The 144,179-nt window shown below is 43.6% G+C and overlaps 2 protein-coding genes and 1 long non-coding RNA gene across 4 annotated transcripts; 1 reads left to right on the forward strand and 2 right to left on the reverse strand.

Annotated features, from left to right (window-relative positions):
* Nucleotides 1–16,321: 16,321 nt before the first annotated feature.
* On the reverse strand, nucleotides 16,322–87,651 carry kat7b (K(lysine) acetyltransferase 7b). 2 transcript variants are annotated; one of them, XM_070864443.1, is made up of 16 exons: nucleotides 87,514–87,650; nucleotides 71,681–71,744; nucleotides 54,342–54,489; nucleotides 51,107–51,283; nucleotides 47,395–47,634; nucleotides 43,738–43,820; nucleotides 42,316–42,405; nucleotides 38,187–38,285; nucleotides 34,383–34,493; nucleotides 32,657–32,848; nucleotides 31,587–31,676; nucleotides 30,684–30,824; nucleotides 27,622–27,715; nucleotides 25,037–25,183; nucleotides 22,885–22,991; nucleotides 16,322–18,102 (listed from the first exon to the last, which is right to left on the reverse strand). In XM_070864443.1, the coding sequence occupies exons 2-16, from the start codon at nucleotides 71,702–71,704 to the stop codon at nucleotides 18,001–18,003; spliced, it is 1,845 nt and encodes a 614-aa protein (XP_070720544.1). In that variant the 5' UTR covers nucleotides 71,705–71,744; nucleotides 87,514–87,650; the 3' UTR covers nucleotides 16,322–18,000. The 2 variants fall into 2 exon arrangements, with proteins under 2 accessions (XP_070720544.1, XP_070720545.1); XM_070864444.1 differs by lacking the exons at nucleotides 16,322–18,102; nucleotides 22,885–22,991; nucleotides 25,037–25,183; nucleotides 27,622–27,715 and adding an exon at nucleotides 28,519–28,640 and having other exon boundaries at nucleotides 87,514–87,651.
* A 21,265-nt stretch (nucleotides 87,652–108,916) lies between these two features.
* On the forward strand, nucleotides 108,917–130,960 carry LOC139233618 (glycoprotein-N-acetylgalactosamine 3-beta-galactosyltransferase 1-like). Its single transcript, XM_070864026.1, has 3 exons — nucleotides 108,917–109,106; nucleotides 110,905–111,572; nucleotides 130,104–130,960. Exons 1-3 carry the CDS (start codon nucleotides 108,917–108,919, stop codon nucleotides 130,290–130,292), a joined length of 1,047 nt encoding a protein of 348 aa, XP_070720127.1. The 3' UTR covers nucleotides 130,293–130,960.
* LOC139233619 (uncharacterized) lies at nucleotides 109,443–119,654 on the reverse strand. The gene is made up of 3 exons (XR_011588187.1): nucleotides 119,567–119,654; nucleotides 114,988–115,064; nucleotides 109,443–110,078 (listed from the first exon to the last, which is right to left on the reverse strand). It is a non-coding gene; the product is annotated as an uncharacterized lncRNA (long non-coding RNA).
* Nucleotides 130,961–144,179: the final 13,219 nt, after the last annotated feature.

Raw genomic sequence — 144,179 nt, forward strand, 5'->3', positions numbered from 1 at the left:
TTTTTCGTCAGTTTCAGTGATTTGGTTGATTACACAGATTGCGGGCTCTGTGGTGGACGGGGAAGGGGGCACAGTGCAGCCTCTGACGGAGCTGTGAATGACAGACCACAACTTCAGGATTTCTGCATGCACATGCGACACATCCCGAAGTTGCGGTCAGTGTCAAAGGCGGAATGATAGCGAACGCTGCCAGTTTGCCATCATCCCGACCGCAAATTCCGGGCCATCGGTACCGCCTCGCGTTCGCAACAAGGCCAGTCACTAGCAGGACCTGCATTACACATCGGCCTTGGAGACCTTTAGCCCCAAGGCTGTGGCTCTAGAGTACTGGGAAGTCTGCACGTACAGAACAGATGTTGACTTGTGCTGCAACTGGTCAAACACACAGGACAAAAATGTAGGAAAGAACTGTGTTTTAAATGGAAAATTAAGCAGTAAATATTGGGCACAGATGGTAAAACATTAAATGATCACTTTACACAGACAATTTCTTCCCTCAGTCTTTGTTTTCTTCCTGATGTCAATATTTATTTCCCATTGTTGCTTTTGTGTGCAGTTGTTAATGCAATAACATTAATTCTGGCAGTCTTTGCTATATCAGAGTACAAAAGCACAACTTCAGTTCAATTTAACAGTGTTTATTATGATGGCAACTGTTGCAGTTGCTCATGTCCAATCAGCATAGTTCAGATCTGTGAATGTAAATGATATCAAATAGCCACTTTTGTTTCATAATGAATATTAATTGTTGGTTTTATGTAGCAAGCCCTCATATTTCTTTGAATGAGGTGAAGGTCAGCATCACTGTTAAAATAACTAAATGAACTAGTTGGTTACTGTTCTGGTAACTGATTTAGTACTGTTTGCGAGTCAGAGAGCATCAGAAACCAGAGTTCTCGCGTTTGGAATTTTTTCAGGAAGTTACTTGTTTTGTTTGCAGTTTTGTTTGTGAATTTACTTGGATAATTTCCAATGTCAGGATTAGTAAACCAAATTCTACATTGTACTGGAACTTGGCATTAATTGGTGTTCTGTGTATAGGTCGATTGTACTGAATGAGCAGTCTGATTGAGTAGCTTAAAATGACAACATGATCTACATGAAACGATTAAGTACATCTGTACAATGCCTGCTCCATTCTATGCAAGAATATATTTAAAACAGAAACTGTTGTTGAATATTGTGCAAGGATGCAAGGAGTATTCGGAATAAGGTGGAAGAATTAACTGCGCAGATAGCAGTTAACGGATATTGGCATCACAGAGACATGGCTCCAGGGTGACCAAGGCTGGGAACTCAACATCTAGGGGTATTCAACATTTAGGAAGGATAGACAGAAAGGAAAAGGAGGTGGGGTGGCGTTGCTGGTTAAAGAAGAAATGAATGCAATAGTAAGGAAGGACATTAGCTTGGATGATGTGGAATCTGTATGGGTGGAGCTACGAAATACCAAAGGGCAGAAAACGCTAGTGGGAGTTGTGTATAGACCACCAAACAGTAGTAGTGAGGTTGGGGACAGCATCAAAGAAGAAATTAGGGATGCGTGCAATAAAGGTACAGCAGTTATCATGGGCGACTTTAATCTACATATTGATTGGGCTAACCAAACTGGTAGCAATGCAGTGGAGGAAGATTTTCTGGAGTGTATTAGGGATGGTTTTCTTGACCAATATGTCGAGGAACCAACTAGAGGGCTGGCTATCCTCGACTGGGTGATGTGTAATGAGAAAGGACTAATTAACAATCTTGTTGTGCGAGGCCCCTTGGGGAAGAGTGACCATAATATGGTAGAATTCTTTATTAAGATGGAGAGTGACACAGTTAATTCAGAGACTAGGGTCCTGAACTTAAGGAAAGGTAACTTCGATGGTATGAGACGTGAATTGGCTAGAATAGACTGGCGAGTGAAACTTAAAGGGTTGACGGTGGATAGGCAATGGCAAACATTTAAAGATCACATGCATGAAGTTCAACAATTGTACATCCCTGTCTGGAGTAAAAATAAAATGGGGAAGGTGGCTCAACCGTGGCTAACAAGGGAAATTAAGGATAGCGTTAAATCCAAGGAAGAGGCATATAAATTGGCCAGAAAAAGCAGCAAACTGGGAGAATTTTGTACAACAGCAGAGGAGGACAAAGGGTTTAATTAGGAGGGGGAAAATAGAGTATGAGAGGAAGCTTGCTGGGAACATAAAAACTGACTGCAAAAGCTTCTATAGATATGTGAAGAGAAAAAGATTAGTGAAAACAAACATAGGTCCCTTGCAGTCAGATTCAGGTGAATTTATAATGGGGAACAAAGAAATAGTGGACCAGTTAAACAAATACTTTGTTTCTGTCTTCACGAAGGAAGACACAAATAACCTTTCGGAAATACTAGGGGACAGTAGGTCTAGTGAGAAGGAGGAACTGAAGGAAATCCTTATTAGGCGGGAAATTGTGTTAGGGAAATTGATGAGATTGAAGGCCAATAAATCCCCGGGGCCTGATAGTCTGTATCCCAGAGTACTTAAGGAAGTAGGCCTAGAAATAATGGATGCATTGGTGATCATTTTCCAACAGTCTATCGACTCTGGATCAGTTCCTATGAACTGGAGGGTAGCTAATGTAACACCACTTTTTAAGAAAGGAGGGAGAGAGAAAACAGGTAATTATAGACTGGTTAGCCTGACATCAGGAGTGGGGAAAATGTTGGAATCAATTATTAAAGATGAAATAGCAGCACATTTGGAAAGCAGTGACGGGATCGGTCCAAGTCAGCATGGATTTATGAAAGGGAAATGCTGCTTGACAAATCTTCCAGAATTTTTCGAGGATGTAACTAGTAGAGTGAACAAGGGAGAACCAGTGGATGTGGTGTATTTGGACTTTCAAAAGGCTTTTGACAAGGTCCCACACAAGAGATTGGTGTGCAAAATTAAAGCAGATGGTATTGGGGGTAATGTACTGACGTGGATAGAGAATTGGTTGGCAGACAGGAAGCAGAGAGTCGGGATAAACGGGTCCTTTTCAGAATGGCAGGCAGTGACTAGTGGGGTGCCACATGGCTCAGTGCTGGGACCCCAGCTATTTACAATATACATTAATGATTGGATGAGGGAATTGAGTGTAATATCTGCAAGTTTGCAGATGACACTAAACTGAGTGGCGGTGTGAGCTGTGAGGAGAATGCTAAAAGGCTGCAGGGTGACTTGGACAGGTTAGGTGAGTGGGCAAACGCATGGCAGATGCAGTATAATGTGGATAAATGTGAGGTTATGCACTTTGGTGGCAAAAACACGAAGGCAGAATATTATCTGAATGGTGGCAGATTAGAAAAAGGGAGGTGCAGCGAGATCTGGGTGTCATGGTACATTAGTCATTGAAAGTTGGCTTACAGGTACAGCAGGCGGTGAAGAAGGCAAATAGTATGTTGGCCTTCATAGCTAGGGGATTTGAGTATAGGAGCAGGGAGGTCTTACTGCAGTTGTACAGGGCCTTAGTGAGGCCTCACCTGGAATATTGTGTTCAGTTTTGTTCTCCTAATCTGAGGAAGGACACTCTTGCTATTGAGGGAGTGCAGCGAAGATTCACCAGACTGATTCCCAGGATGGCAGGACTGACATATGAGAAGAGACTGGATCGACTGGGCCTGTATTCACTGGAGTTTAGAAGAATGAGAGGGGATCTCATAGAAATATATAACATTCTGACGGGACTGGACAGGTTAGATGCAGGAAGAATGTTCCCGATGTTGGGGAAGTCCAGAACCAGGAGACATAGTCTAAGGATAAGATGTAAGCCATTTAGGACTGAGATGAGGAGAAACTTCTTCACTCAGAGAGTTGTTAACCTGTGGAATTCCCTACCGCAGAGAGTTGTTGATGCCAGTTCATTGGATAGATTCAAGAGGGAGTTAGATATGGCCCTTATGGCTAAAGAGATCAAGGAGTATGGAGAGAAAGCAGGAAAGGGGTACTGAGGTGAATGATCAGCCATGATCTTATTGAATGGTGGTGCAGGCTCGAAGGGCTGAATGGCCTACTCCTGCACCTATTTTTTATGTTTCCATGTTGAAGGATATTCTGCATAGCTGTAAGGACATCATCTGTGAGAATGGTAATTAAAAATCTCTACCTACCCATAGTGCAAATTAAAAAGTACAAAGAACATCTTAAACCTATGTATAGCAGTTCGAATATCATTATTTTAGTCCAGTTTCTAATCCATAAATCCACATCAATGATGTTGCATTCTATAAATCCATTCACTGATACTGGCATGCTGCTTAAACTAAATGTTCAGTGCTTTGGATTTAGATGAGGAAAGCTGGGAGGAGACCCGAGTTGAGCATAAACACTGGCATGGTCTGGTGGGGCCAAAGGGCTTGTTTCTGTGCTGTATATCCTATGTAAACTACCTTTACTATAATGGGAATCTTTTGAGCACTGAAATCAATCTTTGCTCTACTATCATTTTGCAGCTATAAATGGATTTTCTGCAATCCAAATGAACTCAAAGCCCTTTTCACTATCACCTGTTCATTTCAGCTCTCAAGAGCAGGCAATAGTGTTTGAGTTCCAAAGAAACCCTCTTTACATTGATTAAAGGACATGGATTCACATTGCCTCTCGATCCTTCAAAGCCTCAATTTTAAAATTTTCATCTCCATGTTTAAATCCCTTTATGGCCTTGCCCATCCCGATTTCAGTAACCTCCTGCAGCCCAACAATCACCCCACCCTTGTGTATCTCACACTCCCTTTATCCCACCATTGGTGGCTATGCCTTCACCTGCCTTGGCCTTGTGCTCTGGAATTCCCTCCATAAAGTCCTGCTACATCTCCCTTTCCTCCTTTAAGACTCTCCTTCACACACCTCTTTAACTGAGCTTTTAGTCACCCCTCCTAAGATCTCTTTCTATTGCTCAGCATCCATTTTTTGACTCTGCCTCTGGATGTTTATAGGCGCTATATAAATACAAGTTATTTCTGAAGCTTCCATCCAAGCCTTTTGTTACCTCTAGACTTGTCTATTCCAATACACTGCTGGCTGGCCTCCCATGCTCAACAAAGTGGATTCAGAGAGGATATTTCCACTCATAAGAGAAACTAAAACTATGGGACATAGTCTTAGAATAAGGGGCCACCCATTTAAAACTGAGATGAGGAGAAATTTCTTCTCTCAGAGGGTTGTAAATCTATGGAATTCTCAGCCCCAGCGAGCTGTGGAGGCTGGGTCGTTGAATATATTTAAGGTGGAGATAGACAGATTTTTGAGCGATAAGGGATTAAAGGATTATGGGAAGTGGGCAGGGAAGTGGAGCTGAATCCATGATCAGATCAGCCATGATCTTATTGAATGGCGGAGCAGGCTCCGAGGGGCCAAATGGCTTACTCCTGCTCCTATTTCTTATGTTCTTATGTTCTACCCTCCGTAAACTTGAGGTCATCAAAAACTTGCTGCCCACGCCCCAACTCGAGCAAAGACCTGCTCACCCATCACCCCTGGTTTCCAGTTAAACAACGCCTTGATTTCAAAATTTTCATTCTTATTTTCAAATCACTCCATGGCCTCGCCCCTCCCTATCTCTGTAATCTCCTCCAGCCCCACAACCCCGCCCCCTTCACCAAGATGTCTGTGCTCCTCTAATTCTGCCCTCTTGAGTATCCCTCATTATAATCGCTCAACCATTGGTGGCCGTGCCTTCTGTTGCCTAGGCCCCAAGCTCTGGAATTCCTTCCCTAGACCTCTCTGCCTCTCTACCTCTCTTTCACCCTTTAAGATGTTCCTTAAAACCTACCTCTTTGACCAAACTTTTGGTCGCCTGCCCTAATTTCTCTTTATGTGACTCCGTGTCAAATGTTTTTTCTTATAACACTCCTGTGAAGTGCCTTGGGACTTTTTACTACATTAAAGGTGCTATATAAATAAGTTGTTGTTGTTGTTGGAAAGACCACAAGAGTACTACCTCATTATATATTTAAAACTAAGTGCTGTCACAAAATATGTTAACTTTTCAAATGGAGATTGGCTCCACTGAAAGCAAAAGACTGTGTACTTTTAAATCATAATGTGAGCCAGAATAGAACTGCTGTCCCACACAACCCTAGGAAGTCACAGATACTCCCCTCAATCTGTATGTTTTATTGAAAAACTATACTTACTAGACCACCTATGAAAATGTGGTGCTAAAGTGTATCACACTTATGAAAGATTTTCACAACTTGGTCATTATAAAGCCTACTCTTCATCTGAAAATTCAGTTCCTTCAGAAAGTTAACCAATTCAGCCTGTGTTAAATCTATTAACATATTCAGGTATAATGTACCAATGAACTAGTTAACATCAGGCAAGAAAATGATTCGAATCACTGGTAACAATTTTTCAGATGTAAAGGGTAAGATTGGCCCAGAAATTCCTCTGGGGGTCTTCCCGCGAGCAATTGCCTCCTCGCTGGAGATTTTTTCCGAAAGTACCTGGTGGTCTAGGAGGCACCCTGATTTCCGGTGGGGAGGCCTTCTCTTCCCACGCTGCGAAGCGCACTCCCATCTCACGCAGAAGATGCAGTCACGTGTGACTGCTCAGCCAATTAGGTAAGTATTTCACAGGTTCCCATTAATAGCACTGAGATGCGCGTATCTATGAGTTCTCAGTGGTATTAATGGGAACAAAACCAAACACACAAAATAATAAAAAAACAAAAAGCAGACCATGCATATTTAAAATTAATTGAAATTAAAGTTATTATGTCTTATAAAAATAAAATATTTTCCTGATTTTTTAAGAAGTTTTGATAATTAAAAATAAACTTACCGTAGTGGGGATGGTTTTTAACAATAAACTATGTGTTTATAATTTAATTTTATCGTGTTTTTGTATGTTCTAAAACACTTGTGCCTGTAACAGTAGGCTATACGCCAGCTTTTTCAGGCGCAAGATTTTTGAGGACAGTTGCTGGGCAAGATATGCGTAAATCCCGCAATCTTGCCCAAGCAATGTCCTTGCTCCCGATATGTCATCCTTGTTCTCGATATGTCTACGATCTGTCAAGCTCCAGCTTGACAGATCGGAAAAGCTGGTTTTCAGCGCATGCGCATTGCGCACTGAAATCCAGCTTTTCCGATGCCTTCCTGGGTCCGTAGAAATTTTGCACGGGCCCGGGACATCGGAATTTCTATATTGTCGCTGCTGCTCAGCATTGCTGGCAGTGTGCATCTGCGCAATAAAAGATCTGGCCTTCATGCACGGACAGCTCATTTACATAATTTCCTGGTACTCCAGCGCGGCACTCATGATGCACCATCAAACAACCTACTGCCAGTTGTGAACCAGCTGACTTTCCAGTAAGGTGAGGGAGATGGACGGTGCAAAGGAAATTTTGGGTATTTTCTATTGCAGCCTCTCCTTCGGTGCCTGTTAAAAATAAGCAATGTGCTTATGTGTTCCAGTTCCCCTATTGCGGAACAGCAAAATTTAAGTGAAATTTGGGTGTCTACAGAGCAAAGTACCCCTTTGCACTCACTGTCTGCGCACAATCAGCATGAAAAAAAACATGTCTTTTTAGCAACAGGTCCATTTATATGGCACCTTTAACGTAGTAAAATGTCCCGAGGCACTTCACAGGAGTACAAGTTGACAAAAATTGTAAGTCTTTTTAATGCTGTTTTAGTGATCAGATTTCTCCTTATAAGATTTAGGATATTGCATTATGCCTTATATTGCATTATACTATGGAGTAATCTATTTTATTTTTTAAATGACATGAGTTTGCTTAACCAAAGAATACTTCAGTTGATACTCCAGAAATAATGTATTTCAATTATTTTTCTCAGTGTTACTCAAAGTTTCCATTTCTGTTAACTCACTGGCACTGCGATGCTTTTAAAATTGATGATTTGGAAATCTTTGTTACTGGAAAGGCAGCAGGCTGACATTCATAACTTTCGATTACATGACAGAGCAAAACAATACAGTTGGTATTTGAATAGAAATTAGCCAAAGCACCCCTATTTTTGTTGGGGGGGGGGTGTCCCCCCATTTATTTAATCTCCCTGTGCCTGAAAGAATATCTGAGGCAAGACCCTAAGCTTCCAACAACTTCTTTGGTGCCTGGTGTTGAGTGTGATCTGCGCTAACTCGTCTTCTTGGCCCTCACAAGCAGCCCAGTTGAGATCAATAACTCACCACAACAGCTATCGATTTGATCTTCACAAGCTTACGATAATTTACTATAATTTACCGGTTCATTTTTAATGTGTAAAACCCAGTGAAACAGCCACTTATAAACTACTTGCTTATGATGCCACTCTGCTGGTTCCTAATCATTTACTCAAAAGCTATTGAAGAATCCTAGACAATTCTACACCTCAGCCAGTTTTAATCTAGCAATATGAACCTTCAAACATAACCGAAGCAACCCCTTCATATTGCTTTCCTTTCTCTGCAACAGAAGCTTGGGGAGGAGGAGAGAGAGAGAGATTTTGGAAAAGTCACGGCATTATAAAGAGAAGCACTTGATAAAACGATAAGGGGTAAGAGGTTATGGGGAGTGGGCAGGGAAGTGGAGCTGAGTCCATGATCAGATTAGCCATGATGTTATTAAATAGCAGAGCAGGCTCGAGGGGCCGTATGGCTTACTCCTGTTCCTATTTCTTATGTTCTTATGTAAAACAACACAAGACGCTGGAGTCCGGCAACAGTATGAATGCATCAGGAAAGAATCAGAAATATTCGACGAGGAAAATATTGAAGAATTCTGAACACCAATTCACCCTGTCTCAAGTGCATCCGCAGAAGAGCATCCACTGAGTCATTTCCATCTTCTGCCCTACCATTTTGGTCTCTCAACATCAAATAACTAATGTTTCAGTCATGTTAAGATTTCTGAATCATGACAGTAAGTGCTCAATTTAAGGTTAGTTTTGGCTGTTTCAGGTCAACTGAAAAACTGGTCTGACACTTCAATCTCAATTCACAGACCCTAACAAATGTCAGTGCAGTTTATGAGATGCTTTGTTTGGTAGATTACACAAATGAAAGGACAATATAATGATTTAACATCTGAAATGATGTATTTTTTTTAATGTAGCTGTGGCTTGTTTCATGTCTCTCATTCCGCACCTTTTAAGATCTGCAACCTTTTAAGATGCCAATTTTAATGGGAGGACTGGAGCTTTTTGCACAACTTTGGTAACCACTAAAGATCTCAGATCAGCTTGGCAGAGAGAGCATTCTATTAGATAGTAATCAAGATCACAGGATAATCAGATGAAGGCGGCTATTTGGCACATCCGGGCTCATCCATCCAGAATGACATTAAAGTTCATTAGAATATCCAATTGCTTCTTAAATGATCCCAGTGTTTTCATCTCAGTGAAATCCAGGAGTCCATTTCATGTGTTAATCACTCTTTGTGTGGAGAAACTTCCAGATATTCGTCCTGAATTTACTTTTTACTAGCTTGAACCTGCGGCGATATCCTACTTTAAATTTAATTTAGCTGACATTGTTAATGGTTTGCTCTCCTCAGGTACTGTCCCCTCTCCTTCAAATCTGCTGTCATCCCCCCTCTCAAAAAAACAAACTTTGACTCCTCCATCCTTGCAAACCACTGCCTCATCCCCCAACCTCCCTTTCTCCCTAAGACCACCTCCACAACATCGCCCATCTCCGCCCTGCCTCAACTCATCTGTTGCTTTTGTTACCTCTGGACTTGACCATTCCAACGCACTCCTGGCTGGCCTCCCACATTCTACCCTACATAAAATTGAGGTAATCCAAAACTCAGCTGCCCGTGTCCTAACTTACACCAAGTCCCATTCAACCATCACTCCTGTACTCACTGACCTACATTGGTTCCCACTTAAGCAACACCTAGATTTTAAAATTCTCATCCTTGTTTTCAAATTCGTTCATGGCCTCAACCGTCCCCATCTCTGTAATCTCCACCACCACCACCCCCGGGATATCTGTGCTTCTCTAATTCTGTCCTCTTGGGTATCGCTGATTATAATTGCTCAACCAGCGGTGGCTGTGCCTTCAGCTGCCGAGGCCCTAAGTTCCGGAATTCCCTCCCTAAACCTCTCCGTCTCTCTTTCCTCCTTTAAGGTTCTCCTTAAAACCTACCTCCTTGACCTTGGTCACCTGCCCTAATTTCTCCTCATGCAGCTCGGTGTCAAATTTTTGTCTTATACCACTCCTGGGAAGAGCTTTGGGATGTTTTACTACGTTAAAGGTGCTACATAAATACAAGTTGTTATAATTTTTTCATTTATCTTTTCCATGCCATTTACAATCTAGTAAGCCTCCATAAATCCACCTCTCAGAGGTCTCTTTTCAAGTGTCCATGGGGGAGAAATTAATTTGCCAGTAAAGTTCCGGTGTCATCGGCAACTGGAGTTAACGGCCCCTGAAAATAGCCGCAATGCTAATGCTGCAAAATTCATTTAACATTAAAAAGTTCCAACGGTGAATATTCAGCTCTTAAAGCTGAATTCCATTCCTAAACTCAAAAAATGGGAAAAATGCCTCAGCACTAACACAAATGGCTCAGTAAGCCATGGAAGGGGCACCCAGGGTCTTGCACACAGCGGCAACACTGCAAGACAGGCCCTCTACCCACAGGAGCCAGGAGGTCCTCTAGAAAGAACGATGTTATCGAGGTCATCACTGCCAGCAATGTCACCCCCACTACCGGGCTCCAGTGTCCAAAGAAGCTTGATGACCTCAGACCACTGGTCAAGGTCAGTGAATGCATCTTCAAAAGCCGTCTCTATTCAACTGCACCACCAACCTCACACGTTGCTCAATGCACGACCTCCAATCACTCATCTACCAACAATCTGCACTAATCATGAGGCACATTTCCCATTCCTACAACAACAACTTGTATTTATATAGCGCCTTTAATGTAGTAAAACATCCCAAGGCGCTTCACTGGAGTATTACAAGACAAAAATTTGACACTGAGTCACATAAGGAGAAATTAGGGCAGACTTGGTCAAAGAGGTAGGTTTTAAGGAGTGTCTCAAAGGAAGAAAGAGAGGTAGAGAGGTGGAAGGAGGGAATTCCAGAGTTATGGGGCTAGGCAACAGAACGCACGGCCACCAATGGTTGAGTGATTATAATCAGGGATGCTCAAGAGGGCAGAATTAGACAGACATCTCGGGGGTTGTGGGGTTGGAGGAGATTACAGAGATAGGAAGGGGAGAGGCCAGAGGGATTTGAAAAGGGTAAGAATTTTGTTGCTTAACCGGAAACCAATGTAAGTCAGCGAGCACAGGGGTGATGGGTGGACGGAAATTGGAGAGAAGTTAGGACATGGGAAGCTGAGTTTTGAATCACCTCTAGTTTACGTAGGGTAGAATGTGGGAGGTCAGCCAGGAATGCATTGGAATAGTCAAGTCTAGAGGTAACAAAGGTATGGATGAATGTTTCAGTCGTGGATAAGCTGAGGCAAGGGCAGACGGGTGATGCAATGGAGGTGGAAATAGGCAGTCTTAGTTATGCCCCAGATATGTGGTCGGAAGCTCATTTCAGGGTCAAATATGACACCAAGGGCGCGGACAGTGTGGTTCAGCCGCAGACAGATGTTAAGGAGAGGGAGTCAGCGGCTGGGTAACGGAGTTCGTCGTGGGGACCGAAAGCATTGGCTTCAGTCTTCCCAATATTCAATTGGAGAAAATTCCTGCTCATCCAGTACTGGATGTCGGACAAGCAGTCTGACAGGGACAGTGGAGGGTCGAGAGAAGTGGTGGCGGGGAGGTAGAGCCGGGTGTCGTTGGCGTACATGTTGAAACTGACACTGCGTTTTCAGATGATGTCACCAAGGGGCAACAAGTAGATGAGAAATAGGAGGGGGCCCAGAATAGATCCCTGGGGGACAGAGGTAACGATGAGGGAACGGGAAGAGAAGCTGTTGCAGGTGATTCTCTGGCTACGATTAGATAGCTAAGAATGGAACCAGGCGAGTGCAGTCCCATCCAGCTGGATGACGGTGTATGGGTGTTGGAGGAGGATGGAGTGATAAACTGTCAAAGGCTGCAGATAGGTTGAGAAGGAGGAGGAGGGATAGTTTACCTTTGTCACAATCACAAAGGATGTACTTTGTGACTTTGATGAAGCTGTTTTGGTACTGGCGGGGCAGAAACCGGATTGGAGAGATTTAAACATGGAGTTGCGAGAAGGATGAACACGGATTTGGGAGACATGTTCAAGGACTTGAGGGGAAAGGGAAGTTGGAGATGGAACAGTAGTTTGCAAGGACAGATGGGTGATGGGTTGGTTTTTAGAGAGGGGTGATGGCAGATTTGAGGGAGAGGTGTACAGTAATCTGAGGAGAAAGAACCTTTAACAATGTCAGCTAACATGGAAGCCAGAAAAGGAAGTTGGGTGGTGAGCAGTTTGGTGGTAACAGGGTAGACAGAGCAGGTAGTGAGCCTCATGAACAAGATGAGCAGAGAGGTCATGATGGGAGATCAAAGAGAAACTGGAGAAAGATGCAAATTCAGGGCTAGGGCAGGGGGAACCTTAGAGTAAGTTTGGCCGCTGGGCTAAGGGAAAGAAGGGAAGTAGCAGAGGTAGCTGAACGAATGGTCTCATACTTAGAGACAAAGAAGTCCATGAGCTCCTCACACTTGCTCTCGGAGGTGAGAGTGGAGGAGACAGGGGAGAGGGGTTTAAGAAGACTGCTGGCTGTAGAGAATAGAAGCTGGGGTTATCTTTGCAGCCATTCATAGCCTCACCTCACTGCCTTAGAGGAAACAGTGCAGGCCATTCTTGTCCAGCAGTGGGGCTGGATGGATAAAAGATGCTGATATCCTTACATATTATCCTCCTTCTGGCATGCACCTCATACTTTCCCACCGTCCCATCACAACTCCACCCTTGCACCTTCCTCATTTCACACACCCAAGTAATGCAGCCTACCCAGCCAGTGGGTGGACCAGAAAGAGGGAGTGGAGAGTGAAGAACAAGATTGATTTGACAGTCTCAGGCACCAGCTCAAGGTCAACGAGCAAGGCCATTTGCAGTGTCCCCCACTGAAAGTCAGAGCTTTCCACCAGCCATGCGGCAGCCACTGGGACAGCAGAGTTACACCAATAGGATAGGCAAAGGCACCCACTAGACACTCACTAAGAGAATGCATATGTGTGATGAGTTGAATTCTTGATATAGTTGGATTAGGAGATTTTCTTTGTGGTGGCTTTTATTTCAGCATTGTGGCCAAGAGGACATTGTGATAGTCAGTAATAGATGGAAGGGAAGTTGTGGGACTAATGTTGAAAGGGTTGTGATCACTGGCACCGCAGGCAGATAATTCCATTCCGGATATCCTGGCCACAAAAGGTCTGTCTGGGATGCATCCTTCCGTCTGCTTCCTCATCTGCCGCTTCTTATGTGTCTACCTCTTCTCTCTGCAAGCAGATGCTGTAAATGTGAAATGACAGCATAAAATGCTGTAAATACTCAGCTGGTCAGGCAGCATTTCGACCTTAAATGTGAACTCTGTTTTTCTCTCCACAGATGTTGCGTGACCCGCTGAGCATTTGCAGCATGCTCTGTCTTCTCAAAGGCCTTCATTTACCATCCGAGCCCTTGCAACTGTCCAACAGTACTTCCCACATACTTAAAAAAACTTTTCACATATATTGCAGCAAGCCACCACTTCAATAAAATCACAAAAAAAGTCCAAAACCTTAAATCCAAACTTACCTGAATGATGTGAATACATCACTATTATCAGCCTGATTGCATGAATTGCATGCTTAGCACCCAGTGCTGAATTCAGCGCTAGGTTCAAAGTTTGCGCTTGATATAAAGTCAGCGTTGCACGCCGATTTACGTCACAATGCACCATTTTGTTCGGGATAGCGCTGCCGGCAAAGCACAAAAACAGCAGAACCACCTGCCGTTTTGGTGACATTTAATGGTGTTACAGAGTGGCGCCAAGGCTGTAAATTTCTTGCCCCTCAGATCTCCAAGACTGGGGATCAGACATGTGACTTCATTCTGACACCAGGGCTCGAGTGTTTGTGATCAGAACTGTACTTAAGGTATGGCCTAAACACTGTACAATTTGATCATGACTTCCTCTGGATTGTAGTCTACTGTTTTGTCAACAAAGTTCAACATTCTATGTAATAATTACACCACTGGATTAGTTGGATATTTTGATGTTAAGTGTACTGAGACTCCTAGGTATTTTTTCAATGTCATCCTTAGCTAGTTCAACAGCATTCATGGAGTACATGTGTTGCCCACTTTTGCTATGTACAGTATTTTACATTTATATTTAAATATTTTGCCCAGCTAATCTACAATTTCTGAGCTGCCTCCTACAATTCCAGTGCCTCACCTAGTTTAGTATCATCTATAGATTTTACCTATTTTCATTGGGTTTTTGAGTTCAAATCATAAATCTAAATGAGAAACAGCAGTCGTTCTAATACCCAGTCCTGGGCCACCCCAATCAGTACTTGCCTCCATCTCAACTTAACTCCTCTAACGGGTAGCCATTAGACAATTAATTATCCAAGATTTACCCTGAATCACCACAGCTTTGAGCTCAACTAATAGCCTTTCATGTGTAATTTTGTCAAATGCCTTCTGGAAGTCTAATGTACATATTGTAGGGCTTGCCACAGTCCACCTCGGATATCACTTATTCAAAGAAGTCAAGGTGGTGAGGCAGGATCTTCCCCTTCTGAATCCACATTGACTGCTGTTAATAAGCTATTATAATGATAATCAAATTTACAGGTGATAATCAATTCCTTTACTTTATACAAGATTTATACAAGACTAATGGGCCTGTATTGCTAGTATTGGCACCACTTTGGCCAGTTTCTAATTTACTGGTACTTCCCATTATCCAGTGTCACTATTAATGATAATCAATACCTTATAATTCTCCTCACTAGTCTCTTTGAGCAATCTGGGATAACTAGCATCTAACCCTTAAGATTTATTGTTTTTGAACTCTTTTAGCAAGTCTAGAACTTCCATTTCAGTTATATCCATTAATTTTGATAACTCTGAAGATGCCATGTTGTTCAGGCTTTGTCCTTGCGAATACTTGGTGGAGATAGTTCTTCAGTATTTCTACCAGCTTGTGTTTGTCTGATTCAAGCCCATTGACATCTTTTATGGTTCTCACCTCTGACTGCCCTCTTACTGTTAAAATACTGATTTTATTTTACTGTTACATTTTGTGTCTACAGCTATGTTTTGTTCTGGTTTTCTCTGTCCCCAGTCACCTTTTGACTTTTTACATGTTCTTCTATTAATCCAAATGAATCTCAATCCCCTTTCTCCCTGCAGGATTCGTAGAGGCATTTGTTTTGGCTTTGAATCTGTCGTTCCATTGAGGGACATGCCACTTCACCCATTGGCCCAGCCGACAGAAAATCATAGACTGGCAAACTGTCCGGATTCTAAATCACTGTCCACAAGTGGAAAGTCTCAACAAACGTGTTCAAGCTTGATCTAATATCATAGCTTAACTTCAGAAAAATGCAAACATAGATGTGGCTTCTTGGCTCCACGTCATAGAAAATGATCTCCAAGAACACCACCTCTTACAGATACACCACAACCAGCAATTCAGACTACAGGTATAAATTAACAGTTACCTGATCCATAATTGAACATCTTATCAACTTATCTAAAAACACAATAGTTTCAATAACCGAAGAAGTTTACTACAGCGCTCAGCCCAATTTGTATTTTAAACTCTCCACAACACACAGTAAAAAAGGGTAAGAGCTTACTGAAAGAAAAACCAGTGAACAATTCAACCACTGTTTGCATCTCTATGGATAACTATTTAAAGAAACTGACAAGTTGTTGCACTCTGCCCAAGTGATCTTTTGCCGAATATCCCCATGCACACCATTGGGCATCGGACTGCCACTTGTGCTCTGCTCAATCATCAAAGGTTGTTCCCTCAATTTCTTTAGGTCTCTGTCCTCTGGCATTCGTTTCCTGAACCGCTGTGCCATGTCACTTTACTGCCTTCCAAAACCTCAGAAAAATTCACATCTTGGATTGTGCCTTCTGTCCCTCTAATTTTTCCCCTTTTTTTGTCCTAGTTGGTGTCCACTTCCTTCTGCCTTGTAAGACATTTCCTCTACGTGAGGAGCAGTATAGCTGTTTTAGTTCCAAGAATAGTCCATGGAAGAAATACACTACTTATGCAGGTATTGGATATGTGACTCAATCTGGTGAAAACCAACAAAATCAGAAATCTCATCTAAAATATTAAGCCCTTGGAATTTAGAGGATCTTCAGATTACATTAACTAGGATTTTTAAAAAATCATTAATGATGACTATTGAATACACGCTGTACAACATGCTTTATTCATAAGCAGGTACAGAAGGCATTACATTACATTTGGTACGACAAGTAATTAAGCAATGTTCCTCATTTCTAACTTTGGCACAGCAACGTCAGGCTGACAAATTGCGTACCCCGGTTCAATTCTAAAGGGTAAAACAGGTACCCTTCTACTCAGACCAAACAAGGCTCCATTTACAAAGATGCCAAGCTTTTGTTTAGTGCCAAGTTTAGCTGCCAGTGACATAACTTTAAAAGAGTGTTAAGACACCACGTGACAACTGTGCGTACTACAATACCAATTACAGCTCAACTCACAAGTTTATATCTTTAGAAGAGTAAAATGGGCCAGTTTTATAGAAATCTCATGAACCATTCAACACCTTCACCAGCAAAAACCTGTTTTGTCTGTATCATAAATTTTCCAATATAAAGCTCCCCTGTATATAATGTGCATCTCCTCCATTTGGGCCGAGATTTGTTTTTACTACCTAGAAACATTTTAGATTTGTGTATAATACATCCCCAATTAAGGAATTGGGGGGTGGGGGGGGAGGATGGAGTGCGTATTAAACACAATAGGTTTGATCTAATAAATGAGGACAATAGTATACTGTATATCCCACAGATTTTTTTTTTATTTACAATGGTCAAGTTTTCATATTTCATTACCTCCCATAAAGTATCTTGTGTTAAGGTGATTACTCTAATATCACAGCAGTTTCCTAATGGCTTCACAAAACAGTTGAATTACCTTCAGTGTTTTAGCATTTCAAACACAAAATTATTAAGTTGTGTTTTTAAGTTGGTGATACAAGAAGATAACTATTGGGGGAAGTCAGGAAATACTCCTTACATTTCCCGTCATGAATAAAACCTTCTATTTCACCATCCACTTCATGAAAAATAAATGGTATTTAACAACTCTTCAACAAGTAGCCTCTATATAAATTTGAATGGCATTTACAATATATTAGCTGAAGGTGTCTGTCATACTGGTGTAACCAGTAGTAGCTCATCAGGCTGATGAAAGGGTTGAACACTGTGCCTTTAGTTTTCCCTCCTGTTTTCTAACCATTCATAAAAGGATACCCATTCATAAAAGCCATTATGTTCGAAGACTGCTTAAGGACTGTAACAGTAGCAAAGCGTACAATGTTTAGGACAGAAGTTAGGGGCATTCCTACCTAAAATTGTCTTTGAAAAACTTAACATGACATAACAAGTAAATTCTCTCAAAAATCCAAACTGGGCTTCGGCCTCTATACTTGTTCATCGTTGAAATAGAAAAATCTTTTGCCCTTCAGCATTTTCTAAGACTAAGTTGAACATTAAAGAAAAAAAAAGTCCAACCTTTAAACAAACAAAAAACAGACAACGTAGTTGGCAATTTGTAAATGTTTAGCTACATTTCAGATCATACAACTATAAATTTCAAGCCCAATTGTCTCTCCTAACAACATGTGTCAAGCTGCTTTGTTGGAACTGCTACCATAAACAACAAATGAGATAAAAGCACAATGCTATATTTGCTGGGGTAGCACGCTTTACTATGCCCTCTGCAGGACAAACAGAGGTAAGGAATACAATGTAAGGCTAAAGATTCACGATTGGATCTTCTGCTCTGTGTTCACTAGCTGTTACAAGGTGGTGCCTTTGCGGAAACAGAAACAATGGTCAACTAAGTTCCTTTCGGTGGTGTCCATTTCAAACAGCTGGAGTCTATGGTTTTGTTCCCATTCGTTCGTTTTGCTTCTTTGGCCAGCCACTCATCTATTAGATCCTAAAGTGAAATAGGAAAAGGAGTTGTGTGAAAGCTGACAATAAATGTCGCAATAAATATATCCAGCATGTTTTATTGCTATCAAATTATAACTAACAATTTGTCAAACGAACATTACAATTTAAGAATGTGCCAAATTATAAATTACTAATGCACTGAATCAATATTTATGTAAAGGAGTACTGTACAGTTATCTCAATCCAAAATTCATCTTAGAAAGTGTCATGTATTCAACCAGCATTGTAACCCATGTATAATCTGACCTAAGTTGTACACCTTGAGAACACTGACCACTAGGTGGTGAACTTGTGGGAGACACTCCTAACCGAGACCTTCAGATATAAAAGGGGAAGCTCCACCCACTTCCATCACTTGAGTGCGAAGGAATAAAGGACAGGTCACAGACTGACCTTCTCTCAAGCATGGGCCTCGTGTGCATTTATACTGTACAGTAAGGATGTATCAATGGCGACAAAAAACTGGGATTTAAACCACGCGAGCATGGCCACTAGCAGAACAGACGAGAGGTACTGTGTTAAGGAATGGTTGGGGCAGAGATTCAACATTGTTAAAGCAGTACACAGTTCTCCAGGCAGACAAGGGCAGTCAGGCATGCCCCAACATGTAGTCGAACCCAGAGGGGGAGTTCGACAGAGACAATGGCTAGCTGAACTGCGATTCACGCCATTGCAAGGGACAATGCGGCCAGTAATGGGGCCATCAACACCTGTTAATGGCGCATTCAAGGACAGGGGCAGTCAGGGACGATCGACTGGCAAGGGACCTTTTGTTTCAAACAGCAGCTCATGCTGGAGGCGTGGAGGCACACACTCAGCCGGAGTTTGCAGAGGTGAGCAAAATACCTGCAGAAATGAACGCTGGGGGAAATCGCTGGAAGCTGAAGTTCAGCGAGTTCATGTGGAGCACGTACACAGTTCATACACCAGGACGCCACCGATAATGATGAAAGTGTTCCTCAATGGTATCCCAGTATCAATGGAGCTAGACACAGGGGCCAGCCAGTCCCTGATGGGTATCAAACAGTTCGAAAAGTTGTGGGCATCCAAGGCCAGGAGGCCAAAATTATCGCCGATTGACGCACAGCTACAGACATACACAAAGGAGATCATTCCGGTGCTAGGCAGCGCCACGGTAGTCATGACCCACAAAGATTCGGAGAACAGGTTGCCACTCTGGGTTGTCCCGGGGGACGGTCCCGCACTACTGGGGAGGAGTTGGCTTGCTGTCATGAACTGGAAATGGGCCGATGTCAATGCAATTTCCTCTGTGGAGCGAGTATCATGCTCACAGATCCTGGACAAATTTGACTCATTATTTCAACCCGGCATCGGCACTTTCATGGGGGCCAAGGTAGTGATTCACATAAACTCGGACGCCAGGCCAGTACACCACAAGGCCAGAGCGGTGCCGTACATGATGCGGGAAAAGATAGAAGGCGAATTGGACCACCTGCTGAGGGAAGGCATCATCTCGCCAGTCGAATTCAGCGACTTGGCGAGCCCGATTGTGCCGGTGCTCAAGGCAGATGGGTCGGTCAGGATATGTGGCGATTACAAGGCCACCATCAATCGGGTGTCACTCCAAGACCAGTACTACAGAGAGCGGAGGACCTCTTTGCGACGCTATCCGGTGGCAAACTTTTTTCAAAATTGGACCTGATCTCAGCTTACATGACCCAGGAGCTGGCAAGTGAGTCGAAGAAGTTGACCACCATCACGACACACAAGGGGTTGTTTGAGTACAACAGATGTCCGTTCGGGATTTGCTCAGCCGCCGCGATCTTCCAACGAAATATGGAAAGCCTCTTCAAGTCGATTCCAGTGACGATAGTTTTTCAGGACGACATCCTCATTACGGGTTACGATACTGAAGAATACCTCCACAACCTGGAGGAGGTGCTACGCAGACTTGACCGGGTAGGGCTGCGACTGAAAAAGGCAAAGTGTGTCTTCCTAGCTCCAGAGGTAGAATTCCTGGGGATGAGGGTAGCAGCAGATGGGATCAGCCCTACTGCGTCCAAGACGGAAGCGATCCAGAGAGCACCCAGACCCCGTAACATGACAGAGCTGCGTTCATTCCTGGGGCTCCTGAACTATTTTGGTAACTTTCTTCCCAAATTGAGCACGCTGCTAGAGCCGCTACACGTGCTCCTACGCAAAGGTCGCGAATGGGTCTGGGGGGACAGCCAGGAAAGGGCTTTTAATAGAGCACGCAATTTGTTATGTTCCAACAATCTGTTAACGCTATATGACCCATGTAAGAAACTTGCGTTAACGTGCGATGCGTCGTCCAATGGTGTCGGGTGTGTGTTGCAGCATGCCAATGCCAAGGGTCAGTTACAGCCGGTAGCTTATGCCTCCAGAAGTCTGTCCCAGGCAGAAAGGGGCTACGGGATGGTAGAAAAGGAGGCGCTCGCATGTGTATATGCGGCAAAGAAAATGCACCAGTACCTGTTTGGCAGGGAATTTGAGCTGGAGACAGATCACAAACCCCTAACGTCCCTTTTGGCTGACAAGGTCATAAATGCAAATGCATCGGCCTGCATACAGAGGTGGGCACTCACGTTAGCTGCCGATGACTACACAATGCAGCACAGACCGGGCACCGAAAACTGCGCCGATGCACTCAGCAGGCTCCCACTAGCCACCACTGAGGGGGCTACCGAGCATACTGCTGAGATGGTCATGGCTGTTGAAGCTTTCGGAAGCGAAGGCTCACCCGTGACAGCCAGTCAGATTAAAGTCTGGACAAATAGAGACCCGCTATTGTCTCTAGTCAAGAAATGTGTCCTGAATGGGGACTGGGCAGCCACGTACAGGGCATGCCCTGAGAAATTTAAACCATTTCACAGGCGCAAGGATGAACTCTCGATTCAGGCCGATTGCCTACTGTGGGGAAACCGCGTTGTCATGCCCCAGAGGTGTGTTCATCAGAGAACTCCACAATAAGCATTGTCATGATGAAGGCAATTGCCAGGTCACACGTTTGGTGGCCAGGAATAGACGCAGATCTGGAACTTGTGCTGGGTGCAACACGTGTGCCCAGCTGGGCAATGCGCCCAGGGAAGCCCCCATTAGCCTCTGGCCATGGCCCGCCAAGTCTTGGTCACGCATCCATGCGGACTACGCAGGTCCTTTCATGGGAAAAGTGTTTTTGGTTGTAGTAGACGCCTACTCCAAATGGATCGAGTGTGACATTTTAAATTCAAGCATATCCTCTGCCATGGTAGAAAGTCTACGGGCAATGTTCGCCGCCCACGGTCTACCGGACATCTTGGTAGCGACAATGGTCCGTGCTTCACAAGCACTGAATTCCGGGACTTCATGGCAGGCAATGGAATTAACCATGTTAGAACGGCACCGTTCAAGCCGGCCTCAAACAGCCAGGCAGAACGAGCAGTGCAGATAATCAAACAGGAGATGCTCAGAATCCAAGGGGGTTCCCTACAATGCCGCTTATCACGCTTCCTGTTGGCCTACAGATTCCGACCACACTCGCTCACAGCGGTTCCACCCGCAGAGCTGCTAATGAAAAGGACGCTCAAAACTCGGTTATCCCTTATACACCCCACCATGAAAGAAATTGTCGAGAGCAGGCGCCAGTCACAATATGACTATCATGACAGGAATGCGAGGGCGCGATATATTGATGTAAATGACCCTGTTTTTGTCCTCAACTACGCTGCAGGGCCCAAATGGCTCGCAGGCACTGTGGTTGCCAAAGAGGGAAATAGGATTCTGGTAGTTAAACTTACCAATGGACAAATCTGCCGCAAACATGTGGATCAAACAAAAAGGAGGTTCAGCAACCCCATAGAAGAAGCAGAGGAAGAATACGATGTAGAGTTCACTCCACCACAGGTGACCGAACACAGGAACCAAAGGGAGGAGAGCCCAATCACTGTGGGCAGTCCGGACAGGCCTGAGGCACCGCAAACAGCAGACACTCAGGCCAGCGTCCAACAACCGGAGCTCCAACTCAGGCACTCTACAAGGGAGCGTAAACCACCAGAGAGACTCAACCTGTGATCCCAATAAGACTTTGGGGGGGGGGGGGGGGGGGGGAAGGTGATGTCATATATTCAACCAGCATTGTAACCCATGTATAATCTGACCTAAGTTGTACACCTTGAGAACACTGACCACTAGGTGGTGAACTTGTGGGAGACACTCCTAACCTAGACCTTCAGATATAAAAGGGGACGCTCCACCCACTTCCATCACTTGAGTGCTAAGGAATAAAGGACAGGTCACAGACTGACCTTTTCTCAAGCATGGGCCTCGTGTACATTTACACTGTCCAGTAAGGACGTATCAGAAAGGAATCTGAAAACTGCCCCAGGTGCAAGCAAGAAACATTCCATATTTAATAGCATCTCACCGAGTATTTTACGGAGGATTTCAAATTTACTCAAAATCCTTTTCTATGTAGTGCATATTTTTTTGCAAAATTTGTGTCAGGCTAGCTTGAGTCAGAAGGTTGTGAATTCAAGCGTCACTCGAGTCTTGATCATATAATTATAGGTTGATACTTTAATGCAGTACTGAGGAAGTGGTGCAATGTCAGAGGTGCCATTTTGAGGATGATTAAACTTGGGTTCCATCTGTCTAATCAAGTAGACCTAAAAGATCTCAGGGCGCTATTTGAAGAGCAGCAGGGGAGTTCTCTTGGTGCCCTGGCCAACATTTATCACTCAAGCAATAGCATTTAAACAGACAACTAGTTAATTTATCTTGTATACCATTAATCAAATTTAAATACCTGTCGTTTTAAAACCAAGTGTTTTCCCTTCCAGTATTTCAGCATCTGTAATGCCTGAAGAGTGCTGACAATGTCCACAGGATTAACTGCAGTCTCTTGACTTATTTCTACAAAAACAAAAATGTTTGTTTGGTACTTTGCAAACTCTCAGTGTGTTATAAAAATGGTTACTGAGAGTAACAAATGCCCATGTATAAAGCTGCTGGATCACAAAGAAACAGTGTAGATTGGAAACATTTCAGTGTTGTCTCCTGAAAAAAAAATACTACTCTAACGACATCTGACACCATCCCTTCCAGAAAGTTTCACTCTGCTTTGCATCGGAATCAGATTGGGCTCAAACTCAGTATTTACGCTGCCAGTTTAGCTGCACTTGGTGTGAATGTACCCTGAATATATGATATTAAGAATAGATTAAATCTTCAAAAAAATACTCATATTCTCAATTTATTTTATCTATGTTGCAGGGAATGCAGTCCTAATTTACAAGTTCTCTTATCTGACATTTTATTTGAATAATTTGCAGTGAAAAGTCTAACCTCATCATATGCAAAAGAAACTGCATGAAAAATGGTACATTCACATTTTAGACTTTCCCATCTGAACAGGAAATATATAACTTAAATTTCCTCCAGCATATCAGAGATTTAGCAGATCTTGTATACAAATTTGTTCAGATGTTGAAAAATGCAGGTGAAAAAAATTTATTATTTACCATCCATAATTTCATAAATCAATCTTAAGTCAAAATTGAGAGAAATTGCTGTAACTGAACATTGGCTTTGTTTTTCAGGATTTGAAGATAAATTGGAATAAATGATTCTCAGATGTCCATTACACAGTTTCCTGTACAAAAGCTCTGAAAAATGGCTGCATTACAATATAACTGATATATAGAAGCGTTCTCCAATATGTCTGGGGAATACTTGAATTGCAAGCTATTATCCTTAAGAGGCAAATAAACGGTGCTTAGTTTCCAAAGTCAGCAGCATTGTATATAAAGATGCGTAACTACCTTGTACTACAATCACACATTGATCATTTCGTCGGGGTATCTGTTGTAAATGGCCCACATGACTACTGGCTTTATATGCTACGAAGGTGACAAGATATGCTACACACTGCCTGTGGGTAATGTGATAGAGGTTTACTACAAGAAATGTTCTATAACATTCTTATCAAGTATTGAGAAAGTTTCCTCTTCCTCCTTTAAGGAAGATTTACAGCTTCTGCCCTCTGATAGTTGGCTGCTCTATTGGAACTGCTACTGATGGCACTATGATGGGACAGATTTTCCAGCTCTCAGCTTTGAAGCACCACTCTAACTGCTCCAAGAAAAGTAACAAAATATTCAGCAGCCAAAAGAAATTTACAGAAATGCAACTTTTGAAGCTGGATAATTGCATCCACACATTTTATGTGCTTTCTCCCCTCGATTTCACCATTCCTTTTTTAATGGGTTTTTATGTTCAGCCACTCTTTAGGTCTTTCTATACCACATTTCAATCTCTGGCCAAGAGGCATAGTAGAAGATCTGCTCTGAAGGCCTCTCAAAACCACACTTCAGCTGCCTGCAAGGAAGTTTGAAACATTACAGGGGGACGAGTTTCCAGCTATTCGTCCTCGTCCTGTTCGCCACTCATTATGAACGACAAAACGAACATCAAGAAGTCAGCAGATGAAGAAAACAGGAAAAAATGTGAATGTTATCACTTTTTGGCATAGTGCATTGCAGTTTGAGCATCCTGTGCCACCATTGTACTGTCTGTACACAGAACACTAGGATTCCATGATTGCCTTGTTGATAAAGGCACCAGTTAGTGAACCACATTTAATCCCTCGTGTGCGCTGAGTTAGCTGATTGCAGCTGGAGAACTACATTAGGTAGCTAGCAAACCATTTTATTTTATTAGCCCCGGCAAAAACACAGACCACGACGCAGCCGGCAGATATCCTGCACAGTACATTTTGCATAATTAATGGAAAATTTTAAAGTGCTCGGAGTGAAATTGGTCGGTTGCTGTTAGCAATAAACAATCAAAGGAAACAAGAGAAATTTAAATGGCTGCAAAACACCTCAAACCAAAAACAGAGGATCCAGACTGAAAACATTACACAAATGATTAAAATCCGAATGTCAATCCATTTTCACCTTTAATAGAAATTTCCTTGCCCTGGAAGTTGTGCAAATAACGTAGTAGCACTTCCTTCCAATAGCTGCGGTAGCTGATGAGGCCCAGGTCTGACAGGGGACGTTCTGGGGAACCGACTTTTTCTTCTACTTTGGACAGCAAATAGCCTTTTCAAAGAAAAAAATACATGTTACAAAAGTGAACTCGTTTTGTGAAACGTGCAGTGGATTTCAAATTCATTGTTATGGTACAGTAATGATCATCTGCCAACTTGCATTTGAAAGATCAATGGCCCACTATTGGCAGCAAGAAGGCTATGGCAAAACACAAATGACTTCCACAACAAACATGTGGATAAAGCATTTGTGGGTTTTCTGCCAATCCTAAGTGTTGATGCACAGCCTGCCAAGAAGAGATGAAACATCAGGCAATCTGGATCGGTTTCCGAGAGATGTAACTGACATATCATCCCCCAAAATCCTCAACGTCCACCGCCAAGAAAGGGCCAGGCAGCTCAGCCAGAAAATCAAATGTAACCCCAAAATCCTGCAACAGTTGGGAGGAAAAGTAATATAGTTCAGAATACATGGCGCTTTCCCCTTCTCCAAAGCTTCAAGTAATAATCCTCTGCAATACGCTCATGTACCACACCACAAAACATTTACCACCTAACCAGCAGTCAGTACACTTCTACAAACAGAAATGTATGAAGTATCCCATAAGACAATGTAAACTGACTGAACCTAATGTGTAAACATGTTAGTGTCTTATGACGTTTGCTTATGATAAATAAAGTTTGAATTAACGATTGGGAGACACTTGAGTTTACCATATATGGCCATGTTTCTCATTCTCAACACAAAAAAGCACATTAACCACTTTGTTGTTAATGGTAACCGAGTATTCATGATTACTGTCCATCCATATCAACCTTGAGCCAAGGCACTTTTTGGGGAAAGTTGCAGGGAACTGGAGAAAAATGTACAATATATTTCAAGTTACAATACGATTGTTGGACATGGGGATATTTGCACAAACTAGTAAAAGGAATACTCAAAAGAATACTTTGTTTTACACAAATTTCTGAAATAAAAATTTTCAGGGGTGGCACAGGGGTCTTGAGAATTACAGCAATAATGCTCAGTGCCATGAAATACGGATAAAGTAGCATTCAAAGATCAGTACAGATGAAGGAGACCATTTGGTTTGTGTAGCTCATCCTTCCATGGTTTTCCATTGAACCCATCACAGTACTTGGCTGTTCTTGAATGAGTCTGGAGCTTTTGTTTCAGTAACTAGAACTGAATGCAGTATTCAAGGTGCAGCCCGACCAAAGCGCAACCCAGCTTCAGCACGACAGCCTCAGACTTTACTCATTTGGTTATATAGCTTGGCATTGTTTGCTTTGTTAATTAATGCTCCCCAATGACTGGACCCAAGGACTGAGTCCATCGTCACGCTCCGATTTCTTTCACCCTCTTTTCCTAGCCAGTTTGAGTGTTCATGAAGTTTCACATTTTTCTTCATCCAAAGTGTAACACTTTGCACTTAACTGCCGTAACTCCACTCACTTGTAAATTCTGTCTAGGTCCTTCTGTAGTTCCTTGGCCACCATCAGAATCAACCTTCTCCTTCATTTATTAGCTATGCATTTGACCAACATGCAATAAATTTCTAAATCCAAGTTGCTTATGAACATTAAAAAATTGTGACTTTCACTCAGTGCAAAACTTTAAATTTACTCTTTTGAATAAAATGACACAAACTATGATCAAACAGTGGTTATTACATGGTGAAGAAGAATTAACTTACCTAACTTAAATTCTCCAGAACTACAAAACTAGTAATACGTTTCAAACACAATAGGTTGGCCTGCTAATACTCTAAATATACTCAGAAGGCAATTAAGCATTTGATACGCTGAATTCAGTGCAAAAATATGGGATCCACAACGAAGTTGGGAATTGCTCAGTTTCTACTGTTGGCAAAATTTGTACATAAAGACTTGAATTTATAGCCTTTCACAACTTCAGGAGATCCCAAAGCATTTTACAGTCAATCAACTACTTTTGAAGTGCAGTCACTGTAGGAAACGTGGCAGCAAATTTGCGTTCAGCAAAGTCTAACAAACTGCAATGTGATGATGACCAGAAAATCTGTTTTCGTGATGTTGGTTGAGGGATAAATACTGGCCTGAACACTGGGAAGAACTCTCTTGTTCTTATTTGAAATAGTGTCACGGGACTTTTTATGACCACCTGAGAGGGCAGATGGGGGTCTCGGTTTAACGTCGCATCTGAAAGATGGCACCGCCAACAGTGCAGCACTCCCTCTGCACTGCACGAGAGTGTCAGCCTAGATTATGTGCTCAAGTCTCTGGAGTGTGGCTTATGTATATGTTATATACACATATATACATTATATGTACATGTATATGTTATATACGTATGTACATAAACAGAGAAAAAACCAACATAACACCCTACTCCAGAGGTGGATGTGCTCAATGCTGTCACAAAATCAAAATAAATTGCCAATTTATAGTCAGCTTCTGCATCAAAACCAAAAGCCCAAATAGTCACTGCCATTACCCTTCAATACTTACTGAAGTCAATGAGCATTTTTCCAAATCCTTGTCTCATATACTGTGGCATTGTCAAAATGCATGACACATTATAGTTAAGGAATGAATTCTTCTCCTGAAATAAAGATAAGACCAAACACTTGTTATATATATGGCACTGTTTACTTAAATATGTGCAAAGCAGTATTCCTCCATCCTCAACCCTCCAACAAAAACAATGATTATGAAAACCTCGTCCGATTCAATGATGAAACCGTACGTTGACATTGCTTCCTTGCATCAACGTCTCATTCAGATTCATGATCATTGCCGGCCTTTCTTTTAGCAGTCCAGCAGTGATTATGGCCCTTGCCTTTTCTGGGAGTGTATTATTTCTATAACCATCTTCAGTCATGCTAGTTAATTACATTAAAAAGGCTCTACTCTATCAATTAACTAATATTGTTTCTAGTTGTCACATCCAGCTCAAGAACAATTGGCGACCCATCAGCCAGCAACGTGATACTAATTAACAGAACAAGATTCCCATGCAACAGACCTGGCACCTGTACTGAGGCATCAGCTGCAGCTTAATGCTGCAACAGTGTGGTCTGGAGGAACATAAGCGTTCTTGGAGGGTTAGAGGAAGTTTGTAGAAATAAGGAGGGATTTGAACAGGAGAATGAGAATAATTCATTTATCTAACTGGGAGTCGTGGAACCAGGGCAACTAAGATTTACACTTGGTATTGTGCTATGGAATGAGTCATGGTGGTCCATAGGGTTTCTACACTACAAATAGATATGCTAGAGTATTGTTTCTGTACTAATATTCCAGAGAGCTCAAGTTCAAATCCCACCATGGCAGCTTAAAAACTGAATTCAGTTTTTTTTTAAATCTGGAAATGAAAAGTTGGCATCAGTAAATAAGTGATCGATTGCTCGTATCCAACTGGCTCACTAATGTTCTTTAGGAAAGGAAACTGCCATCCTTACCCGGTCTGGCCTACATGTGACTCCAATCCCACAACGTGGATGACTCTCAAATGCCCTCTGAAGTGCCTGTAGCAAGACACTCAGTTGTATCAAACTGCTACAAAAAGTAACAAGACTGCAGTGGTTCAAAAAGGGGCAACCAGGGATGGGCAATAATGCCGCCCACATCCCGTCAATGAATTTTTAAAATCTTCAGTTCTGAGGAAATGCCAGTTACTGGCTAACCTTCGAGGACCCAGATTTGTTTGGAATAATCCGCCAGGCAGATTAGACAAAAACATTAGGGCCATTCAAATTGCATGTTTGTCATAATGGCAGAATTAGGATGCTGGAAGGATAAACTCTGATGATACCCAGTGGATTTCCCCCCATTCTTTAATGGTTGCAAGCTTTCTTCTAAGATTTCAAAGGTGCAATGAATCAATATTTATGTTGCTAGTGATGACAGCACAAAGCTAATGCTGCTGGAATCCTTTAGCAAACAAAGCCTAGTGGCTTGAAGCATAATAACTTCCCTGCTATTATTTCCCAGATGGCTTGAGTAACTGCAGAATCTGCTCATGTGTAATGTGTACTCAATTTACACAAGTCTCCTTGGGTTAGATATACTCTGCATGAATCTGAGATGCTGTGTATACAGCCAAACAGACTGTTAAACACAAAAAACCAACAGCAGTTCATCGCTGAATGAGGTTAGCAAGGCTCATGCATTATAAACAAATTAAATTCACTGCAAGACCTTCAGCTCAATCTTTAATGTGAGGGTTTAACAGTTGCTTCAAGTGCATATAAATTCTATGCTAAAGTTGCAAAACCTAAAAAAGTAATTGAGTATTGCAAAATGTTTCTTTAGACATTCCCTTGGTAAATAATCCTATTGCATTTTGAAGTCTGATCTTCCAAATTACACAGAACAGATTTTATAATAATGAAAAAATAGATTAAGTCACAGTGGAGAAACAAAGTGAGTTATTAGGCATAACAGTCTTAGCAGTTTAATTTTCTCATGTAAATCACTACCCAGCACATATCTTCGATGTATTTACATAAGCTGGATACTTGCTGATGCCTTAGTGTCTGATATAAAATGAGCTCATTCAGGGTATTCACCAGTGCAAAATTCAATCACTTGAGAGCATAAGCAAAAATAGATAGGTCCATAACAAAATTGTAAATAAAAGACTGGCAATTATTGACGACGCCAATAAAGAAGTTTAATGCCTCCATTAAAAGAACGCACAGAGGGAAGTCATACAAACATATTGGCCCAATATTTGCTGGAGCAGGGCATCTCGTGACACGCCCAGTTAGACATTTTTCCCACCCTGCGCCGCAAGTTGCTGGAAGTCCAGTCATAATAAGGAATCTGGGATCTTGGTGAATCTCCTTAACCAATCAGATGTAAGGATTGCGAAAGAAACAGAGGAACAACGGAAAAGGAAAGAGTGTGAATTAGAGTCAAATCGGGTTTAGAAATAGAAATAAAGAGAGGAAAAGAAAGATTGCATTAAGAGAGAGAGAAAAGAGACAGAAAGGAAAAGTAAGAAAAAAATGTTACATTTTAAATTTTAAAAATCCTCAAAGAACAATTTATTACATTCAGGAATGAAACTGCAGTTTCAATAGTTCCCTCTCTGGGCCGGAGAGGATAAGTGGCATTGCAGGAACATAAAGTTCGTCATTAAGAGAATCCTTACGCTGTTAAGTACCAGCCCTAACTTTCTGCAGCAAGTTTAATTTATTTCAACTGCGCAAATGCAGCAATTTCTTGGCACTCACGGGGAGGTGGAGGGTGAGCTGCCATTTCCACGAGGCTACTGCCGGAGCGGCACAAATCATCCAACAATTTGTGGCAATTCGCATCTCATGGGTATCTCTTCCTCGCCACAAATTGTTGGACAATTTATACATTAATAAAGGCGTGCACATTAAACCCGCTGTTACTGTGCCAGCAAATTCAAGCCTATTATAAATCCAGTATTTTGTCAACAGTAATTTGTAGCCCAAGTCTTCAACTACACCATACGCATTGTAAATTTTTCTATAAATACATTCAAATTGAGAGGAGGGTAAAAATTAAGACATCAAAAAAACTTCAACATTCTTTACCTTGGAGAAATATCCAACAAGATGACACCCTGTGTTATCAGCTTCTGTCATCACATAAAACAAGAAAGGTTCTACATCATAATATAATGTCTTGTGGTCCAAAAATAGCTTAGCCAGAAGACATAGGTTCTGGCAGTAGATCTAGAACATAAAATAGAAAAAAAATTAAGGTATTCCATTTAAAAGAACACCAGCCAGATAAGAAACTAGAACTTTCTTCAGACAGGATTAAACATTTTTAACAACAACTTTATACAACGTCTTTAACATAGTGAAACGTCCCAACAGGAGTATTATGCGATAAAAATTTGACACCGAGCCACACAAGTAGAAATTAGTGCAGGTGACCAAAAGCTTGGTCAAAGAGGTAGGTTTTAAGGAGAGTCTTGAAGGAGGAAAGAGAGGTAGAGGCGCGGAGAGATTTAGGCAGGGAGTTCCAGAGCTTGGGGCCGAGGCAACAGAAGGCACGGCCACCAATGGTTCAGCGATTAAAATCAGGGATGCCCAGGAGGGTAGAATTAGAGGAGCACAGACATCTCGGGGAGTTGTGGGGTTGAAGGAGATTACAGGGATCAGGAGGGGCGAAGCCATGGAGGGATATGAAAATAAGGAGGAGAATTTTGAAATCAAGGCGAGCACAGGGTTGCAAGAACAAAAATATAATCTGGAATCTCAGTGAAATGTGCACAAGTAGTGAAATTGCAGTATTCCAAGCATAGAAGAAATATATTTTCAATTTTTTATAGTTTTTGAAACGATTACTTGTATGCGGTAAAATAATTAAGCAGTTGAAAAGTAAGACCGATAAAATATGTTATAAATACAATTCAGACGATAAAGTGCAAAATTTAACAATCAGGAGAAGTCTGCCCATATGATACTTTAAATAAAATTAAGTACCACCTTATTTTTCTTCCCATCCACCTCAAATACAGATATATTTCCTTTCCTGTAGATTTCATCTCCTGGAGGATGCTTCCATACACATTTTGCCTAGAAGGAAAAATTAAAGAACAATTGGGGTTACACAGAATAAATCTAAAATTTCTATTCTTCATATTGAGAATTGTATTAATTTTATATTTTAACACCTTCTGTCTAACAGAAAACTAATTTGAAATTCTGTATATTGACCAGTTAGCTCTAAAGTGTCATTTCAAATTTGGTACAGTGAAATTTTGATACAGGTGCAACGTCCCAAATCCGGAATTCCGAAAATCGGACATTTCGGCGAGCAGCGCGGAGCAGAGGATGGCGAGGTCCGAAATCCAGCATGGATTCAGTCCCGAGGATTCCGGATTTAAGACTATTGATTTTGTTGTCTGAAATCCGGAAAAACACAAAAACCGACAAGGACTTAGACCCAAGGATTGCAAATTTCACGTTGTGCATAAGGTACATAACTTTCCCAAACATAAATGAAATAAAGATTTGCATAATACAATACAAATCAGCCAAATCTCCACTAATAAATAACTACCTCTAAAATCACCATCAGTTTGCATAAAATTGCAAGTACTTATGTATATATTGCATAGAACATAAGATGAATACATTTGAATGGTGCTAATTTAATCTTTGTTCTTCCTTTAAATCATGAAGTCAATTTACAAGATGTGGTTTGTCACTTTAATTTTTCCAACTGCAGGTTTAGATTATATGGCTGAAATAGCACCCACATTCCTCATGTGGCTGGGAATGCCATCGGAGGTGACTGCAAAAAATTAACAATTGAGGCACTGGAAACAAAGCAACAGATTTGCATCAGACAGAAATCAATACTGGTAGCTGACCAAAACACTGCTGGATTATTTCATTCCAGATTTTATTCCCATGTATTTCGTGTAACTGCTGTAGAATTTTAAATCAGCAATGTATCTCCTACAAAGCAGACTACACTGCTTCATTATCAATTCCTTCAAGGATCTAGAATTAAATCTGAGCTAATTAATTTATCTTGACAAACGACTTACCATATGCCTGCGAAGAATGGTCTGACTTTTCATGTATTTGAGACAGAACTCACACATGTACAGCCTCCCTAGTCGAGCATACTCTTCAGGGTATGGAGAATGGTACCAGGTATCCAGCTCGTATCGACCGAACACTATGGTCTTAATCATGTTACTGCCTTCTGTAATTTGGCCCTGTAACCGTAACTTTTCCTGCAGTAAAGAAAGAAAATTAAAACTGTATATCACTCTTCAAGTCCTGCCCAAACTGCAGCTGCAGTGACCTAGCAATACTCATCTCACATTTAATCTGAATAGGAACAAAAACTGCCAATTATATTTGCAGGTTATATAGCAGTGTACGTTATCAATATGCTGCATCGGGGAATAGAAGGAAACGGGTTTGCACCCATAATGCCCCACAAGAGAAAATTTTGAATTCTGCCTTATTTTCAGGGAAAGAAAAAAGAGCAGTACTCAACCAACCAGTTACAGAGTAACAAATATTATTACTGGAACAAATGCTATTATTCAGCTCTGGAAACAAAGAAAAATTACTGTTTAAATTTGCATTTTTTTCATGAATTTTTCATCATTGCTGCCACCCAGTGTCAGTATCAAGCACTTAGTTACAGGGTAAAGGCCTGGCCCGAAAACTCTATTGCAGCATTGCGTGTTTGTGCTTTCCACACCACTTATCCTTTTGGATTCTGAGCGTTACTAATTTAATGCCAATCTGTGACAAATTATGGTTACCCGTGGTTACCAGGAACTGGGTTGAAACTGTAAACTCATTTTACAGGATATCTTTGCAGGCAACAGAGGAAAATTTCAGTCAGTCATGGCTGGATTTAAAATCAAAGTTGTTGAGTATATTCAAGGCTGAGATCAATAGATTTTTTTTGGACTCTAAGGAAATAAAGGGATATAGGGATCAGGCGGGAAAGTGGAGTTGTGGTCGAAGATCAGCCGTGATCTTATTGAATGGCGGAGCAGGCTTGAAGGGCCGTATGAACTACTCCTGCTCCTATCTCTTATGTTCTAAGGTCCCAAAGGTGAAAGAACACCCATTGTGGCACCCACGTTCTAAATCTTAAAGAAGTCAAATTAAAGTTAACAACTGTTTTTCTGTGATGTTTCTGCTTAAGCAGTAAGTGCTGATGACATCACCAGATGTCCAAGTTAGTTACCAAGCCCAACAGTGAGAAAACTAAATGAACACCACAAGGCACTCAATCTTCAACCAAGAACATTTCAGCAATTGCACACAATGCAATTATTGAAATTACTCCCTTTCTCAGTTTAGACTCAGTAGTCCTTACACGTTGCTTTCCTCAGTAATACTGGAATTTAGCATTTAAACTAAAATACGTTTTTTCAAATCATCAGAAAAAAAATCCAGAAGAATATTGTTACTCTTAATTTTACCACCCCCCCCCCTCACACAAATCATCTTCGATTGTTTTTTTCAGCAACTTCAAATCTTCAAAAAGCCATTAAAGTTCAAATCCAAAGAATCTGAAATGGCTTAAATCAAATTTTAGACTTTAAAATTTCAAAATAATTTTAAGCATGACAAGTAGATTGCAAAATCCAACCAGTAGAAAGCTAATGTACAAAGATATTCCCTCTATTACAAAATTGCTACGATCTGAATGCGTATTATTGAACATTTTTACATCTACTGAAATCTTTCTATTTCAACAGAGCCGTGGATAAGGCACATTATAAACGTATCACATCATACCAGATCCTCCGAGGCTCGCGCTTGAGCTTTGCGAAATAATTCCAAGTCAAAATCAGATGTAAGATTGTCCAAGAGTGGCTCTCTCGTATTTCCGTGTATCTGTCGGTGTTCCTGAAGGTTTAAGACCCACACAAATATTACACGGGGGTATACTTAACAGTCATTAAAACAAAACAGGTACACTATTAGATTTAAGCAGAATAATAGTCTAATACTGAAACTCAACAACATTTTAACAGAGCATCCTTGGCACACCCATATAGTCTAGAAAATACATTCCACTACCAAGGTTGCTGAGCTACTAGTCCAATTAACGATAGCAACATGTTACATAAATTTTTTCACTCAAATGAGAACCAAAAATCTGGATAATAGATTTTTGTTAGGCAAAGGTATGAAGAGATATGGAACTAAGGTGGATAAATGGAGTTAAGACCCAGATCAGACATGATCTAATTGAATGATAGAATAGGCTCAAGGGGCTGAATGGCCCACTCCTGTTCCTATGGGCCCAAATTTGGCCAGTACAGATTTCTGACACACTCACCAGACGTGCGCCGCTTTTGTAGAACTCCAAGGGCGGCAAAAATCTTCCGGCCGAGATTGGCCGCTCCCCAGCCTCTCCTCGATGGTGGCGTAGCGAGGCAACTGGATTCGGGGGCGGAGCCAGGTCCCGGCGCTGAAAACAGTGCTAGGACCTGTGCACATGCACGTTAGAGTGTGCGCGCATGCGCAGTAGCTCCTTGCCCCCAGAATCTGAGTGTGCGCGCTGCAGGCTGTGTGGGAGGGGCCGAAGTGCGCCGCCCCTATCCCTGGCCGAATGGACTCCCTCATCGGCAGCCCGCTGCCTTCCCTGGCCGTGTTTTGGTAGGACTTCTATTTTTTATTTGTTATTGATTGATTGATTGCTTATTACTTTGGTTTAGATGCAGGGTTCCTTCTAATTTTTATTTGTTAATTCATTGTTTATTATTTTTTGTGCTTTGTAAGTCTTGGTGCTAGATGCAGGTCCTCTCAGCTTCCTTGTTTTTTTTGTTATTGAATGCTTATTTTTGTGCTTTGTTTAGTGCTTGGTGCTTTAGAATGTACTTGCCTGCGCTGATTTCTTAACTCTCCGCAAGGGTTTTCTGTGCGGCCACAAACGCTGGCCTAAGTTAATTTGGAGCAACTATTAGCTGTCCAAACTGGCTTAAATAGCCAAAACAGGCGTAGATGGCTGGTAACACCTCCTTTTGAAAAAAAACAAAACTAAAAAAAATCCTAACTAACTCACTTACACTGGCGCAAATTAAATGTGCAGAATGGGGACTTTTAAAGATACTCCAGAAAAATCAAGTTGCTCCAACAAAAAACGGAGCAATTCCTGGGCAAATTTGGGCCCTATGTTCCTACTCACAAATGTTCTCCTGTGATAAGTTTCAACAGATATATTCACATAAAATTAAAAGACTAGTCATGTGAGAAAAGTCCATACATACAAAAATTTTGCAGTAACAAATTTACCACCATGTTTAGGATGACTACTGTTCTTGAACAAACAGAATACAGCATATTTGTTAAACAAATGAGTGGCAAATCTAAGGGAATCATTTTAACATTAGTTGAAGTCCAATTAAATCTTCAACTTACCGCATGCTGCAAATCAGAGTTTATTGCTGCATACCAGATTTATCTGATATTGAAAGCAACTATGGCCGCAAGGAGCCTTCTGATAAATCATTAAGTCATTGAAATGAAAGGTATAGGATTCTGGTTTATTTACAAAGGTAAGGTTGATACACTATTTCTGGTATATGTTTATCTTTTTTTTGAAAGAAAGAGAATCCAGAGGATGGAGGAGAAAAGAAGCAACGTTTGTGTAAGTATTTCCATATGCTGAAACGTTACTTCTCAATGGGACAAAGTACACTGTAAGCAGACCTATCTACTTTTAAAAGGCATTGAATGTATAATGGAAGAGAGTTAAAATTATGAACTTTGATCAAAATCAAGGGAAGAATTTTTAAATTATTGCAATGAGAAGCTATTGTTTATAAACAGAGGCCCATGCCATAATGTAACCTCATCCTGACTTCTTAGGAACGGAGTTAAATTTAAAAGTTTATATCATGAGTGCAGACTGTATAAAATCTATAGACACAATACAGGTACCGCTATTATGAGAAAGGAACAAAAAAGCCAGCAAGCAAGCAAGACTCCAAACTGTAACCTGGGTCACAAAGAATTTGTTTTCAGGCATTACATTAAGAGGTTATGTGGAAACCAGTTAATCACTGTTAAAACTATTTAGAATTAAACTTGGATTATTTTCTTATTCCTATTATAATAGGTCACTGACAGTACATCTCTTTCATTTCAGTACCTGTAAAGAACAAAATATAGCAACCCCTCATCTAACTTCAGCTCAGTGGCAGGACATTAAATAGTTCTGCATTTATCTAAAATGCAAATAAGGGGAGTGAAGTTACCCTGCTCTCCGATTGGGAGCGGTAACCTGCTGGGGCCAGGACTTCCTGCGCCCGATGCAGAAGTCCCGCCCCTGCCGCTGAATTGGGCTTACCGCCCCTCAAAGGAAGTGGAGTGCAATCTTCTGTGCTCTACTTCCTTTAGGGGGGCTGGGTCCCTGGGTGCTACTGTGGCGAGGACTGTAGCACTACATGAATGCTCTGCGTAGTGCAGATGCGCTTCAACGCCCCTTTCCTTTGCTTAAAGAAGAGGGCCACTGCGCACTCTGCAAGGCCTCTGATGGACTCCACTGGGCCATCAGGGCAGTGTTCGACAGGGCCTGCAGCCTGGCACCCAAAACAGAGTGCCGGGCTGCACGATGGCGGCCCGGACCACACTAGGGATCACATACTGGAGCTGACCAGAGTCGGCAAACCAGTTAAGATGGCAGCGCGGGGCACTAGCGCACTTCCCTTCGAGTTCTGCCCCACGAAGCTGGCGTTTACATCCTCGCGGGCCAGAGAGGTCGTTAAGCAGTAATTATGGCTTAGTACTCCATTAAAAGCTCAGTTACTCCTGACTGAATAATGCTTAAATTTATCGTTGTTCCGTGCAGCGAGAATAGCGTGTAAATAGTTGAAGTTAACAACAAATCAGTGATATCTTAATGATTCTATCTGCGAAGACTGCAACAGTGCACCATGTGGAGGAGTAGGGAGTCACTGACAGCAACTTCCGGATTTCTGCATTTAGCTGCGCATTTGCTGTCAGTTTTACAACAGTAATAACAACGAGTGCCGCCAGCCTCAGCGTTATTACTACCCCAAATTCCGGGCCAAAGAGTGTTCAACGTTCTGGTCTAAAATCAACAGAGAGCATTGAGTAAATATTGGAAACTGGTAAGATTGTAGGAATAGTGCAATAATTATAACCAATTAAAGAGGAATAGACTTCAGAAAAACCTCTCCCATCCCATTTCTCTATATGCAATAACGAAAAGGATTACACATCACAAACTTACGAACAATGACAGACAGGAAAAGACCCACTGGTCCATTCAGCCTGTCCCACACAACTGCGATGCCTTGTGCATCACAACATATGCACTCCCCACCCCACCTGCAATCCATGTCATCTCCTGGGCGAAGCGAGAAACCAGATTATAAAATAATAGGATAATTAGAGGGAAAGAAAGCTGAAAAATTCCTCTCCGACCCCCTTAGGAGATCAAAACTAGTCCAGGTGATCACTCTGGCCATGATTAATGTTATACAAAATATCTTTTTTTATAAGATGATCTCAGGACCAGCACTTGCTTGAAGAATTAAAACTGTGAGACAACTTTCACAATAACCTTACCATATATTTTTCTTTTTGCTCTTTGGTCAGTCCCGAATTCCTTTTCTTCCGAATTTCTGTCACCTTTTCCTTATATCTCAACTGTTTTTCTGTTGGAGCCTAATGACAAGGGGCAAGTTTAAGTGTAACACTTAGCCACATTAGTCTAAAATTGTGAAAAATAAAATCTGTGGTACTCACATTATTCTTTACCGCAATTACCGATTTCAATTTTATATTATAGAATTAATTAAAGATAGCACATTTGTATGGCAAGGGTTAATTATACTGACTTGAAGTATGCTAATGTAATATGGCCAATAATTGTAGTAATCTTAGCTTGTTTATTAAATGTATCTTTTTAATTAGAGTTTAGAATCAGACCAGTGTTGCCTGATATGGAATTGAAGACAGAATTATAACTGGTAGTTTCACTTGGTGAAGCTTCAATTAAATGCAACAGGAAAAGAATCGTACATAAGGTAACAAATGGGGAGTTATACTGATCTTATTTGTTCTAAGAAAAAAGCTCGATAGTGAGGAAATCAGTTTATTAACAGAGTATTGATAAGGTACAGATTCTGATTAGTTTCTCCTTATCAAGTTGTTTTCACCTTTTGATATAACTATATAATGGATAAATGTGTTCATGGTCAGGTAGTAGGGGGAAGAGACAGATACAGAAACTGGTGAATTGCAAGAAGAATTGTATTCGTAGGTTCAATTAACTCGAACAGAGCTCAGAACGGAAACGTGCTGAATGCCACAATCATCAGGCGTGATTTTAGGTACTGTATGATTAAGTATATACCCAAGTATGATTGAATGCGCTATGTAACAAATCGATGAACTTTATTAATGATGAGGAATAAATAGAAAATCGAATTATAAATAAAAATACATCCTCCAACACATTGGCAATTGCAATGCTCAGTCATGTAACACAATGTCCACATCAATATCTTTTGTTTTATGAGCCTGCTGTGCCTTGCCACACAAATAACTCAAAGAAAACGGTCAGCGAAAGGACAAGGTGCAGCCATTCAACAGTTTCATGTCCTTCTATGTCATACAGAGTGACGGCAATTAATTTTAACAAGGCTTTAAATCCATAAGCTGACAACTGGCTGTTTTTAGTTCCTTAATGATACTGCATGCTAATATCTGCTCAAATATATCTTTTAATCTAAATTCAATTTTTCCCCTTTCTTGACAGTATGGTCCACTTCATTACAACTTACTCTTTTGCTAATTTTCTTTATCTATGCCATGAAAATAAACTGTTTTTCCCCAAAACAGCTGTGTTTAACTATCTAGATTTGTGATGTGTAAACCTGCACACACTTATAACCTAGACAATTTGAGAACAAATCCTATGGATTAGTAAACAAAAACTGTTGAATGTTATGAATTACTGTTTAGTTTCATTCAAACTAAAGTGAATCCGAAAATTAATCCTTACTAATGACAACTAGAAGTATACAGAAAATTATATTAAAAAAGTTTTTTTTATATAGGAACAGAATTTCCCTGCTCTTCTTCGAATAGTGCCTTGTGATTATGTTCACCTGAGAGGACAGAGGGGGCCTCAGTTTAACGTCTCACTCAAAAGACCACACCTCCAACAGTACAGCAGTCCCTCAGTACTCCACTGAAGTGTCAGCCTGTAATATGCGCTCAGTTCTCTGGAGTGGGACTTGAACCCACAACCTTCTGATTCAGAGGTGAGAGTGCCATCAACTGAGCCAAGGCTGACATTTTGTCACATACTGCAGCCAGAAAATGTATTTAAAACAATTATCCCCAAGATCAAATGCCTGTACTCCTGATACTGTCTAAGCAGTTAGCGAGCACATATACCAACTGTTCAAGTTTTCAGTTTATTGCTGCACCCTCTACTGGCAGGCTGCAAGAATTACAGCAACTAATACAAATACAAGGATATATGGCCACTAAGAGAACTTTTTTTTCCGTTCCCAACCTAAACCAATGGAATTTTTAACCCAAAGTGAATGCAAATTTTTCTACACTTTCTTTCTGAACTTCAAACTATACACATTCCTTCTATTCCCATATAGCCATTCAATTTTAATTTTATTTTGTTAGTCATTTCCTCATTTTCCCCAGATAGTAGCTTTAGGGATTAATAAAAGCTATGTTTGGATGAAGAGTAATATCTGAAAACATTAACCTTCCTTTCTTAAATGATGGTTGATCTCCCTTGTATCGGCAGCATTTGCTATTTTTTTTACTCCCTATATATTACCCCGACCGTGGAGATCTGAGCACCTTCCAACTCACCTTTAGATTTAAAGCTTTGAGTCAAATAATTCGATTTGTGGTTCTATTTGATTAAATCTATTATATATTAAAAACATGAAGTGATTGCAACATTCTAAAAGTATTGCTCATGTGGGTGGTGCTGTGAGGCTAACATTACATTACTGTGACAGCTCCACTCTAACTGCCTTTAACTCTCCCACTCATTCAATCTGGAAGCAGCTTTTAGTCCTATTTATCAAAAATGACTACCGATATTGCCTGTGTTCCTGCGAACTTTTCAAATTTACGACCATTTAAAATGTTATTTCCTTTATTGCCCTGCTCTCCAGTTCACTGAAAAGATTCCCAACATCCCAATTGTGTCCTGGTTTAAATAGTCTACAAATTGATAACAGGTTGGTACCCATGAGTAAACCATATTCACAAACCCAGATAACATTAATGTAAATCCCAAGCTGTACTGAAACATAGTTGTGCAGCCAGTTTTTAATTTTTGCATGATGCGGATCTCTCACATACAGGAGTGACACAGCATCCATCTTCCTGCTTTGCTTTTGAAATCAGTCACCTTAATTCTACTCAGAATTTGCCCAGAAAAGAATTACTGTGTAACCACAGCATTATCTTTATTTTCCAATCTTTCCTCCCACATTTGCTGCAATCCATGATCATCTGCTAACAGAACACCAACTCTTTAATGGGCCACCTTTTCATTCCAATCTCTAATCCCACCTACTCAATACACTTCCCATTCAACGCTCCCCTTCCCCCAGCTGCAAGTCTCATTCGCAATTACCACCCACTCCCACGCATATCTCCTCTCCCGCGCAATCCTCTCCACAAGCTGACTGCGTTTCTAACTCTCAGTTCAATCTCAACCCAGCTTAATTTTCCCCATAGGTTTAGTTGCCCGTGCATATCATCTTAGCAGAACCCACCACCCCACTTAATGATCCCGATCAACACCAATCGCCCCCATTAGCTGTATTCCCCCCCACCCAATGGCTGGATTGGCCATACTTCAATCTATCTCCCAGTGTTAATCGGACTTCCCGTTCTTCAGCACCTGCCCCCCACCCCTCGTTTTACTTATCTCAACACCCACTCCCTGTTGACTGGAGTTTTCCATCACTGACACCCTCCCATTCTCCCTTACTTCATCGCTTCCTTTTTTTAACCTTCCTTTTCCAGGACATCCCCCACCCATCCACCTATTCAACCCTTTCTTTCGTGCCCTTGATCATCTCTCTTTCCCCCCCCCCCCCACGTCCCCAATCTTCTACACACTCCTCCTCACCCATGGTTTTCCTATCCTCCTAACTCTCCTTCCTTCTCTATCCTCCCCGTTCCATTCACCGCTCGCTCGCTCACTCACCTCCACCTCCTCCTCCTCCTCCTCCTCCTCTTCTCTTTCCTCCCTCACCTCCTCCTGGAGTTGTATATAGGGTAGACCAACTAAGGACGGCAGGTTTTGTTCCTTGAAGAACATTAGTAAACCAGTTGGGTTTTTATGACAATCCAACAGCTTCATAGTCATTTTTACTGATAAGCAGCTTTTTATTTACAGAATTTTTGCTGAATTTAAAGGCTCAATTTGGGATTTGAATTCACGTTCTCTGGATTATTAGTTCAGGACTTTGAATTACTCGTTCAGCAACGCTAAGATTAACTAGGTTATTTATCTCATAGCTGTTTGTGAAATCATGCTGCGAGCAAATTGTCTGCCATGTTTACCTACATAACAGCAGTGACCTTCAAAAATAATTAATTGCCTATGAAACACAATGTCTTGAGGATGTGAAGGACACAATGCAAATTAAATTCTGTCTTAATATTTCTGACTGCAGTGATGATGATGAAAACTTGCCTGATGCCTGGTTGCATGTCTGTTGTTTTCATCTTGTCTCTGCGATAATGCTCGGTCATCAATCTGCCTTTCACGTTGCTGAGCTCTAACCTGCAAAGGACCAACACCAGAATTATAGTAGTTAAAACTCTACAAACTAAATGAGATAAATATTGCATGGACAAGCTGGGCAAAAGGCTAGGTAACCAGTTTCTCAAAATTTTGTTAATCAGCCTGATTAAGACAACATTAGCAAACTTAAATAAGATTTAGATCCCATCTCTCCACTATTTACTGAAGCTCAACTAAACTTAAAAAAATATATAGCCTATTCAGACTCTGCTGGACACAAACATACATATCACAGAAGCAGTGATATGCAGCTTCTCGTGAACACAAAGCTACATCTTGATCCGCGACAAACATCTTCAATCTTCTCCACCGCCACCATACTTTGGAATGAGCTGGAAAGGTTGAACTACCAGGAAGAGTTTTCAGCAACCAAAACAAAATCACAAACTATATTAATTTGATCGGTTTCCCTGATAAAGGCTCCAAGCCACTGAAAATTTTGCTAGTTTTCTCCAACTGTACTCCGAGCAAATTCCTGGCTCTCCTACTTCAGAATCCAGATTTTGTATGGTGTTGGTGGTAGTTCTCCCAGCTCTGGGGAGATGCATTCCAAAAGTGCCAGTGTGCTTTCCATTAAGTTTCTACCACTAATTCAAAAGCAACGCTATACATAGGCTGGACAGTTTATGTTCTTCATGAGAAATCCACAGCAACAGCAAGAACATTCTAGCACACACCTTTAGATCAGCAACTGCTGAGGATACAGACATCACCGTTTTTTGAACACTGATGAGTTGCTATAAGATAGTTTGGCAGAATTGCAAGCATGAACTCTCAAACCATTCTGCGGCACAATGCATGGGCGCTACAATAAATATAGGCTTGTTAAGATTTTAAATATTTTTGCAGACCAAGTGCAATAAATGTATGACTGAAATGAGGGTCACTGACTGAACTGCGATCTGAAGAGTTTTCAGACATGCAGAAAAATAAGTCAATTTTGAAAGAAATGCAACTGCCACAGTCTCACTGCGGGTCACAAGACTCACATGAGCATAGCCATTTATAAGTATTGTTTTCGTCTTGAAACTAGACTTTGCTGGAATGCGTTTAAAACAGTTTTTTAAAATTTGTGTTAGCCACCAAATCAGATTAAGTGTAATCATAAGGTAATCCTAGAGCCAACAAGAGGGATAAAAAAGCGTTGTGCTTTTTTTTTTTTAAACGTGAAATGATGAGCAAGGAGTTACAGTATGAATTGAATCAAGACACCCTTCCACCGTCTACCAAAAAAGTAGGAGGTTAATTGTAATCTTTAAGCAAAATTATTGTCTGAATAGGTTTCACAATATGATGTAAAGTTTACATTACCTTACATTCATCTGCAGACAGATTATGGTACAATGGGCAGCCAGATATGGAGAAGTGCCTTTCATGTTTTCCAGTCAAATGGCCTATGTTGAACCAGATGAGTAATGAGATAATCACATATAAACAAGAACATTTCAACATGTTTTACCCAAATAGTCAGATCTTAGGCTCAGCTTCAAATGAAAGCATGTACAAGTATTCAGATTTCAAAAATGATTGAGAAATTATTTTGTTTCTTTTCCTCCGTTGAGGACACACTGCACAAACATTGTTACTATGCAGCATGACCATTCATGAAAGAAAATGTAGTCAAAAGTTATCTGAAATAAGAAGTTCCAACTCCTTGAATAAGATTCACATCAAACATTCAGCTGACCCTAAATCACACAGCCACCCTTTAAAGCTAGAATGGCTTGGGTACTGTGCATAAAGAACTATTTTGCAAGCTCAGACCCAGAGGAATTGCAGCATAATTAAGAGATTCTTTCAAGACCAAAACCAGTGCATTAACTTTGAACTTTGAAATGCAGCACTAGATATTGATTATAATCATGAACAATCTTTCTCACTTTTAAATAATTGCATCAAATGTGACTTTTCCCCTTCAACACACAAAGGAAAATGGACAGAATGTCGGCTTCTCCCTTTATTTCTGGCATTCTAAATTGGTTTCAGCAGTAGAGCTCTCACCCAAGTCCGAAGGTAATAGGTTAGAGCCCTGCCACAAGATTGAGCACATAATCTAGACTGATACTTCCATGTGGAAGTTAAAGGTGCCATCTTTTGGAAAAGATGTTAAACCGATGTCCTATCTGCCTGTTCAGGTGAGTGCAAAAGATCCTATGACCATACTTGAAAAGCAGGGGAGTTCTCCTAGTGTCTTAGCCAACATTTATCTCTCAACCAATATCAGCAAAACAAAATAACTGGCCTTTTATTTCATTGTTGTTTGTGGGATATTACTGCATGCAAATTGGCTGCGACATTTGCCTACATTACAACAGTGACGACACTTCAAAAATATTTGGTTGTGAAACGCTTTGGGATGTCCTAAGGATGCGAAAAGTGCTACATCAATGCAAGTTCTTTGTTACATACTGTGGAACTATTTCAAAATCCAGAATGCAAATTTTGGGGGAAATTAAAATCATACAATTCAGTTCTCCCCTATGGACTGTCTATCAGAGGGCATTATTTGTGCGTTGACTTGTTCCAAAAACTTTTGTTGCAAATATACAGTTCTACAGAAACCAACATCTAATGGAAGCCACAAAAAATATACTCTCAATTTAACTAAAAATCCACTAGGTGTCAGTACAGACAGCTGCATAGATTCTCTGGCTAGAACACTCAAGTAGAAAGGTAACCAGAAAATGTTCGTTAAAGAGTTGTATTCATCCCAAATATGTTGTTCATTTCTATCATAATCTCTCTAAATGTCTAAAAAATATCACAATATGTAACTTCATGCTTTCTACATTGTTCCTTATTTTTCAAACTACAGGCCAGTGTATTATTACTGCATAAAGCTGAACTCTTGTGCAGAGTCCCTTATTGTGGCCCAGTCATATGAGGAGCTTCTCCTTGGAGGACAGAGAAGAAAAAATAAGTTGAAAGACAAATCAACCATGGCCACTCACTCACTCCTTGCCAGTTAGAGCGGTATTTCCAGAGATCTTCAAGCAGCTCCTCAGAGTTCCCTCAAGATTAGGGAATGAGATTTGATTAGGAAAAGGTGGGGGAGCAGGGAAAAGAAAAGTGGGCTATAAACAACATTTTATAATTAAATGTAGCAATTCATTTTATTTTTCTCTCCAAGCTGATTGTGACAAAAATGAACTCTGCAATAACATCTGAAATTATGCTATGCAAATATTTCTGCACAAACATTTAACATGTTTGGATGAAAATCCTTTGTCCACTTTGACAGTGATATTATCTTGTGCATTTAATGACTGAGGCTATAGAACAGGAAGGTTCCAGTTATGAGACGGGTCTGTGCTGAGTTAGCGATTTCTGCCAGGACGGCAGTAGGGGTGAAACAATTGGTCTCAGTGCCCATGTGTTGAGCAAGGAAGGGGAAACAATTGGGTAGGGGCTTCCACTCCTGATTACTATTAGTTATCCATGCTGGAAGTGTGCATATGAGGGTATCAGATGAGGCAGAATCAAGTTAAACACACACACTCACAATCAAGAAACACATAAAAAGAAACTTAGCTAAAGTAACAAAACATCCATGGTAATGTACCCACAAAGCACTCAATGCCTTCATCCGTGAAGAAAATTAGTGAGGGGGTAAAACGCACACACTAATGGAAAACAAGGTTTACTGGCAACATCTTCCTTAGATTTACATATTAACAACCTCTGTATGTACACAGACTTATCTTGGCTCCAGGTAAAAGGTATGCTTATCCCATCCAGCACAAACATACACTGCTGCAACCAAACAGGATATTAACATGCAATAATCTAACAACTGGGGAAGGAGGAGACAGTGAATGAAACACATTTTCCGATCACCTCTGAATTCCTCGGTCTTCGGGCTAGAAAGGTCTGCTATGAAATGATTGAACATTTTCAACCGATTTCCTTTGATGCACAACAGAAAATGAATTATAAGCGTACTCTAAATTGCCACCCTTACAATGAGGCCATAAAAATAGCTGGATTAAAAATGGAAACATTTATACTTAAGCAGTTACGCATGCTTTTCTGAAGCTAGAGTTTACAGGTAGTTGGCAGCTTTATCCTGGATCAAGCAGTGATATGCTTTAACTGTTCACACATGGAGTATGAGCATACATCATACTATTACCATCTGGGAGAGTTGGGGGAAAGGAGCACCATTCTGTGGAGGGGGGGACGGGGGACGACGACACAGATCAGAGTGAGTGCGGAGATTTCACAACCTTCCTCCCTAAGGGCAGGAGAGTCACTTTGGACCACTGTTGTTCACCAACACCAAGAACAACAGCGTCAAAGCTCCATAAGCAGGTAACATGCCTGCTGTCTTAGAATCATAGAATGGTTACGGCATGGAAGAAGACCATTTGGCCCGTGCCAGTTCTCTGCAAGAGTGCTTCAGCTAGTCCCACTCACCCGTCCTTTCCCTGTAGCCCTGCAAGTTCTTTTCTTTCAGGTGCTTATCCGACTCCCTTTTGAAAGCATTGATCGAGTCTGCCTCCACCACCCTTTTAGGCTGTGCATTCCACTCACTGTGTAAAAGAGTTTTTTATGTGTCCTTTGGTTCTTTTGTCAATCACCTTAATTCTGTGTCATCTGGTTCTCGACCCTTCTGCCAATGGCAACAGTTTCTCTCTATCTACTCTGTCTAAACCCCTCATGATTTTGAACACCTCGATCAAATCTCCTCTCAATCTTCTCTGCTCGAAGGAGAATAACCCTAGCTTCTCCAGTCTATCCACTGTCTTAGCCAGCGAACAGTGCTTTGCTCGGGGAAATCCAAATGAAAGTTGAAAATAATTTAAATGGGAGCAGTGAAACAGAAACATAACAAAATTATACCACCTAATGTCTTGTCCATTGACTAAACATCTGCAACCCAGTTGTTTGTTTTCTAAGGTTTTCCTGAAAGTAGGCAGTCCAAAGAATATTCTTCAAATACTCAGCAAACATAGCAGCACGTCTTACCTAAAGAATTGCAGCCCGGAGTAGGGCACTTCATATTGAAATTATAACTCTCATGAAAACGTCGGCGCTTGGGCCTGTGTGAAAGATCACTTCCAGAGTCTTTCATTGAAGCATCTTTCGCTATGCTCTCATCGTGCGATGCATTTGGACTGGAAATGTCAATGTCAGACTCAGAGGATGGAGCATTGCCTGTAGGGGTACGTGGGGGAGATTCATCGTGGTCAACGGCAGTTTTGGTATCTGAAAGTGGACAGTGTAAAAAGCACAAATTATTAATAATAATCTTAAATGTTTAGCACATATGCTCAATACAACCTCTTTCTGTTTGTAGCCAGGATCCAAAAAACATGCACTTTTGAAGCATTCATGTAGTGGGCAGCTTGTGTTTTATTTTTAAAGTGACAGGGCTAATAATCATTATACAACTTTATTTTTGAAAAAAATATGTAGTTTAGGATGTCACCAAGATTCAAAAGAATAAAAGGAAAAACAAAATAAAAGCAGTGAATACTTATTAAAATTGGGTTTTAAAATCCTAAACAAGGGAAATACTGAGGGAAGTCAGCAGTTCCATGGTTTGATATCCTTGGAAAAAGTGATAGCAGGAGACTGAGATAAGTATTGATTTCATGACAGAAAGGTTGCAAGGAGGAGAAAAAATGTCAGGACAGCAGCTTTGTAGTTTAGAAGGAACACGAAGGGAAAATTCAGAGGACCACGAACCATAACAGTAATGATAAAAGAGAGAGAAAGATAAGAAAAGTTGCAATGAAGAAAGCTTGAAGGCCAAATAGATATAAATCTCACGCAGTAGAGTTTTGCTTGTAGTTTATGCAGGAATGTGAAAAGTTCTGGAACAGCATCATTAGTTAAGTGAACACTGTTCAATTTTTGGGGAAGACTACAGTTTAGTACAATCCAGAATTGAGGAGAATACGAGTTTGGTGAGAAGAAACCATGTAATAGTTGGCAGGTATTGGCCAAACTTGTGAGAGACATTAAAAAAAGCTGCTTTTGAAGAAGAAGTAGAATACGATTTTTGTTGTCCTATATCTTTTTTTAAAAAGAGATCAAGAAGTACTCATTCAGCCACAAGACTGCAAGAAGATTGGATGGAGGTTCAGAGTGATGGCATACAATTTGAAGAAAGTTGAGATCAACAATGGTCAACAAAATGGAGAAGATTTATTATTTTAAAAAGAAAGGCTTACATTTATATAGCGCCTTTCACGACCACTAAGAATATTAAGATCAGGATTTTTTGAGAGCAGTGAGCCAAAAAGGTCAGTTTTTCCTCAGAGGCAGAAAGAAGGAATCACAGAAGTTACAAGAGACAGCACTGGCAAGGATCAGAAGGAGTGGGAAGTGGAGGATGGCAACAGTAGATTAGGCCTGATGCAAATCGATAAGCTACTGTATCTAACAGTAAGGTATACATACAAGGGCAGCTATTATGACTCGCTTAATTCAAATGGTCCAATTTGCCTTCATTTAAAACAAAATAAAGAACATGCTACACTTCCCCACATCAGGTCATCTTACTTGTTAAAGAAGATCATTTCTGACCATTCTATCCTGCACTTCAAATGTTTTTACAGTTTGTGTGTTGACTGGCTGCTTTGTTCCATACCTTTGCAAAAACCCTCTGCTTCCCTGCCTACGTCTGTGTATTTTATCTTTGCCGTTCACAGCAGAAAGGGAAGACCTGCCAGACCTCTTGCCGAGCACCCAGGGTCAGTGACTGCTCAACACAATGGTGTGAGGTGTTTATCGATCACCTAGACAATCTAATGAATTGTTTATTATCGACAGTCTATAAGGAAACAACACCAAAGCTAGCTCACTAGCATCTATCATCTCAGATTCCTATATTAACTTGCACAAATGCACTATATTTGAAAACATTTAACATAACCCTTTTTCCAAATTGTTTCTGCAGAAAATAGTCCACAGTTCCTAAATCAGAAAGCATTCTCTCCTGGCATTTACGTGACCTTTGCATTTCAAGTAACCTTGCTGCATCTCTAAATGACATTATCAATTTACTGCTGAATTGTGGCCGTTTTCTGCTGGATTCAAATTCTGTCACAAAGGTATTTCACTCCTATCCATGTGAATCATGAACATTAAAATTGTGTAAAAAATACATAATTTACAAAACTACAAGTATTGGCACTTTTCAATATAGTAGACTTTTGCTTTTTTTTTTAATCTCTTGATATTTTGTTCACCTTGGTTCTCCTAATTTTAATTCCCATGATCATTCATTCAATCCTTTTTCTTTTAGCCTTAATGTCAGCAGCTCATATCCATGCTTTTGATCATAAGCAAAACTGTTCTACAAGATCTATTGAACTGTTTTATCTAGCCTTAGGAGATAGATAACTAACTGACCACTGTTGATTTTTCAAGCATGCCTGAAGCAGGCACAGTTTACTTTCGCACCTCTGCCAGACTGCATTGCCAAAGCAAGTAAACAAAGTAGAGGAATTTCAAAAGCCTGGTTGCACCAGTTGCTAAAATGATGCTTGGCAATCAGGGCAACTACAGTACTAACATAACATTTTCAAGTATGCAAGATATGGAGCAAATGAGATGATTCAGACAAATATGGTTACCATGGCACTGTAAGCCGCCTTTTGTGTGCAACAAAGGCACAAGGTAAATGCATGCTGTCAGCAGAACAATAGGCTGTACAAACAAGCTTCACTGAAAGCACAGAAGAATTTTAAACATTTCCTTTACGAGCATAGCGAATCTTAGGATAAATTCTCAGTTGGCAGATACACCAAGTATTTTTTTTAAACGTAGCGTCTGAATTTGGTGGTAGAATTGTTGGAATATTTTCCCATTGAAATTACAACACAGAAATTGGCTTGATTAAAAGTAGCAAGACAACCTTTTATAATTAGTCTGGCCTGAGAACATCTGAGTCTTTCGATCCACTTAGAGTATAAACAGATTATCTCGGAACGAAGTGGTACAGATACAAGGGGCTAATGGACTAACTATTTTGACCAAATATATCATTTACACCCAAAAATTACTTGTATAATAAGCAATCTAAACAAAAAAAAACATTTTCCTTCACGTCCTGACAAATCCCATCATTATTTACTGGGCTTGAATAAAACACATCCCTCTTCCCCATCAAATAAAAAGAAATAACGGTCACAATGGATCATAATTTGCATTTTTATTAACAAATAACCAAGAGAAGTCCATCAATGTTGCTTTAGCAACAAGATCCCTTTTATGGCTGTTGTGTAGGATTAGTCAGCTGCTCGGCCTGGTGAAGTTAATGGGGCTGTGATGCTTTGTAGTACATGACGACCTCCCAAGAGTAAAAGGTGCACAAATATAGGAGAAAGAAGAATCAAGAGAATGAGGTAGGCTGAAAAATTAGAACAGGAGAAAAGAATATTTGGAGGATTACATTACGTTAAAAATAAGTCATAAGTACCAGCACCTAACTCAACAGAAATGATGAAACAGAATCTGAAAAATTAGAAAAGATAGACGGTTTGCTATTTGATGCAATTTTGTGTTACAAAAACAGAGGAATTCTGTATAAAGTTAAATGTAAAAATCTTATACTAAACAGTTAATGGTTTATACTGACAGGTTAATAAAAGATTTTTTATCAACTCACGAATACTGAATATAAATCAACACATTACATGGTCAGTTGAACATGCCTCCCTGATCTTACCTTTGTCTGAAAATTCAACTGCATGCTCCGTTTCTGATCCAGAGGAGCGAGTCTGTCGCAGTGGGTATTTCTTAGGTGTGACTGGGGTTGTCTGCTGCTGGCTACGTGTCACCCTTCTTGTAGCGTAGGCAGGTTCATCTGAGGCATACGATGGTATCTGGCGTACTGGACTAGAATCTGGATAAGGTTTGTTGCGACAAAATCAGATCTACAACATTTTAGACTGAGACACAAAATAAAGCTAGCTCTTACAAATTCAATGAATAATGAAGTAGGTTATTTTGGTGCCAAGCTTGCATTTTCATGGTTTAAAATACTAACTGGTATTTATAATTACTAAGCAAATTTACACTGAAACAGGCTACAGGTAGAGCTTAAAAGATTGCTGAAACAACTGGGAATTAAAATTAGTTCTGCTAATTTGAAATATAGGATCAAAGTACAAGCCGTTACATAGGTCAGCATTTGTAGATCGGGATACTCAAGAAGTGTTTAGTAGGTCTTTCTATTTAATTCAGCAAGCAACTGCGAAGCCATGCACTACCGGGGACTTCAGGTTACCCGCACAGCATATGTGAACCACCTCTTGATATCATTCAGACAATCTTATGCTGTAAAGGTGAAGTTTTTGCTTTTTGTTTTTATACACAAGTTATTTAAAGTGACATTATATGCGGTTTCAACAACTGTGCAACATGCTACCCTGCCTTTATTACAACTGATGGGCATTCAACACCAAGGCATTTGTTTTTAGCTTGACCTTTTCCCAACCATGAAAGGTGCAGCACCAGTTGGTACCCAGACTAGTCAGGCAAAATGGACCATGTTTTTACCATTCAGCTTTGAAAACTGTTTACTCCCTGCTAGTCCCAAAGATAACTAAAGGCCACTCTCTTCAAAAGGTAAAGTCAGCAGTCAGAGATTATTTTTCCTGCCCTGCTCAAAAAAATCCATCACTATTATCCTGGGCTTATGCCCAAGGATATTGGAATGAAGATCTTCAACATCCACTTAAACTCAGTGGCGTTGAAGTCGCACGTCGGTAAGCCAGTTGTGGAATTGCACAGAAACAGCATATTGTAAGATTTGTATGAGAAAGGCAGCAAATACCAGTTTCACCACTATTCCCCCTTGTATTTCCTAACAACCCCAACAAGTCATTCTGTTGAACTTAGTAAAGAATGATTTGCTTCATTCTGATTATCGTAATATTTTCGTCTCAGAAACACTTCACACAATGAAATATCTCAAGGCACTTCACATTATGAATTACTTGCATGCAGCAAGATCTGGACAGCTTTCAGGCTTGGGCTGATAAGTGCCAAGTAACATTTGCACCACACAAGTGGCAGGCAATTACTATCTCCAACAAGAGAGAGTCTAACCACAGCCTCTTGATATTCAACGGCATTACCATCGCTGAGATCCCATTAACATCCTGAGGTCACCTTTGACCAGAAACTTAACTGGACCAGCCACAAATACTGTAGATACAAGAACAGGTCAGAGGCTGGGTGTTCTGCGGCAAGTGTTTCACCTCTTGACCAATGTTCCCGGTAATTTATTTTGGGGTGCGCGGCCCATTCAAATCTCCACGCATGCATGCTTCTTCCACTTGAAAGCCAGCAAGCAGTTTGCGCAGGACCTCCAGATACTGCGCAACCGCGCAACTTAATGGGATCATTGCTCCCGACTCCCCAAAGCCTTTCCATCTTCTACAAAGCACAAGTCAGGAGTGTGATAGAATACTGTCTACTTGCCTGGATGAGTGCAGCTCAAACAACACAAGAAGCTTGACACCATTCATGAAAAAGCAGCCCAATTGATTGGCACTCCATCCATCACCTTAAAACATTCACTCCCTCTACCACCAGCCCACCGTGGCTGCAGTGTGTACTATCTACACTGCAGCAACTCACCAAGGCTTCTTCGACAGCACAACCTCTACCACCTAGAAGGACATAGGCAGTAGGCGCATGAGAACACCATCACCTCCAAGTTCCCCTCCAAGTCACACATCATCCTGGTCTGGAAATATATCACCATTCTTTCATTGTCGCTGGGTCAAAATCCTGGAACTCCCTCCCTAATAGCACTATGAGAGTACCTTCACCACACGGACTACAGCGGTTCAAGGCAGCAGCTCACCACCACTTTCTCAAGGACAATTCAGGATGGGCAATAAATGCTGGCCTTGCCAGCCACGCACAGATCCCATGAACAAAAATAACTAAATTATTCTGATGTAGAAAAAAGTAGCAACCATTCTGCACTAGCACTATCCCACAAACAAAGTGTGAAAGGAATGGCCAGTTAAATCTCCCTTTACTTTTGCATGTGACTATGTGGGAAGCCTGTACTAAATGCTTGGCCAATGTACTATTTAAAAAAATTCAAGAGCAGAATCCAGTTTATTTTGGAAACAGTACTCATCATACTCCAAATAAATTACACCATGCCACTGTTTCCTGAGTGATCAGTGCAAATCTGCTAAGGAGGCATGCAAATTTAAAATTAACTGTTTCCCTGCATGTAGAATTTGCACTTCTACATATAAAAATTGTAAACTAGTTTTATTACAGCATCAATTTACATAAAGTGCCTGTTACAATTTATGCCGACAACGAAGTGCAGCTAAGTTAAGGACATTTTAAAAAGTTATTTTCTTTATTTCAGTAAATTTTTCCTCTCCCATCTTCTGCCTGAATAGGGTACTGTTCCACGGGTAACAGGTACTCTCTGGTACCTCAACCAGCAAATGGCCATTATTCATAACGCAATCTGCTCAGGGACTGTCAACAGACTTGTGAACTGCAGTAGGCATCACAATCCTATCCTGATCGGTCATCAACACAAGCACTTCCAGCAGAGGTCATCAGATAATGATCTGCTGCAGAAATAATGACCTTGTTGGAGGTGCTACGATCAATTGTATCACCCCCTGCTGCTAACCCAACTGAAGTCAGCTAACTCAGCGCAGGCAAAAAAATCAAATCTGGGACCTTTTTGGTATCTATGACTTAGCTACTCATTGATTGAACTCAGAGTCATTGGGAAAACTTAAACGGTCTTTAAGCTTCACCTTACAAAGGACATTTTATTGTATTAACTGTTGCATCACTTTTTTTTGACTCAGAACAAGAAACTGCCAGTATGATGCTTATTTTTCGGCTGCAATTAAATCTTACTTAATTTTCCTCCTTATATCTGGTAACTCTTCACAATTCGCCTTTACCTTGAGAGCTCTGGCTGTTGCGTAATGAAGACCTAGTTAATCTGGTAGATCTCCGTGGTTGCCCATCACTCTCAGAGCTATCTGTATGGTCCAGATCGGCAGAAAAGTCAGAATCTTCTGTGCCCTCAGAGCTGCTGCCTGCCTGACGCTGAAACAGAACACACAAAAGATCAACTGCTAAAAAAAAAAGTTACACTCCGAAAGCACATCTATCCTCAACTGTTAACTGTTGGAAGGAGAGAGGGTTGACAGGATTCACTTCATATTCTACTTAACTAAAGACTTGGTGCAAATAAGTTTGTGTGCAATTCTTTCAGCTATGTTGGCCCAAGGTGCAATCCAGCTGAAAGCAACAGGATAAAGCTCCCTTCTCTGCTCATTTTAAGAGTCTTACATGAATTTAATTTGGCGAGTTTCAACTTAGTTCCTCATGGGAACTCATACACAGCACAGAACTGCCTATAATTTGACACAAATTGGCAACTCCACTCAAAGGGCACAAGTTTCGGCCTCATTTGCTCCTGATTTTTTGGAGCAACTGGTGTAGAACGGAGTATCTTAGAAATTCAAATTCTCGGCATTTAGTTTGCTCCAGTTCTAGTCAGTTAGAACAGTTTCACTTTGGAACAGAATTTTTTTTTCAAAAGGGTGTGTGCCCGGCCACTTACGCCTGTTTTCAAAGTTTCGGCAGTGAAAACTTACTCCAAACTAACTTAGAATGGAGTAAGTGAAGATTTTTGTACGCTCGAAAAAAACTTGTCTACACTTTAGAAAATCAGGCGTAGGTTACAAATCAGGCGTAGGGAATGGCGGGGCCGGGGGGGGCGGGGTGGGGTTTAAAGGGAAGTTTATAAACATTAAACACTTCAGTTTTACAAATAGAGCCATCATCAATAATAAATGATAAAAACATCAATAAATCAACCTATAAACCAATCAAAAAAAATTAATAAGAAATAAAAAAAAATTTAAATTCAATAAATAAAACATTTTCTACTTACCGACTGCAGCGCCGGGAGGCCTCCAGCAGAGTGCTGGGATGCCCCCCACACCCGTGTGTCTCTATCTCTCTGTCTGTCTGTGATTGTGTCTCTCACTTTCTGTCTGTCAGTGTCTGTGTTTCTGACAGCGAGAGGAGGGGGAGGAGGGGGGGGAAAGAGGGAGAGAGGGGGGGCAGGGGGAGGGGAGGGAGGCAGAGGGGAGGGAGGGATGGGGGAGGAGAAGGGGAAGGGGGGTGGGGGAAACGAGAAGGGGGGTGGGGGAAACGAGAAGGGGGGTGGGGGAAACGAGAAGGGGGGTGGGGGAAACGAGAAGGGGGGTGGGGGAAACGAGAAGGGGGGTGGGGGAAACGAGAAGGGGGGTGGGGGAAACGAGAAGGGGGGTGGGGGAAACGAGAAGGGGGGTGGGGGAAACGAGAAGGGGGGTGGGGGAAACGAGAAGGGGGGTGGGGGAAACGAGAAGGGGGGTGGGGGAAACGAGAAGGGGGGTGGGGGAAACGAGAAGGGGGGTGGGGGAAACGAGAAGGGGGGTGGGGGAAACGAGAAGGGGGGTGGGGGAAACGAGAAGGGGGGTGGGGGAAACGAGAAGGGGGGTGGGGGAAACGAGAAGGGGGGTGGGGGAAACGAGAAGGGGGGTGGGGGAAACGAGAAGGGGGGTGGGGGAAACGAGAAGGGGGGTGGGGGAAACGAGAAGGGGGGTGGGGGAAACGAGAAGGGGGGTGGGGGAAACGAGAAGGGGGGTGGGGGAAACGAGAAGGGGGGTGGGGGAAACGAGAAGGGGGGTGGGGGAAACGAGAAGGGGGGTGGGGGAAACGAGAAGGGGGGTGGGGGAAACGAGAAGGGGGGTGGGGGAAACGAGAAGGGGGGTGGGGGAAACGAGAAGGGGGGTGGGGGAAACGAGAAGGGGGGTGGGGGAAACGAGAAGGGGGGTGGGGGAAACGAGAAGGGGGGTGGGGGAAACGAGAAGGGGGGTGGGGGAAACGAGAAGGGGGGTGGGGGAAACGAGAAGGGGGGTGGGGGAAACGAGAAGGGGGGTGGGGGAAACGAGAAGGGGGGTGGGGGAAACGAGAAGGGGGGTGGGGGAAACGAGAAGGGGGGTGGGGGAAACGAGAAGGGGGGTGGGGGAAACGAGAAGGGGGGTGGGGGAAACGAGAAGGGGGGTGGGGGAAACGAGAAGGGGGGTGGGGGAAACGAGAAGGGGGGTGGGGGAAACGAGAAGGGGGGTGGGGGAAACGAGAAGGGGGTGGGGGAAACGAGAAGGGGGGTGGGGGAAACGAGAAGGGGGGTGGGGGAAACGAGAAGGGGGGTGGGGGAAACGAGAAGGGGGGTGGGGGAAACGAGAAGGGGGGTGGGGGAAACGAGAAGGGGGGTGGGGGAAACGAGAAGGGGGGTGGGGGAAACGAGAAGGGGGGTGGGGGAAACGAGAAGGGGGGTGGGGGAAACGAGAAGGGGGGTGGGGGAAACGAGAAGGGGGGTGGGGGAAACGAGAAGGGGGGTGGGGGAAACGAGAAGGGGGGTGGGGGAAACGAGAAGGGGGGTGGGGGAAACGAGAAGGGGGGTGGGGGAAACGAGAAGGGGGGTGGGGGAAACGAGAAGGGGGGTGGGGGAAACGAGAAGGGGGGTGGGGGAAACGAGAAGGGGGGTGGGGGAAACGAGAAGGGGGGTGGGGGAAACGAGAAGGGGGGTGGGGGAAACGAGAAGGGGGGTGGGGGAAACGAGAAGGGGGGTGGGGGAAACGAGAAGGGGGGTGGGGGAAACGAGAAGGGGGGTGGGGGAAACGAGAAGGGGGGTGGGGGAAACGAGAAGGGGGGTGGGGGAAACGAGAAGGGGGGTGGGGGAAACGAGAAGGGGGGTGGGGGAAACGAGAAGGGGGGTGGGGGAAACGAGAAGGGGGGTGGGGGAAACGAGAAGGGGGGTGGGGGAAACGAGAAGGGGGGTGGGGGAAACGAGAAGGGGGGTGGGGGAAACGAGAAGGGGGGTGGGGGAAACGAGAAGGGGGGTGGGGGAAAACGAGAAGGGGGGTGGGGGAAAACGAGAAGGGGGGTGGGGGAAAACGAGAAGGGGGGTGGGGGAAAACGAGAAGGGGGGTGGGGGAAAACGAGAAGGGGGGTGGGGGAAAACGAGAAGGGGGGTGGGGGAAAACGAGAAGGGGGGTGGGGGAAAACGAGAAGGGGGGTGGGGGAAAACGAGAAGGGGGGTGGGGGAAAACGAGAAGGGGGGTGGGGGAAAACGAGAAGGGGGGTGGGGGAAAACGAGAAGGGGGGTGGGGGAAAACGAGAAGGGGGGTGGGGGAAAACGAGAAGGGGGGTGGGGGAAAACGAGAAGGGGGGTGGGGGAAAACGAGAAGGGGGGTGGGGGAAAACGAGAAGGGGGGTGGGGGAAATGAGAAGGGGGGTGGGGGAAATGAGAAGGGGGAGGGAGGCTGAACGGGCCGAGCCCAAGACTTCGGATAGGGCCCGTCCCCAGCACCAGATTTACAGGTAGGTGGCGTTGGGTCTGGTCGGGTCCGGGGTCGGGTCGGGAGGTTGGGTTGGTTCGGGTAGGGGGGGGGGAAAGGAGGGAGGGTGCGCGGGTCGGGTCGGTTTGGTTCGGAGGGGGAAGCGCGGGTCGGGTCCAGTCCGGTCCGGGGGTGGGGGAGCGGGAGTCGGATCGGTGTCGGGGGCGGGAGTCGAGTCGGATCGGGAGGAAGCAGGAGCTGGGCGTGGGAGGCAGCCTTATGCACGCAGCCCCAGTGAGGCCATTCGGCCAAGGCTAGGGGCTGCGTGCTTCGGCCCCTCCCACACAGTTTTGGGCGCCTGGAGCTACTGCACATGCGCGCCCACTGTAGCGCGCATGTGCAGAGGTCCCGGCACTGTTTTCAGCTCAGGGACCTAGCGCCACGCCCGACTCCAGAGGACCAGCAGGGAGCCAGAGAATCTTTAAGTTTTTTTTAGGCGCACTTTGTGGCACGAAAAACGGGCGTCCAGGTCAGGGCTGCGCCGTTCTAGTCCCAAAGAGCCCAAACAACAGTGTGAAAGAGAAAAGTTCTCAGTGGTAAAGTAGGGAATGCCCTACTGGTGCAAAGACAAATTGTTGAAGAGCAGAATTCACTTTATTATACATTTAGCCAATGCTACACCTGACTCAAGAGTCCCTGAAGTTTTTACTGCGTACCAAAACTAGAACATTATTCTGTTTCTCAATACCTGTAGTGACATCCTTCACCTAACAAAGACAGAAACACTCCAATCAGTAATTAACCCTCCTCATCTTTCTCAACCTCTCTACAGCCTTTGACATGGTCGACCACACCACCTTTCTCCCAATGCCTCTCCTCGCTTGACTTGCTCAGTGGGCCTGCCCACGTTTGGTTCTGCTCTTATCTATCCAATTGTAGCATGTCCAGGAATGGCTTCTCTTTCCAAGCCTCGACCATTACCTCTGGAGTCCCTCAAAGATCTATCCTTGGCCACCTCCCTTCCTCATCCAAATGCTAACCCTTCGCAACATCATCCACAGACATGGAGTCAGCTTCCACATATACATTAATGGCACCCAGCTGTAATACCTCTCACCTCTCCACTGCCTCTGGTGTTAGATGGCTTGTCCGACATCCAGTCTTGGATTAGCCACACATTCCTTTAGTTAAACATCAGAAAAACCAAAATCAGCATCTTCGGTCCAAGCCATAAACTCTACCCTAGCCACTGATTCTATCTCCTCTATGGCCAGTTTCAGGTTAAACCAGTTTGCAAATTTGCTGTCCTATTTGGACCCAAGATTCTGACCCTATATCCTCTCCATCACAATGACCACCTATTTTTAACATTTCTCACGTCCATCCCTATATCAGCCCATCTACTGCTGACGCGACTATCCCAATGCTCTCCTGGTTAGCCGCCTATCCCGCATAAATTTTAGTACATCCACTACTGCACATATCTGATTCCCCACCAGATGCCGCTCACCCATTACCTCAGTGCTCACCATCATGCACTGCCTCCTGGTCCCAAAATGCCTCAAATTTAAAGTTCTCATCCCTTCATGGCATTGTTGCTCCTACCTCTGCAACTTTTTAAGTATCCTGTGTTTTAAGTATCTTATGTTCTCCAACTCCGGCCTCTTGTGGTTCATCCACTCACTTCACCCCACTAGTGGTGACTGTGGCTTGAGCCAATTCGGTCCCACGCTCTGGAATTTCCTCTCTAAACCTCTCTGCCTCCACCTCCCTCTTTTCCTCTGACCCTCTTTAAAACCCACCCCTTTGTCCAAACTTTTAGTCACCATATAGTACTATATCTCCTTCCGTAGCTTGAAATCGAGCTTTGCCTGATTGTGCTTCTATGAAGCGCCTCTGAATGTTTTTCTATGTTAAAGTCGATATATAAACACAATTATGTAGGTAGTATCGACCTACATAAATATAAGAAATGTTGTCAGTGCTGGAAACTGAATGCAGCCTACCCTACACTGATGTAACACTTTTTCCCATGTCTCTTGCTTTTATATAGATTTCAAAAATTATGTCTCCACAACAGCACCACATTATGTGGTTATATTAATACCAAGTCAAAATTGCGCAATAAATGAGAACTGAATCTTGTTGACATTGTTGGACATCTGCTGCCACAAATCAGCCACTAAGTTCTGCAATCATTTTCTCGTGAGTTTTCTAATAGGCTAAATATATGATTAAATAGGAAATCTATTTTCCTGAATTGCTGTTACAGTCTTAAATTATTAGATGAGATGCCTATACCCTTACCATTGTGCATCACATCCCCCTAGCTTCAGAACCAATAGTATGGGCTTACACATGAATGGTACAATTGACTGGGAAAAGCTCATACTGTACCACAAAATGTCCACTTCTACGCTCAAAACAACAATTATAAAATACCAAACCTGGCACTATAGTCCAACTGAGAAATACCAGTAAATTTGAAGATGTCTCCCTTGCTCCCCCAATGGCTCAGCAGGTTTTCCCCAGTGACCAGCTGAGCCACACAGGTCCATGTGTGATCGCTGTGCTCAGTTAGCTACCGTCAAGCAGGCAGCAGAAGGGGCATTTTGGTCCCAAGGGCCAGTGGGTAAGGAAGGGAGTGAAAAATTGGCCAAAACTCCTGCTTCTGATCCCTATTCAGCGACTGCTGCTGAAAGTGGATATTGTGCGAGGACATGATCATCCACCTCCTGCGATTAAATAGCCTGCTTACAACATTAAAGCATGCATGTGAATAATGACAGATTGGGTAAGGTACCAAGAGGCAGCCAGCATCAGCAGAACTAGAGCTCGGGAAGGAGTATAGTTCAAGAAAGAGATAAAAAGGGAGAAAACTGGCATGAAAAAATAAAGGTTTCTTCCTTTATAACATTCCCAGATTACATACGTGCTGAAAGACTCCAAGAAGTCTTGGTAGACTTGACACTGAACATAGCCAATCAATACAGAGCAGCAATCAACAAAGCCAATAGAATGTCAAACTAGTAGCCAAAACGATAGAATATAAATTAAAGGAGGTGATGAAAATTTACAATGCACTGGTCAGATTACACATTTAATGCTGCATCCAGTCCTGTCTGTTAAGAATTCAAGCTTTAGAGACAGAGCAGAGAAGAGCCACAAAGTTGATCAGTGGTGTTAGGGATATGAAACATGAGAAAGACTGAAGAAACTTGGGCTTTTCAGGAGGTGTCGAATGGAGGTGATCATATACAGATATAAGATTGTAAAGGAAATGGAAAAAGTAAACCCAGAATATTACTTTAATTAAAATTATAGTAGTAGAACAGACTGATCTTCCACACAAATTGGACTTTTCCCAACAGATTATCCATTAAGTAGGAGGATCAGCAAGGGACAACGTATGGAGTTGCCAGTTTAGTGAGGGGGGGGGGGGGGGGGGGGGAAAGAAATAAATAGATCACACTGCAAGATGAGCCAGCAATTAAGAGGGAAAACCACAGGATATGGATAATCTCATTGGATAAATTACTTAATACATTTTATAGAATGAAGTCAACAAAAGCAGTTTGATAAAGCTATCCAAACTAAGCAATTTTTTTTGTCATGTCAGAAATACTAATCAGTTTCATTTTGATAAATGTAATGAGTACTTTAATATTTTCTCACGGGTTCCCCAATAGAGAGGCATGGAATTTCGGTACAGACTGTGATACACAACAGAAAGAAAGGGGAGCAAGCAAAGCTATTTTTTTATATAAAAAGGTGAAAATCCAGCAGATACTTGTGCAATGTACAGTGGCTAACATATACATTTTTGCCCCTCCATTCCCTATTTAAGTTTCCCCATTATCATCTGAGGCATAATGGTCGTGGCGCAATTCACTAAAAGACTGACAGAGCATCCAAGGGCAACTGCATCTATGTAATTCTCACACAAACTTATGGCTGGTTCAGACAAGCAGTGGCCCAGAGAGGATTGTATATCAGCTCTGCTGTGTGCAAAATATGGGTCTTTTAGCAGGGAACAGGAAAATGGGGTTTTAAAGAATACAGGACAGATATGAATATGGAAAAAATAAAATATGCTTCTCACTATGTTGGCTAAATTTATGATGCATGCTAATCTTAACCTTTTGTTTCACTGCACCATGCTGGAATGCCACACCAAGATACACAGATAAGCTACAATATTTTAAATCTGTATTAACTGTATTGTCTTGTTTTTCTTCTGTTATAAATCAAGCACACCGTTCAAGGCAGCCAAACAGAAAATATGCCAAGAGGATGAAGTTCTTTTCACCTGGATATAGATTGACAGGTTTACGAAGGTGGACAAAAACTGCTCAGTGAATTGCCTGACTCTTTCTCAATACTAGTGTAAGGGGGGAGGGTGAATAGCTAGTTGTCGTGGTGCATATAGGTAAAAAACGGGATGAGGTCCTACAAGCTGAATTTAGGGAGCGAGGAATTAAATTAAAAAGCAGGACCTCAAAAGGTAGTAATTTCAGGATTGCTACCAGTGCTATGTGCTAGTCAGAATAGGAATTGCAGGATAGCCAAGATGAATAATGTGGTTTGAAGAGTGGTGCAGGAGGGAGGGATTAAAATTCCTGGGATATTGGAACCAGTTCTGGGGAAGGTGGGACCAGTACAAACCGGACGTTCTGCACCTGGGCAGGACCGGAACCAATGTCCTAGGGGGAGTGTTTGCTAGTGCTGTTAGGGAGGGGTTAAACTAATATGGCAGGGGGATGGGAACCTATGCAGGGAGGGAAGTAAAATGGGGGCAGAAGCAAAAGATAGAAAGAAAAGTAAAAGTGGAGGGCAGAGAAACCCAAGGCAAAAATCAAAAAGGGCCACATTACAACAAAAGTCTAAAGGGGCAAAGTGTGCTAAAAAGACAAGCCTGAAGGCTCTATGCCTCAATGCGAGGAGCATTTGTAATAAAGTGGACGAATTAACTGCACAGGCAGCTATTAACGAACATGATATAATTGGGATTACGGAGACATGGCTCCAGGGTGACCAAGGCTGGGAACTCAACATCCAGGGGTATTCAACATTCAGGAAGGATAGACAGAAAAGAAAAGGAGGTGGGGTAGCATTGCTGGTTAAAGAGGAAATTAATGCAATAGTAAGGAAGGACATTAGCTTGGATGATGTGGAATCTGTATGGGTGGAGCTACGAAATACCAAAGGGCAGAAAACGCTACTGGGAGTTGTGTATAGACCACCAAACAGTAGTCGTGAGGTTGGGGACAGCATCAAAGAAGAAATTAGGGATGCGTGCAATAAAGGTACGGCAGTTATCATGAGCGACTTTAATCTACATATAGATTGGGCTAACCAAACTGGTAGCAGTATGGTGGAGGAGGATTTCCTGGAGTGTATTAGGGATGTTTTTTTCGACCAATATGTCGAGGAGCCAACTGGAGGGCTGGCCATCCTAGACTGGGTGATGTGTAATGAGAAAGGACTAATTAGCAATCTTGTTGTGCGAGGCCCCTTGGGGAAGAGTGACCATAATATGGTAGAATTTTTCATTAAGATGGAGAGTGACACAATTAATTCAGAGACTAGGGTCTTGAACTTAAAGAAAGAAAACTTCGACGGTATGAGACATGAATTGGCAAGGATAGACTGAAGAATGATACTTGAAGGGTTGTCGGTGGATAGGCAATGGCGAACATTTAAAGATCACATGGATGAACTTCAACAATTGTACATCGCTGTCTGGAGTAAAAATAAAATGGGGAAGGTGGCTCAACCGTGGCTAACAAGGGGAATTAAGGATAGTGTTAAATCCAAGGAAGAGGCATATAAATTGGCCAGAAAAAGCAGCAAACCTGAGGACTGGGAGAAATTTAGAATTCAGCAGAGCTGAAGACAAAGGGTTTAATTAGGAGGGGGAAATTGAGAATGAGAGGAAGCTTGCTGGGAACATAAAAACTGACTGCAAAAGCTTCTATAGATATGTGAAGAGAAAAAGATTAGTGAAGACAAACGTCTCTTGTAGTCAGAATCAGGTGAATTTATAATGGGGAACAAAGAAATGGCAGACCAATTGAACAGTTGTGGGGTTGTGGGGTTGATAATTTTTGGGGAATGAAGGGATATGGGGATAATGCGGGAAGGTGGAGTAGAGGTAGAAATCAGAAATCTTATTGAATGGCGGCGCAGGCTCGAAGAGCGAAATGGTCCACTCCAGCTCCTATTTCTTATGTTATGATCGTCATCATCATCATCACCATAGGCAGTCCCTCGGAATCGAGGAAGACTTGCTTCCACTCTAAAAATGAGTCCTTAGGTGGCTGAACAATCCAATACAAGAACCACAGTCCCTGTCACAGGTGGGACAGATAGTCGTTGAGGGAAAGGGTGGGTGGGACTGGTTTGCCGCACGCTCTTTCCACTGCTTGTGCTTGATTTCTGCATGCTCTCGGCAATTAGACTCAAGGTACTCAGCGCCCTCCCGGATGCACTTCCTCCACTTAGGGCGGTCTTTGGCCAGGGACTCCCAGGTGTCGGTGGGGATGTTGCACTGTATCAAGGAGGCTATGAGGGTGTCCTTGTAACGTTTCCTCTGCCCACCTTTGGCTCGCTTGCCATGAAGGGGTTCCGAGTAGAGCGCTTGCTTTGGGAGCCTCGTGTCTGGCATGCGACCTGCCCAGCGGAGCTGATCAAGTGTGGACAGTGCTTCAATGCTGGGGATGTTCGCCTGGTCAAGGACTCTAATGTTGGTGCGTCTGTCCTCCCAGGGGATTTGTAGAATCTTGCGGAGACATCACTGGTGGTATTTCTCCAGCGACTTGAGGTGTCTACTGTAAATGGTCCATGTCACTGAGCCATACAGGAGGGCGGGTATTACTACAGCCCTGTAGACCATGAGCTTAGTGGCGGATTTGAGAGCCTGGTCTTCAAACACTCTTTTCCTCAGGTGGCCGAAGGCAGCACTGGCGCACTGGAGGTAGTGTTGAAGCTCGTCGTCAATGTCAAGGGTATAAAAGGATATGGAGCCAAGGCAGGTGAATGGAGTTAAAATACAGATTAGCACGATATCACTGAATGGCAGAACAGGCTCGAGGAGCTGAATGACTTATCCTCTTCCTATATTCCTTAGAAAAGTGATTGCACAAAGAGAAAGTAGGAGAAAATTAAATAAAACTGGAAGAATAATCAAAAGGGTAAAAGAATAGATGGATCATTCTTAAAAATGATCAGTGGTGGGAAAATTATTGGAAAACATCCTGAGGGACAGGATAAATCTTCATTTGGAAGGCATGGATTAATCAAGGACAGTCAGCATGGATTTGTTATGGGAAGGTGGTGTCTGACTAACTTGATTGAATCTTTTGAGGTGGTGACACCGAGGATCGATGAGGGCAGTGCATATGATGTAGTATATATGGATTTTCGCAAAGCTTTTGATAAGGTCCCACATGGCAGACTGGTCACAAAAGTAAAAGCCCATGAGATCCTGGGCAAAGTGGCAAGTTGGATCCAAAATTGGCTGGGAGGCAGAAAGCATAGGGTAATGGTTGATGGGTGTTTTTGTGACTGGAAGGCTGCATCCAGTGGGGGTTCCGCAGGGTCAGTGCTGGGTCCCTTGCTATTTGTGGTATACATCAATGACTTGGACTTGAATGTTGGGGGTATGATTAAGAAGATTGCAGATGACACGAAAATAGGCTGTGTGGCTGATAATGAAAAGGCTGCGGATTGCAGGAAGATATCACTGTGCTGGTCAGGTGGGCAGAACAAAAAACATAAGAAATAGGAGCAGGAGTAAGCCATTAGGCCCCTCGAGCCTGCTCCACCATTTAATAAGATCATGGCTGATCTGACCATGGACTCAGCTCCACTTCCCTGCCTGCTCCCCATAATCCTTTACTCCCTTATCGCTGAAAAATCTGTCTCTCTCCACCTTAAATATATTCAATGACCCAGCCTCCACAGCTCTCTCGGACAGAGAATTCCATAGATTTACAACCCTCAGAAGAAATTCCTCCTCATCTCAGTTTTAAATGGGCGGCTCCTTATTCTGAGACTATGTCCCCTAGTTTTAGTTTCCCCCATGAGTGGAAATATCCTCTCTGCATCCACCTTGTCGAGCCCAGATATTATCTTGTATGTTTCAATAAGATCACCTCTCATTCTTCTGAACTCCAATGTGTACGGGCCCAACATACACAACAGTGGCAAATGGAATTCAATCTGGGTAAGTGTGACATAATGCATTTGGGGAGGTCTAACAAAGTAAGGGAATACACATTAAATGGTACAGCACTGAAAAATGTAGAGGAACAAAGAGACCTTGGAGTGCAGGTCCACAGATCCCTAAAGATAGCAGGCCAGGTAGATAAGGTGGTTAAGAAGGCATATGGAATACTTGCCTTTATTAGTCGAGGCATGGAATACAAGAGCAAGGAGGTTATGTTTGAACTGTATAAAACACTGGTCAGGCTATAGCTGGAGTACTGTATGCAGTTCTGGTCACCACATTACAGGAAAAATGTGACTGCACTGGAAAGGGTGCAGAGGAGATTTAGAAGAATGTTGCCTGGACTGGAGAATTTTAGCTATGAGGAAAGATTGGAGATGCTGGGTCTGTTTTCTTTGGAACAGAAGAGGCTGAGGGGAGACCTGATTGAGGTGTATAAAATTATGAGGGGTCTGGATAGAGTGGATAGGAAGGACCTGTTTCCGTTGGCAGATGAGTCAACAACCCGGGGGCATAGATTTTTCAAGTAATTGGAGGGAGGTTTAGAGGAGATACGAGGGGAAATTTCTTCACCCCAGAGGGTAGTGGGGGTCTGGAACTCACTGCCTGAAAGGGTGGTAGAGGCAGAAACCATCACCACATTAAAAAAACAATTGGATGTGCAGTTAAAATGACGTAACCGACAGGGCTACGGACCAAGAGCTGGAAAGTGGGATTAGCCTGGATAGCTCTTGGCCGGCTGGCGCGTACACGATGAGCCGAAATGGCCTCCTTCCCTGTTATAAATTTCTCTGATTCTATGAAAAAGCAAGTAAATCAAATGAGAAAGACAGTCAAACAGACAAAGCAAAAGAAAACGTGGGAAAAATAAAAGTGAGCAAGGAAATAACTAAAGGGGAAAGATTCTATGGTTTAGTTCTACTTCAGTATACACTGAACAGAAATGTCTACCACTGCACTCGAGCAAAACCCTTCTAAGATAGTGATCCATCATCCCAAAAAATACTATTCTCACACTCAACAGAAGCTATATTTAGCTTTCTAGGCATCAAACTCCCATCGGGACTGGCACACTGCCAAACAGTGGCTGTATTCCTCTACATAAGCAGACTAGAAATTTTTTAGCTCGTCATAACAATCTGTCCACTCTGGATAAAGCAACTTATCCACTATGCTTATATCTCCTCCACTTCCTGGTCTACAGAATATAAGCTGCAACATCTATTTTCATTAACCTATTATGTAGACCTATCAACAGGAGACTCACATTGGGAATTAGAACTGTATATATTATGCCCAATATTCCTAACCTTTCTCTTGCTCTCACTCTAATGGGTGTTAACAGGCCGTACACACCGCCACCGAAAACCTAATTGCTGGCACAGAGTTGCGCTAACTGCCCACCAACTACTTACGGAAATGTTACGACTGGTGGAAACAGGTACGGGAGCTGTTTTCACGACGTAAGGGGATACCCAAAATGAAAAAAATGCTTTTTTAAAATAAATGAAAGCCAGGAACATTTGAGAAGCAATCCTAGTGTGTGTTAAAGCTGCAGGCTTTCTTTAATAATGTTTACATTTCATAAAACCGGACGGTCTGCACCTGGGCAGGACCGGAACCAATGTCCGAGGGGGAGTGTTTGCTAGTGCTGTTGGGGAGCAGTTAAACTAATATGGCAGGGGGATGGGAACCAGTGCAGGGAGACAGAGAGAAACAAAATGGAGACAGAAGCAAAAAACAGAAAGTAGATGAGTAAAAGTGGAGGGCAGAGAAACCCAAGGCAAAAAACAAAAAGGGCCACTGCACAGCAAAATTCTAAAGGGTCAAAGTGTAATAAAAAGGCAAGCCTGAAAACTCAGTGCCTCAATGCGAGGAGTATTCGGAAGCCAGGAGAGGGCTCTGAGCTAGTTAGAGTGGGTGAGAGCGCAGATGAACAGGACCCCAAGAAAGAATGCAAAAGGCAGGAGGCAACAGAGCAGAGTAGCACTGGGGTAAATGTAAACCACAAGGTGATAGGAAGGGACAATATGTATGAATATAAAGGGGCTGCAGGAGGGGTCAAAACTAAAAATCATGGTTTAAAAACTAGGATTAAAACACTCTACCTAAACGCACGCAGCATTCGAAATAAAGTAAATGAGTTGACGGCACAAATTATTACAAATGGGTATGATTTGGTGGCCATTACACAAACGTGGTTGCAGGGTGGCCAAGACTGGAAATTAAACATACAGGGGTATCTGACAATTCGGAAAGATAGACAAGAAGGGAAAGGAGGTGGGGTAGCTCTGTTAATAAAGGATGATATCAGGGCAGTTGTGAGAGATGATATTGGCTCTAATGAGCAAAATGTTGAATCATTGTGGGTGGAGATTAGAGATAGTAAGGGGAAAAAAATCACAGGTGGGCGTAGTTTATAGGCCCCCAAGTAATAACGTCACGGTGGTGCGGACAATAATTAAGGGAATAATAGAGGCATGTGAAAAAGGAACGGCAGTAATCATGGGGGATTTAAAGCTACATATTGATTGGTCAAATCAAATCGCTCAGGGTAGCCTGGAGGAGGAATTCATAGAATGCATACGGGATTGTTTCTTAGAACAGTATGTTATAGAACCGACAAGGGAGCAAGCTATCTTAGATCTGGTCCTGTGTAATGAGACAGGAATAATAAACGATCTTCTAGTAAAAGATCCTCTCGGAATGAGTGACCACAGTATGGTTGAATTTGTAATACAGATTGAGGGTGAGGAAGTAGTGTCTCAAACGAGCGTACTATGCTTAAACAAAGGGGACTATAGTGGGATGAGGGCAGAGTTAGCTAAAGTAGACTGGGAACAGACTAAACGGTGGCACAATTGAGGAACAGTGGAGGACTTTTAAGGAGCTCTTTCATAGTGCTCAACATAAATATATTCCAGTGAAAAAGAAGGGCGGTAAGAGAAGGGATAACCAGCCGTGGATAACCAAGGAAATAAAGGAGAGTATCAAATTAAAAACCAATGCATATAAGGTGGCCAAGGTTCGTGGGAAACTAGAAGATTGGGAAAATTTTAAACGACAGCAAAGAATGACTAAGAAAGCAATAAAGAAAGGAAAGATAGATTACGAAAGTAAACTTGCGCAAAACATAAAAACAGATAGTAAAAGCTTTTACTGATATATAAAACGGAAGAGAGTGATTAAAGTAAATGTTGGTCCCTTAGAAGATGAGAAGGGGGATTTAATAATGGGAAATGTGGAAATGGCTGAGACCTTAAACAATTATTTTGCTTCGGTCTTCACAGTGGAAGACACAAAAACCATGCCAAAAATTGCTGGTCACGGGAATGTGGGAAGGGAGGACCTTGAGACAATCACTATCACTAGGGAGGTAGTGCTGGACAGGCTAATGGGACTCACGGTAGACAAGTCCCTTGGTCCTGATGAAATGCATCCCAGGGTATTAAAAGAGATGGCGGAAGTTATTGCAGATGCATTCGTTATAATCTACCAAAATTCTCTGGACACTGGGGAGGTACCAGCGGATTGGAAAGCAGCTAATGTAACACCTCTGTTTAAAAAAGGGGGCAGACAAAAGGCAGGTAACTATAGGCCGGTTAGTTTAACATCTGTAGTGGGGAAAATGCTTTGAAGCTATCATTAAGGAAGAAATAGCGGGACATTTAGATAGGAATAGTGCAATCAAACAGATGTAACATGGATTCATGAAGGGGAAATCACGTTTAACTAACTTACTGGAATTCTTTGAGGATATAACGAGCATGGTGGATAGAGGTGTACCGATGGATGTGGTGTATTTAGATTTCCAAAAGGCATTCGATAAGGTGCCACACAAAAGGTTACTGCAGAAGATAAAGGTACGCGGAGTCAGAGGAAATGTATTAGCATGGATAGAGAATTGGCTGGCGAACAGAAAGCAGAGAGTCGGGATAAATGGGTCCTTTTCGGGTTGGAAATCGGTGGTTAGTGGTGTGCCACAGGGATCGGTGCTGGGACCACAACTGTTTACAATATACATAGATGACCTGGAAGAGGGGACAGAGTGTAGTGTAACAAAATTTGCAATGACACAAAGATTAGTGTGAAAGCGGGTTGTGTAGAGGACACAGAGAGGCTGCAGAGAGATTTAGATAGGTTAAGCGAATGGGCGAAGGTTTGGCAGATGGAATATAATGTCGGAAAATGTGAGGTCATCCACCTTGGAAATACAAACAGTAAAAGGGAATATTATTTGAATGGGGAGAAATTACAACATGCTGCGGTGCAGAGGGACCTGGGGGTCCTTATGCATGAAACTCTTATCCCAAAAAGTTAGTTTGCAGGTGCAGCAGGTAATCAGGAAGGCAAATAGAATGTTGGCCTTCATTGCGAGAGGGATGGAGTACAAAAGCAGGGAGGTCCTGCTGCAACTGTACAGGGTATTGGTGAGGCCGCACCTGGAGTACTGCGTGCAGTTTTGGTCACCTTACTTAAGGAAGGATATACTAGCCTTGGAGGGGGTACAGAGACGATTCACTAGGCTGATTCCGGAGATGAGGGGGTTACCTTATGATGATAGATTGAGTAGACTGGGTCTTTACTCGTTGGAGTTCAGAAGGATGAGGGGTGATCTTATAGAAACATTTAAAATCATGAAAGGGATAGACAAGATAGAGGCAGAGAGATTGTTTCCACTGGTCGGGGAGACTAGAACTAGGGGGCACAGCCTCAAAATACGGGGGAGCCAATTTAAAACCGAGTTGAGAAGGAATTTCTTCTCCCAGAGGGTTGTGAATCTGTGGAATTCTCTGCCCAAGGAAGCAGTTGAGGCTAGCTCATTGAATGTATTCAAATCACAGATAGATAGATTTTTAACCAATAAGGGAATTAAGGGTTATGGGGAGAGGGCGGGTAAGTGGAGCTGAGTCCACGGCCAGATGAGCCATGATCTTTTTGAATGGCGGAGCAGGCTCGAGGGACCAGATGGCCGACTCTGTTCCTAATTCTTATAACTTTCTGCACAGTGCACGGTATTTGTTTAGAAGTGGGAATTATGAGTAATGAATTGGATTCCTACGATAAAACCTTAATCTGTATGTACTTTAAACGCTATAGTAATGAAGTAACGTCGTAATTTAAATGAACGAAAGACAAATCTGTTTTGCGATTGGAGAACCAGGTCCACGTGATCCCAGGTCCGCTTCCGCACAGGCTGCGTCCCTAGGATCGGTGGGCCATTGAGCTGCCCTCCAGCCACAGCGTCAGAGTGGACAGTTTACATCGGAGGGCCATCAGGCAGGTGCATATTCTTTCCACAGGTCCGCTGCATACTGCAATTTTTGGGCCAATGTGATATGGAGCACATGCAGGAATTAAAACGTACATTTTGTAAAACAATGAGTACACTTGAACCAAGAATTTGCATAAATTACCAGTCCAGAATATTTATTCTCATATTCAGTCAACTGATCGGCACAATCCTAAACAAAAGTACATCCTCTGTCTGAATTTTTGTTTTTTATTTTACCCTGACAAATTACCATAATAATTATTAAAAGTAATTTTACTAACAGTCTTGGTTGATTTTTTTTTACATTTTGAATTTCCATTCCCTTAATACTGCATTATTAAAGGATTAATGCCCTGCTTCCCACTTCTCCAAACATACAGATACACACAGCATCCATACCTGCCTCCTTCGATCACTGTCCATTTACTCACTCGGCTTCCACTTCACCTTGTTAGGATGCTTCCTGAGGGAACACAATTGGCAGGGTATGACTGCAACAGTGTAAATATGAACCATTCATTCTTTGGTTCCTATATTCTGCATCAACACATAAATAAGAAGCATAGACTTGGGGTCAATTGATTGAGATTTATAAGATGATGAGGAGAAAAGATTGTGTTTGAGTGGACAGTTTGTTCCAACTAATTAGCTTTAGGAGGATCGGGGTCACAATTATAACTTGTATAATTCGAGATCTACTTAGATGTCAGGAGGTGGTTCTTTTCCCAGAGAACAGTGGACTTCTGGAACAGGCTTCTGGCTTGTGTCGTGAATGACAATTCCTTCAAGCGAGAGCTGGACCTGTTTCTGACTGGGGCAGAGATCACTTCATACAAAAGGTAGGTACTGCATTGCATTATCAGGGCCCGAGTGATCACCTGGACTAGTTTTGATCACTTAAGAGAGTCGATGGGGAATTTCCACGATTTCCCCCCAAAATCGTCCAGGGTCTTTATCTGGTTTCTCGTCTCTCCCAGACGATTGCATGGTTTCGGTCAGGGTGGGGAGTGTATATATTTTGTGGGACAGGCTGGATGGACCGGAGGGTCTTTGTATGTACTCTTCTTCCTGAAGCTAGTTGTGTCTCATTGTCAGGTCCTTATAATTCTTTCCACGGAACACCAAGTACCTACAACTGACTACAATAATAGATGTATTCAAAAATGGTATGTGGCTTTAATTACTGAAATGCTCGCTCGTAATCTTTCTCTGCTAACGTTATCAGTCAGACCCATTCCCTTATGTGGTGCATTCTAAAATTAGAAAAATCTTTTCCATTTAATTATCTAGTGGAGACAATGTGACTTAACATCTAAACATACAGTAAGATATGCTTCTCGCAGGTGTGTTTTCTGCACCTTAATTTAACATGTTAGTTCTAGGAAGTTGTGCACAATTTCTTAAATTTACAACTGATGACATTGAGTTAACAATCGCAGTATTAACATTAATTATGCTTAAAAACAGTGCTTTAAAAACAGAATGCCAGCACTTGCAGAGCTGTTTAAGACAGTAAGATCGTCTCATACTGGGGCTGACCAGGAGTTTAAACATTTACATTGCGTACTCGTCACTAATTTTCAAATATATGACAGAACTCTTATATCAAATCTTCTTTACCACAAAAATATTTTACTATCAGGAGCCAGCTGGCTGATTATTACGGTGTGCCACTTGAGCAAAATGGAACTCAACAGGAAAGTACTGCAGTTTTGACACTAATTCAAAGCTGATGTACACCATGCACAATGGAACAAAAAAGTAAGCTGACAGAAATATATACTCATTCTGCCAAAATCGATTGCAAATGATGAGTAACATTCACATGTACATGTCAAGAACCTGCTCACCCACATTGGCTACCATTGTTATTTTATGGTAGAAGGAATAAACAACCTAACTGTGATTATATAGTTTGACTGGGGAAAAGACAGATACCCTTAATGATGTGGAGTAACGCCATGAGAATGAAAAAAACAGCTGAGCAAGAGGAAGTAGTAGTCCTGGAGCTTTGCACCAAATCAATGTTTCCGTTGTGCCAAGGTGCCACATAAAAGGTTGCTGCACAAGATCACGGGGTTGGGGGTAATATATTAGCATGGATAGAGGATTGGCTAACTAATAGAGAACAGAGTGTCGGGATAAATGGTTCATTCTCTGGCTGGCAACCAGTAACTAGTGGGGTGCCGCAGGGATCAGTGCTGGGACCCCAACTATTTACAATCTATATTAATGACTTGGAAGAAGAGACTGAGTGTAACGGAGCCAAGTTTGTTGACGATACAAAGATGGGAGGAAAAGCAAAGTGTGAGGAGGACACAAAAAATCTGCAAAAGGACTACAAGGCTAAGTGAGTGGGCAAAAATTTGGCAGATGGAGTATAATGTTGTAAAGTGCGAGGTCATGACTTTGGCAGAAAATAAATCAAAGCAAGTTATTATTTAAATGGATAAAAATTGCAAAGTGCTGCAGTACAGCAGGACCTGGGGGTACTTGTGCATGAAACACAAAAGGATAATATGCAGGTACAGCAAGTGATCAGGAAGGCCAATGGAATCTTGGCCTTTATTGCAAAAGGGGTGGCATATAAAAGCAGGGAAGTCTTGCTGCAGCTATACAGGGTATTGGTGAGGCCACACCTGGAATAATATTTTGGTTTCCATATTTACAAAAGGATATACTTGCTTTGGAGGCAGTTCAGAGAAGGTTCACAAGGTTGATTCCAGAGATGAGGGGGTTGACTTATGAAGATAGGTTGAGTAGGTTGGGCCTCTACTCATTGGAATTCAGAAGAATGAGAGGTGATATATCAAAACATATAAGATTATGAGGGGGCTTGACAAGGTGGATGCAGAGAGGATGTTTCCACTGAACTCGAGGGCATGATCTTAGAATTAGGGGCCGCCCATTTAAAACTGAGATGAGGAGAAATTTCTTGAGGGTTGTAAATCTGTGAAATTCGCTGCCTCAGAGAACAGTGGAAGCTGGGACATTGAATAAATTTAAGACAGAAATAGACAGTTTCTTAAATGATAAAGGGATAAGGGGTTATGGGGAGCGGGCAGGGAGGTGGAGCTGAGTCCATGATCAGATCAGCCATGATCTTATTGAATGACAGAGCAGGCTCGAGGGGTCGTATAGCCTACTCCTGCTCCTTGCGTTTTCAACAAAAATATTCCGTATAATCTCTGAAGGGCAGTTGAAAATATTTTAGCGTGAAGTCAGTAATCGTGCCAGCTCACACCCCAAGGGATCTTGTGGTAGCAACGGCATTTCGTAAAACACTGACTTCACTTCGACTAACTTCAGAATCTACATCAATGAAATTTCCATTATTTAAAATGGCTTGCAAAACATTCCCAAATCTTTAAGAACATTAGTTACTGGGAACTGCGATTGGAAATGTGCCTATAACCTTGAAATCATTGTGACTTTGAAGATATACATACATAAACAAAAGCAGATATAACAGAAAAACTTATTTTAAAATTTTCAGCAAAAAACCTTACTTAGAGATAACAGCCCAAAATGATCAAGAAACAAAAAGTGCATTATAACAAGAGCTACAGTCCAACAATTGACTGATTTAAAACTTTACAATGACTTTCTTACATTATATCAGGGTTCCACATCTCCAAATCGAACAAGTCACCTCCCTACTCTACCACGGTTAGATACAGCAAAGACTGCCCATGTAATCTGTCGCTAGCAACTGGAAGCAAACTGCAACTGAAATATTCTCAGCTAATTTAAATTAGAAACAGCATTCCTTCACTTTTTTTTTTCCAATAACAATGGTTATTTTACCATTAACATAGCCTGCCTAAAACATTTTGTAAATACAATTGCAACCTCTGAACACAGCTACAAAATAATACAGCAAATACCATTACTGCATGCTCACATTGTAGACACCAAACAGGGTGGAATAGGTGTTTGTGATCATGCAACTAGTCATTACCATATTCTTCCCTTTCACTAGTGCCTGCATGTGTCTGTGAGTTGTAATTTTTACATTCACATCCCCCTTCTGCAGTCCCATCACATTGGGCTCAAATTCCCCAATGCCGTTTATTGGCGCATTTCAAGAGTTACGCCTGTTTTTTTTGGCCCTGATTACTCCAAAAAAATAACTTACAAGTTTTTCCCGTTCTAATTTTTTTAAATTGGCGCCGCGCAGCCTGTCCTTCAGCTTCGGGAGGGGGGCGGGTGTGGAGCCTAATGGCTTCACCGAAAAAACGATGCCCCCGCTTCTGAACATGCACAGGGAAAAATAATGATGTTTTTTTACGTGACTGCTATGGGCGCGCATGCCCAGTACACCTCCCTGTCTGCATTCGGCCATTTTTAAAGAGCCAGTTGTGTGTGAGAACTTTAATTCTCAGTGGAAAAATCAGAGCTGCAATATGCAACAGAGCTCAAGGACCAAGAATTTCTCACAGGACAAAGTGGAGGTACTAGTTACTGTAATGGAGGCCAGATGGCACAAGCTGGACACCAGCAGAGGTCACATAAAAGTTTCACCAAAAGAAATGAAGAAATGCTGGAACCAACTTGCAGAAGATTACCGTGCAATGGTGATCACCCAGAGGTCTGGAGGCCAGTGCAAAAAGTGGCAGGACCTTGGTCAAGTAGTTGGTGCAAGTAATATTTTCATTTAATCACTGGAATTGCAATTGTAAATGTGACCATCTGTATGTCCCACCCAGCAGGAAGACACCCTCTCTAAAAAGTTACATTTTCATCTTTGCAGAGGAAGGTGGCACACAACAAGAAAAAGAACTCAAACAGGAAGAGACCTGGCAAATCTGCACCCAGTGACTGCTGCTTTGATGGGTCCTGCCTGGAGAAAATCAACCACCACTGCAAAAGCTGGGCCCACACTCGAGGGAGAGGGTAAGTCCTGCAAATTCCACATTCTGCCTTTGCTAAAAGTACTGCGCGGGCTAGCCATGCTTCGGTTCATGGGGATGTCTGTCAGCTACACTTCGGTTGATGCAATGTGCTATCATTCATCATGGTCCTTCAAATGAGCCTGCTGCCTGCGTCATGCCAACCTGCCCCCTCCTCTGCTGCTAACCATTTGTCTGTTCTGTTATATTTTGCAGAACTTGAGGCTAACCATGATGAGGCTGATGCCGATGCAGAAGAAAATTCAGACGTGGACGAGCCCGAAGAGAACATTTTCTAATTCCACCTTCAAGACCAAGAGCATGGGGGTGAGGGTGAGGGGCAGGGGGAGGGGGAGGATGAAGTCCCCACTGTTGTACTCACTCTGGAGGAGGTGCAGGTGTCACCCATTGAGGTGCCAGGCCCTTTCCCGAGTGGTATGAGTGTTGGGACATTCCATGGTTTTGCACAGTCTGAGGCTGGGGATTCCAGTAGGGTGCAGCAAGGCACACCCAGGGTGAGGAGGGCGAAGGAGAGCTCGACAGCGCTCTCCTAAGGTGTAGAATCTAACAGATGTGGTTCAGATGATGGCAATGAGTGCGGAGAGCATTAACCTTACGCGATCACTCCTGGACACCATCAGTAGGGTGGGAGAACTAACACCATTCATGAGAAATGGGAACGCTGTCCGGGCACATGAGGGAGGGAATGTCGCAGGCAGCTGATACACTGTCAGGGCACATGAGGGAGGGAATGTCAGAGTTAGCTGCTGCAATAAGGTAACATGCCCAGACCCCTCGGCCATTAACGGAATCAACTGCCACTCCCACTCCAATCCCCAGACCAGCCTCTGAAAAGGCCCAAGCTGGGCCCCCCCCCCCCCCCCCCCCCGCCCCATCAAGAAGTGCGCATTACCCGAGATGCTCCAAAGAATAAACTTGGTACCAACCCAATAAACGCTGCGCCACTGCCTGCGGGCAGGGGTGGAGTCACCAAGACCGAGCTCAGTGGGCGGTCTTACAATAAGGTGGAGGAGAGATGGGTGCAGCCTTTCTTTGCTGCTTTTGTTGTTATTACTGTTATAACTGTTCTCAAATTAAAAGTTTTTTTGTAAGTGATGTAAATTTATAAGTTTAAAAGTTTGTAAGTGATCATAACTGAAAACTTTAAAGTTTGATAAAAGAATATTTTTATTAAAGTTAAGTACAAAGAAGTATTTAATTTAAAATATATTTTATTCAAAAGTTTTAACAATCATTTCCACTAGCTGTTCCATTAACACAACACATTACGGAACAGGTCCAAACAGTAAACATGGTCCATTTGGAATAGTTGCGCTGAGCCTTCAGGCAGCAAAGCATTCACGGATGAGCTGCTGACGCAAGGCTCAAGCAATCATTAAAGGGGCACGACGGCTCGCCCTCCTCTGCCGTCATGCTCCAGGCTCAGGTAGTTACATGGCTTCCTCCTCCTCCTCCTCCTCGTCATCCGCATGTTCCTTCTCATCATCAGCCACTCTCACTTCAAGTGGGTCTTCTACCAGCTGCGGCTGCCTCATGATGACTAAGTTATGCAGCATGCAGCATATAACAGTGAACTAACCGATAATCTCAGGGGAGTATTGTAAGTAGCCTCCGGAATGGTTCAGGCATCGGAAACGCTGCTTCAACATGCCACTGATCCCCTCTATTATGCTGCGCGTCGCGATGCGCGACATATTGTATTCCCGGTCAGCTTCCGTCCGAGTTACGCATAAGGACGTCATGAGCCAGGTGGCGAGGCCGTACCCTTTGCCTCCCTTCTGGCTGCTGCTGAAACATGGCAGATACAGCGCTATTGCGTAGAATGAGCGCATCATGGGTGCTCCCAGGGTATCTTGCATCAACCTACATGATGCGATGCATGTCGTCACAGACACGGCGTAGAAGCCTTTTCTGTTCCTGTACATCTCGGAATCCTCCAAAAGGTGCTCGCAAGGCGATGCTGGTACAATCAATGCAGCCGCCTTGTACCTTTGGGAAGCCAGCAATCCTGGAAGAGCCCACAGCCGTGTCACGCATTGCCTGGGCAATCATGGGGAACTTTATGTAGTCATTCCTCTAGGCATAGAGTGCAGCAGTCACCTGCCAAATGCACGTGAGTATTGCATGTTGAGAAATGGCGCACACATCCCCAGTTGTGGCCTGGAATAACCCAGATGCATGAAATGAAAGTGCAGCTGTAACCTTTACTTCAACTGACAAAGCAGTCCTCCGGACGCTTCTACGGTGCAGGTCTGCTTTTACTAACTCACAGATCTCGGTTACAACTTCTTTGCAGAAATGCAGCCTTCTCACAGTCTGCATCACTCAGGTGCAGCTAGGAATGCTTGTCTCGCTATACCCGTTGTGGGTAAGGCCTCCTGCCCATCATCCTACGTGCTCCGAGATTCCTCATGCGATGATGTCTAATCAATCGTCTCCTCCGCAGCACCATCAAGCAGAAGGCGTGCACGAGGTATGGCATTGTCAATATTGCCACCATAATTAAATTCTCTCTCCCTCCCTGGTCTGCGCATGCGCAATAAATTTGCTCAGAACGGGAAGCTAGGCATTCAATGAAGACATTTGGGGCAACGAAGTCAAAGCAGTGCTTTAATTTTAATTTTTTTTTTTTTATAAAAAGTGCCATCCCACCACCGGCCGAACGTCTCTTCACCGGGCTCAAGGGGCGGCTGGCAGAATTGCTCCCTCACCCAAACACGGGCTCAGCGTCCACCCCGTGTCCGGGCGAGGGAGTCTGCCGGCATACGCTATGATCCTCGAGCACAGTGAGGAGCCATTCGGTGGTGGCATGGTATTTTGAAAAGAATCAAAAATTAAAGAATTGCATTCGACTTCCATTTTCACCCTTTTGACTCTTCCAAAACTTCGCACAAAAACAATGGCGTCTTTCTGCACTGATTTCTTAATGTGCGCTGGTTTTTCTTAAGTGCCCAGAAGGTTTTTTGGGAGTGGTCACATATGCCGTCCTAGGAAAAATGTAAGTTGGCCAAACTTGTTTAAATGTGAAAAACTGGCGCAGACTTCAGGTTATGACGCAAAAAAATACTAACCTAAAAAAAATCATAACTGAGTTACGCTGGCGCAGAAACTTTGGGGAAACTTTGATATTTTAATTTACGCCAAAGAAAACGGCACACCCCAAAAAAACGGCGCAGATACCTGGAGAAAATTGAGCCCCTTGTCTTTAGCATTCCACCTCTTTTTCCAAGTGGAACCCATTCCAATACCAAGGGTGCTGAACTTGGCACACATTACAACTTTATTATAACAGGTTTGATTGGTGCATGAAGCCAATCCTTCTCAATATATTTTTGTGATGTCCTTCCCACATCCCAAAGCATGTCACTTCTCTGCCAGAATAGATGCCATTGTTTATCAAATACACTGTGCTTGCCTCAAAGGCTCATTTGGTTACTCCAATGCAAACGGCTTTAAAACTGGAAGCCATCTGAATTTTGTTTTCCTCAGGGTCCTGCCATATGGACTAACATAGAATTCAAATGTGGAGGCTACATTACATACATCACATTTCCAATTCAAATTAATGCAGGGCTACCCAAGACGGCATGAGAGGAAGGCAGGTGGAACTTACCATTGAGACATATTATCTACCTATGGAGACTTCTTACAAAGGACAATCAACCCATTATAGTTTTCTCATGTTATTACATGTTCTTGCAGTTGCCAAATATGTGCTTCATGCATTTATTTCATTTGTAAATTCAATAGTTGTTTGAGTCTATAAATTCTGATCTGTCTAATGTGCACAATTTCCAAAAAGATTGACAACATAGAACAAGATTGTGGATGGTAACTTTACTTGCAGTAATCTGATTAGTGTAATAGTTATCACATGGGGTCTTATGGAGTAAGGGCAGATTGCATAAAAACACAGCTTCCAGATTGTGGGAGACAAGGTTCACTTTGAAGAGCTCTTGTAAAACGGGTCAGTGAAAAAGAAAGTTCTATAAAAACTAAAATTGCAACAGTTACGAATAGTTTAGAAAACTGGGATTTATAAGCTAGTATTTTTAATAATGAAAATATTTTATGGCAATAAACTATAGATTATTTACAGAAATGTTGTCCTTCACTACACAATTATATGCAAATTCCAATAGAAGAAAATTATGGGCTCAGTTTTCCCCAGTTATTTGCACCATCTTTTTGGCACGCACCGCTTTTTTTTTGGCCTAAATTTAAATGTCCAAGTTTCCTCAAAGATTGTGCGCCAGTGTAACTCAGTTAGTTACAATTTTTTTAGGTTTGTTTTTTTTACCTCACTGGGGGCGTAACCTGCCAACCGTGCCAATTCTGGCCATTTAAACAAGTTTGGCCAGTTCCGATTTACTCCAAATTTTCTTGACAGTGTATCTGACCACTGTGGAAAAACCTTCTGGGCAGTTAAGAAAATCGGCACAGATAAGGAAATCAGCGTAGCAGATGCATTTCCACTGCCAGGACAGCAGCAGAAGAGGAGTGGGAGAGGGGGGGGGTACCGGCACAGGGAAGCCCTTCGGCCAGGGATAGTAGCGGGTACCAACAGCGGGAGGCCCTTCGGCCAGGGATTGTAGCGGGTACCGGCATCGGGAGGCCCTTCGACCTGGGATAGTAGCAGGTACCCACACCGGGAAAGGGGGTGGGGTGGGGTTGGGGTTGGGGGGGGGGGGGGGAAAGGGGGAGATAGACTTTTGGAATAAACACTTTAATAATTTAATGCTGGTAAGTTGCTGCAATGTGTATGGTGCTTGTGCAGGTTGCTGTGAGCTGGCCAGAATGTGTTGTATGTTTCACTTTCCAGCCTCAGCAGTGTGTCCCTGGTTATCCTGGCAACCCGATCTTTTTGGGCAGATCTTAGGCTCCACCCCCAAAGCTAAATGACAGGCTAGGCGGTTCCAAAATCAACAATTCAAACGGGGAAACTTGGGTGATTTTTTTTTGGCGTAGTTGGGCTCGCAAAAAAATGGGCGTAACTCTTCAAGTACCCCAAAAAACAGTTTCGGTCCACAGTATGTAAAATGTTCTCCTTGTTGTAGAATACGGACTAGTAACTTTAAAATCAGAGTGTAATCTGATGCCGTGTACTCAGTGCTAGAATAATGGTAATGTGAAACATATGCCTGAATCTCTATTTTATGTACAATCTTCCTTAATTAAACATACAGGTGCTATGGAACCAGAATTAGTATCCCAGCAACACAACTGTTACCACGGTAATGCAGATGCTACATGTAACAAAAGTTTTCCTTTTATTTGAAAGTCATCTATGCAGACTTATTCAGAGACAGCTTGCTGCGCCTGCATTGCAAGCACCAAAGTAGCATAAATGGGACACAACCAATTCATGTCTTTCACAATACACTTGCGTAAAGTGCAAAACTAATCCAGTTGCATTAGGATCATAATTTCTTCAGTGTTTTGTAATCCAACAGCCTACTGTGAAATATAGCTTACATTTCTGTAGCACTCATTATATTCAAATAGACGTTTCACAATGCTTTCCACTGCAAGTGAAGGGAGGGGGGAGGAGTAAAAAGAGCATCAGCAGAGGGCAAAATACCTGCTTAAAGAGAGACTTAAGAATCGTTTTAAAAGTAGGAAGGAAGGTGGCATTGTGGAAATACTGATGTTTATAGAGTTTCAGGTAGCATTGGAAGATTGGTTCAAAGGCTGGCTGCCAACGATGGAGCACATTAACCCGGGAATTAAAATTAGGCCGGTGCTGGAGGGCCAGGGAATGTGCAGAGGGATGCATGGCTAGAGGAGATCACAGAGGCAAACTCATGGAGGGCGAGCACCTTAACGTTGGTTCTCTGGGACACAGGAAGCCAGTGGAGTTTGTCAAGGAGAGGGCTGATGGGGATGCAGGCTGAAGATACAGCTTGCAGAATTCTGGGTGACTGGTTTGTGGGGGAGGCCAACAAGGAGAAAATTGGGAAAGTTCCAGCCACATGCTGATAAAATCACTGATTGGGGTTTCAGTGACAGAGCGAGAGGTGGGGTTGAAAGTGGACGATGTCGCAGATGTGAAAGAACGCGTCATTAGGAACTGAGCAGAAGTGGGAAAGGAAGCTGTGCTCGGGTCAAGCAGCATGTTGATGTTCTCCCTTCCTGGAACTGTTGAAGACATAATCCAGAGCATGCAGGATACATATCTAGGATCAGCAAGACTAGGTTAACAAGTGTAACCACAATGGTTGACCAAAAAAAAGTAAGAAACAAAACAAGCAGAGAAAATAGCCTCTACAAACCATGCAGGGAGAAAGATCAAGGGGCATCTCAGATGAATATAGAAACTTGCATATACATGTTAAAAGCGAGGTCAAAGGAGCAACGAGAAACATGGCGCAAAGTATGGCTACAGGTGTGTAATACTCAATGATTACTCTCCCAGCGTTCACAAGGGAAGGCTCGAGCAACACACCCTCCTGAGGTCGTCCATGTCGACATCCTTAACAGGATAAAAAGGCTAAACACTAAATACCAGAGACTACTGAGAAACAAAATATTGATTTGTGAGGCACTGACAGTGACGATGAGGGAAGTGATGAACACTGCAAGGGTATCAGCGTACTGAACAGGCTAGCATGGTGCCCACTTTCAAAAAGAATGACAACGTAGATACAGGCCATTACTGATCCATGAGCCGCACTTCAATACCATGTAAAAATTATGGAATTAGTTAACACGAGTAAACCTGATCATTATTGGTATTATAATAACAATCAAGTAAACATCAGTCAGGATCATTTTGGATTCAGAGGTGAGGCTCCTAATTAACCAATCTCCTTGACTTTTATTGAGGAAGTAACATCCCAGATAAACTGTGAAACCCCTCATGACTTAAGTGTGCCAAGGCTACAAAAAAAGCATGAAACAAAAATCCATATGATGGGCTAGTAGTTAAGCTCAAAGCTGTGGGGATTTAAGGCGAATCTTGGGAATGAATGAGAAATTGGCTGCAGGGAAGACAACAGCAGTTATTTGTTAAGAGAAATTATGTCAGGGTTGAGGGAGTCAGGGGTGAGTATTGAGTGGAGTGCCCCAGGGATCAGCCCTGGCACCACTACCATTTCCAGTTTATATTAATAACTTGGATTCAGACACTCAGTGCAAATTGGTCACATATTTAAATGAAACCAAATTATAAAAGGGCAATTAATTCGAAGGAGGCAACTGAGGAAATATAAAATGAGTTGGACGAAATAAGGCAGATGAAATTTAATACGAACAAGCATAAGACAATAATCATAGGAATGAAAAATTACCGACATACGCAGTCCATCAATGGCTTAAAAAAGCTAAAGATAAAATGGAATATCTATCAGTCATGGTAGACACAACGGCCTGGAGTTTCCGCGAGGTTGCGCTGTTTTTCCAGAGTAATTCGCCCAAAATCGGCCAACCAGCACAAAAGATCAAGGGATTTCAAGCACAAATTACATTCAGCGCAAATCGAATTTCCGCAATCTTTCGCGCTAGTTTAAAAAACATGGTGCTGGAAGCCGGCCCCACCCACAAATCTGGCCATGTCCCAGATCGAATTAATCACCATTGCTAGTTTGCGCTAACTGTGCTCATTTGCAGGCCTTCGAGGAGGCCTTTAAAATTAAGCTGTCTCTTGTTTTTAACAAGGCACAAGGATACGAATAGGCATGTTTTTAAATATTATTTGTTTTAATTTATTAAGAAACTGACTACTGCACACTAATGAAACTACTAAATGTGCTGTTTATAGTTTTTTTTTTAAATGTCATTTTCAGTTATTTAAAAATCGAGTTACTCACAGGTGGTGGGCTAAACACTGGTTAAAAACTGCTTATTTTTGTGATAAACCCATCTTTAGCTGTATTAATCAAACTGCACCAAGTTACCACTCTTAATTTTTTTTTAAACTTACATTCTAAAATGCTGCCCAATTGCACTGGTTCATGGAAGACTTTATGCTCGATGATATGCAAATGAGTTTGAGCAGAAACTAGCGTAATTTGCACCCGGATTGCCGACTGCACCCAAAGCGGAAACTCTTGGCCAACATGTCCAACTACCACAAAGCAGCAATCAACAAACCAAAACAGCAGACTACAGGTCATACTCAAACTATAGATTGCACTAGTTAGATCACACCGTGAGTTTTGTGCTGGGTTCTGATCACCAAAGCCCAACGTAGATGTTCAAGACTTTATGCACTAGGCTGATCAGAGACCTGAAATATGACTAAAGCCTGGAGAAACTTCACCTTTTCAGACTCGATTATTCCAATGCTCTCCTGAATGGTCTTCTATCCTCCACCCTCCGAAAACTTTGCTCATCCACACCCTATCCCACACCAAGTCCTGCTCACCCAGCACCCCCGTCCTTACTGACCAACACTGGCCCCCCCCAACATCTTACATTTAAAATTCCCATCTTCGTGTTTAAATCCCTTCATGGCCTTGCCGTTCCCTATTTCTATAACACCTTACAACATCTCCCTCCGAAATCTGTTGTGACTCTGGTCTTGTGCATCCGCCCCACCATGACAGCCATGCTTTCAGCTGTCTAGGCCCCATGGCTGGAACTCCCTCCCTAAATCCATCTGCCTCTCCACCTTCCTCCCTTCTTTAAGACCCAGCTTAAAACCCATCCATGCTTTTCATCACTTTGCTATTAATTGTATTGGCATATATTTCCATCTGATTATGCCTCTGTTAAGTACCTCGAGATGATTTTCAGCTTTAAAGGCATTATATGAATGTAAGTTGTTGTTATTGAAGGGAGGAGACGGAGGTGATCTTAACGATTTCCAAAAGGGTAAAAAGTTTCAAATAGCTAAATTTGAAATATTACTTCAAAATAAATTGTGAGGGTAGGACAAGGAAACACAGGCTCAAACTGATAAAAAAAAAGTTAGGACTGAAGTTAAGAAGTTTTTCACAGAAGGAGCGGCCAATGCATGGACTGGATTTCCAGTTAGAAAAGTGGAGAGAATATCCCTTGAATCATTTGAGAAAAAAATTAAATACAGAGTACTGCAATGAGGGAAGAAGTCCCTTTCTCATCGAATGAACGAAGATGGGTCAAGTGGCATTCCTTATCCGGTATTTATCTTATGGGATGAATTGTATGGAGAAGACATCGTTTGGGATGACATGGTCAACAGTGAGGTCAAGGAGGATGAGAAAGAACAATGAGCTGTAGTTGCAGTTAACAGATGACGGAATCGATGACTTTAACTAGAGTGGTTTCAGTGCTGTGTGCCGGTTGGGAACCTGATTTTAGGAATGGCAACAGATTACTTATTCTTTATCCACACAAAATTAGCACAAATGTTAAGATGTACCACAAATAGTCTAGTGGCACGTCAGTTTGTTTTGTTTCATCAACTGCCTGACAAACACAGAAACAAATCGCCTTGCTTAAGAGTTATCAAACTAAGCTACTGAGAAAGCCACGGATTTTATTTGTTCTCTATGTTGTCCATCAGATTACTGAATCTGCCAGAGATGCCTGACATTTCCATTGTCACCTCACAGCCATTTTAACCCCAAAGAAAACCGCCACTAGTTTTCATTAGACAACTTACAAGTACTGGTTTCAGCCCTCATATGTCAAACAGAAGGAACTCTATGATACGAATGGTGAGCAGCAGAACTCATGACAAAATGTGTGAATGCAATACCATTAATCTTCCTGACCACATGAATTCACAATACACATCTTCAAATGGCAGTTCCATAAGTTGAGTTAGAAATCTACTTTTCAGTAGAATTGAAGAGCCTACACAGCATGGGTCAAAGGAAGGCCCATTGAGGGCAAGACTCAAAATAATTAACAAAAGGCAGAATACTGTAGATACTGAAAATTGGAAAAAAACCTAAAAAATGCTACAAACACTGAGCAAGTCGGGCAACATCTGTGGAGAAAAGAACCCTTCCTCAGCACTTCGCAGGTGCTACCTGACTTGCGTAGTGTTTCCAGTGGTCTCTTTTTATTTTATATGAAACTGGGTGGATGAGCAATGCAGAAATTTGCTACACCGTTGACACGTTTAAATGCATAACATGTCGGTCAACACGAGGTTCAAAAATGTACACAGGGCCACTTCTCTGAAGCCGAATGTAGGTACACAAAAGTCAAAGGACCAGTAGTTTAAAGCAACTCTGAAAGCAGAGAGGAATAAAATTAACTGCTCTGGCCATAGACGTATGAACTGAGCGCCGTTCTGTCTGTCATTGTATAGAACTTCCTAGTCCAATTGCAAATGTGGTGACATGACTAGGAAGTGTAACCCACACCATGAGAACCAGGGCCTGGTCACAGAAGAGGTTACGAGACCAAACGCGAGACTCGTTTGGATCAAAAAGGTGATCCAGTTTGATGCATCAGATTATGTATTTGAAATAAAAACTCAAAACTATTTAAATGCAATTGCAGGCTGGTGCCTTCTTTTGGATTGTTAGTTATTACAGTATTGGGACACATGGCCCCAATAATAGGAGCTTTGGTGTAAAGCTTATGTTGACTGCATGCAATAACAACTTGCATTCATATGGCAATGCCATTCGCTTAATAGTGGTCACAGTCAATAGAAATGAAAGGCCCCAAACAAGCGAAATGCAGTTTGTTTTCTGCGCCGGTTGGCCCTGCCCTGCAGCAGCTGCACAAACCGCTTCCATTCTCCAGCAACGCCTGGGGGCGGTTCAAACAAATCCCCGCCAGCCAATCAGGTAGCAGGGTAGCGCGGGAGATTGGCAGCCGTCCAACCAATCGGAGCACGACAAAGGGCGGGAGTCGCGGGCTCGGCACCTGATTGACAGCCAACGAGCCAATCGGAGCGCGGCAGAGGGGACGGGAGTCGCGGGCTCGGTATTTGATTGACAGCCGGCGAGCCAATCGGTGCGCGGCATAGGCGGCGGGAGTCGCGGGCTCCGTGTTTGATTGTCAGCCGGCGAGCCAATTGGAGCGCGGCGGCGGCGGCGGCGGCGGCGGGACTCGCGGCGAGTGGGACATCGGCAGGCCCAGCGCGAGGCCAAGCAGCGGCTTCTCGTACTTTTCACGGGCCGGCGAGGTTGAGGAGGGGCCACAGGGACGGTTTAGGGCGGCGCAGCCGGCACGCGCTAAAACCTCGGCTTCTCCCCTTCCCTCCCCGCCCGCCCGCGCGCGCGTAGAGTTTATGAGGGAGCGGAAAATCAAGGGAAGGAAGGAAGGAAAAGAAGGGGAAAAAAAATAACAGCAATCGCGCCGCCGGGGGGGAAGAGTGCGGATCCGCCGGCGGCGCGGAAGGTGAGAAAGTCCCGGAGCCGCAGCGATGCTCACCTTCCTGCGCGGCATTCTCCTCCTCGCAAAGCGGCTGCTCACTCTGCCCGCGACCGGCCGTGACACACGGTGAACCGCTCGCGCCGCTGGCCGTTGTTGTTTTCCGCCACTTCCGGTTGTAGCGCGCGCACGCACACACACAGTCGGAAGCCGGCCAGCTTGGTATTCCGGGCGGAAATCCTTTCCCTGGCGTCTTTCGCAGACAGTTCCGGTTTCACCACCCGTGGACCAGAGGCAAGTTGAGTGGGATTTGCTCTGATCAGAAAGATTGGCCCGGTTAAAACATGGGCGTGTGTTTAGATTTTAGAATGATTTTATATATAGACCAGCTCAGAATTCGGATTAAACGTGTGTCACTGATTAGGAGTCACCGCCATTCATTTTAAATTTGATCTGTTTTGATGCCCATTGCTCAACTCTGTTTATAATGAATGAGCTTGCAATCCATCTCGCTATTTGCAATTGTGAATCCAATTTCTTATTATTTCATTTATAGCCATCTCTCAGTTTATAGAATCATCGAATTTTACAGCATTTGTCAGGTTACGTCCCTTTTGAAGTGGACATTCCCACTATTTACAATGTTTTGGTATTACTCATCCCATTTTTTTATAGATGTGTACATGCTGCTACAGGAGCCCAGCTGTAAGTTTGTTATGTTATTTGGTCAAGGTATAAATTCAAGTAAAAACATAAATGATACATTTTTTCATAAATTAAAAATGGATAGATAATAGAATTTGCTGGGCAATCCCAACATCACGATGGCCACAGTTAAGGCCACTGTCTGTGTTGAAATTTAGCATTGTATGTCTAGGGTTTAACATAGAATCATAGAAAAATTACGACACAGAAGGAGGCCATTCGGCCCATCATGTCCGTGCCGGTCAGAAAATAGCTACCCATCCTAATACCACCTTCCAGCACCAGGTCCATAGCCCTATAGGTTACAGCTTTTTAAGTCCACCTTCAAATACTTTTAAAATGTGTTGAGGGTTTCTGCCTCTACCACTCTTTCAGGCAGTGAGTTCCAGACTCCCACCACCCTCTGGGTGAAATGTTTCCTCAGCTCCCCTCTAATCATTCTACCAACTACTTTAAATCTATTCCCCCTGGTTACTGACCCCAGGTCAATAACAATAGGATGCCATATTTAGCTTCCTTTCAGTCGTCCTACATTCAAGCAACCCAAATAGTATTGAGAAAATATTCTGCCTTTAACAGCTTGAGAAAATTGTAGCTGAACACAGAGTTGTAGCTTAATGATTGTTTTTCCAACCATGCACTAAACAAATATGACTGTCAGATTATCATCACAAACAGTACAATGATTTTGTTTCAGACTTTTAAATTCTGGAGATAAGCTGTCAACCTAATGTGACATGTTTAAAAGTTCAGAATTACAGCCTTTGCCTCAATTGTGTTCACCTTGACACAACAAATGTCAGCATTTGTTACACCGCAGGTCATCTTTTCTGTTTGTATACCAGCAGAGCTGATAGCAATCAAATTCTCTCTGTTTAAACCCAGTGGCCTAGAAATTCGTCTCAAGCAGTGGCTCAAAATGGGTGGTATCGGATCGGCTGCCATTATAGGCAGCGCCTGAGATTTGGTTGCATTGACTGCAGTGGAACTGACTATCAGGCGTTGTGTGTAATGAGCAGCCGATCCAATTCCACCCGTCCTGCACCATCGCCCGAGACGAATTTCTAGCTGAGTGTATTAATAGATAGGGTCACAACCTCTGGGCTGCAGAAGCAGTTGGATCAAAGGTGAATCCTATTCTGAAGTGAGCAAGTTTACTACTTTAATCAGAACTAAATAGTGAATACTTATCACTATATCAGCATCGGTCAGTTATATGACAGGCCACTGACTCCATCCCTTCTCCCTGATCACTGTCTGAAGCTAAACCAGACCATTCACACCCTTGGCGCCCTAATTGACCCTGGGATGAGCTGACCACATATCCGTGCCATTGCCAAGACCGCCTAATTGCATTCCTGTAACATCACCCGTCACCACCCCTGCTTTAGTTCATCTGCTGCTGAAGTCCTCAATCCTATCTTTGTTCCCTCTAGACTTGAGTATTCCAATGATCTCCCGGCCAGTCTCCCATCTTCCACACTTCATAAATTTGATCTCATCCAAAACTGGGCTGCCCGTATCTTAACACACACCAAGTCCCCATTCACTCTTCAACTCGCTGACCTACATTGGCTCCCAGTCCGGCAATGTCTAGATTTGCAAATACTCATCCTTGTTTACAAATCCCTTCGTGGCCTCGCTCCTCCCTATCTCTGTAACCTCCTCCAGCCCTACAGTCCTTCGAGATCTCTGCGCTCCTCCAATTCTGGCCTTTTGCCCATCCCTGAATTTAATTGCTCCACCATTGGCAGCCGTGCCTTCAGTTGTCTGGGCCCTAAGCTTTGGAATTCACTGCTGAAACCTCCGCCTCTCTACCTCCTTTAAGATGCTCCTTAAAACCTACATCTTTGACCAAATTTTTGGTTATCTGCCCAAATATCTCCTTATGTGGCTCAGTGTGAAATTTTGTTTGATAACACTCCTGTGAAGCGCCTTGGGATGTTTTCCTATGTTAACAGCGTGATATAAATACAAATTGTTCTTGTTGCAGGCTAGAAGAAGCAAAAATCCTGCAATTATTTAATAGTTGGATAATAAACCACAATCTGTAAAAAAAACTTTCTGCATCTGTATCTATCTTCAAATCTTGGAGAATAGACTGAAATAACAAACTGTCGTGGGAAGAGGAAATATTTTCAAAGCAGCGTTACTGGAAAGTTGGTGTCCCCTTGGCTTGATCCTTTCTATTTGATGCAAATAGTTTTTCATACATTTACTTACAGTTTCCAAAAGGAGTATAAAACTTCCTCAGAGGAATAATAAATTCCTGAAAAATAAATTCAGATTGACAGAACAAATTGGATTTTGGATGCCACCTGCTGGTCTATTTAAATAAATGCAGCTTAACCTTTTTGAACGTGGATGTACATGGTTTAACTAAACAGAAGCTGACATATGGAAAATTAGTTAAGAAGTGTAAATCCAAATTTTAGCTCAGTTCATTTAATTTATAACATTACTAAAAACAGATGATCTGGTCATTATCTCATTGCTGTTTGTGGAAGCTTGCTGTGTACAAATTGGCTGCCATGATTCCTACATTACAACAGTGACTATACTTCAAAAGTACTTGATTGGCTGTAAAGCGTTTTGGGACGTCCTGAGGTTGTGAAAGGCACTATATAAATGCCAGTCTTTTATTTTATAACACACCTTTCAGTGCTAAGACGTGGTTCACACCCATGATTCTACATGCAGAAGAGATGTTCCAACACATTTCCTTGGAAGAAAGGAAGGAAAATTGGGGGACAAATCACCCTGGTTGCTTTTGTGTGTTTCCTAACAGGCAGATACAAGATGGCATTGGCAGATGTTTGGTAGCAAATAACCTGCCACCCTCCCAGCAGAGGACTGTTGCATGTGAAGCATGGTTCTGGCATAAAACCCAACCTGAAGTTGAATTTTGTGCAAACCAGCACCAAGTCATGCAAGCATAAATCACTAAAGATACATCAAATTTAAGGGTGCAGCTATGCTGCCACTTTCACATTGATGGAAAGCAGTTTTGCACATCAATACAAAAGTGTCAGTTACCTCCAGTGACTACAGGTCGCACTAAAGCCCTCCTGCAGACCATCTCATAGAAAATACATGCAGGAGTAGGCCATTCGGCCCTTTGAGCCTGCAGCACCATTCAATAAGATCATGGCTGATCATTCACCTCTGTACCCCTTTCCTGCTTTCTCTCCGTACCCCTTGATCTCTTTAGCCGTAAGGGCCATATCTAACTCCCTCTTGAATATATCCAATGAACTGGCCTCAACAACTCTCTGCGGTAGGGAATTCCACAGGTTAACAACCCTGAGTGAAGAAGTTTCTCCTCATCTCTATCCCAGTTTGTTTTCCAGTGAGAGAACTCAAGGCTATGGCTGATTTATACTGCTGATTCTGCTTCGATGCAAAGTGGTTTTGAATGCACATCAATGTAAAATTGGCATTGTATCTCAAGACTACCAAGCACACCAAAGGTACTTCTACAGTAGCCTTAGAGAAACACTTGTGTCATTGGTTCCCTCCACGTGGGTGCCACACTAAGTAAATTTGATGTTTTTTAAATCATTCTTCGGATTATGGGTGTCGCTAGCAAGGCCAGCATTTATTGTCCATCCTTAGTTGCCTATGAGAAGGTGGTGGTGGGCTGAGGTAAAAGATCCCCCGACCCCACAAACACCACCCCCCCCAATCATTTCACATAAAACTGAAGACAGTATTAGACTGGATTTACAATTCTCAAAGCTTGCAAATAAATCTAATCTAATACTGTGTCCAGTTTTGGGTTTGGTTAAACCTCCAGACTAATTTTGATTTGATAAATGATTTTGAACTTATACCACCTTTAGTAGAAATAAATCCCAACTCCATCACCATCTTGTATTAAAACAAACATATCCCATCAACTGAATGTGGGCCATAAATCAAAGAATGGTTTCTAATTCACATTTTCCGTGATTTTAAATCTGTTCAATTCGTACATTGAACAAATATGCAATGAAGGAAAATGCAGTCAATATCAAAATGAATATGAACCTGACAATTGTTTTACATAAAATATTATTAAAAGATCTTGCAATTCTTGTTTGCAAACCTTATTTGTTGTTTTCATTATTTTTGGTCATACTTTATGTCAATGTTTACCATTGTAAATTGCTGTGTAAACATTCACCCTTAAGAAAGGTGGGAAAGAAAAAACAGGAAATTATAGACCTGTTCGTCTAACACCTACTGTGGGGAAGTTCTTGGAATCTATTATTAAGGACAGAGTGACAGAACATTTAGAGTAATTGAGCTGATTAGAGAGGGCCAACATGGATTTGTAAATGGTAGGTCATGTCGAATGAACTTAATAGTATTTTTTAAGAAGAACTAAAGTAGTAGATGATGGATCTGTTTATGCAGACTTCCAAAAGGCATTGGATAAGGTTGCACAGAAGAGACTGTTAGCTAAAATTAAAACCCATGGATTGAAGACAAATTATTAACCTGGTTGGGAGTTTGGTTAGGCAGTAGAAGGCAGAGTTGGGATACTAGGTAAATACTCGAATTGGAAACAAATGACTAATGATGTCCCAAAAGGATCTGTGCTGGGGCCTCAACGATTCACTATATTAATAACTTAGATTACACAATAGCAAGCCATATATTCAAGTTTGTCAATGACATAGATTGGTGGCAGAGTAAGTACTGTAGGCAGGAGCATAAAATAACAAAGAGTCACTGATAGATTAAGTGAGTAGATAGATTTCATCGCTGGTAAGTGTGAGGTCATTCATTTTGGGACAAAAAAGGAAAGATCCAAATATTTTTTAAGTGATGAAAAGCTAGGAACAGTAGAGATGAATGGTGGTGGACCATTAAACAAGTAACGGGAGGAAGAGGCTCCATGAACATCCACATCCTCAATGATGGCGGAGCCCAGCACGCGGGTACAAAAGACAAGGCTGAAGCATTGGCAGCCAGAAGTGCCAAGTGGATGATCCATCTCGACCTCTTCCTGAGGTCCCCACTATCACAGAAGTCAGTCTTCAGCCAATTCAGTTTACGTGATATCAAGAAATGGTTGAGCACACTGGATACAGCAAAGGCAGTGGGCCCTGACAATATCCCGGCAGTCATGTTGAAGACTTGTGGTCCAGAACTAGCTATGCCTCTTGCCATGCTGTTCCAGTACAGCTACAACACTGGCATCTATCCGACAATGTGAAAAACTGCCCAGTATATCCTGTCCACAAAAAGCAGGACAAATCTAATCCAGCCAACTACCGACCCATCAGTCTACTCTCAATCATCAGCAAAGTGATGAAAGGTGTCATTGATAGTGCTATCAAACAGCACCAATAACCTGCTCATTGATACTCAGTTTGGGTTCCACCAGGACCACTCGACGCCAGACCTCGTTACAGCCTTGGTCCAAGCATAGATAAAAGAGCTGAATTCCAGAGGTGAGGTGAGAGTGACTTCCCTTGACATCAAGGCAGCATTTGACTGAATGTGGCATCAAGGAGCCCCAGTAAAATTGAAGTCAATGGGGATCAGAGGAAATCAGCACAAAGTAAGATGGTTGTAGTTGTTGGAGGTCACTCATCTCAGCCCCAGGACATCGCTGCAGGAGTTCCTCAGGGCAGTGTCTTAGACGCAACCAGCTTCATCAAAAATCTTCCCTCCATCAGAAGGTTAGAAGTGGAGATGTTCGCTGATGAATGCAGAGTGTTCGGTTCCAGTTGCAACTCCTCAGATAATGAGGCAGTTATGCCCGCATGCAGCAAGACCTGGACGACATTCAGATTTGGGCTGATAAGTGGCAAGTAACATTCGCCTCACACAAGTGCTAGGCAATGACTTTTTAGGCGATCCCTCGTATCGAAGATGACTTGCTTCCACACCAAAAAGGGATGTGTTCAGAGGTGTTTTGATGAGGACCTGATATTCCAGGTTTTTTTAATGTGTGGTGGCCATTGCACACCAACCACCACATGGGGTTGACAGAGCTAGGTCTTGGTCCAGTGGTAAGTATTAACCAAGACGACTGGCGAGCAGCTTTGCTGCACGGACCTAGTGCACACACAAATCGCAGTGTGGGCTGGCCCGTGCTGCCCCTGGGCCCACACCTCATCTAGACCCCAATCACGTCGCTTCTGGGCCTCAATCTCTCTCCGCTCCTCTGCCCCGGTCATTTGCCGCACCTCCGCCACGATCTCTCTCCGCCCCGATCATTCGCCACACCTCTGCTGTACCTGGGCTCTGCTGAAGTTCCTGCCCATGTTCCAATCAGTGCCCTGGGTTTTGGTGACGTCACCCAGTCGCCCTCCTTGAAGCCGTCACCCTCCTGCAACGGCTCGTGCTGTATCTTGAAGTGGCTCCTCCTCTTATACCCCCGACCTGCGGCTGGTATTTCCTCGCAGGTCGGATCACCATGGCAATGACTATCTCCAACTAGAGAGTGTCAAACCACCGCCCCTTGACATTCAATGGTCTCATCGCCAAATCCCCCACCATCAATATCCTGGGGGTCACCATTGACTAGAAACTTAACTGGACCAGCCACATAAACACTGTGGCTACAAGAGCAGGCCAGAGGCTGGGTATTCTGCAGCGAGTGTCTCACCTCCTGACTCCCCAAAACCTTTCCACCATCTACAAGGCACAAGTCAGGAGTGTGATGGAATACTTTCCACTTGCCTGAATGAGTGCAGTTCCAACAACACTCAAGAAGTTCAACACTGTAAGGTATACATCTGTGAGTATGCTGTTGAGTTGGGTGTGGCTTAGCCAGTCATGTGATGTTCATACAACTGAATAAAACCCCAGCCAGTTGGGTTCAGGGGATCCACAGTTTGTCAGGTGGTTGTGAGCCTGGTGGATAAACTAGTAATGTGTAGTGTGATTGTTAAACCTTTTGTTAATAAACCAACTAGTTCTTAGTGGCAATATGTTGCTATGATTTCTTAAACAAAGAACCCACGAAGCAAATACATTACAGACACTACCCTGGACAAAGCAGCCCGCTTGATTGGGCACCTCTTCCACCACCTTAAAACATTCACTCCCTCCACCACCAGAGTACCATGGCTGCAGTGTGTACCATCTACAAGATGCACTACGGAACTCACCAAGGCTTCTTTGACAGCACCTCCCAAACCCACAACCTCTACCACCTAGAAGGACAAGGGCAGCAGGTGCATGGGAACTCCACCACCTCCAAATTCCCCTCCAAGTCACAACATATTGGCGTTCCTTCATCATCGCTGGGTCGAAATCCTGGAACTCCCTAACAGCATTATGGGAGCACCTTCACCACAAGGACTGCAGCAGTTCAAGAAGGCGGCTCACCACCACCTCCTCAAGGGCAATTAGGAATGGGCAAAGAATGCTGGCCTTGCCAGCGACGCCTACATTCCAGGAACATATTAAAAAAATGTCCAAAGAGATTTAGGGTCCATATACACAGATCACTGAAATATAGTGGTCAGGTACAAAAAATAATCAAAACTGTTAATACAATGTTAGCCTTTATATCTAGAAGGCTAGAATATGAAGGGGAGGAATGTGGAGCTCACTACCACAAGCAGTAGTTGAGACGATTAACATAGATGCATTTAGGGGTAAACTAGATAAACACATAAGGAAGAAAGGAATAGAAGGATATGTTGATGGGGTTAGATGAAGATGGGTGGGAGAAAGCTTGTGTGGAGCACAAACACCAGCACGGGCTATTTGGGCCAAATGGCCTGTTTCTGTGCTGTAAATTCCTGTGTGATGGAGTTGAGAGACTTCAAAAACTTGCTCAAGTGAGTCACCTAGTGACCAGAGCCAGTAACTGCATCATAGTTGACAGAGAAAAATGAAATAGGAACGAAGGGACAAGAATAGTCCATTCAGGCCCTTGAGCCTGTTCCACCAGCCAGTGAGATTATGGCTGATCTGTATCCGAACTCCATCCACCCGCATTGGCTTCACATCCCTTAATACCCTTCTTAGCAAAAATCTATCGATCTCAGATTTAAAATGATTAATTGAGCTAGCATATACTGAATCCTTTGTATGAAGAAGTATTTCCCAACTTCTCTCCTGAATGGCCCGGCTCTGATTTTAAGGTTATGTCCCCTTGTCCTACACTCACCCACCATCGGAAAAAATTTCTCTCTATACTATCAATTCTTTTCAAAATCCTAAAAACCTCAATCAAATCACCTCATAACCTTGTATATTCCAGGGAATATTCCAATGTATTGTATAGCTGTAGCAAAACTTCTTCCACCTTCACCATTGCAGGTCTTGAACTACATGTTGAAGAGTGGAAGATACCTGTGCGTGGATTTTTTAACGTGTGGTGGCCGTTGCACACCAGCCACCACACGGGCTTGACAGAGCTAGGTCTTGGTCCAATGGCAAGGATTAACCAAGACGACTGGAGACCAGCTCTGCTGCACGGATCTAGTGCGCACAATATCGCATTGTGGGCTGGCCCGTGCTGCCCCTGGGCCCTCACCTCTTCTGGGCCCCGAACTCACGCTTCTCCTGGGCCCCGATCACGTCGCTCTACAATCTCTCGCCGCTCCTTCGCCCAACCTCGCCGCTCTTTTGATGCTTGCCGCCTCTCCTGCTGTACCTGCCCACGTTCGAATCAGTGACCTTGATTTTGGTGATGTCCAATCCAGTCCTTCTCCCAGGACGATGCTGGGAGTCGGTGTCAATACCGCGTTCGGTCACAAAGGCATTAGCGCCCCGTTTTGAGTGCTGACAGGGAGTGCAAATGTACCCAATTTCTCCCCCAAGGAGTGCCTGACTCAAATACCATTTGTCAAACTCCTAAGTGCTGTGCGGATGTGATTAAAGATTAAACAAATAAATTGTGGGTGGTTCCGGAATTTCAGTGGCTGGGTGCTGAAATGTTACAAGTGACACTGACTTGGGGAGCTTGGACAAGCTGAAAGTTGACCGCGGACCAGGTGTGTAAACGGATGGGGTGGCTACGTGTATAACAGTTAGCTGTCGCTCGAGTACAGATAGAGGGCAAAGAGTGGGAAGGGTCTTCGTGGGGAAAGGGAAATGTGTGCAATTGTAGCCAGCGATCGTGAATTAAACTCGGGAGGGGAAGCTCTGGCCTCGGGCAAGCGGTCCCAGGGACCGTGGCCCGGTGAATGTCCGCTGGTCCACTGGCTGGGCACTGCTCAGATGAATTTAGGAAATAAGTTGGCGCTTTATGCTGAAAAAAAAATTCACTTGCAAGAAAATAAGTTTGTATTTACTGAAAATAAATAAATAGGAACATGTGGCTTTAAAATATATATATGTAAGACTGGTTGAAAGGCGATAATATAATGTACCATATCTGGCGTGTGTGTCCCTTTTTCGAGCCCACTAACGCTAACAGCTGTGGTCCGGATCTTTTCGACCACTATTTCTGTTTATTCTGACCCATGTCTGCCAATCCCCTCTATGTCAGAATATGGAAGTGCACTGACTGGCGGTTTGTTCTGTGGGAAGAGGTTTCAACCGTTATGTAAAATGACACTTCAGTCAATGCTCACCTTTTAACAATAGGGCTATTCAGGCGCTTTTGTTGCTGGTCTTTTAGTTGTTAATGGGCCAGGCCGGGCGAAAGGGAAGTTGTCAGTGGGGTGTTGGGCAGCTGAAGGAAATCCCATTTACAAGCACAGCGGAATTAATTTGGAGGGAGGGGAAGAAGAGAGAATTCATGCCTGGAGCTAAAATTATTTTAATAGGTTGCTCTTCAATGGAGATGATTGTACCCGACTTCATCCAACGAAAACAGAAAGAGAGAACCCACCTCCTACTCAGTCGCTAGTCAACCGCCTTGCTTTATATGGTATTTTTGTCTTATGTCAATTTTTTTGTCTTATGTGAAGCACCTTGGGACTTTAAAGGCGCTGTATAAATGCGAGTTGTTGTATTTTATCCACTGCAAAAGCGCGTGTTGCAATTGATAAACAGATAGAGACTGAATTTTGGAAATCTGAAATTTCGCAGCAGGCTAGGCAACATCTGAAAGGGAGAGAAAGCACTTGCTTTCAAATAACACCTTTCACTTCCTGGGGCATTCCAGAACATTTCACAATAACGGTTCTCTCTCCTCAGGTACTGTCCCCCTCTCAAATATGCACAAAATCCGGGCTGACACTTCAGTGCAGTACTGAGGGAGTGCTGCACTGTCGGAGGGGCTGTCTTTCGGATAAGATGCTCAACCAACGTCTGCACTCTCAGGTGGAACTATTTCGAAGAAGAGCATAGAAGTTCTCACCACTGTCCTGTTCAATATTTATACCTCGCTAAAAACAAATTATCTTGTCATTATTAAATCGTCGTTTGTGCCATTTTGTGCAAGTTGGCTGTGGTATTTCCTGCATATGGTCCTATGGTGCAATAATTAGCACTCTGGGTTTTGAATCCAGTGTTCCGAGTTCAACCCTCAGTGAACGTTGCATGTTTCAGTGACGGTGTAATGGTTAGTGTTCAGAGTTCAAATCTCAATCAGACTTCACATATTTGTGCTCATTTTCATTGTCTGTAAAGTGCTTTGGGACATCGGTGGTCCTGAAAGGCACTACATAAATGCAAGGCTTTCTTTTAGAACAGTAACCACACTTCAAAACAGTACTTCATTGGCTATAAAGCACTTTGGGATGTCCTGAAGTCAAGAAAGGCGCCATATAAATGCATTTCTTTTTTTGCAAAACATGTAGCTATGGGAGTTTACACTGAGATATGTAAAATAAAGACTTGCATTTGTATAGCGCCTTTCATGACCACCCGGACATCATAGCATTTTACAGCCAATTAAGTACTTTTGGAGTGTAGTCACTGTTGTAATTTAGGAAACACGACAGCCAATTTGCGCACAGCATACTCCCACAAAAGCAACATGAAAATGACCAGATAATCTATTTTTGTTTATTGAGACTAATATGACAATATGACTAATATGATATAAAGGGGCAATCACACTGCTGGACATGTACTATAGACCTCCAAATAGTGAGAGGGAGATAGAAGTGCAAATATGTAGGCAAATTTCTGAGAAGTGCAAAAACTATAGGGTAGTAATAGTAGGGGATTTCAACTATCCTAATATTAAGGGGTATCAGTGGGAGAGCATTTAAGTGCTAGTGACCATAATTCAGTTAGATTTAAGGTAGTTATGGAAAAGGACAAGGTTAGACCAGGAATAAAAGTTCTAAATTGGGGAAAAGCCAACTTTGCTAAGCTGAGAGGTGATTTAGCCGCAGTGGACTGGAAACATCTACTTGAAGTTAAATCAGTGTCAGAGCAGTGGGAGGCATTCAAGGAGGAGATCCTCAGGGTTCAGGCCAAATATGTGCCTTAAAGAAAAAGGGTGGGACTAGCAAATCTAGAGCCCCCTGGATGTCTAGGGACATACAGGGTAGAGTAAAGAAAAAAAGAGAAGCTTACGACAGATACCGATGGCTAAATACTGCAGAATCCCTTGAGGAGTATAGAGAGGTGAGATCAAAAGGGATATTAGGAAAGCAAAGAGAGAGCATGAACAATTCTTGGCAAGTAAAATCAAATAAAACCCAAAGATGTTTTATAAATATATTAAGAGCAAGAGGATAACTAAAGAAAGGGTAGGACCTATTAGAGACCATGAGGGTAATCTTTGTGTGGAGGTGAAAGGTGTGGGTATGGTTCTTAATGAATACTTTGCATCTGTTTTCACAAAAGAGAGGGGCGATGCAGACACTGCTATCGAGGAGGAGGAAGATGAAATATTAGATGAAATAAACATACTGAGAGAGGAGGTATTAAGGGGTTTAGCAGCTTTGAAAGTGGATAAGTCCCCAGGCCCAGATGAAATGTATCCCAGGCTGTTGAGCGAAGCAAAAGAAGAAATAGCAGAAGCTTTGACCATCATTTTCCAATCCTCTCTGGCTTCAGGTGTGGTGCCAGAGGACTGGAGGACTGCTAATGTGGTACCTTTGTTTAAGAAGGGAGAAAGGGATAGACTGAGTAATTACAGGCCAGTCAGCCTAACCTCAGTTGTGGGAAAATTGTTGGAAAAAATCCTGAAGGATAAGATAAATCTATATTTAGAAAGACATGGGTTAATCAGGGAGAGTCAGCATGGATTTGTTAAGGACGGTCATGTCTGACTAACTTGATTACATTTTTCGAGGAGGTAACCAGGAGGGTTGATGAGGGCAGTGCCTATGATGTAGTGTATATGGATTTTAGCAAAGCTTTCGATAAGGTTCCGCGTGGCAGACAGGTCACGAAAGTAAGAACCCATGGGATCCAGGGCAAAATAGCAAGTTGGATCCAAAATTGGCTCAGAGGCAGGAAGCAAAAGGTAATGGTTGATGGGTGTTTTTGTGACTGGAAGGATGTTTCCAGTGGGGTTTCGCAGGGCTCAGTGCTAGGTCCCTTGCTTTTTGTGGTATACATCAATGATCTAGACTTGACTATAGAGGGTATGATTTCGAAGTTTGCAGATGATACAAAAATAGGCTGTGTGGTTGATAATGAAGAAGAAAGCTGCGGACTGCAGGAAGTTATCAATCAACTGGTCAGGTGGGCAGAACAATGACAAATGGAATTTAATCCAGAGAAGTGTGATTTGGGGAGGGCTAACAAGGAAAGGGAATACACATTAAATGGTAGGACATTGAGAAGTGTAGAGGAACTAAGGGACCTGGGAGCGCATGTCCACAGATCCCTGAAGGTAGAAGGCTCGGTGGATAAGGTGGTTAAGAAGGCTTGCCTTCATTAGCTGAGGTATAGAATATAAGAGCAGGTGGGTTATGCTTGAACTGTATAAAACATTGGTTAGTCCACAGCTGGAGTACTGCGTGCAGATCTGGTCACCGCATTACAGGAAGGACGTGATTGCACTGAAGAGAGTACAGAGGAGATTTATGAGGATGTTGCTGGGAGTGGAGAATCTTAACTATGAGGATAGATTGGATAGGCTGGGTTTGTTTTCCTTGGAACAGAGGACGCTAAGGGGAGACCTTATTGAGGTGTATAAAATTATGAGGGGCATAGCTATAGTGGATAGAAAGGGCCTATTTCCCTTAGTAGAAGGGTCAACAACCAGGGGGCATAAATTTAAAGTAATTATAGAAGGTTTAGAGGGGATTTGAGGGGAAATTTCTTCATGCAGAGGGTGGTGGGGGTCTGGAACTCGCCGCCTGAAAGGGTGGTAGAGGCAGAAACCCTCACCATCTTTAAAAAGTACTTGGATGTGCACTTGAAGTGCCGTAACCTGCAGGGCTACGGACCTAGAACTGGAAAGTGCGATTAGGCTGGATAGCCTCTTGTCGACTGGTGCGGACATGATGGGCCGAAATGGCCTCCTTCCATGCTGTAAACTTCTATGATGCTATGACGCTATAGTGCATATGTAGTCAGCTGTGGCTCAGTGGGTAGCAAACCATCATACAAAGTAACAGCAGTAGGATTAGGAACTATACTGAGAGGCCCAATCCCTGCTATACACACACATTATACATTTGTACTGTAAAATTTGGATGTCCCTATTTTTATAATGTGTAGGATTTATATGTGTTTATAATTGTGTCAGCTGTGGCTCAGTGGGTAGCACATTTACCTCTGACTCTGAGTCAGAAGGTTGTGGGTTCAAGTCCCACTGCAGGGACTTGAGTAAAAAAATCTAGGCTGACACTCCAGTGCAGTGCTGAGGGAGTGCTGCATTGTTGGAGGTGCTGACTTTTGGATGAGATGTTAAACCGAGGCCCCATCTGCTCTCTCAGGTTGATGTAAAAAATCCTATGGCAATCTTTCGAAGAAGAGCAAGGGAGTTATCCTCGGTGTCCTGGGCAATATTTCAGTTTGTCATAGGTGGTTCCTCAAAATGAGAATGACTTGCTTCCACACCAAAAAAAGATGAGTTCAAAGGTGTTTCAATGAAGGACCTGAACTACATCCTCAAGGGTGGAAGATGCCTGTGTTTGGATTTTTTAACGTGTGCTGGCTGTTGCACACCAGCCACCACACGGGCTTGACAGAGCTAGGTCTTGGTCCAGTGGCAAGGATTACCCAAGATAATTGGAGACCAGCTCTGCTGCACAGACCTAGAGCGCACACATATCGCAGTGTGGGCTGGCCCCTGAGCCCCTGGCCCCGAACTCACGCCTCTCCTGGGCCCCAATCACATCCCTCCATAGTCTCTCGCCGCTCCTGTTGTATCTGCCCACACTCCAATCACCGACCTGGACCTTGATGATGTCCCTCTTCGCTGTGGTCGCCCTCCTGCACCAGCCCGCGCTGCTCCCTGAAGCAGTATGCCTCCACGCTGCTCCCCGAGGCCACTGCACCTCCGCTCCTTTTATGGCCCCGACCTGCCGCTAGTGTTCTCACGCAAGTCGAGGCCTCCACACCGCCAATATTTAACCCTCAATCAACAAACCAAAAACTGATTTTATGGTCATTATCACATTGCTGTTTGTCGGAGCATGCTGTGCACAAATTGACTATGCGTTTCCCACATTACAACAATGACTGCAGTCCAAAATATACTTCATTACCTGTAAAGCGCTTTGAGACATACGGTGGTTGGGATAGGGGTTATACAAATGCAAGTCTTTCTTTTTTCTTTATAAACCCATCTAAATGGCACGTGATTCAAGTAACTAGAATTTTACAGCAGGAGCACAGGATTAAAGTGAGGCCCGAGCAATGAGATGATACTGCTCTATCTGATTTATTCTACATTTATTTGCAAACTGAGTAACGGCTGCTCACATTGAAAGGTTATCACAGACTTGTTTCCCAAAATAGTGTTTGAGATTGTGAATGTTGTGTCACAAGTTGTAAGTTAATCATTTATGAATACAGTAAACTCTCATTTACCTGGATTGTTTGGGGATTCAGCAACTCCGGGTAAATGAATTTTCCGATAGGGCAAGTTTACATTTTAAAGTTAATATTTGAAGATAGAACCACCCACAAAATATTTTATATATCGTATCATATAGATCTTGATCCGCTCTTTCTAATCAGCTATTCAGATTGAAAATCCATTCATAACTTTTCGAAATATAAAACAAATAATTGACAAGTGCTAAATTTATGTGGTCGAATAAATAAAACGAAGATTTAGTTCATGTTATTTGAACATGAACGTAATAAAATAAATGAAAATTGATTCATAACTTTTGAAATTAAAAATAAATGTCTAATAAATGAAACAAAATATTTAGTTCATGTTATTTTATTATTTTATTCTGTTAAATTTGCTTATTCTGCCATTGCTTCTTCTTCAGTTGCTACTTCTGCCAATCTTTCTTCATCTGCAGATGCTCCTTTTTCTGCGTTGACATTTGAGATTGATTTTTAAAATAGCGATCTTATATCTGCTTGTTTAAATGAATTCATTTTCTTCTTAATTAAAATGTTGTGGATGATATGAGTTTGCAGAACCTCGTGAGAAGTAAAATGAGAATTCTCCTCAAGAAAATGGCATCTTTAATATTGTATGCACTCTGGAAATCAGAGATTGATTGATCGCTATTAATTAATTTGCGCATGAAGTTATTCCTATAGTGACACTTGAAGTTTTATATGACACCCTGATCCATAGGTTGAATGAGCGAGGTCACATTGGAGGGCAGATAGCAGGCGAAGATGTTGCCACAACTAATTTTGACTCATGCGGGTATGCCCTGCAATTGTCCAAAAGCAGTACACACTTTCCATTAGGTTTGCCTATTTTCTTCATGTTTTCTCGAACTTAGGGGATGAATTCTGATGAAAACCATTCCATGAATATGTCCTTGTCCATCCACGCACTCTTCTGAGCTTTATAGCTAACTGGTAAATGAGCAATTCCTTTTAAAGCACGTGGTTTCCTTGATTTGCCAATCACTAAAAGTGGAAGTCTATGTTCTCCAGAGGCATTGGCGCAATTCAAGATTGTTAACCTCTCCTTATTCATTTTAAAGCCTACAGCTTCCTTCTCCCCTACGCAGTTGGCAAACACTTCCATAGTAAGCCAGTCTCATCGGCGTTGTATATTTGATCTGCTGTTCATTTCTTTTCATGCACCATTTCAGCAAATGTTCTTAAATAATTCTATGCGGCCTCATTGTCTGCTGATTTTTTTTCGCCCCGTCACATCCAGCTGGCGAATGCTGTAGCGATGCTTAAAACGTGAGCCAGCCTTCTGAAAAAGTGCACTCTTCAGTTAAATTCATTTTCATCTTGAAGTTCCTGGCCTTTGCTGCAAGCATTGGTTCTGAAATTGCCACACCTTCAGACCGTTTCAAAGAAAACCATTCATATAGCACTTGGTCTAGTTTGTCAAGCTTCAGCTTTCGCAAATTCTTGTGGGATATTGCCTTCATGGAAGATTCAGAAGCAGTGGTGAAACTTTCTAAATTTTTCTTTTGCTTCTTTATATCATAAATTGTTGCTGATTCATATTCGTCCATCAAAGTATGCACACTTCTGCCAGCTTCAGACTTCTTTATAATTTCTAATTTCTGCTGAATGTTCAATACTTTTCATTTCCTAATGCTGCATTTGCTTTTAGTGCTGTCAGAAGGCATTTAAAATTGTTTGACATCAGGGTGTTTTGAACAAGTACACTCGACAGACTGATGCATTTAATGAACTGCTTTCAATGTGTGTGACAGTTGAAAAGTGAGCAAGAAGTCCACGCCTGTGTCAATTTATGTGTAATTGAGCAACCTGTCCACATTTGCAATAGTTGAAGTGAGCGAGAAATTCACGTGTGTAACAATTAAATTGCCGAATCTCGCAATATTTTAAATTCCGTTACGGCGGGTTTTCCGTTACATTCGTATCCGGGTAAACGAGCGTTTACTGTATGTATCTTTGTCTAGTGATTCAAGGTACTTTCAGGGAGAAGGCAGAAAGGAGTCATTAGCAAGGGACTAAAAATTGAAAGAAATTAAGAGACGGAGAGTGGAACACTTTTCACTCTTTTCCAATCAACAAAGACACTTCTCATTAACACATGCATTTTCTCACCCAAAAACAAATGAAGAGCAGAAACAGCGCTGCAATAGAGAGAAGCTGTTCAAGAAATAAAGAAACTAGAAGCTGTTCAAAGATAACCAGGAAAATAAGCAAGAAAGAGATGTGTCCATTGCAAACCAGGAAGACAGAGGGTAGATAAACAGATTTAACAATTTAGGTCGATGACCTTTGTCAGAACTTCTGACGAAAGGTCATCGACTTGAAACGTTAACTCTGTTTCTCGCTCCACGAATGCTGAGTATTTCCAACATTTTCTGTTTATATTTTAGAATTCCAGCATCCGCAGTATTTTGCTTTTGAAAGACAGGCAACAAGGAGTCTTACAAAGTCAGTGACATCGCTAAACCCAGGTATAAATTGAATGGCATTAACATGGTCTGAAATAATTAGAAATGGATGCCACAGATACGAATAGCATTGATTTGATAATGAACAGATTATGAGAATCTGATGTTAGGCAAGCTGCAACTTGGATATTTAGATAAGAACATAAGAAATAGGAGCAGGAGTAAGCTATTTGGCCCCTCGAGCCTGCTTCGCCATTCAATAAGATCATGGCTGATCTGATCATGGACTCAGTTCCACTTCCCTGCCTGCTCCCCATAATCCTTGACTCCCTTCTCATTCAAAAATCTGTCTATCTCCACTTTAGATATATTCAATGACCCAGCTTCCACAGCTCTCTGGGGTATAGAGAATTCCAGAGATTCACGACCCTCCGAGAGAAGAAATTATTTCTCATCTCTGTTTTAAATGGGCGACCCCTTATTCTGAAACTATGCCCCCTAGTTCTAGATTCCCCCATGAGGGGAAACATTCTCTCTGCATCTATCCTGTCAAGCCCCCTCAGAATCTTATATGTTTCAATAAGATCACCTCTCATTCTTCTAAACTCCAATGAGTATCGGACCAACCTGTTCAACCTTTATAAGACAACCCCTTCAACTCAGGAATCAACCTTGTGAACCTTCTCTGAACTGCCTCCAATGCAAATATATCCCTCTTTAAATAAGGAGGCAAAACTGCACACAGTACTCCAGGTATGGTCTCACCAATGCCCTGTACAGTTGTCGCAGGATTCCTCTACTTTTATACTCCATCCCCCTTGCAATAAAGATAAACATTCAATTTGTCTTCCTAATTACTTGCTGTACTTGCACGCCAACTTTTTGTGTCTATTGAACTTGATTTACATCCACCATTACCCTCGTCTTCCCTGAAAAAAAGTGATATTACAACATCAACAACAACATTATATAGCATGTTTAACATAGTAAAACATCACAAGGCGCTTCACAGGAGCATTATCAAACAAAGTTTGACACCAAGCCACATAAAAGAATATTAGGGCAGAAGAGGGAGGTTTTAAGGTGTGTCTTAAAGGAGGAAAGAGAGGCAGAGAGGTTTAGAGAGGGAATTCCAAGAGCTTAGTTGTCACCAAGTAATGTACTGGGCTTAGGTTGAAGAGGAAAAGGGCTTGTGGGCACCATTCTAGTCTGCAAAACACCAGCATTCGATGGGGTGTATGGTATACATTAGCCACACACCTCATTCTATGCCACGTGAACAAAAAGCATAAGACGGAATAAGGTTCTGACAATGTTGGACATGTATTGGTACAAGTGTGGGCAATATTGGCAAACTTCCTCATGATCGCTGTCCAGCAGTTCATGGTGGAAAAAACATATTACAAAGTTATAAAATATTTACAGCATAAAAACAGGCGATTCAATCCATCAGGTCCGTGCTGATGTTTATGCTCCACACGAGCTTCCTCCCATCCCTCTTCATCTAAATCCATCGACATATCCTATTCCTTTCTCCCTCATGTGTTTATCTAACTTCCCCCTAAATGCATCAATGTTACTCACCTCAACTACTCCATGTGATGGCGAATTCCACATTCTGACCACTTCTCAAGATAAATTTCTTCTGAATTCCCTATTGGATTTATTAGTGACTATCTTATATTGATGGCCTCTAGTTCTTATCTCGTCTGCAAGTGGAAGCATCTTCTCTACGTCTAACCTATCGAACCCTTTCATAATCTTGAAGAGAATATACATATTAATAATAAGAATAATGCTTATAATGCTAAGCCTAATAGACCAGAAGGCACTTTGCTCAATTCCCAGTCTGTGAATTAGCTAACCAGGCAGAAGTAGAAGCTCTAGAACTGGCTTCAGTGCCCCTACATTGAGGAAGAGCAAAGAATCAGACAAGGTATCCCTTCCTGATTGCCACCCAGTGCATGTTGCTGGAAAGTGTGTGGGCTTCTGGTGAGAATGGGATCAGCCTCGGCTTTGCTACTCTCCAATTCCAATTAGCCTTCTGACACCCACTGCCTAGGGTCAGGCACGAAGCATGATCTGGGGTACAGTTCTCTGCTTGGTGGGACATTGGATGTTTCAGGGTACGATTCTTTGCTTGGTGGCAGTGGGGAGGGGGTGGGGGGAAACGGAGACATCAAATGATCCAATCCAGATGGGCAGCACACTAATGGACAAGTTCTACAACTGCTCTTGTGTTAATACAAAATAGTTTTTGATTATTAACACAAACCTAATTGCACAACGTAAGGAATCAAGTCAGCAATCTGACTCCTGATCACACTCAAGGCAAGAGGTGTGAAACTAGTATAAGAAGTGGTATCACTTGGGCTTTGCACTGGTTACAATGTAACCTTGGCCTCATGTGATCTCAAGTCCCTGGTGGTACTTACACTTAAATTTAAATTTATCTAATATTAGCTGTGATCTTGTGCTGTCATTGACTCTGTCCTAACATTGAAAGGCAATTGGAGTATGCAAACATGCATGTGCATCTGGCCAGACTCCAACATGCAACCTTCAGCTTAATTGGTCTGCTGACTTTGCATTGCACTGTACATTGCACAGGTAACAGTTTGACATGGGTAAATATTACCATGAACTTATAGTCAAGGGAAATTAGATTTAACCTGGTTGAAAGTACAGGATGTAATTTTTCAATTTTCCTTCATTTCTCCCTTTCCCCAATAATGAGCCATTGGCCTTTGATTTCTAAATTGAATTATGGAGTTTAGAATCATTGAATCACTACAGCACAAAAGGAGACCATTTGGCTTGTCGATCCCGTGCCGGCTCTCTGCAAGAGCTCTTCAGCTCATCCCACTCTCCCACCCTTTCCCCGTAGCCCTGCAAATGTTTTTCCTTCAGGTCCGTATCCAATTCCCTTTTGAAAGCCACAATTGAGTCTGCCTCCACCACCCTTTCAGACAGCGCATTCCAGATCCCAACCACTCGCAGCGTAAAAAAGTTTTTCCTCATGTCGCCTTTGGTTCTTTTGCCAATCACCTTAAATCTGTGTCCTCTGGTTCTCGAGCCTTCCACCAATGGGAACAGTTTCTCTCTACTCTGTCTGGACCCCTCATGGTTTTGAACAAGAGCAAAATACTGCGGATGCTGGATTCCAAAACAAAAACAACAAATGCTGGAAACACCCAGCAGGTCAAGCAGCATCTGTGGCGAGAGAAACAGTTTGAGCACCTCTATCAAATCTCCTCGCAACCTTCGCAGCTCCAAGGAGAACAACCCCCAGCTTCTCTAGTCTAAAAAGCAAACAATTGGCTTTGCAACTGTGCCCTTGAACAGGTCATTTTGAAATCGATCTTGCATAGGAATAGGCGAAGGAAGTATCCTCGTAAGGGTTACTGCAGCTTAATTCATGGTCTTTCTCAAATTATGTGGTGATTTGTTTTTGCTTTTTTTAGAACACGATGGCAGCCTCAAGGTCCTTTATCAACTTTATCAACTTTATCACTGGGATTGTGATAGGAATTTTCATCTGCTCTTATTTTATTAGCAAGGCCACATTTCACATTCAACATAACATGCCGACTAATCACAACCGTCACAACTTCCATTATTACAGTTCCCTTGTGAAAGGAATGATGAATTTTAGTTCAAGTAAGTACCCAATCATTTACTTGTGACTGAAATTGATAAGTGGTGTTGTTTTAGTTATCCGTTTTTGCTCCTCGAGTTAGCAAAGCTGCTGAAATTCTAATTTTATTTAATCTTTTTATGTTTTGAGCAGTTATTTAACCCTTTTCATTCTTCCCGAGCCTGTGCTTCCCTTTTCACACTTGCAAAGTCCTCCTCGACTGGGGGAATGTGAACATAAGAAATAGGAGAAGGAGTGGGCCAATTGGCCCTTCGAGCCTTCTCTACCAACCCTGGCACTGTAGGATCTGCAGGTGGCTTTTCTGGTTGAATCCATAAGAGGCTGACTAGTCGGGTTCTTTCACTTGGCCGGCACTCGATGAGCCAGCCAACATCGCTAACTCCATATAAGGAAAATGCATGTGCTTTTTGTCATGGTTCCAGTTGACAAATCATTAAATGTTGCACTAGCACATCCCACAATACAGTGCAAAGTGTTTCATATTCGGACGAGCTTGAGTAAATATTGGGTTTCAGTCAGCTCACTCAATTTCAGTCAGAAACACAGGATAAAGTGGCTCAACAGTAAAGATCTATCATAATCCTGGAACTAACTAATGGTACATTTATTTGCACAGAGCTTAAATTCACAACATCTCAATGCACTGGCTAATGTGTGCTATTAAAGTTTAAAATAAAGAACCTCCTGGGGGCTGAGTCAGTAATTGGAGCACTTGGTGTGGTACAATGATGTACAGATCAGGAAGGTGGCAGGTTCAGTCCCTGATCTGTGCCGAGTTGGCTGTTCACAGCCAAGGTAGCGGAGGCAACACTGCAGTTAACATTTCAAACCCCAGACTAGGAAGAGGAACAATCAGACAGAGTTCCTGCTCCTGATTTCTGGCGTTGATTGTCTAGGCTTCCAAATGAAGAATATGCATTGTACTGCCTGGATCCATGGAGACATACCCCAAAAATGAGTCTGCTCTTTCAAGGCTGTAAGGGAGAAAAACATGTTTCAAGAAAGATGCGTATATAGGATTTAAAAGGCTACTGACGTCATGCGCTCAATATGCATGTGTATTTTGAGCAGAATGCTTAATTATCACAAACACTAGAAACCCTCACTGGCACTGCTCTTTGCTGGTTGATATTTGATGTGTGTAATTGCCCACAGAACAATAGTCGATGCATTTCAAATAATGACCATTATTATGTTTGAAGTGGGCTCACACCTAACACAGAAGCTTTGCATTGGAGGCAGTTCAGAGAAGGTTCACGAGATTGATTCCTAAGATGAAAAGGTTGACTTATGAAGAAAGGTTGAGCAGGTTGGGCCTATACTCATTGGAGTTTAGAAGAATGAGAGCTGATCTTATTGAAACATATAAGATTCTGAGGGGGCTTGACAAGGTAGATGCAAAGAGGATATTTCCCCTCGTGGGGGAATCTAGAACTAGGGGGCATAGTTTCAGAATAAGGGGTCGCCCATTTAGAACGGAGATGAGGAGAAATTTCTTCTCTCAGAGGGTCATAAATCTGTGGAATTCTCTGCCCCAGAAAGCTGTGGAGGCTGGGTTATTGAATATATTTAAAGCGGAGATAGAGAGATTTTTCAGCGATAAGGGATTAAAGGGTTATGGGGCGTGAGCAGGGAAGTGGAGCTGAGCCCAGGATCAGATCAGCCAATGATCTTATTGGATGGTGGAGCAAGCTCAAGGGGCCAAATGGCTTACTCCTGCTCCTATTTCTGATGGTTCTTATGGCTTACGTTTGGACGCAATGAAGGTGTTGCAATCTGTTTTTTTTTTATCATTGACAGAAAGTGATCACTCTGCGGCGGATGAGTTGCAAAGGAGAGTGCGTATCCTTTGCTGGGTGATGACCACACCCAAGAACCTGGAATTGAAAGCAAAGCACGTCAAAGCCACCTGGGGCAAGCGCTGCAGCATTCTGTTGTTCATGAGCTCCGAAAGCAATCCGGATTTTCCCACCATCGGGCTGGGAACGAAAGAGGGCAGAAAGGAGTTGTACCGGAAAACCATTGAAGCCTTCCGTTACGTGCACAAGCACCACATCAACAAGGCCGACTGGTTTTTGAAGGCTGATGACGACACCTATGTAGTCATGGACAATCTCAGATTGCTGCTTTCAAAGTACAACCCCGATGAGCCTGTGTATGTGGGCAGGCACTTTAAAACTGATCTCAAACAGGGGTACATGAGCGGTGGAGCCGGGTATGTTTTGAGCAGAGAAGCACTGAACAGGTACGTGGCAGCCTTTGGCGATAAGACCTGCAGTCATACTTCCCACGTTGAGGATATGGCGCTGGGAACATGTATGGAAATACTTGGAATTGCACCTGCAGATTCCAGAGATAATCACTTAAGAGAGACATTTTTGCCTCTTTCACTGCTGAGCCATTTGATAAAAGGCCGTCTGAGCAAAAGTTTCTGGTACTGGAAATACAGCAAGTACAACGCGACAGACGTAAGTTTGCTTCTTATTATACTCTGTACATAATCAACAGTAACTTGCATTTATAAAGCACCCTTCATGTTGCATAACGTCAAGCCACATGAGTATAGAGGACGCGGAGCCAAGCCTAGTCTGTACTCCCCCGATGTCCAGTAGGAGTTGGTATGCAACAATCAGGAACATGGGCCTGAATGAATCTCCCCCTCCCTGACCCAGAGACTCGATAGCCATTTGTAACACCCGTGTCACTGCCCTGGGCAAGATCAACGAACTGAGTACAAACCTGAGATTGAAGATGGGGCCTCCTTGGCCTGTATAAATCAGAGATAAATATCCCGTGCCTGAGATTTCCAGGGGCTGGGGGTGAGAGGCATATTGGTTGAACAAAGGAAGCATCCAGGCAGATGGTTCTACAGGGTAGTCAAAGGTTATGGTGAACAGGCAGGAAAGTGGGGTTGAGGCCACATCCTCTCTGCGTCTACCCTGTCAAGCCCCCTCAGAATCTTATATGTTTCAATAAGATGACCTCTTATTCTTTTAAACTCCAACCTGCTCATCCTTTCTTCATAAGACAACCCCTTCATCCCAGGAATCAACCTGGTGAACCTTCTCTGAATTGCCTCCAATGCAAGTATATCCCTCCTTAAATAAGCAGACCAAAACTGTACCCAGTTCTGCTGAGCCTTCTGTCTGGTTTGTTTGACTTTCCAAAGTTCTGCTGGAAGTGGGCACTTCTTGTGGCAGGGCAAGCCAGAAATGGCAGGAAGACACCAGCCATCCTGACGGAAGTGGATCCCAGACACTTTTTAAATGCTAGCTTGCCCCGCGGCAAATTTGGATTGCTTTTTACTGTGTCCGGCTGGCTTGGCAAGGTGCTGCAGTGAAAATCGCCCCGTCCCTCCACCACTGGTAAGCCAATCACACCAGACCAGTACGGGTGGCCACCCAAAATATTTCAATTGGCCTGACCCCTCGGGTTTTAAACTGGTCGGGGATATGGGCAGCAGGCAAGTGGGAAGTTCCCCTGGTTCATACCACTCCCCAGGAATTTTGGGCAACCTATCCTCTGAGCCGTCAAGGAAGCTGGCTTATTCTTGCATATAGTCAATGCTACTTTCCCTGTGGGAAGCAGCCAGCTATGAGAACATACATAAGAACATAATAAATAGGAGTGGGAGTAGGCCATTTAGCCCCTCGATCCTGCTCCTCCATTCAATAAGATCATGGCTGATCTGATCTTGGCGTCAACTCCACTTTCCTGCCTGTTCACCATAACCTTTGACGACCATGTAGTTCAAAAATCTGTCTATCTCCAGCTTAAATATATTCAATGACCCAGCCTCCACAGCTCTCTGGGGTAGAGAATTCCAAAGATTCACAACCCTCTGAGAGAAGAAATTCCTCCTCATCTCCATTTTAAATGGGCGACCCCTTATTCTGAAACTATGCCCCCTAGTTCTAGATTCCCCCACGAGGGGAAACATCCTCTCTGCATTTGCCCGCTCAGAATCTTATACATTTCAAAAAGATCACCTCTCATCCTTCTAAACTCCAATGAGTATAGGCCCAACCTGCTCAACCTTTCTTCATAAGATAACCCCTTCATCTCAGGAATCAACCTCGTGAACCTTCTCTGAACTGCCTCCAATGCAAATATTTCCCTCCTTAAATAAGGAGAACAGAACTGTACGCAATACTCCAGCTGTGGTGTGTGAGATTTGTACGACATTGAGAGCCTAACCTTGAGCGGCTGTACAACGCAGTGAGTGGAGAAGAATGTTCAACGCATTTGTTGCTTTTGTTACACTTCTGAATTATTACAGTCAATTAGAAGCCTTAAAATTGACTGGCACTGTGACTGGACATGAACAGATGATTGTAGTGCCTAGACGTAGTTTATAGAGTGTTTTTGGGATAAGAACTGAGTGTACAGTTGTAAGTGGAGACCTGAGGGTTTATCAGCTGTACCTGTCACAGACAATGGATGAGTTTCCCAGTGACACTGCGAGGGGAAAAAATCTTTCTCTGTCTGACAGTTCTTGGACTTTGCTCTTGAATAGCGCTGCCCTATATTTGGTTGTTAACAAAGTAGATGTCAATAATACCTCTGTTTGCATAGATATGTTCATCTGTTTGACTCATTAAATAAATTCATAACAATGACACCTTCCAATATCTGTCCAGCCATCACCAGCCTGGCTTTTAAAAGAATCCACTTGTGAAAACAATTCTCCTTCAGTTTTCCTGTCCCTTTTTTTGTGCTAAAGGAGTCAAGGATTATGGGGAGTGGGCAGGGAAGTGGAGTTGAGGCCAAGATCAGATCAGCCATGATCTTATTAAATGGCGGAGCAGGCTTGAGGGGCCAAATGGCCTACGCCTGCTCCGATTTCTTATGTTCTTACGTTGGGTGCTGGTGACATCAAAGGAAAACTGGCTCAGAGGCATTGAGGGGTGATGCAGAGTAAGGTTATGATTCCAACTCTTATGTGCCTCTCAATTATCCACAAGAGTTCTTTTTTTGGGGGGGGGGAACAATGTTTGTTTTAGAAAGTAACTAAAATGCAGTTGAGTGTTTTGAACTGATTTATCACAGACTCTGAGTTCATGATCCCGCAGGATGAGTAATTATTACATCTGGATGTCCAGTCCCTGGAATAATTTACCGTGATGCAGCTCTGATATTTAGTGTTGTCAGGATATTTTTTTGAAGAATATATCTATTTTTAAAACAGAAGGACCTGAGTCTTACCTGCACATGCTGGGGACCTGATTACATGATCTAAATAGGCCAATCAGAAGCCTAAACATTCACCTGGGAACATTTTCTGATTGGTGACCATTCAATGGCTGTTTGCAATAAATGGATTAACGCTCTATTTAAAGTAATACAGCAGGAAATTGAGACCTTAATTTTTACAGCAAATCTATATTTTTTAAAGACTTGCATCTATATAGCACCTTTCATGATCGTAGGACATCCCAAAGTGCTATATAGCCAATTATTTTTGAAGAGTAGTCACTGTTGTAACGTAAGAAACATACCAACCAATTTGGGTACAGCAAGGTTTCACAAACAGCAATGAGTTAATGGCCAGATAATCTGTTTTTGTTATGTTGATTGAGGGATAAATATGGGCCAAGACACCGGGAAGAGCTCCCCTGCTCTTCTTCATAATAGTGCCAGTGGATCTTTTACAACCACCTGAGAGGACAAACGGGGCCCCGGTTTAATATCTTATCTGAAAGACGGCACCTCTGACAGTGCAGCGGAGAGCTCCCTCAGTACTGCACTGGAGTGTCAGCCTGCATTTTGTGTTCAAGTCTCTGGAGTGAGACTTAGAACCCACAACCTTCTGACACAGAAGTGAGTGTGCTACCCACTGAGCCACGGCTGACCTATGATTGCCCATTGAAAGATTATCCCTACCGTGTCAAACTAGGGCTGGTCTCAATTATCCTCCCAGGAAGTGGACTGCATCCCTCCATTGTGGCAAATAATGAATTCTATGGAACAAATGCACACAATAATGCATGTTATAGAAGGTTTGGAAAAGCATCATTACAGACAATGAAACAGCCAAGACTAATGCTGTAATCGACCTCAATGTTAGCAATTACCATTTAGCAACAAAATCAAACCCTGTAACAGCTTGAGTTGAGAATGGAGAACCTCCCTTTCAGATCTGAACAATCAAACCAAATGGTTTGAATTTTCATTCTGAATATTTGATTGGATACTTTGGGTTTGAGTAACTAGTTCAATTACCCACCTGTCTTCAGGTAGATTGGAGGAGGAACTGAAAGGGAAGCTGTATTTCAGGCTCCATGGAGGCTATGCTCTATGCTCGTCAATGATATCTGTGTTAAGCTTGGTCAATGAATACCCGCACTAAGAAAATGGGAATTGGTGTCCATTTTAATTCCCGGATGCTGATCGGAAGGGGACATTAAATCCTGTGTTGCTGCGCACTCTCTGCCAGCTTTGGGTTAGAGCATTAATCAATAGTCAACAGGAACAAAATGAATACTAATCCCCATTCTGCAAGTATAGGTGATGAATGACTAAGCACATTGGTGGCATCAGCACAAATTCCAACCAGATTCCATCCCCAGTCTGAAATGTCAATCACCTCGAGGGTGTAATGCAGCAGAGTAATGCAGCCTATCTTCTAACTCATATAAGATTTGTGGAAACCTGTGCAGGCGACACAAAGAGACGGGAATAGTTTGTGTTGAAAGTGTTGTCCCCTTTCTCCTCTCCTTTAAGTAGCCAGGGAGAATGAGTTCAAGTCCATGATTCCTCATGTGGTGACTTCCAAGATCCAACTATGCAATTAGGAAGTGGTAGCAGGCACAGAGGAGGGGAGGGAAGGGGAGACCAGAGAAGAGGAGAGAGGAGGGGAAGGGAGGGGAGACCAGAGGAGAGGAGAGAGGAGAGAGGAGGGGAGGGGAGGGGAGGGGAGAGATTGGAGAGAAAAAGAACGAGATTCATCCAAAAAAAATCCAAAATGGCTCCCCAAAAAGTCAATTTATTATCCTGTAACAAAGCCAAGTTAACACAACTAAAATCATACAAAAGTTTTGGCTAGCTCCATGTCTAGTTTCTAAAATGGGAACAACACCCACCTTCTCTTGAAGTCCAACACACTTACCAAAAAGATGATGGGTGGCATGTCTACAATTTCCCAAGAGAAAGTGGTCGTGAATCTTTGGAATTCTCCACCCCAGAGAGCTGTGGAGGCTGGGTCATTGAATATATTTAAGGTGGCGATGGATAGATTTTTGAACTATAGGGGAGTCAAGGGTTATGGGGAACGGGCAGGGAAGTGGAGTTGAGGCCAAGATCAGATCAGCCATGGTCTTATTGAATGGCAGAGCAGGCTCGAGGGGCCAAATGGCTTACTCCTGCTCTTATTTCTTATGTAAAGCACCATGCAGGCTTTATTGTGAATCCGGGTGAGTGAAAATACATTTTTGTCAGAACCAAACACTGTCTTACCTATTGCAAGTCCACCTGGAACAGCCAGTAGCACATTTAAAGCTTATCACCATCAGCCTTGTTCAGTAGGGGAGTTTCCATTTTGGTTTATCAGGTGTTTGTTGTGTGTCTTGTAATCTCATGGGTTTTATATCCTTTGCCTCCTGGACTCAATTAGTGGCAGATGGCAGGCGAGGAGCTGTCAGCAGGACAGATGTTAGTCATTGTACCAAACACGTGGATTTGTGAGCAATGCTTTGGGTTAGTTGTGAAATATTTTTATGACCCTAGAACAAGAGCCTAGAACATGACCCTTGAGCAGATGCGGTGAGAGGTATTGACAGTTCTTAACATTTTGTTTCTTTGAAACTGTACTCCTATTGCAGAATAAAGAAAGTTTCCAAGTCAGATATTTCACCAATAATCAAATCCAAATGGCAGCTATCACAGTTTGTAATGGACTCATTCGGACCAAAAGGTCCAAGGATTGATTGCTGGGCTTTGCTGAATTAGCTGAACTCATCTAGGGTGCGACCGTTGGCATAAGGAACAAAAAGTTTCCAGTGACTGCTGTTGAAAGGTGTACCACCTTTCTTTTGTCTGATACGAACATAAGAATTAGGAGCAGGAGTCGGCCATATGACCCTTTGAGCCTGCTCCACCATTCAATAAGATCATGACTGATCTTCAACCTCAACTCCACTTTCTCGCCCGCTGCCCATATCCCTTGATTCCCTTTGTATCCAAAAATCTATCTATCTCAACCTTGAATATACTCAATGACTCATCATCCACAGCCCTTTCAGGTAGAGAATTCCAAAGATTCACAACCCTCTGAGTGAAGAAATTCCTCCTCCTCTTATCCTGAGACTATTTCCCCCCGAGTTCTAGACTCTCCAGCCAGGGGAAACAACCTCTCTGCATCTACCCTGTCAATCCCCCTCAGAATCTTATATGTTTCAATGAGATCACCTCTCATTCTTCTAAACTCGAGAGAGTATAGGCCCAATCTACTCAAATTCTCCTCAGAGGACAACCTTTGTTGCACTGCCTCCAAGGCATGTATGTCCTTTCTCAGATAAGGAGACCAAAACTGTGCACAGTACTCCAGGTGTGATCTCACCAAAGCCTTGTACAATTGTAGCAAGACTTCCTTACTCTTATACTCTAACCCCCTTGCAATAAAGGCCAACATGCTATTTGCTTTCCTAATTGCTTGCTGTACCTGCGTGCTAACTCTCTGCGTTTCCGGTACGAGGACACCGAAATCTCTCTCAACACCAACATTTAATAGTTTCTCACCCATGTTAAAAATGTTCTGTTTTTGTATTCTTCCTACCAAATTAAATAACCTCACACTTCCCCACATTATACTCCATCTGCCATCTTATTGCCCACTAACTTAACCAGCCTATGGGGCTGAAATTGGTGGAGGTTGCGCCCGCAGCCGCTGAGGTTCCACCGGAAATGTAGTTTTTCTGGGCGATTCCTCTGGAACAGCCCATCTGCTGTCCAGGTTCCGCCCGGCGGGAGGTTCTTTTCCCGTGCTCCATATCTCATGTAATGCTCTTCTGACTATCAGTTGCAGCGATGCGCCATTTCTTTACATCTTCTACCTCTCCCTTGTTCAGCCTGATATAATCCCATACCCTCTGCGCAGTTACAATATGTGCCTAAATATGTTCCGCATTAAATGCTCTCATAACTCTTGGAGGGCATCGCCACTGAGCCTTTACCATCTTTCGTTACTCATTGCCGCTTCCTCTACTACACCTTCCCTTCAACGAAGTCATATGGAGTTACATATCTGAACTCTTTCTGTGCAGGATAAGGTCCATCACATTACTCTTGCGCCCGCCCATGCCGGATGCTGCATGTCGCCCATTTTGGTCAGCGATGCTGGCCTCCGATCGACCTGTCGCCCGTCAGAAGGACCGCTGGCAAAAAGCAGGTGTGAGCTGGCCGTGAGTCAGGCGGCAGGGAGGAGGGCTCTGAGTGCTGCACATCATGGCTATGGTGCAGATGCTGGACCATGAGGAGTGGGACTGCTGGGAAAAGATTAGGTGGATGTTGCTTTAATTTATTGTTGATAGCCATGTTTCTTCTGGATGTGATAAAAGAGACTGAAATGTGGTCTAGGCTGATGGAGACTTTTTTCTTTGACCTTGCTGAAAGACCTTCATCGAGAAGCCCAATGGCGAAGGCAAAATAATTATGAATAAGTGAAAAGTCTTCAGCATGTCACATTTTATGCAGCCAAGCTGATTAATTAATTCTGTGACACAGTCCTTCAAGAAGTTCTCAGGGATAGCACTACATATAACATAGAGGGTGAGAGGGTTAGGGTTAGAATGATCTATTTATTGTAAGCCTGAGACAGCTGCAGACTCTGACAGCATTTGCATGGGAGGAAAAAGGTATAAAGTTACATCTATTCGACTTTAGGGGCAGCACGATTACAGAGCAAACTGGGGAAGGACTACGATCAATAGAACACAGCAAGAGACAAGCACCGCAGTGACGCAGTGGCCTACCGTTGAGGTTTCAACAGCTAGACTGTCACTATCGCCTTGTTAATGTGTTTTTCTTTGAACTACAAGGAAACTACTTCATAAAATCTGTTCTGATTCATCTAAAAAGACGTACCCAGCATGCCTTGTTGTGGTGACAGACATAAGTCTATTCTGAGAAATGTAATAAATCTGACAGATCAAATAACTCTCACAGCACATAGAGTAATGTGATGGACCTTATCCTGCACAGAAAGAGTTCAGATATGTAACTCCATATGACTTCGTTGAAGGGAAGGTGTAGTAGAGGAAGCGGCAATGAGTAACGAAAGATGGTAAAGGCTCAGTGGCGATGCCCTCCAAGAGTTATGAGAGCATTTAATGCGGAACATATTTAGGCACATATTGGGCCCAAGTTTCCACAAGAAAAAAAAAAGGGCACCCCTCCGAGCTGGGCGCCCGTTTATCGCGCCTAAAACGGCGCCTAAAAAAATCCTCGGTATTCTCCACCTACTTACAGGTCTTCTGGCCCTCGGCGGAGCCAGCACGAGCTGTGGGGGGGGCGGAGCCAGGTCCCTGCGCTGAAAACAGTGCCGGGACCTCTGCACATGCGCGCTACAGTGGGCACGCAAGTGCAGTAGCTCCAGGCGCCGAACTGTGTGGGAGGGGCCCGAAGTACGCAGCCCCTAGCCCTGGCTGAATGGCCTCACTGGGGCTGCGTCAATGAGGCTCCTCCCACGGCCAACTCCTGCTCCCCCCCCCCCCCCCACCCGACCCGACCCGACACCCGCGCCCCCCCCCCCCCCCCGCTGACCAGACACCCGCTCCCCCCCCCGCCCCGACCCGAGACCCGCTCCCCCCCCCCCCCCGCCGCCGACCAGACCCGACCCGACACCCGCTCCCCCCCCCCCCCCCCCGCCGCCGACCAGACCCGACCGACACCCGCTCCCCGCCCCCCCCCCCGGCCCCGACCCGACACCCGCTCCCCCCCCCCCCGACTGACCCGACCCGCGCTCCTGTTCCCCGACCTGACACGCCCCCCCCCCCCCGCTCTCTCTCCTCACCCCCCCCTGCTCTCTCTCCTCACCCCCACCCCTCTCTCCCTCCCTCCCTCCCCTCTCCCTCTCCCTCCCTCTCTCTCTCTGTCTCTCCCTCCCTCCCTCTCCCTCTCTCCCCCTCCCTCCCGCTCAGCGGCACGAACGGCTGCAGAATTCTCCCTGGCTGAAGCACTTTCACACAGGTAGGAAGATGGTTTATTTAATCTTTTCTTGGCTTATAAATGTTTATTCAGGTTGGATTTATTTGTATAATATTTATAGAAGTATAAATAAAGATCTATTGTCGAATTTAATGAGTTCCCTCCCCCCCACCTCGTTCTGGACGCCTAATTTGTAACCTGCGCCTGATTTTTTAATGTGTAGAACAGGTTTTTTCAGTTCTACAAAAATCTTCACTGGCTCCATTCTACTTTAGTTTGGAGTACATTTTCACTGTGGAAACTTTCAAATCAGGCGTCAGTGGCCGGACACGCCCCCTTTTGAAGAAAAAATTCTGTTCTAAACTAGAACTGTTCTACCTGACTAGAACTGCAGAAAAAAAAATGTGGAGAATTGCGATTTCTAAAATAGTCCGTTCTCCACCAGTTGCTCCTAAAAATCAGGCGCGAATCATGTGGAAACTTGGGCCCATTGTAACTGCGCAGAGGGTATGGGATTATATCAGGCTGAACAAGGGAGAGGTAGAAGATGTAAAGAAATGGCGCATCGCTGCAACTGATAGTCAGAAGAGCATTACATGAGATATGGAACACGGGAAAAGACATTTAATGGACTGCAATGTAACTGATGACCATGTCATCTCAGGGGTGGCACTCCGCATGTTTGGCCTTGGAAAAAATCGGTTGAAGTGCAAGCCTTAAGGTCTGCCCTGCAAATAGGTAAAGTGAGAGTAATTGAATGGCAGGCTTCCTGCATTGGTGACCCTTCCTTGTCACGTTGCGATGGCCTGATGACAGGACCCATTATACAGTGCAGTCATATGTGGATGGGAAGATATTGCTGATAAAGCAGATGACCTGAGGGACAGATGTGTTTCTCACAAGGCACCACACATGACGTTAAAATCAGACACTCACCAAGAGAGGGTTAACAGTATGAGTGTGTTTACAAGTGCACAATAACAAAGGTTATAACATTTACAAACATTTACACCACCAACACCCACCCCTCTACCTGGCACTACCACCTCTCTTCCCCCCCCCTTGAAGCGATGCACAAGCTCCTCTTCCTCGCCCCGCCTATACCATGGTGTGCCGCTCCCCTGCCCCTCACTGCCTCTGGTTGAGGAGGTTGTGCAGGAGAGCAGCGGGATGTCTACTGCTGGTCAAGCTGAGGTGTGAGCCGTGCCATCTCACATTCTGCCAGCAAGGAGTTCCATCTCTACATGGGCACACCAATAATGGGCAACAAAGTGTGTGGTAAATCACGAGTGCCTTAACATTGCATGACCTTTCATGCCATGAGTGTGGCTCAGACCACAGATTAGTATAACCTGACCATGCTGTAGCACCAGATCTGCATCAACCGTTGTGGTTGCATGGCGGCGGTCACCCACCAATACCAACGCCGCTCCTCCAGCCTGCTCAATTTGACCACCTCTGCTGGTCCCCCCTCCCGTCCCACGCAGGTTTGCTGCCTTAGATGCTTTTTTCTTCTGCACAAAGAAACGTTGCAGCCTTTAGTCCCTTTGCCGATGTCCCCCACACACACTCCCACACACACACACATCTGGCGCATAACCCTTTTGGCGTTGGACAGGAGGGGACGAATCCATTTTTACTCACTCTTGCTCCTACCACCAAATCGTTCCACTGTTTCTGGCATTGGCCCCCATCCCGCTCAACGTTGCCCATTACGCTCACGATCTCAGCGATCTCCCTCCAAGTGCATCGGTATTGTGATGGTGGAGGCTTGCCACGTCCATCCGGGGTGAGGTCTTTGTACCTGCGCTCCACCTCCGTTACTAGCTCCTCCAATTCCTCCTCATTAAACCGGGGAGCTCTGGGCCTGGTTTTGCCAGTATTCATGGCAGATTTCTGGCCACTCATCGTCAACGATGAAACGAATGGCTGCTCAAGAGTTTGTGGGTCTCAATTTCTCCGACTGCCTCCTCTCAAATGCAAACTCTCCTCTCCAACCTCCAACTCTCTCCTCTCCAATCTCCACCTCAAACTCTCCCCTCACAGCTGGAAGAAAATGGTGTGCCTTTATACACATGTGCAGAAGACCCAGCAGCCTCAAATGCGGCCGAAATGACGTGAGATGGGATAAAAAAACGACACCAAAACAAATTGCCATGCATGCGCATGCACATGAAAGGGGCTCCAACTGCCGCACACTGATGACGCTGGCCGCTCACACCCGTTCCCGCTCGCCGACTCCCGCTGCCTGCCGCTGCCGCCCACACAACGGAGCCGAAACTGGCTGCCGGCGGCAGCGGGCAGCAAAAAGGTAGGCGCCGCCCAGGGACTGCCGAGACATGGGCGGGCCTTACTGGCAATTAAATTCGGCCCCTATATCCCTTTGCAGGCTCTTTGTGTCCTCCTCACAGCTTGCTTTCCCACCTAGCTTTGTACTGTCAGCAAATTTAGATATATTGCACTCGGTCCCTTCATCTAAGTCACTAAGGTTGATTATAAATAGCTGAGGCCCAAGCACTGATCCTTGCAGCACCCCACTAGTTACAGTCTGCCAACCGGAAAATGACCCGTTTATCCCTACTTTCTGTTTTCTGTCCGTTCACCAATCCTTTATCCATGCTGATATATTATCCTCAATCCCATGAGCTCTTGGGGCCGAAATTCAGCCTCCCAAAATGGCCACTTAGCACCAGAACGCGGCGGTGGAGTCGAACGGCCGCCGACTTCCGGTCCAATGGCCGCCACGATGGAAATTCACCTCGGGGATTTTTCTGGCGGTCCCCACTTCCACTCCGCTACTGCCGACCGTCCTAAGTGTGTCATCAAAGCGCGCACCGCCGATCTCCCGCATCTCCATGGCACCCCAACCGTGAACGTTAGCTGGAAAAATCATAGATCCGCCGCGCGGTGCCCTCAAAAGCTTTTTCTGTCGGTGCACCTTCCTTTCACTCTGTGAGCCACGGCAGCATGGCGGCCCTTTCAAGGGAAGGGCACACTGCCGTGGCTGCCATGTTTGTTTTTGCCGGACGACTTCCCGATCGGCCCAACAATTATGGCCCTAGGTTCAGCCGGGCCGCCAACGGGCAGCCTGGCACCCCCCCCCCTCTTGCGAGCCAGGCTGCTGGCCCGGCCGAAACCCTCCCTGGTGGCATAGTGGCCGAGCCTAAATAACCGCTGCTTCTCTCCCCTTTAAATGAGGGGACAGACGCGGTGATGCACACACGCACTGACGTCAGCACCGCTCCGCCGCTGACTGACAACGGCGGAAACTTCGTCCCGACCCCACTTCTGCCCCACTTACCGCCACACTTCCACCCCCATTATGACTGACTTCTGATCCGCTCCCAAAAAATTGGCAAAGAGCTGAAAATGGATCAACTAAACTTTCCATTATTGTACAGATTGCCCAAAAATGGGACGTTATTTCCAGCGTGGGCGGTTATTATGGGTTTTGAGATCGCCGGATTATTGCCCATTTTCAAACTCCCTAGTTTCCACTGTATAAAATTGGCGTTAGCGGGAGCGATGTGTAATGAGCGTTAGCGGTATTTTTTTTTCTTCTGTCGTAAAATGTTGGGCGTCCATAGCAACGGTCTTTTCCCACGTTTCAGCAGGTCAGGGGTCACCAACACATGCGCAGAAGAGGAGAGAGAGAGAGAGAGAGCAGAGAGGAAGAGAAAGCATGTGTGGGTTTGTTGTCTGGGTCTTTGTGGTTTGTTTGGCTGTTGTGGGAGGTTGGAACAATTTTTGTGAGGAGTAGTAACAAAATATAGCACTATTTAGTTTGGTGAGACAGAAATATCGGGAGAAAAAAAATTAATAAAATGGAAGGCAGGGAGGAGGCGAGAGAGCATGATGTGGAGATGGAGGAGGCTGGAGAGGGCAGTGAGGTTGGAGAGGCGTTGGAGATGGGAGGATGAAAAAGAGCGAGGGGATTCTCGGACGAGGCAAATGCTGCCCTCCTGCAGGAGGTGGAGTCGCGTTGGGGTCAATTGACCTGGGGTGGGCATGGGAAGCCCACCCCGAAGGTGTATCAGAAGATTTGGGCCGAAATCGCTGAGGTGGTCTCATCGGTGATGCATGAGATGCGTGAGGGCAACCAGTGCCGCAAGCGCTGGAACGACCTTGTCGGCTCCGGCTGAGTAAGTATTACATTTATTTACATTTACTTATATCTTTATATAATTGGAATTATAAGTGTAATGAGTAAATAAATTCAGATCTGATGTATTGCAGTTATATTGGTAATGTTTTACTCAAATCCTACGTTTACAGTATATGTGTTTAGGTTAATAATGATAATAATAATTATAACATCTGTCGGTTATGTGTTGTATCAATATCTGTGACAGTACCTAGCAATGATCTTATGCAATGATCTTATGCCATGTCGTGCTGTTGTTACCTTTTGCAGAAGAAGCTTTCGAAGAATAGGGCTGAGCAGCGGTCCACAGGTGGTGGCCCACCAGTCATGTGTGAGCTGACCGATATCGAGGAGCAGGCTCTAGTGGGGATCCACACCCAGTCGGCCACGCGTGCAGCAGCAGAACCAAATGTTATGCCACGTGAGTAAAGGATACACCATTGCGTGATGTAAAGTCAATAGATGCCACACCCACTCATATCCGTACAATAAATTATAGCTGATTGATGAAAATGTTATGTAATTACTGATGGGCTCATGAAAATCATTGTAATGCAGAATTTGGTCATGTTCATTAAATGTGATGTCTGTGATTATTTTGATAACAGTAGTGCTGTTCGCGTGCATATGCTGTGTGTAGCGTTTGAATTACCCTGTGACCCTCGCACCCACTTCTCTAATTACCTCATTTATGTTTTGTAGCTCAGCCAAGAGCGCAGTCATAGGCAACAGCACCGAGGCAAAGTATGGATCCGGCATCGACATCGGCGGTGGATCATGCTTCTGGTGGTGAGGAGCCCCGAATCTCGCCCATTGAGCTGCAGGGTGCCCTCTCCATTGATGACAGTGAGGAGTTGGAGGAGCCTGCAGCAACAAGCTCCATGTCAAGCACACCGATGACATTTAGTGCTCCTGCGGCCATATCCTCCTCCACCGTGGAGGTGGCAGGCCTGAGCACTTTGCCGCAGGGCACATCAAGTGTCTCCATGCTGGCGCTGGCGCCCACCCCGCGGAGGTTGGTTCGACACAGCAGGACTGCTCCACGATCGGCAGATCTCAGCGGGGACATGGTACACTTGTCCAGGAGGAGTGTTGACATAGGTCAGCAGATCCTCCAGACAATGGGAGGTATATCCCAACAGCTGGCCACAATATCCGCGACCATGAAGGAGAACATGCCGTGGATGGCGGTGGCCCTGGAGGTGATAGCCAGGAATACTGGTGCCAGAGGGCTACCAGCATTCCCGAATGCAGCACTGAACCCCAAGGTACCGCACCCCCATTGCCAATGACACATGCGAGCCAGGAGGAAGCTCTTGCTTCTGGCTCGGAGGACGTTCCCTCCTCGGGACAGTCCTCTCCAGCATCCGGCCAACCAGCGGATCTGCAGTCATCCCCTCCAATGAAGCAGTGCCAGAGGAGCACTGCGGCAAGGCGGCTTGGAGTCGGGAGGGGAAGGGGAAAGGGGTAGAGGTGGGGAGAAGATGCAGGGGGGAAAAGGAAAGTGAGGTGCATGGCCACAGGAGCTGGAGTTGTGACATTATTGATCTTGCTTTTGTTGCTCGTGAATAAATGTTGGGAGGTTTGGGGGAAGGGGGGTGGGGATACCTTGTTTTTTTTGCATTTGTGTTATTTGTGTCAGTATTCTTATTGGAAATGTTGAAAACTTAATAAATGATATAAATGTTATAAATTTGTTGTGGGGTGGGGTGATTTTTAGTGTTATAAGTATGAAGTAATACAAATATTATCATTACATTTATTTTATTTAACATAACATTGTTGCGCATTTTCTCAGATAAGACCGCTTCTCCCTGTAAGTGCGTGGGGTGTTAAGTTCTCGTCCTCCTTCTCCATAGTCTGCCACCTCTTTGATTGGGCACATAATGCTCTTCAGTATACCTTCTGCCATCTCTCGCCTGCAGCATGTGCGTAGTCATCAAGACAGGCTGAGAAATTACAGTCCCCAATACAATAACTATCCGATTTACAAAATGGCGTCCAGACCACTGAGTCAAGGTCAGGTGAGGGTAACTTATTCTCAGCGTTTGTTTCAGCGAGCGATATTTTCGGCGATATGTATGCGAGATGCCAGAAGTAACGCTCGGCGATATTATGGGTGTTAGTTTCCATTTTTCTGACTTTTATGGCAAAAAAAAAATGGGTTGATGGTATTATTAATTCTCGGCATTAACTATATGTCGAAAGTAACGCTGGACGATAAGTGAGCGATAAATGGGCATAAGTTTCCATTGTTTGGCTAAATGGGCAATATCTGGGCGTTATACCTCATCTCAGTGTTAAAACGAATGTTAAGTGGGTGGTAGCAATGCAAAAGTTATGGAAAGTCTAGCCTCAAGAGTCCCACTCATCTGACCTGATGGTAAAAACACTTAGAAAACAGTAGGTGGGCCAGGTTTCTGGCAGGGGTGAATTTCTACCCCCTCATCTTGCATAGCAACCTTATCGAACGCCTTTTGGAAATCCAAATATACTAAATCCATTGACAGTATAATGGCTGCTGAGATTAGCGCAGGAGCCATACAGACTAGGAGAGACCCAGGTTTAATCCCTGGTCCACACTGAGTTAGCTGATCTCAGACAGGCTGGTGGTAGGGACATTACATTTCAACTTGCTGCTCGGACATAAAACTGGCATTGCAGATCGCCTGCCCATTATCTCCATCGCCCCATTTTCATTTCCATTGAAAGAGCATGAAGTTCTTCCGCTATACTGACCAGCAGTCCTCCCTCGGGATAAGGACAACGCTGGCAAGGTTCAATTTGTTATCCACCCTGAATTGCTCCACCAACACTATTTGGAAAAATTAGATCAATTAATTATTCATCAAATAATTAAGTTTGTGGGATCTGCACTTCAAAGTAATTCATTGTACATGAAGAGCTTTAAAGTTTTTCTGAGAGGTGTGATAAGGTGCTGGATAAGAATATAAGAATTATGAGCAGGAGTCGGCCATTCAGCCCCTCGAGCCTGCTCCACCATTCAGTAAGATCATGGCTGATCTTCTACCTCAACTCCACTTTCCCGCATTATCCCCATATCCCTTGATCTTATTAATATTCAATAATCTATCGATCTCTGTCTTGAATATACTCAACGACTGAGCCTCCACAGCCCCCTGGGGTGGAGAATTGCAAAGATTCACCACCCTCTGAGTGAAGAAGTTTTTCCTCATCTCACGCCTAAATGGCCGACCCCTTATTCTGAGACTGTGACCCCTGGTTCTAGACTCCCCAGCCAGGGGAAACATCCTCCCTGCATCTACCCTGTCAAGCCCTGTAAGAATGTTGTAAGTTTCAATGAGATCACCTCTCATTCTTCTAAACTCTAGAGAATATAGGCCTAGTCTATTCAATCTCTCCTCATAGGACAATCCCCCCATCCCAGGAATCAGTCTGGTGAACCTTTGTTGCACTCCCTCTATGGCAAGTATATCCTTCCTTAGGTAAGGAGACCAAAACTGAATATAATACTCCAGGTGTGGTCTCACCAGGTCCCTATATAATTGCATTAAGACATCTTTGCTCTTATACTCAAATCGTTTTGTAATTAAGGCCAACATATCATTTGCTTTCTTAATTGCTTGTTATACCAGTATGTTAACTTTCATGTTAGCTAAATGCAAATCATTTTTTAACACATGCTAGGATTCAGTGATGCATGAGGGTAATTAACAACTGCGTGTAGACTCTTTTCCTTTGGAATATATTATCAGAGCCAATGCCACATGAGCTCAGTGGCAATTAAACAATAATAGATCTATGTAAACCTATGGACTCGGCTAGGATGACTTTGATTTGAATCCTTCCATCACTCCTGCTCATCCCTTTAATCATCATCATAGGCAGTCCCTCGGAATCGAGGAAGACTTGCTTCCACTCTAAAAATGAGTCCTTAGGTGGCTGAACAGTCCAATATGAGAACCACAGTTCCTGTCACAGGTGGGACAGAAGGTTGTTGAGGGAAAGGGTGGGTGGGGCTGGTTTGCTGCACGTTCCTTCTGCTGCCTGCGCTTGGTTTCTGCATGGTTTTAATGACCAATAACTGCAAAACAAATTTAAAACAAATTGTTCTTGAACCAGCTTAAGTACAGTTAGGTTAATAAAAAATAATTCAATTCTTGATGTTGGGGACATGTACCTTATGGGTCCCTATGTTCTGTGGTTCAGGACATTATTAGTTGTCATGGGGAGGTCCTGCAGCCACTTTTAAAATGAGGAAATCTAAGGCTGAGGCCCACTGTGAAGCCTATAAAATGCTTGGGGAAGCGGAGGACTGAGGTAAGTCAAGAAATCCACAGTTTGTGGTCATGGGAAATTATGCGTTTGAGTCGGGTTTGCTTGTTTTTGAGGGATAAGTTGTGCTCGGAACATATTAAAACCTGAACCGTGGCTCCTTGATACTGATTAATGCACAGTAATGTGAAGTGGTTATCAGCTCATGTTCATACATGAATGGTGGGGGTCTCACCTGTATATTTATTCCTTCTCCTCTTCCTCCTGCCAACTCCCATCCACCACTCCCCAAAACATAGAAACATAGAAGCATAGAAAATAGGTGCAGGAGTTGGCCATTCGGCCCTTCGAGCCTGCACCACCATTCAATAAGATCATGGCTGATCATTCACCTCAGTACCCCTTTCCTGTTTTCTTTCCATATCCCTTGATCTCTTTAGCCATAAGGGCCATATCTAACTCCCTCTTGAATATATCCAATGAACTGGCCTCAACGACTCTGTGCAGTAGGGAATTCCACAGGTTAACAACTCTCTGAGTGAAGAAGTTTCTCCTCATCTCAGTCCTAAATGGCTTACCCCTTATCCTTAGACTGTGTCCCCTGGTTCTGGACTTCCCGAACATTCTTCCTGCATCTAACCTGTCCAGTCCCATCAGAATTTTATATGTTTCTATGAGATCCCCTCTCATCCTTCTAAACTCCAGTGAATACAGGCCCAGTTGATCCAGTCTCTCCTCATATGTCAGTTCAGCCATCCCGGGAATCAGTCTGGTGAACCTTGGCTGCACTCCCTCAATAGCAAGAACGTCCTTCCTCAGATTAGGAGACCAAAACTGAACACAATATTCCAGGTGAGGCCTCACCAAGGCCCTGTACAACTGCAGTAAGATCTCCCTGCTCCTATATTCAAAACCCCTAGCTATGAAGGCCAACATACCATTTGCCTTCTTCACCGTCTGCTGTACCTGCATGCCAACTTTCAATAACTGATGTACCATGACACCCAGGTCTCGTTGCACCTCCCCTTTTCCTAATCTGCCACCATTCAGATAATATTCTGCTTTCGTGTTTTTGGCCCCACAGTAGCTAACCTCACATTTATCCACATTATACTGCATCTGCCATGCATTTGCCCACTCACCTAACCTGTCCAAGTCACCCTGCAGCCTCTGAGCGTCCTCCTCACAGCTCAAATCACCACATAGTTTAGTGTCTTCTGCAAACTTGGAGATATTACACTCAATTCATTCATGTGGCATTCCAAAATGTGGCTTTTTGACTAGAATTCAGAACAATATTTCATAGTTCAACAAATTTCTTAATTCTACTTTGGAGATAAAAGAGACTGCATCTGTGGTAACATAATCGAAGTGATGTTCACAGTTTAAAATCTTTGAGAAAAGGTTGCCGTTTCTCTGTTTTCGGTGGTAACTAATAGCTTCCTTCTTTCTCCAGGGTCCTGAGTGCTGCTCCGACTTGGCAATTTCCTTTCACTACGTATACCCTAAGCTGATGTATATTCTGGAGTATTATATTTATCACCTGCGTGCTGTGGGATACAAATACAGAAAAAATACACATTTCCCAGGCCCAACCAAAACACTGGAACTGGCTAAAGACGGGAAGAACAAGGGAAGGAGGTAAAATTGATACACAGGAATCAAACGTCAATTTTCTTTCCAACTTCATTGAACAAGATATCCAGCAGAGGGAATTATATATTCAGCACACCTAACTTATAACAACAACAACTATCATTTATATAGTGCCTTTAACGTAGTCAAACGTCCCAAGCTTCACAGGAACATTATCAAACAAAATTTGACACCGAATGGCATAAGGAGGTATTTGGACAGATGACCAAAAGCTTGGATAAAGAGATAGGTTTTAACGTCATCTTAAAGGAGTCTTGGCAGAGAGGCAGAGAGGTTTAGGGAGGGAATTCCAGAGGTTAGGGCCTCGGCAGCTGAAGGCACGGTCACCAATGGTGGAGCGATTAAAATTGGGGAGGCAGATTATCTTCATTTTCTATTATCGCCCGAATCACCAAGATGGTTGACTTTCACTTGGTACAATTACAAACAAGCTTGTGTATTTCTCAGAAAGAGAGAGTATGAACACACAAAATCAAAACACCATTCCTACTCAGGACGTGTATCATATGGAACAGGGTCAAGATCTATACAATGCTGAGAATTACAATTCTGTTGGTGACAATCATCTGTCCACTTTAGTACTGAATATCTCGGAGCCCCATCAGTGAAGAAATTCGAGCAACTTCATATTGAGGTCTGTCACAATGGTAATAAAATGTCGCAGATTATTTCTCTTGCTGTAACAAATAAAAATATTCTCTGCGATGGTGTCACTGTTTATTTTGGGTGTCTCAGACTGTCTTTCAGAAGCTAGGATAGAGTCCCTGGGAATGTTTCAGTATTGGCAGGGGGTCTCCCAAAGTGGGACAATATTGGCAGAGAGTCTCATGGAATGGGTCATTATTGGCAGGAGGTCTCAGAGTGGATCAATATTTGCAGGGGGTCTCAGAGTGGGTCAGTATTGGCGGAGGGGGGGTCTCTCAGAGTGGGTCAGTATTGGCGGGGTCTCTCAGAGTGGCTCAGTATTGTCAGGGGGTCTCAGAGTGGGCCAGTATTGGCGGGATCTCTCGGAGTGGCTCAGTATTGGCAGGGTGTCTCTCATAGAAACATAGAAAATAGATGCAGGATTAGGCCATTCGGCCCTTCTAGCCTGCACCGCCATTCAATGAGTTCATGGCTGAACATGCAACTTCAGTACCCCCTTCCTGCTTTCTCGCCATACCCCTTGATCCCCCTAGTAGTAAGGACTTCATCCAACTCCTTTTTGAATATATTTAGTGAATTGGCCTCAACAACTTTCTGTGGTAGAGAATTCCACAGGTTCACCACTCTCTGGGTGAAGAAGTTTCTCCTCATCTCGGTCCTAAATGGCTTTCCCCTTATCCTTAGACTGTGACCCTTGGTTCTGGACTTCCCCAACATCAGGAACATTCTTCCTGCATCTAACCTGTCTAAACCTGTCAGAATTTTAAACGTTTCTATGAGGTCCCCTCTCATTCTTCTGAACTCCAGTGAATACAAGCCCAGTTGATCCATTCTTTCTTGATAGGTCAGTCCCGCCATCCCGGGAATCAGTCTGGTGAACCTTCGCTGCACTCCCTCAATAGCAAGAATGTCCTTCCTCAAGTTAGGAGACCAAAACTGTACACAGTACTCCAGGTGTGGCCTCACCAAGGCCCTGTACAACTGTAGCAACACCTCCCTGCCCCTGTACTCAAATCCCCTCGCTATGAAGGCCAACATGCCATTTGCTTTCTTAACCGCCTGCTGTACCTGCATGCCAACCTTCAATGACTGATGTACCATGACACCCAGGTCTCGTTGCCCCTCCCCTTTTCCTAATCTGTCACCATTCAGATAATAGTCTGTCTCTCTGTTTTTACCACCAAAGTGAATAACCTCACATTTATCCACATTATACTTCATCTGCCATGCATTTGCCCACTCACCTAACCTATCCAAGTCACTCTGCAGCCTCATAGCATCCTCCTCGCAGCTCACACTGCCACCCAACTTAGTGTCATCCGCAAATTTGGAGATACTACATTTAATCTCCTCGTCTAAATCATTAATGTACAGTGTGAACAGCTGGGGCCCCAGCACAGAACCTTGCGGTACCCCACTAGTCACTGCCTGCCATTCTGAAAAGTACCCATTTACTCCTACTCTTTGCTTCCTGTCTGCCAACCAGTTCTCAATCAATGTCAGTATTGGCGGGGGGTCTCGGAATGGCTCAGTATTGGTGGGATCTCTCAGAGTGGGTCAGTATTGGCGGGGGGGTCTCGGAGTGAGTCAGTATTGGCGGGAGGTCTCGGAGTGGGTCAGTATTGGCAGGGGATCTCAGAGTGGGTCAGTATTGGCGGGGGGTCTCGGAGTGGGTCAGTATTGGCGGGGGGTCTCGGAGTGGGTCAGTATTGGCGGGGGGTCTCGGAGTGGGTCAGTATTGGCGGGGTCTCTCAGAGTGGTCAGTATTGGTGGGGGGTCTTGGAGTGGGTCAGTATTGGCAGGGGGTCTCTCAGAGTGGGTCAGTATTGTCAGGGGATCTCGGAGTGAGTCAGTATTGGCGGAGGGTCTCGGAGTGGCTCAGTATTGGCAGAGGGTCTCGGAGTGGATCAATATTGGTGGGGGATCTCGGAGTGAGTCAGTATTGGCGGGGGGTCTCGGAGTGGGTCAGTATTGGCGGGGTCTCTCAGAGTGGATCAATATTGGGGGGGGTCTTGGACTGGGTCAGTATTGGCGGGGGGTCTCGGAGTGGGTCAGTATTGATGGGGGTTCTCGGAGTGGCTCAGTATTGGCGTGGTCTCTCAGAGTGGGTCAGTATTGGTGGGGGGTCTCGGAGTGGGTCAGTATTGGCGGGGGGTCTCAGAGTGGGTCAGTATTGGTGGGGGGGGGTCTCGGAGTGGCTCAGTATTGGTGGGGGGGTCTCGGAATAGGTCAGTATTGGCAGGGGGTCTCGGAATGGGTCAGTATTGGTGGGGGGTCTCGGAGTGGGTCAATATTGGTGGGGTCTCTCGGAGTGGGTCAGTATTGGTGGGGGGTCTCGGAGTGGGTCAGTATTGGCGGGGGGTCTCGCAGTTGGTCAGTATTGTCAGGTGTCTCACTGTGGGTCAGTATTGGCAGGAAGTCTCTCGGAGTGGGTCAATATTTGTAGAGGGTCCTCAGTGTGTCAGTATTTGTAGAGGGGTCCTAACACAGAAATATTTGAAAATGACTGTTTTAAAATAAAAATAACAATGGACCCCAAAAAACTGGGGAATCATTCACTATGACAGCATCTCTCTGGATAACATACCTGTGATAGAGAATTCAAACAGGCTGCAAAATTGAGAAAACACAGACCCTTGCCTATGTGAGAGCGAGCACATTGCATTAAGACATCAATCAACTTGACATTTCAGGGCTTTTGGCAGCGAGCCAATTATGGGCTAACAACATGTCAATTGAGCCAATAAGGTCAAAGGGGGCGAGGTCACGATTGTAAATTGATCCAGGATAAGTACAGCCATTTTTTGCCATGTGTTTCAGAAGGACAGAGGACCTGGCATAAAGCCAGCAGTTTGTTGCAGCTGCCAGAATAAAGTTACTTTAAATCTATCACCGGAGTTCGCATCTCATTGAAAATTAAGAGATCTAACAATTTTGGCGTCACGAACAGGATCGCTGAGGGAAGAAACTGAATTTTGGACATTGGACCTACATAGTGAGGTAAGGACTCCTCTTTCTAAAAGTCCTCGGTCAATTGTCTAAATTCACCTCCCCTTCTATGTGATTCCGAAAGCCTCTGATTTGCGAACCCTCCGATTAGTAATTGGCTCGAGGTCCCATAGACGTCTAAACTTCAGCGGTGTGTTAGTTAATTCATCACCGACCCACTGATCGGCTGGAAAGCCTACGACTCGATACCCCAGTAAAGAAATTAGTTCTATGGCAGCAGAAGATAAGAGCAAAGAATTGCCTACAACTGTTAAAGGCGGGCAGGCACCACCTGAGGTTTCGATAGACGAAATCCTCGAACAATTGAAAGAATACATTGAGCAACAATTCAATTTATCTAAAACCTGTATTAAGATTGAACAAAAGTACGGAACCTCCAAAGAACAATAGTCCTTGGATGAGATCAAAAGGGTCTGGGGAAAAACAACCCGTATGAAAAATAAAGAGCAAACCTGATGGCCCTTAGCTGTTATGGGACAGATCCGACAGCGGAATGAAATTATAATGCGTTCACAACATGATAGGGACCTGACCAGTGCAAAGGACCAATTGCAAGCGGTTTGTGAACAAATGAGACAGAAAAAGCTTGAACTTGAAAAGTTGGAAGCGGAAGTTAAAGGTCTTAAAGGTGAAATTAAAGAACGGAAAAAATCAGTAGGTCAAGAGACAGTAATAGGAAAAGGAAAATGTATCGGTCAATTCCCAGGGTACCCATGTTTGGATAAATTAAAAGCGCAAACCCGAAGACACGACCAAGGAATAGATACGGATTCTGAGTCCTCCGACGATACAGGGTCGGAGGATGAAGAATTAGGGGTGCGTTTTGCCCTGTTTAAAAAAAAAACGAGTTGTAGTCAAATCAGAAAAGACTGTGGATGAGGACGGAACCAAAAAAACGAAGAACAGGGTGTATGCAAAATACTTAGTTCATGATCCGGCAGACCCAGAGAAAATTGAAAAATGGTCCAAGGAGTTGCCCAATCCAAAGAAAGGGGGAGTGAAAACGTGGGATCAATTGGACTGCTTAAGAAATATATATCAACTTCATCTCTGGGACGGAGTACAAATTTTGACTATAATGGTGCCAAAAACACAAGGAAGAAAATTGCACGACAAGGTAGAAGAAGCTTTGGGGTAGGATGAGCAAGAATTAGACGCAGGATGGGAGGCTGCAAGCCTTCAGTCCAGCTAAGACAGACTGGGGAAAAATTGCAGCCTGCCAACAGAAAGGAACAGAGGAGGTCCTAGAGTACGACGAGCGGTTTAGATGCACGTGGCTAGAACATTCGGGTATGAATAATACGGATGAGGAAATGGATGAACAAGAGTTTGGACCCCTGAAAGCAGCTTTCCTGGCAGGTCTAAAGCCAGAACTGTCCAAAATGCTTAAGGTAGTGTTACCGGACTGGGAAGGTAGAGGAACTACCTTTGCAGCGTTAGTGGAGCGATGTAACCAATTAGACAGGGATATGGGAGCTAAAGTCCGAGCTGTGCAGACTATGGGATGGAAATCCCAGGATTCCGATAAACAGTCATTAGGAAAATTACCTGGAAAATGCCATTATTGTGGGAAAGAAGGTCACTGGGCCAAGACGTGCAGGGCAAAACAGCAAGGTCATGGCTGGGGAAGAGGACGCAGCCAGGGATACAATTCAGCCAACAGATCAGGCTTGTCACAAGGCAACGACCTCATAGAAGCATTTAAGCAACTGACAATATAACAACAGAAGGAGTTACTTGGGATAGCAAAAAACGATTAGAGCCCACCCTGGCCCCCTCCTCGCACTAATACAACAAAGGGGAGATGGGCTATATATAACTGTGAGGGTGGGCGATAAGGATGTGGACACAGGGGCAGAATTAACATGCTTACCTCTACAATATGGAGGCTCTTTGCCGTTGGATGGTAGGACACGTGCAACCTTTGGAGTTGGGGGCCATAAAATGGAAATTAAAAGGACAACACCGGTACTTATAGGGCTGGGTCCACATGAACTAACCATGCCGGTCTGGATAGACCCAGTAGATCAACCCCTTTTTGGAATGGACGTTCTAATCCAAGTAGATTCATCGTTGCATTTCGAAGATGGTCGGGTGACATGGTCAATTAGAACTTTGAAGAAAGAAGAATTGAAGGAACACCCGATATGGTCTAAAGATAAGAACGATTGTGGCCTACTCCAGATGGAGCCTGCGTCATTTACTTGGACCAAGCCTCCATGCACTAAGCAGTATCCCATCAGTCCAACTGCCATCGCGGGAATCTTACCGGTTATTTAGCAATTGGAGAAACAAGGGGTGCTTATTAAAACGCATAGCTCCTCCAATAGCCCCATGTGGCCGGTACAGAAATCTAATGAGACTTGGCATTTGACTGTCGATTATAGGAAAGCTAACCAGTGTATTGATCAAAAAGCTCCTTTGGTCGCAGATCCCTCCACCATTTTTAATGCCCTCAAACCGGAACATAAATATTTCTCGGTTATAGATATGGCCAACGGATTTTGGTCGGTGCCTCTGGCACCGGAGGTTCGACAGTGGTTTGCTTTCACTGTCGAAGGACAACAATATACTTGGACCCGGTTACCGCAGGGTTTCAACAACAGCCGTACGGTATTCCACATGGCTTTACAAAGCCATTTGGGAGAATTACCTCCCCTGTCATCCACAGTCATCCAATATGTAGACGATATCCTGCTAGCTTCAAACATGGAAGAACAGCATGAACAAGATTTACAAGCTCTGCTGGACCACCTTTGGCTGAAAGGACATAAAGCCAGCATCGACAAAGAACAAATATCCCAAGAAGAGGTTGTATACCTGGGACAAAAGATTTCGCAAGGGAAGAGAGAACTTATCCAGGATAGAACTGCAGCCATTCGGGCTGCTAAAAAACCCACCACTATTCAGGAACTAAGGTCCTTTTTGGGATTGTGTAACTTTAACAGAAATTGGATTGACTCCTTCACACAGCTTGCTCAGCCATTGAATGATATCTTAAAGGGGAAACGTGTCTCTAAAGAAGCCATCACCCTCACTAAAGAACAGCAAGAGGCCTTCCCGAGTTTGAAAAAGGCTTTGTGTTTGGCACCGGCTCTGGGAATCCCCGACAGTGGTAAGCCATTTACCCTGTTTGTCCATGAGAAAGAAGGATACATGACAGCTATACTGACACAAGAACATGGGGATCGGCAAAGACCTATTGGCTATTATTCGGCAAAACTGGATGCAGTAGCTCTCGGATGGGGAAGTTGCCTAAGGGCCATGGAAGCTACATGTCGAGCGGTAATGATCACTGCGACCAAAAGCTGATTGTCAAGTGTCCCCACACCGTACACGCTTTGCTGTCTATGAATAGAATGTCTCAGGTGGTGGCAGCTATATGGACCCGCTGGACAGCAGTTTTGGAAGCTCCTAATCTCCATATTGTCCGGGCCAGCCCGGTTATTCCCGCAACTATGCTCCTGATGTTAGAATCGTGGAAGCAAGAGCGGGGAGAATGTGAAGAGCATGACTGCATGGAGATTTTAAAAGAAACAGAAGAAGCAGCCTTTGCAGCAGAGGAGCCTCTGCACAACCCAGACCTCATCCTGTTTACAGATGGTTCCTCCTTTGTAGACAATGGTCCCAGAAAAGCAGAATGGGCAGTTACAACCTTATATGAGGTAGTGGCAACAGGATGTTTACCCTCAGGAACGTCAGCACAACAGGCCGAGTTACAGGCCCTGTCAGAGGTATGTCGAATAGCAGAAGGACAGACAGCTAATGTCTACACAGATTCGCGTTATGCTTTTGGAGTCGGTCACGACTTTGCTCTGTTATAGCAGAAAAGAGGATTCCTCACCGCTGCTGGTACACCTATCCGAAATGGAAAAGAAGACCGAGATTTACTAGCGGCCATACAATTAACTCAGGAAGTGTCCATCCTGAAGTGTAAGGCCCATACCAAGGAAAATACCACAGAAACACAGGGAAATGCCCTAACCGACCAGGCAGCTAAAGATGCCGCCTCACAGGGCGTTCCCTCAGAAGAACCAACACAGATGTGCAGATTGAAAGCACTCAGGACTCTGACACGAGACCTTCAAACAATGCAAGGCGAGTGCTCCCGAGAGGAAAAATGGACATGGATTGAGGCAGGAATTAAGCTATGTGAAGATGGTGTCTGGAGACAAAGAGTTACCGACAAGCCAGTCGCGCCACAAGCGCTTATGCCTTTTTTAGCCCAACAGATCCACTCGTGGGGACACTTGGCCTCACAACAGATGACGGCACGGTTCCAGAAAAGCTGGTGGGGTTGGGGATTTAAAAAACACGCCCAGCTGGTAGCAGACTGTTGTGTGGTCTGCCAGAAAAATAATTCTGGACCCATCACGGTAATGCCCCAACTGAGGCCCCCTGCCCCTGTCGGACCATTCCAGCATCTGCAGGTTGATTATATATCTCTTCCTTCATGCCAAGGCTACACTAACATTCTTGTCATGGTCGACAGATTCTCCAGATGGGTAGAAGCTGTCCCAACTAAAAGAGCCACAGCCAATCACACTTGTGTAAGGATTACATTCCCCGATGGGAAATCCCGAGTAGCATTGACTCAGATCAGGGAACACACTTCACAAGTGCTGTCTGCCAAGAAGTCTGTCGGTTACTGAACATTACGTGGAATTTACACTGTCCTTATCATCCACAATCATCAGGACAAGTAGAGCGAATGAATCGAACTCTGAAACAACGGCTTGCCAAATATCACCAAGAAGGAACACCATGGCCCCAGGCACCACCAATAGTGCTATGTAGCATTAGGGCAACCCCGAACAGAACTACAGTTCTAAGCCCATTTGAAATTATAACAGGAAGACCCATGTCGCTGCCAGGAACTATCGATTTACGGAAAGTTGATGTTCATTTAATGAGTGACACTTTGTTATCATACTGTCAGGACCTAACCAATGCTATTTGTTCTGTTTCCCGACAGGTATCGGCAGCTTGGGGTAATCCACCTGAAGGAGGACACGACATCATCCCGGAAGTCTGGGTTTATGTGAAAAAGTTGAATCAAGAACCTTTGGGTGCCAAGTGGGAGGGACCTTATCAAGTGTTATTGACCACCTAGGCAGCTGTTAAAGTCCAAGGAAAGAAAGCCTGGATCCACGCCTCACACGTTAAACGAGCACCCATAACTGAAGCTGAAATCTGATAAGGACAATTACTTTTTGCTAAAATGCATAAATTTACTGTACTACTGACTTCAGGTATTCTAGGCATTTGCCTACTTCTTACTAGCCGACCCTCTGCACCAAAGTAGAGTACCCAGGGAATTACATGTAAATACTTTTTTATATATGTCATACATTTATGCCAAACAAAGTAACATTTCCAGTTGTTGGGTGTCTGCGCATATTCCTATTCACTCAAAGGGAGGGATTCCCGTGAGGCCAATTCCCTTGAATATGTTTCTATGTTTCTATGAATATCTCAGAAATGGCTGAGTGGATAATTAATCAAAACAAAACAGGCAATGCGTTTCAGGATACAGAAGACTGGGCACGTAAATGGAAGTCAGCAGGTTACAATCTTTGAAGGGGGGTACCAACCATGCTATAATAATTCCAAACGGCCCCCATTTTTTGTTATCACTAATACAATGGGGGTAGGAAGACCGGGGGAATTGGTCTGTCTGATTAGAAACATCAAAGGAGGCCAAAATATGGGGTATAGTAACTGCTCCCAGAATTATAATGTAATCAAGCCACGGAACCGCCCAAACTGGGCCAATGTGGGAGTTCTTAACGTAACGGGGATCCTGAATAAAACAAATGGAAAAGCCTGGACAGGCCCCGGAGTGTTGCTGACAAAGAAACAGCTAACATTCATTGCCTATAATGGTATTTATTGGGTGTGTGGCCACAAGGCCTACCCTTGGCTGCCCCAGAATTGGACGGGAACTTGCGCAAAGGAGACGACTGGGTATGGGGTAATTCACCAGAGGCTGCCTTTGAGAAACAAACTGCTTGTCCTGTATAACCCTTATAAACGATTAGTGCTAGCTTGCGATGCGTCGTCAAACGTGGTCGGGTGTGCGATACATACATATATGTATCATATAAAGTCACTGTCGGAACATCTACACCATCCTAAGAGAGCTATCACAGAAACAGAGAGGTTCTTTGCCATTCTGATCCACGGGTATGGGACCGCCAAACTGGCAAGGGAATCCATTAACATGGCATCTGTTGTGGAACGGGTAGCCAATGATACCTCAGAGGCCCTAGTTAAAATCAATGCAGAAATGGTAGCAATCCGCACAGTAGCCCTACAGAACAGACTGGCCCTTGACTACATCCTGGCTGAAAAGGGAGATACTTGCGCCCTGCTCGGAACTGAGTGTTGCACATATATCCCAGATAGCTCCGAAGAAATTACCCACTTAGCGGAGCATATCCAAAAGGAGGTAGAAAAACTTAAGCAACCCCCATCATTCACTTTGTGGACGGAGCCACTGAATGGCTAGGTTCAATAGGAACTTCATTGGTGTGAAGTTTAATTCTATTCGTTGTAATTATTTTACTTTTATATTGTTTGTTTATGTTGATTAAATGTTGTTGCAACCAGGCGGCTGTAGCTGCTGTCCCGCAGGTGAGACACCTTGCAGGTCCCAGCAGACCGTCTGTACGTGGCACAGGGATATGTTATGCTTAAGGGAAGGTTGTTTACTGGTTGAATTAAGACATTGATTTGGATTAAATTGGAATGAGGTTAATTAACCTACTAAAACCAGACTTCCATTGTGGCCATGATGGAATTCGGGTTGGTGTAAATTTGTGTGGAAGCTACTAGTCCGGACACGTGGCGAAACACATCAACAAATTTTAGAAGGAAACGCTATTAACATGTATGAAATTATTTTGTAGAATGTTCAACCAGTGATACCTGATGTTTTATGATTCAGTTTGTGAAAGAATCAAAGGGGGGATTGATAGAGAATTCAAACAGGCTGCAAAGTTGAGAAAACACAGACCCTTGTCTACGTGAGAGCGAGCACATTGCATTAAGACATCAATCAACTTGACATTTCAGGGCTTTTGGCAGCGAGCCAATTATGGGCTAACAACATATCAATTGAGCCAATAAGGTCAAAGGGGGCGAGGTCACGATTGTAAATTGATCCAGGATAAGTACAGCCATTTTTTGCCATGTGTTTCAGAAGGACAAAGGACCTGGCATAAAGCCAGCAGTTTGTTGCAGCTGCCAGAATAAAGTTATTTTAAATCTATCACCGGAGTTCGCATCTCATTGAAAATTAAGAGATCTAACACCTGTGTATTTATGTATTTAACAACTATGAAAATAATAACTGAATTAATGCTGTGATCTGTATCTCTGTTCCATGAAACTTGGAGAAACTTAATTTAAGGTAAATGATAGTGTGCATACACTGAGCCATTCTAAATTGTCAGACTGGTTGTCCAACATCCAGTTCTGGATGAGCAGAAATTTTCTCCAGTTGAATATTGGGAAGACTAAAGCCATTGTTTTCAGTCCCCACCATAAACTCCGTTCCCTAGCCACTGACTCCATCCCTCTCCAAAACTTCTGTCTGAGGCTGAACCAGACTTCGCAACCTTGGTGTCAGATTTGACCCTGAAATGAGCTTTCGACTACAAATCTGCAGCATAACTAAGACCGCCTATTTCCACCTCTGTAACATCGCCCGTCTCCGCCCTTGCCTCAGCTCATCCACTGCTGAAGCCCTCATCCCTGCCTTTGTTACCTCTAGACTTGACTATTCCAATGCACTCCTGGCTGGCCTCCCACATTCTACCTTCTGTAAACTCGAGGTGGTCCAAAACTCACCTGCCCATGTCCGAATTCACACCAAGTCCCGCTCACCCATCACCCTTGTGCACGCTGACCTACTTTAGCTTCCGGATAAGCAATGCTTCGATTTCAACATGCTTCTCCTTATTTTCAAATCCTTCCATGGCCTCGTCCCTCCCTATCTCTGTAATCTCCTACATCTCCCTGAGATGTCTGCGCTCCTCGATTACGATTATAATTGTTCAACCATTGGTGGCCGTGTCTTCTGTTGCCTAGACCCCAAGCTCTGGAACTCCCTGCCTAAACCTCTCCACCTCTCTCTCCTCCTTCAGGGCGCTCCTTAAAACCTACCTCTTTGACCAAGCTTCTGGTTACCTGCGTTAATTTCTACTTATGCAGCTCGGTGTCAAATTTTTTATCTCATAATACTCGTGTGAAGCACCTTGGGATGTTTCACTACGTTAAAGGTGCTATATAAATACAAGTTGTTTTTGTTTTTCTTGTTGTTGTTGTGCAACACAACATAGATAATAACAATTCAAATGGGGTGACATTTGGATTTGCATATTATACCCCACTATACCCAACTGAGATCATTCAGGATTTTCCTTCAGTTTAACGCTCAATCCGAAGGAGCAGATGAATCAGTGAAACTATCTCGTTGATATATAACCAGTCAGATTGTTGCCAATTAAATATTTTGACAAAAAATTATTTTGCATTGCTTTTTGTGATCACTGTGTCCCAGCTTCACCCATCAGTGCCCTGGGTATCGCCTTTTCTTTGTTAAGAACATCACTGCCAGTCTGAGAATGGACTGGAGTCGACTGGAGGTGTAGGACGAGGAGTTTCAATCACTATTTCACGTATCTAAACAATCCAATATTACTTTATGCAGTATTTTCAAGCTGCACACAACGTTTTAAAATTGTCCCCTGACCCCCACCATCAGCAGTTCATCCCCTTCCCTCCTGAAGGTTTTATCCCTTAACTGGGGTACAAATCTACAGGCACCAGCAACTCTCCGGTACCCAATTCACGCAGCCAGGTGGGAAATGTCTGAAGTCTTGAACATGGAGGGACGGGGCATCACAGCAAAACATAGTTTGCCCACACACACATATATGCACTCACACACACACACACACACACACACACACACACACACACACACACACACACATTCACACACAAATATACACAGTCACGCACTCACTCTTCTCCTTCTTGGGCAGTCTCTTGGAGTCGAGGATGACCTACTTCCACATTAAAAATGAGTTCTCGGGTGACTGAAGAGTCCAATGTGGGACCTACAGTCTCTGTCACAGGTGGGGCAGACGGAACGGGTGGGTGGGGGGGCCTGGATTGCCGCACGTTCCTTCCGCTGTCGATGCTTGGCTTCAGCTTGCTCTCGGCGATGTGACTCGAGGTGTTCGGTGCCTTCCGGATGCTTTTCCTCCCCTTTGAGTGGTCTTGGGCCAGGGATTCCCAGATATCGGTGGGGATGTTGCATTTTCTCAAGGAGGCTTTGAGGGTGTCCTTGAAGCGTTTCCTCTGCCCACCCGGGGCGAGCTTGCCGTGTCGGAGCTCGGAGTAGAACGCTTGTTTTGGGAGTCTCGTGCCAAGCATGCGGACAATGTGGTCCGTCCAATGGAACTGATCGAGCGTGGTCAATGCTTCGATGCTGGGGATGCTATCCTGAGCGAGAACACTGACGTTGTTGCGCCTATCTGCAAATGGATTTGCAGGATCTTGCGGAGGCAGCGCTGGTGGTAATTCTCCAGCGCTTTGAAATGCCTGCTGTACACAATCCATGTCTCTGAGCCATATAGGAGGGCGGGTATCGCTACTGCTCTGTAGTGAGCTTGGTGCTGGGTTTGAGGTCCTGGTCTTCAAAGACTCTCTTCCTCAGGCGACAGAAGGCTGCGCTGGGCACACTGAAGGCGGTGTTGGACCTCATTGTCAATGTCTGCCCTTGTTGACAGTAGGCTCCCGGGGTATGGAAAATGGTTCACGTTGTCCAAGGCCTCGTCGTGGATTTTGATAACCGGGGGGGGAGCGGGCAGTACTGTGTGGTGGGGGCAGGTTGGTAGAGGACCTTTGTCTTATGGATGTTTAGTGTAAGACCCAAGCTCTCGTAAGCCTCGGTGAAGATGTTTACGGTGGCTTGGAGTTCTGCCTCCGAATGTGTGCAGACGCAAGTGTCGATTGAGTACTGTAATTCAATGACAGAGGATGGGACAACCTTGGATCTGGCCTGGAGGTGGCAGAGGTTGAACAGATTCCCGTTGGTTCTGTAATTTAGCTCCACTCCAGCAGAGAGCTTGCTGAGGGTGAGATGGAGCATTGCAGCAAGGAAGATCGAGAAGAGTGTTGGTGCGATGACGCAGCCTTGCTTGACCCC

This window comes from Pristiophorus japonicus, chromosome 21 (genome assembly GCF_044704955.1).
Source record: "Pristiophorus japonicus isolate sPriJap1 chromosome 21, sPriJap1.hap1, whole genome shotgun sequence".
Lineage (NCBI taxonomy): Eukaryota > Metazoa > Chordata > Chondrichthyes > Pristiophoridae > Pristiophorus > Pristiophorus japonicus.

Excerpts from the sequence above, each read along its gene's own strand:
- kat7b (XM_070864443.1), bottom strand. The coding sequence starts at position 71,704 with ATGGACAGTGATCGAAGGAGGCAG. Across the intron at positions 51,284-54,341 it reads CAACAGCCAGAGCTCTCAAG|ATTCTAGTCCAGTACGCCAG; the intron begins GTAAAGGCGAAT and ends AACCTTATCCAG. Across the intron at positions 43,821-47,394 it reads TCCGGGCTGCAATTCTTTAG|GCCATTTGACTGGAAAACAT; the intron begins GTAAGACGTGCT and ends GGTTCAACATAG.
- LOC139233618 (XM_070864026.1), top strand. The coding sequence starts at position 108,917 with ATGGCAGCCTCAAGGTCCTTTATCAACTTTATCAACTTTATCACTGGG. Across the intron at positions 109,107-110,904 it reads AATGATGAATTTTAGTTCAA|AAAGTGATCACTCTGCGGCG; the intron begins GTAAGTACCCAA and ends TATCATTGACAG. Across the intron at positions 111,573-130,103 it reads GCAAGTACAACGCGACAGAC|GGTCCTGAGTGCTGCTCCGA; the intron begins GTAAGTTTGCTT and ends TTCTTTCTCCAG.